The 122173-nt window shown below is 51.2% G+C and overlaps 1 protein-coding gene across 7 annotated transcripts; it reads right to left on the bottom strand.

The window, feature by feature from the left end:
- Window positions 1-18706: 18706 nt before the first annotated feature.
- FGD3 (FYVE, RhoGEF and PH domain containing 3) lies at window positions 18707-107398 on the bottom strand. Of its 7 annotated transcripts, none has more exons than XM_030920333.1 (18): window positions 107376-107398; window positions 77875-78041; window positions 76574-77075; window positions 53249-53338; window positions 52084-52220; window positions 50346-50502; window positions 45423-45561; window positions 44617-44675; window positions 42193-42339; window positions 40368-40460; window positions 38024-38103; window positions 35794-35824; window positions 35231-35338; window positions 32964-33026; window positions 24880-25002; window positions 21946-22086; window positions 20238-20378; window positions 18707-19603 (listed from the first exon to the last, which is right to left on the bottom strand). In XM_030920333.1, exons 3-18 carry the CDS (start codon window positions 77024-77026, stop codon window positions 19559-19561), a joined length of 2007 nt encoding a protein of 668 aa, XP_030776193.1. In that variant the 5' UTR covers window positions 77027-77075; window positions 77875-78041; window positions 107376-107398; the 3' UTR covers window positions 18707-19558. The 7 variants fall into 7 exon arrangements, with proteins under 7 accessions (XP_030776193.1, XP_030776191.1, XP_010373415.1 ...); XM_030920331.1 differs by lacking the exon at window positions 107376-107398 and adding an exon at window positions 106881-107287; XM_010375113.2 differs by lacking the exon at window positions 107376-107398 and adding an exon at window positions 89494-89881 and having other exon boundaries at window positions 18707-19598; window positions 20232-20378.
- Window positions 107399-122173: the final 14775 nt, after the last annotated feature.

Raw genomic sequence — 122173 nt, 5'->3', positions numbered from 1 at the left:
CTCTGGGACCCCACAATGTCTTGCCAAGTGGCCCCTAACCCACCTCTCAGGCCTGTGTGGTCCTTTCTCTGGTTTTGCCCACCATGCACCACCGGGCGGAGGGCCACTGCCTGTAGGTGCATGGACAGGGCTGGGAGGGAGGTCTGGGGCAGCCCTCCAATTGCTGGGTGGAGCTAGGTGGGGATGGAAAACACTAGGCTGCCTGCAGCTCCTTAAGCCACCGCGCTGTGGCCCAGGCCTTCAGGACTCAAATGCTAAACACCTGGCCATTTAGGAAGTGTGTTTCCTAGAGCTGTGTAACATAGTACCACAGACTGCGTGCCTGAGAACAACAGAAATTTATTGTCTTATGGTTCAGGAGGCCAGAAGTCTGAGATCAGGGTGTTGGCAGGCCTACAATTCCTCCAGAAACTCCAGGAGAACAGCCTTCCTTGCATCTTCCAGCTTCTGGCAGTTCCTTGGCCGGTGGTAACTTAACTCCTGTCTACACACGGTGCTCTCCCTGTGTCTCTCTGTGTTCACATCTCTCTTCTAAGGACACCAGTCAGATTAGGGCCCACCGTAATGTCCTCATCTTAACTTAAGACCCTATAAAGAGTCTGTAAAGACCGGCCGGGTGCAGTGGTTCACACCTGTAATCCCAGCACATTGGGAGGCGGAGGCAGGTGGATCATAAGGTCAGGAGTTCGTGACCAGCCTGGTCAACATAGTGAAACCCCATCCCTACTAAAAATACAAAAATTAGCTAGGCGTGGTGGCGCGTGCCTGTAGTCCCCGTTACTTTAAAAAAGAGTCTGTAAAGACCTTGTCTCCAAATAAGGTCATATTTGGAGGTACTGAGGGTTAGGACTTAAACATAGATTTTTGGGGGACACAGTTCAGCCCCTGACAAGTGGGATCAAGGAGGACAGAGCATGTTTTTCTGAGCAGTCTGTTGCTTGGTTGGGTTGTGGACATTTAGGCTTGTGGCGCTGGGCCTCCATTTGTACTGTTAGGGGACCTGGAGGTGGCCTAAGGACCTGTGTCATGTCGTTTCCACAGGGAACCGTATGCCTTGCTGTGGCTTAGAACACCCATTTGCTGCCAAAAGGCCATCTTCAGGAGCTGTGGGAGGGATCTGAGCCTGGTTCTGGAGGTGGGCCTGTCACCTATTTGAACCCTGATCAGGGCCATCTTGTCTACCTTTTCCCAGGCCCTTGGAATGGTTTGCTCCAGCCATGCACATGGGCGAAACTGAGGCATGTGGAAGGAACGGCATGGGCCCACCAAGGACAACCGCCTGGGGTGCCCCCTTCCATGGTGGGAACCATGGCTCTCTGACAGGCTTCCCTGATCCCTGGGGCAGGGATGGGCACCCTTGCACTGAGTCTTCGTGTTCTCATCTGAGGGGTGGACGTGGTCCTGCCACCCTCTCAAGGCAAGTGAGAGACCGTGATGTGCTCAGGATGGAGTGGTGGCCTCTGAGCTGGACTGCCAACGCCCGGTCAGCATTTGAGCTTGGCCCACCCACCCAGCTCTCCTAGTTGCCTGGTTTCCCAGACTCTCCAAGTCTAGGCACAAACTGGGAGCAGTGCTTGGGCTTCACCTGCCTGAGTGTGTTTCCTTGCCTTCCTCACCCTCCTCCTACATGGAGCCCTCCCTGATGGCACTCCCTGTCAGAGCCATTTCATGCACCTGTCCTTAAGGCCTGGTCAGCCTGTGTCACGTTTCTGAAATGAAGAGGACATGTGGCCAGGTGTAGAGCTATGGACATGTGGCCAATTGTGGCCAAGAGGATCACTTGAGGTCAGACACACCGGTAATCCCAGCTACTCAGGAGGCCAAGGCATGAAAATTTCTTGAACCTAGGAGGCAGAGGTTGCAATGATCTGAGATTGCACCACTGCACTCCAGCCTGGGTGACAGAGGGAGACTGTGTCTCAAAAAAACAAAACAAAACAAAACAAAATATGGGCTCCCCTGCTAAAGAGGCAGGGGAGGAGGCTAGGAGGAACGGATGGACTGCTGACAAGGCAGGCCGGGAGAAGGAAGCAGAGTCAGGCACAGCCTGAGGAACTGACCAAAGTCGCAGCCTCTTCCTAGCTCCATTTGCAACTGGGAGCACACAGTGCACTGTCAGTGGATGCTTGTTGGATGGAACCTGGGAGGCAGGGGAGGCCTGCCAGCCCCGGGGCTCAGGGTTCCACTCTGTAATATGGGGGTCTCATGCGCTGCCAGAGGTTTCCAGGGGAAGGTGAGGGTCTGGCTTGGGGGTTTCCTCTTTCCTCACACCTTAGCTGAGGTGTTGCCACCCCCAGGAAGTCTTCCTCAACCCTTGATTTGCCTGACTCAGCACCCGTGGGCCATGGTGGCCTGGGAGGGGGCCCATGCAGGAGTCTGGAGGTGACAGAGTTCTTGGCTTGACAAGTTTTTCTAAAATTAGATAATAATTGTGGAAATCTAAAACATTTTGTTTTGCTTTTTTTTTTTGGACAAAGTCTTGCTCTGTCACCCAGGCTGAATTGCAGTGGCATGAGCTCGGCTCACTGCAACCTCTACCTCCTGGGTTCATGCAATTCTCCTGCCTCAGCCTCCCGAGTAGCTGGGATTACAGGCATGTACCACCACGCCCAGTTAATTTTTGTATTTTTAGTAGAAACAGGGTTTCACCATGTTGGTCAGGGTGGTCTTGAACTCCTGACCTCAGGTGATGCACCCTCCTTGGCCTCTCAAAGTGCTGGGATTACAGGTGTGAGCCACCGTGCCCGGCCTGTTTTGCTTTATTCTTGATTTTAGTTTTTACTCAATAGAAAAATGAGATTTTTGTTCTGAAAACCTCTCACAATAGACCATGTCCAGAAAGTTCTTTTGCAAAATGATAAGAGTCAGGGAAGCACTGGAGGCCTCATGGGTGTCCTCTCTTTTTAAAAACTGTATTACCTTTTAAAAACTAAAAGCAAAACAAGAAAAAAAAAAAAAAAAAGTAACCTGAAGTTGCAGTTCTAATAGGCCAGATGTTTGCAGAGAAAACAATTTTCCCAAAATTTTCTGCTGGGCCATCTGGAGCCCTCAACACACACCACTTATCCTCCTAAAGCAAGGTGAGAGCCCTGTCCCCACTGTGCACAGCGACAAAGGCCCTCCCCAGGGGCTCTCTGCTGCTGGGGCCTGAGCTCTGACCATCAGACTGTCCTACCTGGCCGTAGCCTGCACAAACAGATCAGTCAGCCCGGGTGACATGACATCGAGCCGCCGCCCTCAGGTTCAGAAACAGTGACTCAGAGACACAAAGCAAGATGCCCGGAGGGCAGAAGGAATGACAGGTTCATGGAACGGCTACTACCAAGCACCTACTGCATGCCAGGCCAGTTTAGAAGCTGGGACACAGCTGGGCCTAGGAGGGACAAACTCTGGCCAGGGGCTGCTCCCCTGCTCCTCATCCTGCAAGCCAAGGCCTTTACCTGGCCACCACTGGGCTGGCAGATGTGGGTCACCTTTTTTCCCACCCCTCAACTCTTTTTGTACTTTCTGAATTTTCCACAATGAGCATGTATCTATTCTCTGATAAGAAACAAGGATTTGGCCGGGCGCGGTGGCTCACGCCTGTAATCCCAGCACTTTGGGAGGCCGAGACGGGCGGATCACGAGGTCAGGAGATCGAGACCATCCTGGCTAACATGGTGAAACCCCGTCTCTACTAAAAAATACAAAAAACTAGCCGGGCGAGGTGGCAGGCGCCTGTAGTCCCAGCTACTCGGGAGGCTGAGGCAGGAGAATGGCGGAAACCCGGGAGGCGGAGCTTGGAGTGAGCTGAGATCCGGCCACTGCACTCCAGCCCGGGAGACAGAACAAGACTCTGGCTAAAAAAAAAAAAAAAAAAAAAAAAAAAAAAAAGAAACAAGGATTTTACATGCTTTGTAAATGTAAACTATTGCAAAATTTCCCACGACCATTCTGATGTTCACTTGTCAGGAAAGATGTGGACTGACCGGGGTCCTCGGCTGCTAGGATTACATGGCATTACCGTGCTCTCAGGACTTACAACCAAGCATAGGATTTCAGGTGGGGGTTGTGCTTCCATTGGCCTGGAGCTGTTCCCAGCTAAGCTGGCAGGTCAGGGGGTGCACAGGTGGGTCAAGGGCAGCCCGAGGCTTAATGCTCAAGAGCCAGTTAAGCTTCTTTGATGCCCGGCACCTGCACAGCGAGCAGCATGGGCCCCCAAGTGCCTGGTCACTGGAGAAGCGTGAGAGCCTCGCTTCCTCCCTCCCCACAGGCTTCCTGCCAGCTCCCACCCTGGCTGCTCAGCCCTCACCAGCTGCCAGGCTCAGTGTGTTTTAGTCCTGCCTCTTCACCAGCCCTCTAGTGGCCTCAGGTAAGCCCGCACCCCCTGGGCTCCAGTTTCCCCACCTCCTCTTAAAAAGGGCTAAATCGGAGGGTCCTGACAGCCTGGGGCGGGTGCAGTGTGTCTGGCAGCCATGCCGCTGAAGCTCAGAGTCTCTGCTCGGGCCGCTCAGGTTCCCTGGCCTACCACCTCCTTATATCTTTGGAGGAGGCATTCCTGCGGCCCCCCAGCGGGGGCAAAGGTTACATCAGGATATGGCCCCCGGGTGGCCTCTCAGTGGCCTGTAAGGTTGGCTGAGGCTCATCCATACAGAGACATCAGAGAGACTCAGCCTTAGGAAGCTCCTTGGAAGTTTCCTGTTTTACAGATAGGGAGACTGAGGCCTGCAGCAAGGGGAGAGTCTCCCTACAAACCAGGCTTTGGAGCCTGTCTGGGGTCAGCCTGTGGGACTTGGGCATGTGACTTGGGCTCTCCTTGCCTCAGTTTCCTTCCACTCCCAACAAAAAATGGCCATGCCAGAACTCCTGTCCCAGGGCCAAGGGTGGAGCCCATGATAGATGGAGCTTTGCTGCCATCTCTGGAGGAAAGTGGAGAGCAGGAAGGGCTGCTGGCGGCTCTCTGTCTACACTCGCCTCTCCCTCTGCCTGCGTTGGCAGCTCCAGTTTTCTAATAATCACTCAGTTACCGTTGATGAGGGCTTCACCATCCCCATTTTACAGACAGGAAACTGAGGCTTAAGCCTGTGAGTCACGTATTTGCTAAGTGGCTGCTTTAGTTGCAGGGGACAAAAACCCAAGTTAAACCCATGGATGAATAAGGAGGCAGGTTATAGGTGATAGGGGAAAGTGTCTGTAGGACTCCATCTGTCTCTCCATCGCTCAGCATGCGTTCTAATGTCTATTGGCCTCATCCACCCCACCACGGATGCTGCAGCTTCAAGGTTCTGAGCAGAGACCTTGCAGCTCACAGTCCTAGAGGCAGGGCCAGGCTCTCTCCCAGGATCCTAACATCTCATCCCAGGATGGATCACCCTCAACACTGTGGCCAGGCAGAGGCACTTGGCTGGGCGAGGGTTCCAGTATCTCTGTAACTGTTACTGGATAACCACAGATACTTCTTAGAATGGCAATAATCCTTTCCTTTGCTCACGAACCTGCAATTTAGGCAGGACCCAGCATCTGGTCTCTGCTCCGTGGGGAGGTTCAACTGGAGCAGAGATCCATTCCCAGGCCGGCTTATCACAGGCTGACACGTTGGTGCAGGCTGTTGACTACTCTCCCAGGGGCGGCTTGAGCTTTCTCACAGCATGCTGGCTGGCTTTCCAGGAGCAAGCATTCCAGAGGACAGGAAGTGGAAGCTGCCAGTTTCTTAAGGCCTCAGCCCAGAAACGATACTTCTGTTATATTATTTTCACCAAGCATAGAGCTCAGAGTCAAGGAGTAGAAACAAAGACCTCACTTGTAATGGGAGTGTCAACAAATTGAAGGACCACCAGAGGGGCCAAGGCCTGTGCTTTGGATAGGAGCCCAGGCCAGGTTGTTGTCAACCACTTCTTTTTTTTTTTTTTTTTTTTTGAGACAGAGTCTCGCTCTGTCGCCCAGGCTGGAGTGCAGTGGCGCGATCTCAGCTCACTGCAAGCTCCGCCTCCCGGGTTTACGCCATTCTCCTGCCTCAGCCTCCTGAGTAGCTGGGACTACAGGCGCCCGCCACCTCGCCCGGCTACTTTTTTGTATTTTTTAGTAGAGACGGGGTTTCACCGTGTAGACCAGGATGGTCTCGATCTCCTGACCTCGTGATCCACCCGTCTCGGCCTCCCAAAGTGCTGGGATTACAGGCTTGAGACACCGTGCCCGGCCATCAACCACTTCTTGAGTATCTGCTGTGCACCTGAGCTCCAGAAGCCTCTCCTCGTTAGAACACCAAGATCAGGCTGAGACCCGAAATGTACACATGATCCCATGACTTTTATTTTCTTTGTTTCCCTTTTATTATTATTTTTTTTGAGACGGAGTCTCGCTCTGTTGCCCAGGTTGGAGTGCAGTGGTGCCATCTTGGCTCACTGCAAGCTCCGCCTTCCGGGTTCACGCCATTCTCCTGCCTCAGCCTCCCAAGTAGCTGGGACTGCAGGTGCCCACCACCACGCCCAGCTAACTTTTTGTGTTTTTAGTAGAGACGGAGTTTCATCGTGTTAGCCAGGATGGTCTCGATCTCCTGACCTTGTGATCTGCCTCCCTGGGCCTCCCAAAGTGCTGGGATTACAGGTGTGAGCCACCGCGCCCAGCCCCCTGTGCTCTTTTCATTCTTGTCTCCTTCAGCCCCTATGGTCCTGAGCTCTCCTGGAAACCACCTCATTCTCGGCTCCTCAGAGAGAACTGCAGAGGGCAAGGAGAGGGCCAAAGCTAGCCCATTTGGTGACTTTGTACAAATTTGGAGAAGGCCACATCCCTGAGGGTGGTACATGGGCTGGATCTCAATGTATGTACACATTCCTCAGTGCCTCTGTGTAGTAGTGGATGACCTGCTCAACTGAACATGGCAATCCTTGGTGGGAATCGTGTCACTGCAGCCTTCAGGGGCTAAGAGCTTACTGGTCCTGCACTACAGACCACCTGCAGTGCAAATGGCCACTGCTTCTGGAAGTCAGACTTCAAGAAATGGTTCTGTGAACAGGCCCCTACCTGGCTCTTCCGTGGAGCCAAAAGTCCTTCCCCTTGCTTCTTGATTTTTTTTTTTTTTTTTTGAGACGGAGTCTCGCTCTATCACCAGGCTAGAGTGCAGTGGCATGGTCTCGGCTCACTGCAACCACTGCCTCTTGGGTTCAAGCAATTCTCCTGCCTCAGCCTCCCGAGTAGCTAGGACTACAGGTGTGTGCCACCATGCCCAGCTAATTTTCGTATTTTTAGTAGAGACCTCACCATGTTGGCATTTTTAGTAGAGACCTCACCGTGCTGGCGAGGATGGTCTGGATCTCTTGACCTCATGATCCGCCCACCTCAGCCTCCCAAAGTGCTGGGATTACAGGCATGAGCCACTGTACCTGGCTGCTTCCCAAGTTTATTTCATACACTCATTAATACTGACGGGCTCTGCCTGTCTCTGTGCTCCATGCTGCTGGCCCTGGAGATCTCCTAAATCCACAGGGCCCAGGAGCAAAGTCCTCACTCCCCAGTGAAGCAGGAGACCCCCTCCCCCAGCCTGTCCCTACAGTGTTCCAGCTGCAGTGACTTTCCTGCCCACTCTGCTCAGCCCTGTGGCCCTGCTAGTGCTTTAGCACTCAGCTCGGGCACCACGTTCTCCAGCAAGGATTCCCTGGCCATCCAGGCTGGGTGGGGTTGGACCACAGGTTTGCTCCCTCCTCAAATCCCCTGCAGACAAATCATACCTCAAGGGCAGGAACCATGCCTGACTCATCTCTGTGGCTGCAGAGCCCAGCGTGGGGCCGGGCACAGAGCACGCACTGGTGAGGAGGGTCTGAGGAACATGCAAATGAGACAGTCCGAATAGGTAATGCGGTCGATGACACTGGAAAACACCTGTTGTTCTTTTCTCTCCTCTCACCAGATTGAGCTCTAGTTCAAAATATGGAATTTGGCTTCAGGCCATACTGAGCTCAAACCCTGGTCCTGAGCCAGCTGACTTTGGGGTGGTCACCTGTAGCAGATGTCGTCTGTGCCTGCCATGTCTCCTCCGCCATGCCCACTCGGGGGGCCCTCAGTCCAACTTCCAGCTGCTGGAGACTCCCTCCGGGGGCCCGTATTAATCATATTTTTTATTTTCTGTATTCTGATGCTTTGACATCTTGGGGACTTGCTGACCCTGGAGTGACGGCCCCTCCCAGGGATAGCCAGTCTCTAGAGAGAGTAAAGGACTTGCCTGTGATCGCGCCTTTCAAGTGCAAACCAACCCAGAGCCCACATCCCACACCGCCTATCGGGGCTACCACACTCCGGGCCACCATCCCCCCGCACTCCTCACCCCGAGGCAGGTGCCAGACAACCAGCAAGAGCCTCTGTGCCCCAGAGCCCACGGAAATGATTCGCACTGGCCAGTACTCAGCCTGCTTACCCTGCCTTGCCCACACCTTCCTGCAAAACCACGGTAAAGGCTCCGGCCCACAGTTCCCCCATTCCCTCTGCCTGCTGACCAACCCTGGTGCTTCCCTGCGTGGCCCTGCGAGGGTGGCGGCCTCTTCCACTTCGGGTCTGTGATAGCAAAGCTATGTTCTCAATGGTAGTTGTCTACTGACCTGCTGGCCTCACCATACCTGAATAATAACAAAACCAGAATCATCTTCAAACAGGTCCAAAGTCCCTCTGCTCATGCAGGGCAGGCCGGAAATGTGGGAGAATGATGAATGGTCCCTAGAGAAGCCCTCAACCAGTGTCTCCAAGTGTCTCTGAGGTGTTGGAGGGTAAATGCCCAGCTGGATGGTACCAGGGTGACTACCCTGTGAGAAGCCAGAACTGAACTGGCGTTCACCACTCCTGTTGAACATAAACAGTCTCCCAGGGCATCAGTATCAGACAAGACCACTTCAACATCTTGTCTTGGCACAGAAAAAAAAAAAGTCAAAGTCACAGGCCAAGTGTGGTGGCTCACGCCTGTAATCCTACCACTTTGGGAGGCTGATGCATGTGGATAACCTTGAGCCCAGGAGTTCAGCCAAGACCAGCCTGGCTAACATGGCAAAACGCTGTCTCTACTAAAAAATACAAAAATTAGCTGGGCATGGTGGTAGGTACCTGTAATGCCAGATACTTGAAAGGCTGAGGCAGCAGAATCGTTTAAACCCAGGAGGCAGAGGTTGCAGTGAGCTGAGATCGTGCCATTGCACTCCACCTGGGTGACAGAGCGAGACTCCGTCTCAAAAAAAAAAAAAAAAGGGGAAAAAGTCACTGGAAAGATAATACCAATACCCCAGCGTTTCTGCTGGTGCAACATTCTCAGAAATCTTGTTGGTCTCCTGTGTAGTTTACAGGGACCCATGCCATCAGACAAGAGGCTCTATCCACAGATCATTCCTGGATAACCTCATCTCTATTCCCCCGTTCCACTGAGATGGTTGATTGGATCCACGAGTCACATTCATAATGTCTTCAACAAAATGTCCAGCAACACCCTTGGTGTTCTCTTCACACTTTCTTTCCACACTTTCTCAATAGTGAATCTGCTAATTTTAGCAATCTGGACAGGCTAAGCGCTTCCCAGATTACCAAGTACAGTTCCCTTTTGCTTAACAGTTCCTTCCTCAATTTATCTCTTTTCTCTTAAAAGAGATACATTGCTACAAGCAGCAAAAACAAACCAGGCCATACCTTCCACACCGTTTGGAAATCTACTTTCTACCCAACACTAGAATGTAGTTCAGCCAACTTCTCTGCCACTCTATAACACAGATCAGTTTTCCTCCTCTTTCCAATAGCATGTTCCTTACTCTCTTCTAAGGCCTCACCAGAAGCACCTGTGATGTTCATATTTCTACGAACAATCTGTTCTTTTTTTTTTTTTCTTTTTTGAGATGAAGTCTCACTCTGTTGCCCAGCCTAGAGTGCAGTGGTGCGATCTCAGCTCACTGCAACCTCTGCCTCCTGGGTTTAAGTGATTCTCCTGCCTCAGCCTCCCCAGTAACTGCGACTACAGGTGCATGCCACCACACCTGACTAATTTTTGTATTTTTAGTAGAGACAGGGTTTCACCATATTGGTCAGGCTAGTCTTGAACTCCTGACCTCGTGATCTGCCTGCCTCGGTCCCCCAAAGTGCTGAGATTACAGGTGTGAGCCACTGCACCTGGCTTGTTCTTCATGACATACATATTATTTAAGATGATAGATTTCGATCAGGTGTGATGACTCATGCCTGTAATCCCATCACTTTGGGAGGCCAAGCCAGGTGGATCACCTGAGGTCAGTAGTTTGAGACCAGCCTGGCCAACATGGTGAAACTCTGTCTCTACTAAAAATACAAAGAATTAGCCAGGGCCGGGCACGGTGGCTCAAGCCTGTAATCCCAGCACTTTGGGAGGCCGAGACGGGTGGATCACGAGGTCAGGAGATCGAGACCATCCTGGCTAACACGGTGAAACCCCGTCTCTACTAAAAAATACAAAAATCTAGCCAGGCGTGGTGGCAGGCGCCTGTAATCCCAGCTACTTGGGAGGCTGAGGCAGGAGAACCGCTTGAACCTGGGAGGCAGAGGCTGCAGTGAGCCGAGATCACACCATTTGCACTCCAGCCTGGGCAACAAGAGTGAGACTCTTGTCTCAAAAAAAAAAAAAAAAAGAGAGATTTCTCTACATTTTTCTTTGATTTCTAATCCTCATGAGGAGCACCTTAAATAAATGTCCACTTTTCTACCAACAAGCACTTGAAGGCCATCTAGGCTTTTTCTATCAAGCACCTCAAAACTCTTCCAGCTTCTACCCATTACTCAACTCCAAAGCTACTTTCGCATTTTCAAAAATGTGTCACAACAGCACTTCACTTCCTGGTGCAAAATCTGTCTTAGTTTTCTCGGGCTACCACACAAATTAATTCTCTCACAGTTCTGGGGGCCAGGAGTCTAAAATCTAGGTGTTGCCAGGGCCAAGATCCCTTTGAAAGCTCTGGGGGAGGAGGATTCTTCCTTGCCTCTTTCTAGTTTCTGGTGAGTCCCAGAAATCCTTGATATTCTTTGGTTTGTAGAGGCATCACTCTAATCTCTGCCTCTGCCGTCCCATGGCCTTCTTCCCTGTGTGTATCTCTCCTCTTTTTTTCCTTTTTCTTGAGATGGAGTCTTGCTCTGTCACCCAGGCTGGAGTGTAGTGGCATGATCTTGGCTCACTGCAACCTCCACTTCCTGGATTCAAGGGATTCTCCTGCCTCAGCCTCCCCAGTAGCTGGGACTACAGCCGTGTGCCACCACATCAGATACTTTTTGTATTTTTAGTAGAGACGGGGTTTCACCATGTTGGGCAGGCTGGTCTCAATCTCCTGACCTCACGATCCACCCGCCTTGGCCTTCCAAAGTGCTGGGATTACAGGTGTGAGCCACCGCACCCGGCCCTCTCCTCTTCTTATAGGGGCAAAAATCATTGGATTTAGGGGGTATCCTAATCGAATGTGGCTGTTACAACTCTCATTCATATTAATGCTGCCTCAACATTCATCTTGTCCTGTCCCTGGCTTGTCACACCGGAGCTGTGTATTTTGCCCCAGTCTCCATGCAGTTCTTGTTTTTGCATTTTGGATAGATAAGGTCTCATACTCTGAACTGCAGGATCACCTTACTTCTGCTTTAAGTCTGGTGAACTTGACAATGTAGCCAAGTTCCACTGCTTACCCTCGTGCTTCCTTTAAATCAACCAATGAGCCCCTGACTCAGGAAACCCACGTAGATAACACCCTGGACCCCAGTAAAGGCTTTGCCCCCAGATCCCCCTCTCTTTCTCCTTACCTGCTGCTGAGCACGTGTCCCAGACGTCCCCTCCCTTTCCCATGGGCCTTGTGAAGCATGCTGCCCTCTGCTCCCTGGGCTTTGTGAATTAGAAACTCAATCCTTTTGCCATTTTGGTCTGAGGTCCCCCACTGACTAAACCGAACCTGACCTAAATGCCTCACTGTCGCAAACAGTGACCTCATCTTAATTTAACAAATTACATCCCATTTCCAAATCAGGCCACGTGCTGAGGTTCTGGATGGACATGAATTTGGAGGTGACATTATTCAACACACTGTACCTTGTATTGACTTTCAGCCTTTCTCTGCCTCAATCTCCACTCCCCTGCTCGGTTTCCTAGATCACCTCCCAAATAAACTCCTTACACTGAAATCTACATAGCAGGGCCTGCTACTGGGAGAACGTGCCTCAGGCATGGCCTCCCGATGCTGAGCTGCAGAGTACTTCTCTCCATGCAGGTGAGGGCAGTAGCCCTTTCCTCTGAGGTTTTGTTGAGGGCAGAGGAGAGAATCCTCTTGTCTCACAGAGCAAAATATTCACTTCATGACTCTGGGAAGAGAGGTGCTTTGAGACTATACCCCAATATAATTTTTCTTTTTCTTTTCTTTTTTTTTTTTTTTGAGATGGAGTCTCGCTTTGTCACCAGGCTGGAGTGCAGTGGCGCGATCTCGGCTCACTGCAACCTCTGCCTCCCAGGTTCAAGCAATTCTCCTGCCTCAGCCTCCCGAGTAGCTGTGACTATAGGCGCGCACCACCATGCCCAATTGATTTTTGTATTTTTAGTAGAGATGAGGTTGTTTCACCATGTTGGCCAGGATTGTCTCGATCTCTTGACCTCGTGATCCGCCTGCCTTGGCCTCCTAAAATGTTTTACTGGCGTGAGCCACCGCGCCCAGCCATGATTTATCTTAAATGTGAATGGGCTGTTCAGGTGTCTGCAGTTTTTCAATGTCCCTTTGGAACAGATGTTGTTGGAAGGGGTGGATCTTTTTTTTTTTGAGATGGAGTCTTGCTTTATTGCCCAGACTGGAGTGCAGTGGTGCAATCTCGGCTCACTGCAAACTCCGCCTCCTGTGTTCAAGCAATTCTCCTGCCTCAGTCTCCTGAGTAGCTGGGATTACAGGCATCCACCACCATGCCTGGATGATGTTTTTGTATTTTTGGTAGAGATGGGATTTCACCACGTTGGCCAGGCTGGTCTAAAACTCCTGACCTCAGGTGATCCGCCTGCCTTGGCCTCCCAAAGTGCTGGGATGATAGCGTGAGCCACCAGGCCTGGCCAGGGGTGGATAATTTACGTGAGTTTTGATAAGGGAAAGGGAAAGCCAAGCTTCCTTTCTGAGATGGAGATTCATGAGGAAGTTGTGTGTAGAATTTATAGTGGGCAGCACTGGGGCACTGAAGACTAAGCTTTCCGAGGGGGCCAGGCCTGGCCCCTGCAGAAAAGAGGAATAGATGCTATGAGCCTGGATGCTGGGTGGGGGAAATATGGCCAAGGCAGGACATTTTGGAGAGCAGAGGCTGATCCGTGCAAAACAGTGGCTGCTGGGTGCAGAAGGACAGCAGTTAGCAGAAAACGTGACTCCACGTGAAATTTATTGACTCATGACTAACTGCTCTAGATGAAACCAGAGATCTGACTTCCTCCCACCTCTGCCTGGGTCTGACTGGGAGGCTCTTCCGGTTCCAAGATGGCCGCCCAAGCTCAGCAGCCAGGCTCCCTCCTGTCATCCGGGGGTGGGGAGGCCATCTTGGGCCATGTGACCATGCAAACCAATCACTGTGGCCAAGGGAATGGGGATACTGATTGGCTTGGGTCGAGTCACAGGACCCCAAAGTGGAGTCTTTACTTTCCAGAAATTCGGGACTCAGCTGACACACACCCAGCCTCCAGCTCTTTCTCTCTTAGGTGATGATACCCATTGCTGTCCCCAAGCCTCCAGGGCACAGCCTTGTGTTTGCCCCACCTGGCTAGACAGGAAGGGCTGAGTCCAGCCTGGGGCCAGTGCTAGGCATCTGTCAACAGGGTGGGAGGAGGCCCCAAGGGAGCAAGGACAGAAGCATGGAAGTGGGCAGGCTGCTGCCGTCAGGGACCTCGGGAACACTCATGTCCAAGGCAGCACGAAGGCCTGCACCTCCTGTGGCCCAGCTGGAAGGGGCCTTAGCGCACAAGGGATTCAGGGGCCATGGAGCCCGACAGCTGGGAGATGGCATGTGGCTGCTGTCCGACCACACCATTGTCATCCTGGCTAAGCTGCAGCCTTCCGGAGGCTTGCAGGAGCCTCTGTCAGAGCTTCCCACCTAGGCTCAGGGCACTGAGCCCATAAATCCACCAAGGCAGTGTGAGGAGAGCGGGGTAGGCCCTGAGGCCAGGCGGCCCAGGCAGCTGCTTTCCAGGATAGAATGTGCAGAATGTGGGGTGCCTGCCTGGTTGCTCCCCGATGGCCTGCCCTGCCTCCCTTTTTGGCCCACCCAGACCTTCAGCTTTATGTAACACCCCTGGAACTGAGGGAGGAGCCCTGGAGGTAGACGGAGCCTGTGGCTCCAGCAGGTCCCTTTCCTCAACCTCAGTTTTCTCCCCAGTATATGGGGAGGAATCCTCCATCCAGAGTAACGATGTGAATGATGTTGTGGGCAGGAAGCAGCCTGGCCTCTTGTTGCAACCAGCTGCTGCAGAGACCAACAGGTGCCCCTCAGGAACCATGACTGCTTCAACCTGGGGCGAGAGGGAGGTCCTGAGGGGAAGGGTGGAGGGGCCTGGACCATACCTGCCCAGTGCCAGGCGCTGCCTGCATGGACATAGTATTTCAGCTTCAGAGCCAACCACCACTGGCCCTGCCTACTGGGGCCCAGAAAGTAGGGTGTCTTGGGATGGGTGCCTGAAGGAATGGGCTGTGGGGTCATGATGCAGCCGCCCCCAGGAACCAGCTGGGCCCGAAGCTCCCCCTGGATGCCCCTGGATGGATCATCCAGAGGGATTTTGTTGGCAGAAACACAGCAAGCAGCCCCAAGGGAAGGTGAGCACACCCTCCTTCCTGCATGCTTAGTGCCAGAACTGGCTGCTCAGAGGGGCTTGGATTCTGGAAAGTGGGAGATGCTGTTGGAGCAGCTGGTGATAAGACAGAGTTCTGGAGGCCTCCATGGCTGCAGGGAGGGCAGGGCTGGGACTACCCAAAGGCCTGGGCTCTGGCCTCTGGGGTAAGCCACCCTCTTAGGCTGGGGCTTGTGGGGGCCAGTGGCTTTTCAGAGGTCCTGTCCTGCTGCGGATCCTGCTGCCTCCATGGGATGGTGGGAGGCAGGCACAGCGGGAATTGGACTGACCTGCATCCCAGTCTCCCTCTGCCCATGTCCTGGGGGCATGGACGCTTGTTTGGGTCTTAGTGTGCGCGTCTTTACAACAGGACCAACTATCTGAGAAGGAACTGACTCTGATGTCCCCGAGACCCAGGACGGTGAGTGAGGCAGGGGAGCACTGAGCTTTATGACCTCAGACAGCCTCTACTTTCCCATCTATAAAATGAGGATCCCAGACCCAAAGTGCTCAGGGCCCTTATGGCAAGGCAGGAGTTACTGAGCCTTTCCAAGGCTATGGACAGGTATTCACTGAGCACCTACTGTGGGCCAGGCACTGCTAGAGGGGCTGCTTCCTGCCCTCTCGGAGCTTCTAATCTATGTGGGAAAAGAGAGGTTAAACCAGAAAGCAAATGGCTAAACAAAGAAGTGGAGAGGCTGGAGGGCTGTCTGCGGAGGCGGCATCTGAGCACAGTGAGTGTTGAGGCGGCGGCCCACGAAGCCCTGCAGGAAGAGCCCCCAGGCCCAGGGAACAGCATGTGCCAAGGCCCCAGGAGGAAAGGAGGCTGGTGGTTCTGAAGGCCAGGTAGCTGCAGCCTGGTGATGGGGCTGAAAGTGTAACTATGCCTGGGGCTACAGGTGGTGTTTGGTCCCCTATCCCAGAAGTCCAAATGGTGCTCAGTGCACTTCCCTATGGGACGGGGCACTTGGGAGGCCCGCCTCCCCTGTGTGGTGGCCCAGGCTGAGCCCCCAAAGAGTCTGCTAGCAGTACCTGGTGCGTGAGAAAATGGAAGAAAAGTAAATTAGGGGCCAGACGCAGTGGCTCATGCCTGTAATCCCAGCAATTTGGGAGGCCGAGGCGGGTAGATCCCCTGAGGTCAGGAATTCCAGACCAGCCTGGCCAACATGGTGAAACCCCATCCCTACTAAGAATACAAAAATTAGCTAAGTGTGGTGGTGTGCACCTGTAATCCCAATTACTGGGGAGGCTGAGGCAGAGGGTGCAGTGAGCTGAGATCGCACCACTGCACTCCAAGCCTGGGTGACAGAGTGAGACTCCATCTCAAAAAAAATCAGTAAATAAATAAATGAGGGAATCCTAGACAGCCCCTAACTTGCTGCGTGACCTTGGGAAAGTGCGCTTCCCTCTCTGGACCTCATTTTCACTACTGCCAACACACCTTCTCAGTCATGATTCTCCTCTCAGGCGGCTGGGGAGAACTGGGCTTGCAGCAGGCCCTCCTGGAAGCTCATTCATCTTCCCCAGGACTGCCAGGCTGCAGCCAGCACCCTGCTCTGGGCCTAGTAAGGTGGGGTGTGCCAGGTGGGGAACCTGCCCATGGCAGAAGCACACTCCCTCCACTCTGTCCTGGTTTGCTCTCACTGCCCACCACCGCTTGCACCTGTGAAAGCCTTTCAGCTCTGGTGTCCACTGTGCTCCAACCTTAGCCCTTGGGCTGGTACCAGGAGCCCCCATCCTGCAGGCTAGGGTGTGGGGGAGCCTCGGAAGGGCCCCCAGCCCAGTCCCTCCCTGACTCCTGCGGTGATGGACTCCCCAGACTCTGTGCTGCCCCATTCCACGTTCTTCAGGCCTGAGACCCCAGGAGCTACCTCCCACTCAGCCACAGGCATCCCTTCCCCCAACCCAGGGAGGGGTCTCCTATGCCTCTGGAGGGGGGTGGCCTTGGGGAGAAAGGGGAGGGAGGATGGTAAAGAGGCCAAAAGCCAGCATGCGTCCAGCGTGTGTCCAGGCTCCACCACTCCATTAATGGGCAGTGGAGTGTGCCCAGGCCCTGAACTGTGGGGTGGAGGGCCGGAACGGGGGGTGGGGCAGTGTGTGGCGAGAGGCCAGGCCCAGGCAGCACCGACACCCCAGTGTGGAGGCCCCCGTGGCAGCCAGCTCCCCAGCAGCATCTTTGGCGGGGTGTCCCACAGGAGGGGTCTCTGAGGACAGACCCTAGGAAGGCCGGATCTGTAAGGGCGCAGCACATAGGCTCTGCATGCCGGAGGCCTCTCACTGCCCCTGTCTGAGCCTCAGCTTCCTCTTTTGGAAAAAGTGGGAACAACAGCCTACAGCCACCAGTATGACAGCAAACAAGCTCCCATCAGGACTGGCCTCGCAGCAGGTGGCAGAGTCCGGGGTCACGCCCTGCCCCAGACCTGTGGTGACACACCTTGTCCCTGCCTCCCAGCAGACTAGCCAGGCTGGTGGGTGCAAGACAGAGGGCTTGAGGCTAGGGAACTCACCATGGCGACCCCCACAGCACAGTCTTTGGCCCTAGCAGACCCCTGCCCTGCTGGATTCACACGCCCGGCAGGCCAATTCCAGGTGCCTGCTCCGTTCTGGAGCTGTGGGGCTCTGGAGGTGTCCTCTCTCTGACTCAGTTTCCTCAGCTGTCAAGTGGGGATTTCCTGGGGTTGTGCTGAGATGGCAGAAATGGAACAACTGGAGCAGGCAGAGGACGGAGTCCTGACCCTTCAAAGAAGGGTCTCATGGGGGCTGCCGCGGATGCTCAGTAGATGTGTATGAGGGAGCGGCTCCGCCACTGCTCCGTAGGGGATGAATGTGGGTCAGAGCTCAGATCTGCAGGGCAGAAGGCAGGGCCAGCGGCTGGGGTGCCCTTGAGGCCTCCTCCACCCGTCCTTAGCTGGGTGAGGGGCTTTGCTGCCTAGCCCGAGCTGGGTGAGGGGCTTTGCTGCTTCCTTCAGCAGCAGCTGGAGCTGGTCGGGGCACCTCTGTGCAGCTAGAAGGGTCTGATCCCATCTCCCCTGGTGGAAGTGTAGAAGCATGCACGTTGTTTAGCATCCCTGAGCCTTGCTTTCCTCAGTGTGAACTGGGACCAGAACATCCAGCATAGTGTGGGAAGCAGTGGCAGAGGCCCGGGTAGCCAGCAGTGGCTCCCGGCATCCAAGCATGGCCCAGCTAGAGCTCATGGGAGCTCACCCTCGCCCTCACCTATGCCCCCATCTCAGCTGTCCCCCACTCACCTGTGCCCCCATCTCAGCTGTCCCCCACTCACCTGTGCCCCCATCTCAGCTGTCCCCCACTCACCTGTGCCCCCATCTCAGCTGTCCCCCACTCACCTGTGTCCCCATCTCAGCTGTCCCCCACTCACCTGTGCCATCTCAGCTGTCCCCCACTCGCCTGTGCCCCCGTCTCAGCTGTGCTCCCCCATCCGTGTTCCCAGCTCACCTGCCTCCCACCTGGGATCAGTCTCCCATTTCTGGCTCCTCCCCCTGCCCTCTCAGCCCCCGGTAGGTGCCCTGCATGTCTTCCTAGGTGTCTCCACATGGTGCTATATGGATATTAGAGGAGTAGGGGTCCTGACCAGTGAGCATCCCCCATCACTGGTCCCTAAATTCCCCCACTCTCTCCCAGAGGCCCTTGAGGCTCTGGTGCGAAGAGCACCCCCACCCTAGTGGCCTCTGCAAGGTCCCCACTGGCACCATCTTGAGTGCCCTGCACCCCACCCTCCCCATCTCTGAGCCTGGCCATCTTCACCTGCCATCTGCCCACCCCCTGGCAGGACAACAGATGCAGAACTGCTCTCCAGGCGGTGTGCGATTCCATCACCCTTGTCCCTCAACCTTTTATCAGTCAGCCCACCTTGTTGGGGGACCCCGCTGAGGGGCACAGGAGAGAGCACTGAGGCTGCGCCACTGCCGGTGGCCAGTGTTTATTTATGCAGATAAGCACTGTGTGCCACCAGCATCAGGAACAGCCACAAATCTCATGCATCTGCCACTCAGTGGCTGGGGTAAGTCCTAGCAGAGCTTCCGAGTGCAGTTGTTTAGGAACCATGAGTCCCACTAGGACGCGGCAGGTCCACCTCCTGGGGGCTGGAGGCAGGACCTCAGGAGAGGACAGAGAAGGGAGGTGAGAAGCAAGTCATGATTCAGCTCACACGGTGTAGACAGGCTGGGCAGAGGCGGGGGTGAACCACACTGCAGACCGGCCGGATGTGGCTGTCCCTGGCAGTGCCCATGCTGCCTCCTTCTGCCTTCTGGGCCAGCATCACCACACGACCCGTATGGATGATGGTTACTTTGGCAGTCGGCCCCTGCTCTGGGCCACACTGTTGGGGCTGGAGGCCAGGCTTTTAGCCAAGACTTGCTGGCTGACCCTTGGCCAGTGGCCCTCTCTCTGGGCCTCAGTTTCCTTCCCTCCAAAGCCAAGTGTCCTGAGTTCTGGGCCATTGGCCCACCCTCAGCAGTCCAGGGCGGTCTTCATCTGGCCTCCGACGCCATCTCCCAGGAAAGCACAGGCCCAATGTGGTGGTGTGCAGGGCAGCGGGAGACTCAGCTCACAGAGCAGCTGTGCCCATAGGGACCTGAGGCTGCAGGGTCCCCGGGCTGTCCTGGGCTGTGTCCCCACGGGCAGCAGTGCTCAGGGTCTCCAGCCATCGCTGCTGCAGCTCTGCGGAGGGGGCGCTCAGGTACCAGGATTGCTTGGCCCACTGCAGCTTCCACACGAGCCCGGAGTCCAGCCTCTCCTCAGGGTCCGGCACACTCAGTTTGCAGCCGGGGAGAGGGATGGTGCGGGAAGCCGGCTGTCCTGCAGCAGAGGAGCAGATGGTCAGCGGTGCCTCAGCTTCCCGGCCTCGGGCTCACCTCAGTGACAGGGGCCTCTCTCAGGAAGCCACTCTCAGACCCTTGCAACACAAGGTGGGTGCTGAGTCCGAGGGGCCTGGTGGCTGTGCCTGCACTGCCTTTTGTCAACAGGAGGACAGTTGGTGGGGGGACCCACTGGTTCTCCCCAAGGGAGGATATAGGGAGGGGGACGCCTTGCCCCCTCACCAGACCCCCAGACTCCATGGCCTCCTTTGGGCTGTCTGGCCCCGGGGAGACGAGGCAGGACAGGCCAGTCCCTGTGACAGAGCAGCAACTGGGGCTCCAAGGGGCCAGGCCAGGGCTGTGTGCGTTCCTGAGTCTCACCTGACAGGTTCTGTGGCTCCTGGTCACCCTTTGTGCCACCTTTGGACCCCTCTGGGGTCCACCCAGGTGCCAGTAGTTTCTGTCTTCTGTGACTGGGGAGCAGAGGGAATCCTGTGCTGCTGGGGAAACTGAGGCCCCAGGTGACACTGCTCAAGCAGGTGGGCCCCAGCTGGTGGCACAGGCCTGCTGTGGGAGCCTCAGCCCTGAGGCTCTGGGCTGCTGGCCCAAGGGCCTGGGGGGGTGGGCACACGTACCTGGCTGCCTCCCTGCAGGTGCAGCACCTGGGGATCCGACGTGGGGATGGCGGCCCACACCTCACTCCAGGTCTCACCGCCGTCTGACAGCCGCAGGGGGCCGCAGAGCAGGCTGGGTTGGGAGTCTGCAGCGGGTGTCTTCTGGGGATACAAAGACACAGGTTAGGGGCAGTCTCGCCTGCAGTGGTCACGCCCTGTTCTGAGGAGGCTGGGGCAGGGCCAGGGCCACTGCTTGGGAGGAGCTGGCTGCGGAGACCTGGCCAAGGCCTGCACAGAGAGACTGGGACCAGCCTCACCCGGCTTCCAAGGGTCACTAGAAGCCTGCAGGATGTAGGCGTGTGTGGTATCAGGTGGGGTTTGCAGGCTGGGCTCTCTAAGGGGAGGGTGTCCATATGCTGGGTCAGGACACATCAAAATCACAGGAAAACCCAACAGCAAGTACCTGAGGGTGGGTCACGGGACAGGGACTTCACGCGTGTCAGTTCTACACACACCGTATACATGCGTGTGCATGCGCACACAGCACACACACACCACACACGCCACACACACAGGCCCTCCCTCTGTCGTGTCACTGTTGGAGCTACTGTCCACCATTTGGACATGGCTTAGACACCCCCTGCCAGAGCTGGACCCCTCAGACCTGGGCCCCCCTTCGAGGCCAGAGTCCACCTTACAGGACCCTGGAGGCCCGTGCCCCAAGGACCTGGTGCTCTCAGAACACACCTCGGTATTTAAATTGCAGGCATGGGGGAGCTCAGTGGGCAGAGCAAGGTCCTTCTTCACCATCGAGACCATTCAACGCTCAGTCCTAACAGACTTACATCCTTGACTTCTGAGACTGAGGACCTGGGTCAGGGCTCCAGCCACAGCTGTAAGTCAGAGCAGCTGGGACCCTGAAAACACACTTGCTGCCCGATCACCTCACTGAGCCTCTAGGAGGGAGATCAACACTAGAAGCTTCCCAGGAGACCCCAACGTGCAGCCGGCTCTGCGAACCGCAGGCTGCGTCGAGTGGAGAGAAAGGGCGATGCGCTTTTCTGGAAACTCACGTTTTCTTTTTCAGCTTTCCTGCAACCCCCCAGAATAGACTGTGTTCTTGAGGAAAGAAGGCAGGGAAAGCAGCGGCCACTCAGAAAGAGGAGTGGAGGAGGAACAGAGGAAGAGAAGGAGAGGAGTGTGGGGGAGAAGAAGATGGGGAGGAGGAGAGGGAGGAGGGAGAGGAGAAGGAGAAAGACAGGGAGGCAGAGGGAGAGGAAGGAGGGGGAAGAGGAGGAGGAGAAGGGGAGCGGGAGGAGGAGGAGGGGCACCTGCCTCCAGGGCCTGCTCGCCCTCTGGCAGCTGGAGGTGGGGCAGGCCGAGACAAGGGCAGTGTCTCCTCTCAGGTGGGCCTCAAGCCTGGACTTGAGGGCAGCTTTAATCCATGCCCTCCAACCAGGTGACCAGGAGTGACACTTGTTCCCATCTAACTCCTGGATGCAAATGGTTCCCAAGCCTTGGCCCTGGCTGGTCCCAAGAAGCCAGTGTGCCCACATGGGATCTTCCGAGTGTGTTCCCAGCCTGGGGGCCCCACTGAGACACACCCACATCTGTCCTGGCCCCAGGGACGCCCGAAAGCAGAGGCAGCTGAAGCTGCTGGGGCACAGAAGCAGGTGTCTGGAGGCTCTGCCACACTACCAGGAGGGGAGCAGGAGCTGGGAGCACCCACCTCTGTGCTCTGCTTGGGCTCGGCCGGAGCCTCGGAGCTGGGGCTCTCGGGGGCCACTGGCTGTGTCAGGAAACACTCTCTGCAGACCCGGCTCTGCCGGCTGTTCTCGGCCTTGAACTCGGAGCACTTCCCACAGATGACCTGCCAAACAGAGGGCACCTGTGACCCCAGCACCCTGGGACAGAGGATTATCCAGGAAGAGGCCAGAGGAGAGGTGGAGTGGGCGGGAGACTTAACACAGTGTGGGGAGGCGTAAGGGCTTCTCCTGGACGTGCAGGTTGGGGAGTCCTGTCTGAGGGCAGAGAGCAAGGCTGACCCTGCTGGGCATCTGGTACCCACCCTCCTGTCCTGGAGGCTCCAGAGTCCAGGAGTCTGTGTGCATGGGAGCAAGAGTGGGAAGAGCCACCAAGCACATGGGAAGACACCCCATCACTGGCCATCAGGGAAATGCAAATCAAATTCACAACCAGAAACCACCTCTCACCCCTCAGCATGGCTATTTTCCAGACCAACAATGACAACAGCAACAAAAAGAAAATAGTGTTGGCACGGACGTGGAGAAATTGGAATCCTTGCGCTATTGGTGGGAAGCAAACTGGCGCAGTCTCTGTGGGAAGCAGTAGGGTGGTTCCTCAGAATGTTAAACACAGGGTTACCACATGATGCAACAGTTCCACTCGGGGTATGCACCCAAAAGAACTGAAAGGAGGATCTGAAGGGATGTTTGTACATTCATGTCCATAGCAGCGTTATTCACAATAGCCAAAAGCTGGAAGCAGCCCGTGTCCATTGGCAGATGAAGGGATGAAGTCGTCATGGTCTGTTTGTACAGTGGCGTGTGACTCAGATGCATGGGTAGAGCATGGGAATGTAGCCAAGGAGTGCTCCTCAGTGACTTTTCCAGAGCTTTTCCTACCCTGGACACTCCTGGTAGGCCCCTTGTCCCCCCTCCTCTGGCCCCTCCAGCTACGTCCCATCGGTGGTCCTGTCTCTCTCTGCCTCGCTCTCCCTCCCTCTGCTGGATCCTTTTCCCAGCACACACAGGCTCCTGCTGCCTCAGGGCCACCCACACCCGCTTCTGCATCTGCTTCTCCTGTTCCATCCTGCCCCGCGTACCGAATATTGCAGAGGACTGGGAGATCCTTGTTCAAACCTTGGGAAATTCTAGTTTGAACCTAAACCTGCGGGCACCGGCTGCTAAGGGACCATGGCACTCAAACACTGAGCTCATATCGAAGGTCTCAGGAGCCACAGCAGCGAGGAGATTGCTCTTTTTAAGTAGATGGAAGGCACCCTGTTCTGGAGTCCTATTTTTATGAGGATTTTATTTATTTTTGGAATTTATCTTTTCTCTATCACTTCTTGTGTGAGGAAGCAGGAATACTGGGCAAACCAAGGCAATGAAAGCTAAGCCCCAGCAGGCTGACATGGAGACGCAGTGACATCAATGAGGGCACCGAGCCACCTCTGCTGTGCGGGGAAGTCCAGGTTGGCCATGAGGACGCTCACTCCAAAGATTAACAGAGGCTGCAGCTTCTGATCCTGAGTGGTCACAAAGCCTGAAGCCTGGAGCTGAGCAGGGGCCTGGGCACATATTCTGAGGATGGTTCTTAAAGCAACAGATTCCCCTCAGGTCAGATGGGGAAACCAGGTTTAAGTTAAATCTCCCAATTCTGGAGTATAAACTGGGCCCCTAACTGAGAGTTCTTTGAGAGGTACAGATCACATTTCCCACTTACCTGCCTATCCATCCTCTACCATCCATTCACCCATCCATCATCCATCCATCCATCATCTCTTCATCCACCCATCCATCCACCAATTCATTATCCACTCATCTATTCATCCATTCATCCAACCATTCACCTGTCCATCCTCCACCATCTATCCTTCATCCATCCATCCATCCATACTTCTGTATGCCATTCAACTATTTGTCTATTCATCCATCCATTCATCAATTCTCTAGTCACCCATTTATACTTTCTATATATCCACTTCCATTCATACTTCCATATGCCATTTATCTAACTACCCACCTATCCACCTATCCATCCATCCATCCATCCATCCATCCCATCCATCCATCCATCCATCCATCCATCCATCCATCCATCCATCCATCCACCTATCCATTCACCCACCTCTCCATCCACTCATCCATTCATCCATCCTTCTACCCACCTATCCATCCATCATCCATCCTTCCAAGGACTCATCCACTTATTCCCCTCCCCATGCTGCCTCCCGCCACGTGGCAAAGGTATGACAAGTAACACCAACTGCTTCAGGCACAAGTTGCTGGTGCCCTTTGGAAAAACACCAAAGCATTCTGTGTTGAGATCCAGCTGCTAACTAGATTCAACTTCAACCTCAACCTAAAGATACTTAAATCATCAGTTCCTTCCTCAGGGATACTTTTACATTCAATATTAAGCATTGAATTTTCTCCACTCTCAGGAGAAAGGGCTTTGGAGTGAGGGGAATGGAGATGGTGTGCAGCTGGGGTGCCAGTCAGAGGCATTGCCTCATCACATGGGCCCACCAGGCCTTCAGCACCACTGGAGCGCTGGGACAAAGGTCAGCAGTAGGAGCTCCCAGCACAGCCACACCCTTCGCCCATCTCCAGTACGCCTTGCAAGGAATGAGGACTATCATCTCCTTGTTCTCAAGATCACCCAGCTAGCAGTTCTGTGGTTCCCAATCCAGCACTTTTCCAACCACAAGGAGTGTTTGTTGAACACCAGAGCTGACCAGAGAAAAGTGATCAGATTCTACTTTGGACAGGACAGTTTTGCACTCAAGGGCATCTATATCCATGAGCCAGGATCAGGAAGCTCTTCTGTGCAGGGCTGGTGTGCTGCTGGTGAGGACTCAGCTGCTCTGTCCGAGCAGGGTGGCCTCCTGTCCCTGTCCCCCTCTCCTGGGACTCACCGCCCCGCATAGCTTGCAGTGATGCCTCCTCTTCGTGATGGAGTTGAAGGTCTCACCACAGCTCTTACAGCTCTGCTTCTCCTTGTCACGTCTGGTCTTAGAGGATAGTTTTCTGGGCTCGAGCTACAAGGAGGCAAATAGATGCCATCAGCTTCCGAGTCATGTGTGCACCCTACCCCACGCAGCAGTGGAGTGGCAGCTCTCGTGACTATAAAAGCCACACAGGCTCAAGGCAAAAAGTGTAACATGCAGAAGGGAATGAAGTGAAGAGCCAAGTCAGCCATGTCTCTCTTCCCTCCCTCACCCCCCAAGCGTCTGCCTGTGCCCATTGCACCGAGTGAAGATTGTAAGTGGATCAAGATCTTCATGTTTGGAACAACCTGGCCAATGACTTTATCTGGTGCATCTGAGAAACTACTGAAAAGAGCCACCGCTGGAGGAACACAGGGCTTACTAGGGTGGGCAGTGGGCAGCACAGCCACGGCCTGCAGCCCTGGGGACGGGGGTACCCCTGCCCACAATCCGAGCCTTGTGGCCACATGCCTGCTCTATGCTGGGCATCGGGGGGCCACACCCTCCAGGCATGCCGCATGGATGAATATAGGTGTGCACCCACATGCCTGAGTGTGCAGACAAGCATGGCAACATTTTAGGGGGAGGACTGGACGCAGTGGCTCACACCTGTAATCCCAGCACTTTGGGAGGCTGAGGCGGGCAGATCACTTGAGGTCAGGAGTTTGAGACCAGCCTGGCCAACATGGTGAAACCCCGTCTCTACTAAAAAAAAATACAAAAATATAGCCAGATGTGGTAGTAGTAGTGGTAGTGGGTGCCTGTAACCCCAGCTACTCGGGAGGCTGAGGCAGGAGAATCGCTTCAACCCAGGAGGCGGAGGTTGCAGTGATGCAGTGAGCCAAGATTGTGCCATTGCACTCCAGCCTGGGCAACAGAGCGAGACTCAAAAAAAAAAAAAAAAAAAAAAAAAAAAAAAAAAAAAAAAAAAAAAAATCTGGGAGGACATGTGAGGAAGCCATGAAGAGCTGTACCTCCCTCTGTCTCCTGCTGCCTGAACTGCCTATAGAGGAGGGTGGTGTGGAGGCTGCAGCAGGTGTAGCCTGGGGCTGCCCAGCCCAGCCTTGGTTTCCCTGTCTGATTATGAACCGTGCAAGGTGGAGAGACCCCAGGCTCCTGCCTCCTGTCAGCCATGAGACCCTGGATGACTCACCTCTCCTAAGCCTCAGTTTCCTCACCTGTAAAATGGGATGAGTGACTGGTCCCTGGGCCCTAAGCCTCATCACAGTACATAAAACCGCCACTTTGGCAAGTTGCTAATTACCCTTTTTTTTTTTTTTTTAACTTGTGAATTTTTTTTTTTTAATACTTTTTAAGTTCTAGGGTACATGTGCACAACGTGCAGGTTTGTTACATATGTATACATGTGCCATGTTGGTGTGCTGCACCCATTAACTCATCATTTACATTAGGTATATCTCCTAATGCTATCCCTCCCCGCTCCCCCCTGCCTACAATAGGCCCCGGTGAAGCTAATTACCCATTCATGTTATAGCCTGCAACCCTGGAAAGGCCTCATCATTTGATGAAATAACTTCCTGGGCTTTTGAAGCTTGGTCCACACCCAGCACTTCCTCTCTGGGGAGGAGGCGCCTCCCTTGAGATACTTTGTTATGGGTGCAGAAAACACCCTTAAGAAGACTTCAGGAAAAGGCAAAGATATGTCTCGAGTTCCAGGATGTCAGAGCTGGAGCTGCCCCTAGAAATGTTTATCTCAACCTCTCCAGTCAGGGAAACTGAAGCCCGCAGGTGTTTTTCTTTCTTTCTTTTTTTTTTTTTTTTTCTGTTTAAAAGAAAATTACCTAAAATAAGCTAACCATTGGTATAGCTGTGCAAAATAAAAACAGGTCTGGGATAGGTTTTAAAATATTACAGTAAATAGAAGTGTGTGTGTGTGTGTGTGTGTGTGTGTGTGTGTGTGTGTGTGTGGCGGGGCTGGGGGCCGAGGGGCCGTAAGAACAGCACCAGGCTGAGGTTTCTGGAGCTGGGGAGGGACGCTCATTGCAGTTATCCCCACTAGCATGGTTCCAAAACTGCCACAGGAAAACGCTGAACAACATACGCTTAAAAAAAGTTTAACAGAAACTCTTCAGGTTCAAGGAGAAAGGGCCAGGCGCCGTGGCTCGCGCACGTAATTCCAGCACTTTGGCAGGCGGGAGGGTTGCTTGAGGCCAGAAGTTCGAGACCAATCGGGGCAACATAGTGAGACCCTGTCTCAACAAAAATTCCAAAAATTAGCTGCTGTGGTGGCACGTGCCTGCAGACCCAGATATTTGGGGGGCTTAGGTAGGAGGATCACTTGAGCCCGGGAGGTTGAGGCTACAGTGAGTTGTGATCACACCACCACACTCCAGCCTGGAGGACATGGCAAAATCCCAACTCAAAAAATAAAAAAAAAAAAAAAAAGAAAGAAAGAAAAAGATGAACTGAACTGGTTGGGGGTGAAGCAGCAAGAAAGGGGTGGCTCAGATTGGGCATAAGCATTGGGGGCTGGGATGGGCTGAACTGTGTCCCCCCAGATTCATGTGTTGAAAATTTAATTCCCAGCATCTCTGAATGTGACCATATTTAGAGACAGGGTGTTTAAAGAGACATTAAGTTAAAATGAGGTCTTCGGTTGGGCCCTGATTCAATCTTACTGGTGTCTTTATAAGAAGAGATGAGGACACAGAGACACAGAGAGAAGACCAAGTGTGGACACAGGGAGGAAACTGACATCTCCAAGCCAAGGAGAGGCCTCAGGAGAAACCAACCCCTGCCCACACCTTGATCTCAGACTTCAGCCTCCAGGTAGTATTTTGTTCTGGCAGCCAAAACAAACTGACACCAGTGCCTCCAGGCAAATTCCGGCCGGGCACTTCCAGCTGTGTAGCCTGGTCTGTGGTCCCCCTTCACTGGCCCACCTGCAGGTCCCCCAAGCGCCCGGCCAGTTTGGCACAGGAGCCCAAGGGCAGGGCTGGCTCCTTTGAGGGTGACAGGGACACTCACTCGCTGTGCTGCAGCCCCCAGCACCTCTGATGAATGGGCCTTGCTCCAAAGACACGGGTGAGGCGGCCTGCGCTCCTTCTGCAGTTTTTCTCACACTCAAGACCCCAGTGGGGGCTCCAAGCACACTAGGCGGGGAATGGGCGTCACTGACCTGGTGGTGAAAACCTGTTCTCCACGTGGGCACCCAGAGAGGCTGGGAAGTGGGAGTGATTGGTGGAAGGGTGGCCCCGATGTGCACCTCAGCCCAGAACTGCCTGCTCATGAGGACCCCAGAAGGGGGACCCGTGCCACGGCACCCAGGGGCAGCACCGCATGGCAGCTGAGAACAGCACACAACATGCCCATGGGGCAGGGGGCAGCAGGGGCTGGAGGAGTGAAGAACAGCCATGAAGGAGGACAGGTACCTGCGGGGCTGGGTGCACAGCAAGAGCTTGGCCTCTGAAGACCAGCGGGGACCAGGTCCCAGTGAAGGGACAGACGACAATTCTGGAAGCAGTGAGTGTGGCTCAGGGCTGGGGCGGTGCCGGGAGTCCCACTGGCTTCCTTTATCTGGCAAATCTTCTCAGCTATGGAGCTGAGCTGAGCCCTCGGGGTGGGTCCAGGCCCTGCACCAGCTCCCACAGAGCTGAGGCCCACAGCCCACCGAGGCCAACCCTCCAGCTCCCATCATCAAGGTGTGGCAGAATTTGTAGGCATGACCCAGTGGCTGAGGGGCAAGAGGCCCACCTGAGTAGTCAGGGATGGTCTCTTGGCCATGCACATGCCCCTTTGCGGATGAAGTTACCACACAGGTTGACCCAAAGAAGGGAGCTCAGGTTTTCATTGTGGATGTCAGGATATCAGAAAAGCTGGGCCCAAGTCTCTCCAGGAAGATGGAGAACTGTGGCTTCCTCAGTATCTGACCGAGTGACTTCACCCCCAAAGCGCCCAAAACACACCAGCGTTAACCCAGAAAGTGGTCTCCACCAAGGGTCAACGGGGCTGCCCCCTCCAGCAATTTTTCTTGAGCAAATTGAGCTGCACATCCAGGAACGGGGGGCATAGCTGAGTTACATAGAATTGGAGCCCAGTTAGTGGCCCTGATGAAAACAAGTCAGTTTCATCAGATACTAGAAATGACCCAGCAGGGGACACAGGCCTTGGGGCACAGGTACTGCCTGGGGCTGTTCCGACAGGAGGGTGGCTGGGCTGAGGCCTGAGGCCATGCCCCTCGCTGACAGCCTTGCCCTGGAGCCCCGAGGGTAGACACAGGGCACGGCCTCGTCCCAGGAGGGGCAGTGCCTGAGACGGGGCAGTGCCTGAGAAGAGGCCCTGGCACTGCCCTGTCGAGGGTGCCCTCTGATGCCTCGCTGGCACCTTGGAGGGGTTCATGTGTCACCCACGGTGGGTCTGAGGCCCTAAGAGACCTTCTGGATTCTGCATTTTGTGTTTCTGTTAAGAGCAACTCGATGCTTGCCCATCAGGGAAGCCTTTGAATTCTGCAAGGCCCCTTGCAAAACTTCCTGGCTTGGGTGTAGCTTCTCTTAGGAAAGGGGCTTACAGGGACTATACCACTGAAGAAATCGGGCTCAGGAAGTAAGTTTAAGTTTGGTATACTGTAGCAAAAATCACTGTTGTGGATAAGAGGATGAACTTGCTTTTGAGTGCTTTGTAAAATGTACACTGAGCTCACCTCTATCACACCACATTCACCCTGTGTAGCTCGACACTGACACTGAGCTGTCCCAGCTCCCACCACGGTCTCAACTCTGCTGTTTTTGCTCACAGGAAGACACCAGTGAGGAACACACGGCCAGGTCAGGCCACATCCACTGGGGGTAGGGACGCCCTGGGGCCCTGGGCTGGAGCCGAGGTCAGTTGTTGTTTGGTGGTCTGTCGTGGGCCCAGCCCTGGCTTGGTGTGGGTAAGGGACAGAGACAAGAGACCAGAACTGGAATTGTGGCCCTGAGCACCTGGCTCCCTGGGCTGCTGCAGAACCTGAGGCAGCTGGGCCCTAGGCCAGGGGAAGTACAGGGAGTGGGGCCAGCGGCACTGTCCACCCAGCTGGGCGCACCCATGGAGGCACAGCGGGTCTGCTGGCCACAGCCTGTCCAGCAGACGCCCGGACACTGACTGAGGCCCTGAGCCCCAGTTACCTTCTCGCCTGTGACGGAAGCAGGGGGCCAATAGGGGCATTGCCTGTGTGGCCAGCAGTGCCTCAAAGCCCTGCTCCAAGGCCATCTCCAAGCTGTGTCTTCCCACAAGTTAAAACATTTTAAACCATGGCCTTGCAGGTTCTTCCATCTGGAACATTCTCCTGTCCAGGCACCAACCCAGGGTTAGACTCCCCAGGAGCACACTCAGACACCCTGTGTGGATCCCCTCAGCCAGGCCTGGGCTCCTGCTGTTTCTACAGCCCACCCAGGTCCTGCCCACCCAGGGCCTCCCTCCGCATGTGGCCTCCACCCACTTCTGCTTCCTTGCCTCCCCAAGACACTGAAGGTGCCTCTCCAGGGCCTGTGGGCTCACACACAGGACAGATGCTCTCACAAAGGACAGGTGGCTCTCACTGAGTCTTGACGCCTCTGCGGAGGGACTATGACCACGGATGCCTCCATAAGCCTGGCCCAGGGCCCGGGGCTGGACAGGGAGGGTCATCGAGCAGAGGTCAGCCCAGTTCACTCCTTATGTGAACTGTATGTGTGGGAGGCAGTGCTCTGTGCCAGGACGTCACCATGGAAACTGTCAGGGATGCCTGCCCTGGCTGTGGGATGCCAGGCAGTGGGGCTGATCAGGCAGTGCCTCCTACACATGAGTGTGGGCTGTCACGTCCCCACTGTGACCCTGCGATTGTGTGTCCACTGTGGGCAGCTCACGCTTCTGTGGCTGCACTCACACCATGAGTACACATTGCTTTTCATAACTTTCCTTAATGCTCCAGAAAAGGGACTAAAGAGCTCTGTGAGTCTGGGCCACAGCCAGCCTCACACTTACTGCCTGGCAATACAAAAAGTTGCTGATGGGCAGATTCCCGTCATAGGCCGGGTGTGGTGGCTCTCGCCTGTAATCCCAGCTGAGGTGGGCAGACATGAGGTCAAGAGATTGAGACCATCCTGGCCAACATGGTGAAACCCCGTCTCTACTAAAAATACAAAAAATTAGCTGGGTGTGGTGGCATGCGCCTGTAGTCCCAGCTACTTGGGAGGCTGAGGCAGGAGGATTGCTTGGACCTGGGAAGTGGAGGTTGCAGTGAGCCGAGATTGTGCCACTGCACTCCAGCCTGGGTGACACAGCGACACTTTGTCTCAAAAAAAAAAAAAAAAAAAAAGGCTGGGTGCAGTGACTCAACCTGTAATCCCAGCACTTTGGGAGGCTGAGGAGGGCAGATCACGAGGTCAGGAGATCGAGACCAGCCTGGCTAACACGGTGAAACCCTGTCTCTACTAAAAAAAAAATATAAATATATATATACACACAAAAAATTAGCTGGGCGTAGTGGCAGGTGCCTGTAGTCCCAGCTACTACAGGAGGCTGAGGCAGGAGAATGGTGTGAAGCCGGGAGGCAGAGCTTGAAGTGAGCTGAGATCACGCCACTGCACTCCAGCCTGGGCAACAGAGTGAGACTCCGTCTCAAAAAAAAAAAAGTTGCTGATGGGCAAGATTCCTGTCATTGAGACATTTTTATCAGGGGCCCCTGGGGCAGGCTACGGGGCTTCATAGACTTAGAGCAAACAGCAGATGTCAAGGCCCTGGGGCCTGGCAGGGCAAGGGGAGCCCAGGGCATCTCCAGGGAGGGTGGCCAGGAAGTGGGGTGAGGCCAGACAGAAGGAGAGACAAGTGAGAGGAGATTCTCTCCTAAGAGGCCAGGGGACCACTTCTCCCCAGGCTGTCAGACTTCCTCATTTTAGTGTTAATAAAATGTCCCTGCAGGGTGCCTGTCTGCTCTGCAGAGGCCAGGTGGCTGTGCTTTGTGAATCTGGGGTCTCTCCTCTCGCCCGTTGGGATGTATTTAGAAGTCCCCCCACGCCTGTGCACTCCATCGTGCCCCTGAAGCACCACATCCTTCCCGAGGCCTCCTGAGTTTCTTCATGGTTTCCCAACGCCGGGCCAGCCCAGATCACGACGGGTGGGGCCTGGTAAAGCTCAGGTCATGGGATGGGGCGGCCAGCGGCCAGCCCACTTGGACAGACCCCTGTCTGGGGTGGGGCTAGGGCAGTCATCTGGGGCCATATCATTCCTGAGCCTGCACGGCATGGGGGGAGGCGAAGCACCTGGAGAATCACCCTCCCGCATCTGGGTGCAGCAGCCACATCAGGGTGCTGCAGGGTGATGTTGCTGTCAGCATTGGTGAGTGCCAGGCCTGGGTGCCAATGATGATGGCTCCAGGTACAGATGCTCTTGGCCCTCATCCTCTTTAACTTCCCGGATTAAATGGAGGGAGGCAGGCCTCATCCCAGTTCCTACAGCACATCCCCTGGCAGGCGGGTGCGTGGACACAGCCTTCCTGGCCGGAGCAGCACCCTTGTGGGCTGGCTGCCATAAGGCACAAGAGAACACAGACGGGGAGAGGCAGGGAGGCTCAGGCCTCCCTGGCCGCAGCTTGGGGTGAAGGACTAAGCAGTCCTCTGCATTACTGAGCCTCCTGAGGACCTTGCACTGTTAATACACGCTTGATGGGACGATTCACACATGTTAAGGGCATAAATGTTCACTTGGAGCTAAGAGGATTCTCACATGTGTGCCCAGCTGTGTGACCACCTGCAACTAGGTAATGGACATCCCCACATTGACAGGCCTCTGCGTGCCTGCCTCACAGAGGCCTCTGCAGTGACCACACAAGTCATCAGAGCCTGGACTCAGACATGGCTTCACCTCCACACACCCAGGCCCCCAGACACAGTGAGCAGGGCAGGCTGGTCCCTCAGTCCTCAGCCTCCAGGAGGCCCCGGTCCGACCCTCCCTCTCCATCTTCCCTACAGGTCATCCTGGTCTAACCCCCTGCTCCGCCTCTTACCCCTGCTGACCGCTGAGCATAGGGCACTTACCCCTGCTGCACCCGAACTGCCTTCGGTGGTCACCACGGGCTCCAGAGGGCTGGTGCTCGTGATCTGGAAGGGACACAGAGGCCGAGTGAGAGGAGATTCCAGGGCGACGCAGCCCCTGTGCAGCGGGGAACAGTTCCTGAAGCCCCCAGCACCTCCGTGCATTGAGAGCAGGCTCAGGAGCAGGAATTCCCAGGCCTAGGATTTGCTGTGCCTTTGGGGAAGCTGCTTTCTCCCTGGGCCTGGCCTGAGCTGGATGCCTCTCCTAGGAGCATCTGCCAGTGTGGTGGGTGGCTGGTGGGTGACGCCTCCCTTTGGCCCACCCTGATCAGTGGCTCTAATTCACACCGAGTCACCCAGTGAGTAAGGAGGGTCCGTTTGCGTTCTCTCTCATCCTCCAGGGCTCTTTGTGGAGAGTCTCTGCAGCCCCCAGTTTCTCAGCAGAGTGAGGCTCTGGGCTCAGCCTCTGGACAGAAAGGGCTTGGCCAGCTTTAAGGACAGCCAGGCTCAGTGTCTCACATTCCCAGATCACCTCCACTCAAGGCAGTCCCAGGACTCTTCCTTTCTGGATGATGCAAAGTTCTTACAAAGTGAATGCAAAAAGCAGAAAAAACCTAGTGGACTTGATACAAATATGAAGTGGATATGGGGGAGGTGGGCTGTGCCAGGCAGACCCATGGAGGTGGTACAGAGGGCAGAGCCAGCCTGGAGTTGGGATTCGGGCCTGCAGGATCTGAGTCAGGCGGCGAGAGTTGGGGCACCCTCACTCTGAGTCATGCCTGGTACCCCCGTGAAGGCTGGAGCAGAGGGCCTGGCATAGGGCTCAGGGCACCGTCTCTCCTGGGTGCCTCCCCGGATGTGTCCTTGCTATAGTTCCAATCCCTATGCCTTGTCCAGGGCCAGTGGCTCCAGGGCCTTCCTTGTAGTGGGCAGACATCAGCCTCCTCACCCAATCCTCTCTCCCTGACTCCAGGGAAGCCCTGTGGGGAGAAATGGCCGAGGCTTGGTCCTGGGGCTGCAGCCCTGAGTCCCTGGCCAGGCTTCTCGGCAAGGACCCTGTAGCCCTGCCTCTTTCCCAGCCTAAGTCTCCACATGAAATCCCCCTGGGCCCTTGGGGCAGCACCACATGAGGATGGGGAGTGAGATGCTCCTACTGCTTCCCCCAAGGGGCTCTGAGCCACCATCTCCCAGGGCCCGGGGGCACTGGGGAGAAAATACAAGCACAGAAAGGTGTCTGCAGTCATGGACCGTCCTGGGCCAGAGTGGTATGCGGGCAGTGCACCACAGCCCTGTGACGCCAGTTCCACCACCCATGGCCTAGGGATGTCACCGAGCTCCTCTGAGACTCAGTTTCCACGGGGATGATGTAACATTCCTTGGTGCATAGGATGCTGTGCAGAAGGCACCAGACAACCAAACAGGTCACGCAGGAGTGCTTCCTCCACGGCCACATCCTGCTTTCCCGCCCACCTGGGCGCTGACCACGGGCCTGGGGCCAGCAGGCTGCAGCGGGCACTTAGTGGAGGGTGGGTAGGGGTGAAATTAAGTTCAGTCTAAAGCTGCCATGGAAAGGTGGCCGACTCTTCAAACCATGCTCAAACACGGTAAACGCGGAGCTGTAACCAACCCAGCTGTTTCTGTGCTTCACTTTCCCTTTTCTGTCCATAAATCCTCTCCGACCACACAGCAGCAGACGAGGCTCTCTGGACCTATTCCGGTCTCAAGGGTTGTAGGGGGCAGGTGCTGTCCCATCCACGAATAGTTGTTTGCTCAATTAAATTGTTAAATTTAATTTGCCTGAAGTTTTCCTTTTTTTTTTTTTTTGAGACGGAGTCTTGCTCTGTCGCCCGGGCTGGAGTGCAGTGGCCGGATCTCAGCTCACTGCAAGCTCCGCCTCCCGGGTTTACGCCATTCTCCTGCCTCAGCCTCCCGAGTAGCTGGGACTACAGGCGCCCGCCACCTCGCCCAGCTAGTTTTTTGTATTTTTTTAGTAGAGACGGGGTTTCACCGTGTTAGCCAGGATGGTCTCGATCTCCTGACCTCGTGATCCGCCCGTCTCGGCCTCCCAAAGTGCTGGGATTACAGGCTTGAGCCACCGCGCCCGGCCGAAGTTTTTCTTTTAACGCAAGGGAGCGCCCGCTGTCCTGGTTCCTGGTACAGCAGGAGGAAAGCCTAGAGGTCGAGCTGCCCACCCAGACGCCAGTGCCTTCTGCTCTCCACAGGCAGCCTGTCCCCTGGAGGTCCCTCTGCGCCCCGGGCCACTGACTCACAGGCACGTCTGGAGAGAGGCTAGGGTCCTCATCCTGGCTGAAAGCGCCACTGAAAGCCTTGAAGGTCTCACTGTTCTGCTTGTGCTTCTCGATGGTGGCCTGGATGATCTGGACACAGCAACACAACAGGGAGGACCATCAAGGGGTGTGGGAGGACGCTACTCGCAGGAGGGACGCACCTGCCTCTGTTCCGAGGACGGGCCCTGGCGTTCCCAGAACAATGCCCAGGCCACTGGCCATCTCCTTTCCCCGCTACCAATGATGTGGTCTCCCCTTCGAGCTGTCCAGATTGAGGAGATCCACCCTGAGCGGGGAACCTGGCCTGTGGCTCCACCAGGCCTGTTCATGTTTATTTGGGGGCCCTCAAACAAATGAATGGGTTGAAAGGCCTGTGGCATCTGAAGGTGCTTATGAAGGCACAGTGTGGTCACTGCATCCCTGCAGGGTGCGGCACAGGGCCAGCAGTCCCGGAGGCCAGAGCCCCCACCCTCTGCCCCAACATGAATGGCCTTACTGCTCAATCACTGGGTCGCTTGGTTACTTTACAAGTTTAGAAGCTTCACCTGAATCCATTCTTTCTTCTCTTCCTCTGTCCTATAAAACCAAAACAGTCTTGTATTAATCCAGTCTTGGATACTGACTCTAAATGACCAGCCCTCTCTCAGCCCTGCAGCACACCCGAGCCACGCACTGGCTTGTCAACGCAGCTCAAGGATGGGAAGATTGGCCCCAAGGGCCTCAAAACAACTGTGGCCTGGTGGGGCCAGGTGAGCACGTGGCGCCCCCTGCAGCGGCTGTAATTCAATGCCCAGGTGAGCCACGTGGCGCCCCCTGCGGCGGCTGTAATTCAATGCCCAGGTGAGCCACGTGGCGCCCCCTGCGGCGGCTGTAATTCAATGCCCAGGTGAGCCACGTGGCGCCCCCTGCGGCGGCTGTAATTCAATGCCCAGGTGAGCCACGTGGCGCCCCCTGCGGCGGCTGTAATTCAATGCCCAGGTGAGCCACGTGGCGCCCTCTGCAGGGGCTGTAATTCAATGCCCAGGTGAGCCACGTGGCGCCCTCTGCAGGGGCTGTAATTCAATGCCCAGGTGAGCCACGTGGCGCCCCCTGCGGCGGCTGTAATTCAATGCCCAGGTGAGCCACGTGGCGCCCCCTGCGGCGGCTGTAATTCAATGACTAGGTGAGCCACGTGGCGCCCTCTGCAGGGGCTGTAATTCAATGCCCAGGTGAGCCACGTGGCGTCCCCCCCCCCCCCCCCCCCGCGGCGGCTGTAATTCAATGCCCAGGTGAGCCACGTGGCGCTCCCTGTGGCGGCTGTAATTCAATGCCTAGGTGAGCCACGTGGCGCCCTCTGCCTCGGCTGTAATTCAATGTCTCCTTGGACCATAATAGGTCATTACGAAGATCCCACTGTTGATTGGCTGTGGGAGAACAGAACTCCCATATATGGCTAGTCAGAGCACAGCCTGACATCACCTTAAAGGGTGGTGTGACAACAGCCACCAAAATTTAAAACAGATGCACTACCCTGTGACCAGTAATTCTATGTCAGCAATCTATCTGATGGCTACAACTACACATATGCAGAAACACCTAAAAACAAGGACACTGCTTGCAGCACCATTTGTGATGGCCAGGTTCAGGATGAGCCCAGGTCCTCATCAGTGGGAACTAGCTAATGATCATTAATGGAAAATTATGTTGCTTTAGGAATGGTGTGCAGATATGGGATGATTCTTGACAAATTAAGTGAAAAAGTAAGATGCAGGACAGGTATAAACAGCCATCTGTGATTTAAAACGTAGATACATGTGCATGTGCATAGAAAATCCTCGAAGGGGCCAGGCGCAGTGGCTAACACCTGTAATCCCAGCACTTTGGGAGCCCGAGTCGGGGGAGGTGGATCACCTGAGGTCAGGAGTTCGAGACCAGCCTGGCCAACGTGGTGAAACCCCATTGGGGTTTCACTCAAACAAGAAATTAGCCAGGTGTGACGGGCACCTGTAATCCCAGCTACCCAGGAGGCTGAGGCAGGAGAATCACTTGAACCTGGGAGGCAGAGGTTGCCATGAGCTGAGATTGCGCCACTGCACTCCAGCCTGGGCAACAAGAGCGAAACTCTGTCTCAAAAAAAAAAAAAAAGAAAAGGAAAGAAAATCCTAGAAGAACACTCAAGAGAGGACTACGAATGTGCTGGGCCTGCTGAACAGGAGGGGGGCAGAGGCTTAATCTTCATCAACTTCCCTTGGTACTGAAAGGGCCCGATAGTCCCATAGATAGTTTTTCCCATAAACATACAAATTGACCCTTCCGGTCTTCAAGCTTGAAAGTTAACATTTGTTTGATATCTGAGTTCCTTCCTCGGTAACCTTAAGGCCTCTCAAAAAAACCATCAAGGGACTGAAACTCACCAGGTCATCACATCCAGACAATGAGAGGCCCAGACCCTTTATCCATCATGATTGCTTCCTTGCCCCCCAGTTCCTGTTTTCTTACACATTGTTACGTTTCTTCCCTGCTGTATATGCCCCTAGTTTTAGTTGGTCAGGGAGAGGATTTGAGACTGAGTTCCCATCTCCTTGGCCGATTAAAGCTTCTTCCTCGGCAATAATCATCTCAGTGATTGGCTTTCTGTGCAGCGAGCAGCAGGACCTAGACGGAACCCCGGTGTTTGGGTAACAGTACTGTTAAATTTTAAGCCATACATAAATAAAAATACATTGCAAGATTATCCAGTTTAGAAAAAGAAGACATGAGGTCAAAGACATTCACTAGAAACAGCCCGTTCCATACCGCGTCTGCAGCTCCAGGGACCGTTTTCTTCCCGTTATGATGAATGTATGTGCTGTGTTTGGCTTGACGATATCCTGCACCTGAAGGGGCAAGAACAAAGAACAAAGCAAACCCCAGCTGGTCATTTTAGCGGGTCCTTAACTCCAGCTTCATGTTTTCTGACTTATAAGTGTTTCCCCGAGGAGGTAGCAGAGGGGAGCCTGCAGCCCCACAGTTCTCAGGGAGAGGGGTGCAGAGGCTCAGGTCACCGTGGCTGCTGCATGAGCTGGTCCATCGGGAACAGCGGGCCTCCCACCCTGCTCAGACACAGCTGGGACCGCTCATCTTCTGTGCTTGGAACTCTGCTGACCAAATCCATCCCCCGACACCCAGCCTGTCAGGTTTCCTCCCCATGTCGCCCCCATCCATCCTTCTCGAAGCCAAGCCATTCCCCACAGGCGCCACTGGGCACTGCCCCCCTACAGCAGCCACGTCCCCTTAGGATGGAAAGGGACCTGATGAGAAGAGCGAGGATGGCCTTAGCCTCCCTGCAGAGTCTGAGCCTCTGAGCAGGTGCGCCCTGAGATAGAGATGTAAATAGGACAATGCATGCCCAGAGCTAATGAAAACAGGGTCACTTCTTCACAGAACCACAGCCTCAAATTCCATCCTCTTCCATCAGGATGAGACCACAGAGACCACGGCTGGGCACGGCAGCTCACACCTATTCCGTGTCTCATGGCAGTGGTAGTTGAGAGGGCTTTGAATGAATGGGTGCTCCAAAAACATTTGCTAAATCAAAATATGTAGTCATTTGCTTAATGCCACCAAAAATACCTTCTTACCTTGAAATTCTCTGAATTCAGGTTAAGAAATAAAAGACTAACTAGAGAAAATACCTTTTTTTAAGGTTGTTTTATTATTTTTTGTAAGTTATTTTTGAGACAGGGTCTTGCCCTGTCAGCCAAGCTGGAGTGCAGTGAGTGGCACAGTCATGCAGCCTTGACCTCCTGGGCTCAAGCAGTCCTCCCACCTCAGCCTCCCAAGTAGCTGGAAATAGAGACGTGTACCACCATGCCTGGCTAATTTTTAATTTTTTTATAGAGACACGGTTTTACTACATTGCCAAGGCTGGTCCTGAACTGGGTTCAAGTGATCCTCCTGCCTCAGCCTCCCAAAGTGCTAGGATTGTAGGTGTAAGCCACCAAAACCACGTGCCTGGCTTTTTATAGTAGTTATAAGAAACCACTTTTCTAGTGTTTCTCTATAAAAAGTCAGTCATGGCTGGGCACGGTGGCTGACGCCTGTAATCCCAGCACTTTGGTAGGCTGAGGCAGGTGGATCACGAGGTCAGGAGTTTGAGAACAGCCTGACCAACATGGTGAAACCCCGTCTCTACTAAAAATACAAAAATTAGCTGGGCATGGTGGCATGCACCTATAATCACAACTACTCGGGAGGGTGAGTCAGGAGAATCCCTTGAACCCAGGAGGTGGAGGTTGCAGTGAGCCGAGATCACGCCATTATACTCCAGGTTAAGAACTACCATTAAAAATAATGACTAACTAGGCTGGGCGTGGTGGCTCACGCTTGTAATCCCAGCACTTTGGGAGGTTGAGGAGGGTGGATCACAAGGTCAGGAGTTCGAGACCAGCCTGGCAAACATGGCGAAATCCCATCTCTACAAAAAATACAAAAATTAGCTGGGCGTGGTGGCGTGCACCTGTAATTGCAGCTACTCGGGAGGGTGAGGCAGGAGAATCCCTTGAACCCAGGAGGTAGAGGTTGCAGTGAGCCAAGATCACGCCATTGCACTCCAGCCTAGGCGACAGAGCGAGACTCCATCTCAAAAAAAAAAAAAAAGTCATTCTGGACCACGCTACAGATCTGCCTGGAACCCTCCCCCCAGCTCCGGTGCAGGAGGACAGGAAAGAGCTCGGGACCCAGGAACCAGGCAAGGGAAGCCGGCCCTCACCCCAGCCAGGATTTCTCCCTGCAACCCTGGGCTTCATGTTTTTGTTTGCAAATAGGGCCCCAAGTCCCAATCTTAGAGGTGACAGGGTTTGGTCCAGGTCCTGCTGCCATCCCTACTGCCCCCTGCATCCTCCAAGGCTATGCAGAAAGAGGAGTTGGCAGCAACGTGGCAGGTGGGCCAAGCAGAGAGGGATGGAATCCTGCCCTTCCAGCCTGAGGCACCAGGACTGAGATGGTGCCTTGGTCACAGATAAGGTCTGTGGCTTGGAAAAGCAGGCAGGGGTGCCAGGCTGCACAGAGGTGAGTGCCTCAGCAGCCAGAGCCAGCTGTCCCCAGCCCTGCTCAGTGCCCCTTCCAGGGGGACAGGTTTGAGATGGAGGAGCTTACCCACCTGGAGGCCTGAGATGTCCATCTTCTCCCGGACGCTGAACTTCTGGCCCATGAGCCGCAGCTTGGGCACGCAGTAAAGGATCATGCTGTTGAACTGCAAGAGGGATGGCACAGGTGAGGAACGGGAGCTGCCCGCAGGCCACCCCCAGGGGCCCCAGTGAGCTTCATGGGATCTTTTCATTTTTTTTAATGTTATAAAGTGAAAAATATTTTTAAAAGATATGTGCAGTAATTTTAACTACGGTTACATCTTTGAGTGAGGAGACTCTAGTCGCTAGCTTTATTTTTGTTCATTTCTATTTTTAAATTTTTAAACCACAAACATGAGCTAATTGTATAATCAAAAAAACAAAACTTTTTTTTTTTTTTTTGAGATGGAGTCTTGCTCTTGTTGCCCAGGCTGAAGTGCAATGGCACAATCTTGGCTCGCTGCAACCTCCGCCTCCCATGTTTAAGAGCTTTTCCTGCCTCAGCCTCTCGAGTAGCTGGAATTACAGGCAGGTGCTACCACGCCCAGCTAATTTTTGTATTTTTAGTAGAGACGGGGTTTCACGATGTTGGCCAGGCTGGTCTCGAACTCCTGACCTCAGGTGATCTGCCCACCTCAGCCTCCCAAAGTGCTGGGATTACAGGCGTGAGCCACCATCTCCAGCCAAACCAAAACTTTTGAATGAGCTACTGATACATTCACCAAAACGGATGAATCTCTCGAACCCACATGGGGAGCTAAAGGAGCCAGACTCATCCCATGGCATTGATGTGACATTCAGGAAAGGCAAAATTCTAGCAACAAAGAAGAGATCCATGGTTGCCAGGGCAGGGGAGCACTTGCCCACAAAGGGGTGGGACAAGGGAATTTCAGTGGGGGTGGGGGGCAGTGATCAAACCGTTCTGTAACTTGGCCAGGCGCAGTGGCTCACACCTGTAATCCCAGCACTTTGGGTGGGTGGATCACCTGAGGTCAGGAGTTCGAGACCAGCCTGGCCAACATGGTGAACCCTGTGTCTACTAAAAATACAAAAATTAGCCGGGTGTGGTGGCGCATGCCTGTAATCCCAGCTACTTGGGAGGCTGAGGCAGGACAACTGCTTAAACCCGGGAGGTGGAGGTTACAGTGAGCCGAGATTGAGCCACTGCACTCCAGCCTGGGAGACAGAGCGAGGCCGTGTCTTAAAACAAAAAACAAAAAACAAAAAACTGTTCCGTAACTTGATTGCGGTCACAACTGTATTAGTCAGAACTCAGAATTGTAAAGCAAAAATGAGTTTTAGTTAACATAATTTTTAAAAACTTAAAAAAAACTTTCAAAGAAATAATTGTTTATTCAAGGAGAATTAGAAGCTAGAGGAAAATAGAGGAGGAAAGAAGAACCATATCTGTTTCTCCTGTGCCAGGGCACCCGGGGTGGGTCTCGAATTACACTTCCATCCTGCCTTCCCCCTCCCTCCCGGCCAGGGTTGGGCTTAGGAATCGTTGAAAACATGATTTGCTGCTACAGTTCTCTGTGCTCTCCTGGTTGCTACAAGCTGGAGTCTGCTCAATTCCGGGGAGGAAAGAGGTATTGACTGTGAGGGATTAAAAAATGAGATATTTGCAGCAAATGGGGAGAAGCCGCTAGCAAAAGTCTGGTGTCTGGATGTGGAGAAGCGAGGCTCCCTGTGGCTAGGGGAGGGATGCTGAGGGTCTTAGAGGGAGCCAGAGTCCCAGTAGGAGAGGCCACAGAAGAGCCATGTCCTTGGGCAGCCAGAGCCCTACTGGCACTGCCCTGGGCTTGAGGCAAATGGCAAGGGAGGCTCTGCGGCTGGGCTGGCAGGAGCCAGGCTCACCAGGAAGAGGTGGCGGTCCTGGGCAGTGCCGTTCTTGGCTGACAGCTTCTGGATTTGGCCCTCCTTGATCAGCTCATTGGCCGGGTTGACAATGTCCTCTTCCCCACCCAGCTGCTCATACACCTCCAAGAGCTTGTGCATTTTCTCCTGCAAAAGACATGGGGCTCAGGCACCAAGGGTCTGTGAGAGTGGCTGGTGACCTAGAGATGCGTGGAGCCCTTCCCTGCAACTGTGGCCCAGAATCCAGAGAGGGCAATGAGCTACTGACGGGTGGGAGGGAAATCACAGTGATGTTTGAGATGAGTATTGAAGGATGACTAGGAGTTCGCCATGCAGAACATAATAACAATGATAAACAGCAACAGAGCTAACCATTGCTGTGAGCCAGATGCTGTTCTACATGATACACGTTTTAACTCACCTAGTGAGGTGAGTGCCATTGTTATCTTCGTTTTACAGACAAGGAAACTGAGGCACAGAGAGGTCAGTTGAGTGTCTGAGACCCAGACTCGGACAATCTATATGTCACCTTCCCCTGGCCACGGTGACTGGGGGGTGGTCACGTGAGTAACCAGCACCCAGAAGTGCGATGGGACAAGGGCAAAGCTCATGGCCCAGCTTTGAGCCGGATGCCAGTGCAGCGGAAGGCAGAGCTGAGCCTGCAGCAACCTCGACAACAGTCACGTGTCCGAGTCTGGACCTGCCGGGCCTCAGAAGCCCCGTCCTTGGACCTGAGTGATCTCAGCCTGTACAACCTGGAGGCAGGTGGGTTTGGCTGACCCTTCTGTCTCTGGCACCAATGCAGGTAGGTGCAAGTGGGCACAGGGTGTGGGGTGCACTAGAGGAGCCAGCAGCAGAGAGCTTAGAGGAGCAGACCAGGGTAGGGGTGAGGGTCTTTTGAGAACTGGGGGAATGGGCAGGTACCTGGTATATACACAGGGGAGCTGGCTGTGCACCTGCCCACTACTGGGGGCTGGGTGTGCAGCTGGTATATACCAGGGGCTGGTATATACCAGGGGCTGGGTGTGAACCTGGGATGTACTGGGGGACTGCGTGCGCAGCTGGTGTCTAATAGTGGAGAACTGTATGCACCTGGCATGTACTGGGAGGGCTGGGCAAGCACCTGGTGTGCAGTAGGAGGGCTGGGTGTGCACCTGTCATGTCCTGGGGGGCTGGGTGAGCACAGAGCCAGCCCATGAAGGGACTAATGCAGCTTTAGTGAGTGAATGAATGACAGTAACACTGAGCACTGACACTTCCTGCACCAGGTCCTGTTCTGAGCATTCTATGTACAGTGCTCCCCCCCCCACACCCAGTGGCTTACAGGTATGCGCCACCACGCCTAATTTTTTTATTTTTAGTAGAGATGGGTTTCACCATGTTGGCCAGGCTGGTCTTGAACTCCTGACCTCAAGTGATTTGCCCGCCTTGGCCTCCCAAAGTGCTGGGAGTACAGCCGTGAGCCACCCTGCCTGGCCTTGCTGAGGCTTTTGAACACAAAAGTTGCCATGGGCTCAGGCCATTTAGGGCTGAGTTCCATGGTACCACGTGGCCGACACTGTCTGGGGCAGGCCGGAGACCGCTTTGTGGGGCAGGACTTGGGGCTGACCCTGGATATGTTGCAGCTCTCACTGTCTTTAGCGTTTTAGGGGTCATGAAACAGCCATTCTCTGAGAGGTGTATGAGTTTTGGGAGAAAGACCTGGATTTGGATAATTAAATAAAACTGCCTAGGGAAAGTACCTGGAACATAATGGATACTTAGAAAACAAAGGAAATTCCTTTTTTTTTTTTTCTGGTTTTTGTTTATTCTTTTTTTTTATTTCTTTCTTTTTTTTTTTTTTTTTTGAGATGGAGTCTCGTGCTGTTGCCCAGGCTGGAGTGCAGTGTCGCCATCTCAGGCTCACAGCAAGCTCTGCCTCCCGGGTTCACGCCATTCTCCTGCCTCAGCCTCCCGAGTAGCTGGGACTACAGGCACCCACCACCATGCCCGGCTAATTTTTTGTATTTTTAGTAGAGACAGGGTTTCACCGTGTTAGCCAGGATGGTCTCGATCTCCTGACCTCGTGATCCGCCCGCCTTGGCCTCCCAAAGTGCTGGGATTACAGGCGTGAGCCACCGCGCCCGGCCATAGAGTGATTCTTTTAATCTCCACAGACGCCCAGTGAGACAGGCTGTCAGGGCTTCCATTTTATAGATGGAGAAACTAAGGCATAGAGCATTAAATAACTCACCACGGACACAGATCTATCATAGCAAGGGGCGGGGCTGTCCAGCTGACCCCCCGGGGATGGGGGTAGGAGGTGTAAAGGACTCACTCGTGGAGCCCCTCGAAGGATGGGGGTGAAGGGCTGGCCCACAAGGGCCTCCCGGCCCTCACTCTTGCTCACCACCCTGCTGGTCCCCGCCGGAGCCCCGCACTCACCACTTTCCGAATGGCGGCATTGGAGTGGTTGGCGGCTGTGGAGATGAGCTCCAAGGACCCTGCAGGAGGAAGACTGGGCTCAGCCTGGGGCCACGGTGGCTCCGTTTTTGCTTGCCTGAGGGGCTCCAGGGCAGCTGCCTCCAGAGAGAGGATCTGTCTCTGCTGTCGGCCTTTCCCATGGTGCCTGGGCTACTCTAGAGGACTGGCCCAGAGGAAGGGGGTGACCCTGCCTCTGACCCTGCAGACACATCCCTTCTGCTGGGGCCAATACCAGGCAGAGGGGCTCCCACAATCCTGCAGATGCCTGCCCGGGCTGCCTGCCAGCCACACCAGGCAGTGACTGGACCAGGAGCAGCCCCCACCAGCCCCATGAGACCCATTCCTGGGGCCTAAGCTCTGAACGGGGCCACCATTTAGTAGCACCTTCCCTAGACCAATGTCCACCCGCATACTTCAAGCAGGGGAGATTTTTCTCTGCCCTCAAAGACACTAAGTCCCTTCCTGGGCTGTTAGGGGTCTCACTTTTTCTCTCTCTTTCTCTCTTCTCTCTCTCTCCTTCCTCTGTCTCTGTATGTCTCTCTCTCCTCCCCTCTGTTTCTCCCTCCCTCTCCCTTTCTTTTCCCGATGTCTCCCTATCTCTCTCTCTGTCTCCATCTCTCTCCCTCCCCTGTCTCTGTCTCTTTCCCTCTGGTCTCTCTGTTTCTCTCTCCCCTACCCCCACGACCTTCTCTCCCCCTCTCTCCCCATCCCCAGAGTTCTTGGCAGGTACCCCTGTGCCCTCCTTGGAGCCCTTGGCCCTAGCTTACTCTCCGCGTCCTTCCGGTCTGGGGCATCCTGCGGGAGCCTCTTCAGATAGTCCTTGAGCAGCAGCTCATACCGGGGGACCCTCTGCACGGGCTCCAGCATGTGGTGCTGCAGCGTCAGGTTTCCACACACCTCCTGCTTCTGTGGGGACAGAGGGAGCATGGGGCACCCCAAGGACACGTGTGTGGACGCCGGCCCCGCCATGGCTTCTGGCCACCACAGCCCCAGGAGGCTGCCTGGAACTGGCTGCCCAGAACTGACTGCCCTTCAAGACATGGCTGGCACAGACCACACTTTACAACAGGTGAAACTGAGGCTCGGAGAGACTGACCAATGGAGCAAGGACTGGAACCCCAGGCAGCCTGGCCCTTGGCCCAGAGCTGGCTCTCTTATATGCATCCTCGGTGGAGAAAATAAATGCCTGGACAGGACTGTCTCCTCTCAAGAGTGGGTTCTCCCCACTCCCCACCCACCCATGGGCCTATGCAGGACTCCCTTGACCCCTCTGCTGAGAAATCAGGCAGAGCTTCGCCTAACTCTCCCCACTGGGAATTGGGCCAGGGCCTGTCCTCATGCCTATAGGCCGCTGGGGAGTCCTCCTGCAGATCGCGCTCGATGTAAACGCACCCATGTTCCAGTCGGGTGCTGAGACCCTTGCGCCCCACCCGTGCCCAGCACTGCTCACTGGCTCCCCGTGCCTCCCTCCCACCCTGCAGCACCTCCTCGCTGCCATGTCTCCATCTGGCATCCGAACCCCAGACACGTGTGCTGAATGCTGCCACCCTGTCACCTCTGTGCTCCCCACTCGGGTCCTCCTGCCCGGGCCACTTTTCCTCTGCCTCCCCCAACGATGCCCACTGGGCAGCCTATGAGGGCCTGCTGCCTCTGTCATCCTGTCCACCAGCTTCCCCACCCACCTGCCAGCAACTTGAGGGCCTCAACCACCCTCACCCGGCTCAGGGCCCAGAACAGAATGGCTTCCAGCTCAGATGAGCTCAAAAATACCTGGGAGGCCGGGCGCGGTGGCTCAAGCCTGTAATCCCAGCACTTTGGGAGGCCGAGACGGGCGGATCACGAGGTCAGGAGATCGAGACCATCCTGGCTAACATGGTGAAACCCCGTCTCTACTAAAAATACAAAAACTAGCCGGGCGAGGTGGTGGGCGCCTGTAGTCCCAGCTACTCGGGAGGCTGAGGCAGGAGAATGGCGTAAACCCAGGAGGCGGAGCTTGCAGTGAGCTGAGATCTGGCCACTGCACTCCAGTCCGGGCGACAGAGCGAGACTCCGCCTCAAAAAAAAAAAAAAAAAAAAAAAATACCTGGGATACAACAGGGTGAGAGAAACCCAAATCTTCATAAAAGCAACTGTTTCTGGCAACATATTGACATAATCTCCAAGTATCTCCCTACAAGAAACTTGTTTTTATTCTTTTTTTCTTTCTTTCTTTCTCTTTTTTTTTTTTTTTGAGACAGACTCTTGCTGTTTCCCGGGCTGGAGTCCAATGGCGCCATCTCGGCTCACTGCAACCTCCGTCTCCCAGGTTCAAGCGATTCTCTTGCCTCAGCCTCCTGAGTAACTGGGATTACAGGCACCTGCTATCACACCTGGCTAATTTTTGTATTTTTAGTAGAGACAGGGTTTCACCATGTCGGTCAGGCTGGTCTCGAACTCCTGACCTCATGATCGGCCTATCTTGGCCTCCCAAAGTGTTGGGGTTACAGGCGTGAGCCATCGCACCTGGCTGAAACCTTTTTTTTTCTTTTCTTTTCTTTTTTTGAAATGGAGTCTTGCTCTATCGTCCAGGCTGGAGTAGAGTGGAGTGATCTTGGCTCACTACAGCCTCTGCCTCCCTGGCTCAAGCAATTATCCTGTCTCAGCCTCCCAAGTAGCTGGGATTACAGGCGTGTGTGTGCCACCACACCCAGCTAATTTTTGTATGTTTAGTAGAGATGGCGGGGGGCGAGGGGGGGGGGGTCTCACTATGTTGCCCAGGCTGATCTCGAACTTCTGACCTCAGGTGATCCACCCACCTCAGCCTCCCTAAAGTGCTGGATTACAGGCGTGAGCTTCTGCGCCCGGCCAAGAAACGCATTAATTGGGGAAAAAACCCAGCTTCACCTGAGGAGTCCTGGCAGACACGCCCTTAATCAAGTCAATATCCCCAGGACGCAGAGACTGAGCCACCGGGCAGAACGCAGGGGGAAGAACACAGCCTCAATCAAACTGGACAAACAGCAGAAAAGCCCAAGCAGGCAGTCTACAAGTAACTAGCCTGCACCCCTCAAAAAGACAAGGACCCAGGCCTGCTCCAGACCCAGGAAGCCAAACACAATCATCAGAGCAATGTGCGGCCCTGGGCTGGGTTATGGACCAGAAAACAAGAACGTTATTGGGACAATCGGTGACATCTGAGTGTGGGCTGCGGAGTAGACAGCACCAGGACGTCCATGTAAAATCCCTGATTTTGATCACTGAGCTGAGAGTACGCAAGAGAATATCCTTGTTCACATTTAGTGATAAAGGGTTATGGTGTCTGCAACTTAGTCTTGAAATGCTCAAAAGTCATCATCATCTGTAGGAGTTTAGAGAGAATAATAAAGTAAGACTATTAACAAAATGTTAACAGTGCCTAAACAATTTGGCATTTTTGCTACTTTCCTGTAAAGGTTTAAAGTTATTTCAAAATAAAAGTTTAAAGTTTAAAATATGCTTTGGATTAAAGGAAGGAAACCTGCAAAAGTCCACGGGAAACTTGACTGTCACATGATCCTGTTTTGTCCACGCCAGGGCTTCTCACCCTGGGCACTATGGACACTCGGGTCAGAGAATTCTCTGCGGTGGGCCATCCTGTCCACTGCAACGTGTTTTGCAGCATCCCTGGACCCACCAGATGCTGGGTGCACCACCAATGTCTGCAGAGATGGCCTGGGATCCCCAGGGGGGCAAAGTCACCTTGAGGGAATGGCTGGACGGTACTGAGTCCAGGCGGAGAGCCCTCTCCACAGCCTGCCTGGCCCTGTGCCCAATCTGCCTACGGTGAGGGGATGTGCAGACCAGTGGCTGGCCTGCAACCGGGGCCATGTCTGCCTCGAGTGTCCCCAGGCAGACGTCATCCAGGACATGGCAGTGCTGCGGTAGCTGCTGCAGACGTGTCTGCATCCCAATCCAGAAAGTATCTAGCCTCCTACGGGTTTGCTGGACCCAAGAACGGGGTCTGCCAGGGTTGGACAGAGGACCACAGCCTGTGCCAGGAGAGTGACTGTTCACTGCACCCTGGAAGGGCTCATTCAAGCTTGACAGCACACACGTATCATTACGCCACATGGCCATGTGACTAATTTCACTGTCTCAGCGTCTACACAGAGTATGCCCTTCCCTTACTTCATTCTGAGGCCTAGATGGGAGTTGCCAGCTTGATTGGCAACCTGGGAAGAAAACCAAATTAATCCGGATTTTGTGTTTTTTTTTTTTTTTCTTCTTTTTTTAAACAGGTGGGGGGTCTGGGGGGACAGAGTCTCTCTCTGTCGCCCAGGCTGGATTGCAGTGGCACGATCTCAGCTCACTGCAACCTCTGCCTCTTGGTTCAACCGGTTCTCCTGAATCAGCCTTCAGAGTAGCTGGGACTATAGGCTTGCCACGACCAGCTAATTTTTGTATTTTTAGTAGAGATGGGATTATATAGTCTTGGGTAGTGGGAAATGCATTTAAAAATAAGCTTTACATTTTAAGAAGTGGGTGAGAGGAAGTACTTAAAAATAAAAAATTCTGGGTCGGGCGTGGTGGCTCACACCTGTAATCCCAGCACTTTGGGAGGCCGAGGCGGGTGGATCACGAGGTCAGGAGATCAAGACATCCTGGCTAACATAGTGAAACCCCATCTCTACTAAAAATACAAAAAAATTAGCCGGGCATGGTGGCGGGCGCCTGTAGTCCCAGCTACTCCGGAGGCTGAGGCAGGAGAATGGCGTGAACTCGGGAGGCACGAGCTTGCAGTGAGCTGAGATCGTGCCACTGCGCTCCAGCCTGGGCGACAGAGTGAGACGTCGTCTCAATAAAAGAATAAAATAAAAAATAAAAGATGGGGGAAAATAATCTGTGACATGCATGAGAGAAAGCAGTTGATGTTCTTAGCATACAAAAGCCTTGTGAATCAAGAAGGAAGAGACCAACCCTACAGGAGATAAGAGCAGCCGGGGTTGTGAGGAGGCTGTTAGCAGAAAGCGAAAAAGAAAAAAGCAATGTAACATTTAAACAAAAATGCCTGCACTAGATATCGAGGGACACTGTGGAATCAGAAACTGTCCTTTGAATTCAGGTTCTATCAGATAATAGCTTGTGATGCTGTAGCTTGCACAGCCTCTTGAGCCACAGTTTTCCAATGGGAATGCTGATTCCTTCTGGGAGTTACGGTAACGCTCAAAGCATCAACAGAGCATCTGGACACATCTCATAATTTTCCTAATTTTCTCTGTGTTCCAAAATTTCAGTAATGACATATATTAGTTTTTGGAGTATATATATATATATATATTTTTTTTTTTTTTTTTTTTTTTTTTTTTTTTGAGACGGAGTCTTGCTCTGTCGCCCGGGCTAGAGTGCAGTGGCCAGATCTCAGCTCACTGCAAGCTCCGCCTCCCGGGTTTACGCCATTCTCCTGCCTCAGCCTCCCGAGTAGCTGGGACTACAGGCGCCTGCCACCTCGCCCGGCTAGTTTTTTGTATTTTTAGTAGAGACGGGATTTCACCGTGTTAGCCAGGATGGTCTCGATCTCCTGACCTTATGATCCGCCCGTCTCGGCCTCCCAAAGTGCTGGGATTACAGGCTTGAGCCACCGCGCCCGGCTTTTTTTTTTTTTTTTTAAATAAAACACCGGGCTCTGTGCATCTTGAGAACATCCGTGTCCACACTCCCACTGCCCGCCTTACCTGGATGCTGTGGATGATGTCTTTAAACAGTGGGGAGCGCTGGGTCCATGTGCTCACCAGCCCCACGGCTCGGTCAAAGTTCTTAACGTACTCGCCGTACATCTTTAGGAATGGGGCCAGCTTCTGCAGGATGTCCCCGAGCCGCGGGTTTGTGTCCCTTTGCGGAGAAGTGAATCATCAGAGAGATAGCTGGGTGCAATGGGGGCTCCGAGGTTAATGGACATGACCTCCACCAGGGGAGTGTGGGGTGGCAGCCAGCTCTGTGTGATGGTGAGCAAATTGGTCACCATCTCTGAGCTTTAGCTTCCTCCCCTATGTCATGTAGAGTAGAAAATAGTTAACAGGGCAATTAAATGAAAGGTGCCTGTAAAACAGTTGAAAGTGCAAGCTGCAAGCTTAGAGCCAGTGCCCCAGACACAGGAGATAGCAGCAGTAGCAGAATCACCTGAATGATGAGCCACAGCTATCAAAGAGAACCAACAAAACACCATCATGCTCCTTTTAAATGGGCAAAGATTAGAAACAATGGTTCTATTCAGTGCTGGTGAAGTCCCGGGGAAAGGAACTCTTTGTAGTACTGATAATGAAAAAAGCTGCTTTGGACAGGGATTTGCAAATAATTTTCAAGAAATAGAAACATATACTAATCATCTATGTCCTTAGGACTGTTTCAAAAAGAAAGAAAAAAGCCACCGGCACAAAGCCATCACTGAGGCGTGACTGTGAACTGCACTCATACATTTAATTTAAAGATCCAAAGGGCAGGGTGGCTAAGTCATCGGACCCCTGTGCTGTTATAAAAGGAGCAGAGGAGGTCACACGTGTGCTCATGAGTTAGCAGTCTTCAGGGCTTTGCAGGATAAAACCTGTCTCTACTAAGCATGGATTTTGTCAGCCAGAAGGCCGCATCCAGTCCTGCCTGCCTTGGGGACACAATGTAACTTGCTTGGCAGCTGGACCATGTCCTTGTACAGATTTACTAATTGACACAGTCCCTCCCTGAGCAACAGGTGAAAAGACTCCCCCTGGCTTTCCATTCCAGCCAAGCCTCTGTGGTCTCCTGGGCTGCAGCTTGGAGAACAGGCTTGTGGGACGCAGAAGGGCCAGGCTCCTGATGCAGAGGGAAGCCGGGCCTGTGAAGGGGGCAGGCAGCAGAGACCCTAAGTCAAACAGCAGTGGCACCCAGAATGAGGGGAAAGGCAACATGCAGTGTGGCAAATTGATGAGTCTGGGGGCCACGCCTGGGATGTTTCATGTGTGACTTGCACTGAGCTGTCCCTCTGCTAATGAACAGAAGCATGAGTGGGACAGAGGGACAGGCCCCAGGGACAGCAGGAGGAGGATCTGATGTCCACTGTTGAGGGGGAAAAATAGCATTTTTTAAACAAAGGTGGAGTATAAGCTAGGAGGGAAAAGAAAACCAACCAGCACTATCCACTGTGTGGTGTTTCCAGATGTCAAACCTCATTTTAGTTTCAGAGCCCCGAGTGGGGCATTAAAAGCCCTTCATTCCGCATCATCTGCTTTCTCAGGAACTAAGCCTTGGAGACCGTAAGTGGCCGGTCAAGATCACCAACAAGGAAGGGGTGGAGTCTGGACCGGACCCAGACCGTGCAGAGAAGGGAGGCGCCCAGTCACCATGGGACAGTCCCCCAGCACTTGCCTGGCTCACAGGCACATGAACCCAGGTCTAGAGACCACTTGAGGGGCCCCACGGGCATCCGCAGACGGTACTCACCACTCCTCCGTGATCCGCGTCTTCAGCTCCGGCAGCAGGAACTGCCCGTGGAAGCGGTGGATGGAAGAGATGTTAGAGAATATGCCCGTGATGACTTCTGGCGGGATCCCCGCATCCGTCAGCCTGGTGCAGAAAACCTGAGCGTAGAGAAGCCCACGTGTGGCCACTGAGCCTCTTCCACTGAGTACAGCTGCCCCGCTTCGGCCACAGGTGAGGGCGCTTGGGAGGGGCCGCTGCTGCCACCTTGTGTTTTCTTAATGAACTTCAGCATTATTGTCCTCCCTTTTCGTAGAACTGGTTCAGACAACCTCATGGTCTTAATGCAAGCTCACTTATGACTTAGGAATGTGGGTGCGGCAGGGACAGTCCCCTGAGGACAGGGAAAGACATCTTTCCTCAGCAACCTCTCATGCGAAATGGAAGGTTCAGACTTCCTTCTCTATCTCATGAGATAAAAACAGCAGCAGCACCGTCTGTCAAAACCCCGGCTTCCATGGGTGCTTTATTTCCTGTGCTCATAAACCCCACGTTGTCATATGGATAGGGATGAGTGGCAACCCCTGTCCCAACTATTTATGCAGAAAAACATCCAGAAGGCATTTACATGCTCAGATCATGCAGCTGCCAGGAAGAAATGTCCCACAGGTGACTTGGCAAAGCCTTTTCCTCAGAGCCACAAGCACTGAAAACAAAAAATAAGTTTCTAGGATGGGCATGGTGGCTCACACCTGTAATCCCAGCACTTTGGGAGGCCGAGGCTGGTGGATCACCTGAGGTCAGGAGTTCAAGACCAGCCTGACCAATGTGGTGAAACCCCATCTCTACTATAAATACAAAAATTAGCCAGGCATGGTGGTGTGTGCCTGTAGTCCCAGCTACTCGGGAGGCTGAGACAGGAGAATCGCTTGAACCTGAGAGGCGGAGGTTGCAGTGAGCCAAGATCTCACCACTGCACTCCAGCCTGGGAGACAGAATGAGACTCTGTCTCAAAAGAAAAACAAAACAAAACAAAAAAAGTTTGTAAACCGGACTTAAATTTGTCTGAGTTTTAGTAGTTAAGTCATTCATACTGCACCTGTAAAGCCCAGTCAATGCTAAGATACTGAAACTGCCCACTGAAACTCTGGGAGTGGACTAAGGTGGGCCCCCAAGCCATGTGGGCTACCTGGTCCAGCAGGTGCAGCCGCCTCACATAGGTCTCCTCGGTGTGCAGGAGCTCCTGGGCAATGTGGAGAAGCTTCTGGGGGCCAGAGTGCTGTGGAGAGAAGAGATGCAGCTCACCTGGGGAAGATGAGCCTTGGGGAATTGGCACCTAACAGGCTGCCACTGTGTGCAGGAGAACCAGGGGCCATGGGGGCGGCAGGACGCCACAGGGGCAGGAGCAGGGGCAGGAAGGGGCCACTGGGATGGCGATGTGGTGCTCAGTTCTCATAGATGATATTTGCATGGAGGATTTTGGGAAAAGCACAGTAGTTTCTGGCAGTCCCCCAAAAGCCTCTCTAGCCCAAAGATAACTCCACTCTCCTGGGCCTTTGAGCAGTTGCAGCAACCACCTCAAAATATATTGGACAGCGATGTCAGCAAGATGGTGGACTAAACAGCTCTCGGCCCTCCTTCTGCTCAGAGACATAAGGTTAACAACAATATATGGGCCAGAACACCTGTGTGAGAATTCCAGAGACCAGCTGAGAAGCTACAGCACCCAAGCCATTATAAAGCCAAGAAAAGATTTTGGCAAAAAGTGTAGGGAAATTGGTGATATTTGACAGGTTTGTCTTAGTCCATTTGGGCCGCTCTCTATGTGTACCACCATGTCCAACTAGTTTTTTTCTATTTTCTTTTGGTAGAGATGAGGTTTTGCCATGTTGCCTAGGCTGGTCTTGAACTCCTGGACTCAACCTATCTGGCTGCCTCAGCCTCCCAAAATGCTGGGATTACAGGCATGAGCCACCATGCCTGGCCTCCTCCTGTTTTTTGACATTGGGCAGGCTAACAAACCTCTGTAAGTTTCAGTGACCCCAAATGCAAAACAACAGCGTCACCACCTAGTACCTACATCACAGGGATGTTATGAGGATGGAGTGGAACAACACATATGAAACACTTCGTGCAAGACAGGGCACAGGGTACGAGCTAATCAAAGCTCGAAATCATCACTATGGAAGTTTTTGTGAAAATGCCCGAGACAGGGTAATTTCTAAACAAGAGAAGTTTATTTCTCACACTTCTGAGGGCTGATCTCTGCTTCCAAGATGGTGGCCTGAACACTCTCCCCTCACACCGTGGAAGTGGTAGAAGAGAAAAAGGGAGATGAAGGCTGTGTCCTCACATGGTGGAAGAGCAGAGGACAGCAAACCCATGAAGTTTCTCTTTCATAAGGGCCCTAATGCTATTCATGATGGCTTTGACCTCACGACTTAATCACCTCCTGAAGGCCCTATTGTGGCAAGCCAATCCTTTCTGACAATCACACAGACAGGCCTGCATGACAGTCACACAAACAGATTTCCACAGCACGGCCTTACCATGGAGCAAGTAGTTAAACCTAGGGAAATCGGTGCCCAGACATCAAAGCTAGAAATGAAACATACGGTCAGTAGGAGCCTTGCATAAGCTTCTCCCTAACCTGGAGCAAGTCAAAATAACAGAGGCAGTCTTACATTCCTACTGCCAGGACCTGTCGTAGGTCAGTGGAATCTGAGACAAGTCAAGGTAACAGAGGCAGCTGTTTGAATAGATTCATTGGAGAGTCTAAGGCAGCTCTCCAGACCAAGCTGTAAAGGAGACAAGATAGAAATCATCACTCTAGTACCACAGTAGACAGGCCTTGAAGGTACTGGGGCTCTTTTAATCAGATTTAGCAAGCATTTTTTGCCTCTGACCTTCTAGTTGAAACAAAATTACCTACAAAGAAACAGAAAAATGTAGCCCAATCAAAGGAACAAAATAAAAAACTCCAAAACTGATCCTAAGGAAACACAGATCTATGAGCTGCTTGAGAAAAAAACATCTAAATAGTTGTCCTAAAGATGTTCAATGAGATAAAAGAGAACAGATAGATGACTAAAAAACAAAATCAGGAAATGATGCATGAACAAAGTGAGAATATCAACAGAGATAGAATAGAAACTATTAAAAACGACAAACCAGACATTCTGGAGCTGAAATACACTTTAATTGAACCGATAAATTTTTAAGAGGGGTTTGATAGCAGACTTGATCAGGCAGAAGAAAAAGTCAGCAAACTTGAAAAGAGGTCATTTGAAATCATAGAGTCAGATAAGAAAAAAAAAAAAAAAAAGAAGAAGAGCAAGGAGAGCCTAAGGGATGTATGGGCCACTATCAAGTAGATCAATATATGCACATGTAAGTTCCAAAGGAGAAGAGAAAGGGGCAAAGAGTTTATTTACAGAAATAATGGCTGAAAATTTCCCCAATTTGAGGAAAGCAATGGACTTAAAAATTCAAGAATCTCAAAGACCTCCAACTAGAGTAAATCAACAGAGAACCATATCAAGACACTATATAACTGTCTCAAGTCAAATACAAAGAAAATCTTGAAAGCAGTGAGAGAAAAGTAATTTGTCTCACGTAAGGGGTCTTCCATAAGATTATCAGAGGATTTGTCAGTGGTAACTTTGCAAACCAGAAGGTAGAGGGAGGATACATTCAAAGTGCTCAAAGGAAAAAAAACAACTGTCAACGAAGAATATTGTATTTGACAAAACTGTCCTTCAAAAATGGAGAAGTCAACACTTTTCCAGTTAAACAAAAGCTGAGGGAGTTCTTTACCATTAAATCTGCTCTAAAATAAAAAAGATTAAGGGGTCTTTAAATTACAAAAACATTTAAACATTTAAATCTATATGAATAAATAAAGATGAACTCATGACATCAATAACAGCAGGGAGAGGGAGGTGAAATTGTAAAAGTAGAGTTTTTGCATGTGATTGAAGTTATTAGTTTAAAATAGAATGCTATGACTTTAAAATGTTTAACATAATTGCAATGGTAACCACAAATAAAATATCTATAGATAAAAAAGGAAATGAGAAGGAAATAAAACCATATCACTACAAAAAAAATTAATGAAACACAAAGAAAGGCAGTAAGAGAGTAAAGGAGGGACACAAAAAACCTATAAGACATACAGAAAACAACCAAATGGCAGTAGTAGGTCCTTTCCTATCAGTAACTACTTTAAATGTAAACGGATTAAACTTCCCAATCAAAAGTCATATTGGCGGCTGGGCATGGTGGTTCACACCTGTAAACCCAGCACTTTGGGAGGCCAAGGTGGGGGGATCATGAGGTCAGGAGTTTGAGAACAGCCTGACCAACATGGTAAAACCCCATCTCTACTAAAAATACAAAAATTAGCCGGGCATGGTGGCACGCACCTGTAATCCCAGCTACCAGGGGGCTGAGGCAGGAGAATCACTGGAATCCAGGAGGCGGAGGTTACAGTGAGCTGAGATTGTGCCACTGCACTCCAGCCTGGGCAACAGAGTGAGACTCCATCTCAAAAAAAAAAAAAAAAAAAAAGACATAGTGGCTGAATGGATTAAAAATAACAGCCTCCAACTATATGCTGTTGACAAGAGACTCTCTTTAGATATAAGGACACACATAGGCTTAAAGTGACAGGATGGAAAAAGATATTTCGTGCAAATGGTAACCAAAAGAGAGCAGGAGTGGCCATACTTAGATAAAATAGACTTTACAGCAAAAACTGTTACAAGGCTGGATGCAATGGTGTACACCTATAGTCCCACCTACTCAGGAGGTTGAGGTGGGTCACTTAAGCCCAGGAGTTCGAGGCTATCCTGGGCAACATAGTGAGACCTTGTACCAAAAAAAAGAAGGAGAGTGACAGCAGTAAGATGGCTGAGTAGAAACACCTCGCATTCCCCTCATCCCGGGAAAAGACTAAGGCACAAAAAACTAAGATTTGGCTGGCACTGGAGTGAGTGGTGGAGTACAGATGCACCTGTGATGACTGGGAGAGCAGTCTGGAGGCACCCAGCCTCTAGTGGTCCCATCTCCCTCCAACCAGATAGCATCTATCCAGAGTCAGAAGGGACATTCCTTTGCAGGGAAAAAGTACAACACGAGAGAATCCCACATTCCTTGCAAGCCCCAAGCCCAGTTTGGAGAGCTGTGAGAATTCGCACAGCTACATCGCCCAGATTAGGATCACAAAGTGTACACACACCACCCCCCTCCCCAAGCACCCACTGTGAACCAGGCTGCTGTGGCATGGCACCATCCTGAGACCAGAGCCACCTCTGGAGTGCTCCAGGCAGTAGCTACTGTACCTCTCCAGCAGTGGGGCTCCATCTCCATTCCACAAAGACCACATGAGTGGTTGAATGCCACAGCCCCAGCTGCATAGAGCTTGGGCCCAGGATCAGCTGTGACTCTGTTCCCGCACAGCAGGGAAACCAACCCTCACTGCCACACTTTCAGCTAAAAGAACAGTCTGCCATTCCAACCTAGGAGGAGCTCAAGCAATCCTCCCAGCTATTCTTCAGAAAGGAAGGAGGAATAAAATCTTTAACCGACAAGCAAAAACTAAGGGAATTCATCACCACTAGACCAGTCTTATAAGAAATGCTCAAGACGGTCTTATATCTGGAAGTGAAAAAACAATAAACACCATTGTGAGAACATGTGAAACTATAAAACTCACTGATAAAGCTGATACACAAAGGAGGAAAGAAATGAATCAAACCTCATCACTGCAGAAAACCACCCGACTACAAAAATAAATAATGAGAGGAGGTAAGTAACAAAAGATATACAAAACAACCAGAATGCAATCAATAAAATGACAGGAGTTAAGTTCTCACCAATCAATAATAATCTTGAATGTAAATAGATTAAATTCCTCCATTTAAAAGATAAACTAGCTGAATGGATTAAAAAACCAAGACCCAACTATATGCTGTCTACAAGAAACTCCCCTTACCTGTAAAGACACACATAAACTGAAAGTCAAGGGTGAAAAGACATAGTCCATGTAAACAGAAACCCAAAACAAGCAGGAGTAGCTATACTTATATCAGATGAAGAAGACTTCAAGTCAAAAACTATAAAAATAAACAAAGACATTACATAATAAAGGGATTAATTCAGGAGGAGAATATAATTGTAAATATATATGCACCAAATACTAGAGCACCTAGACATAGAAAGCAAATATTAGATATAAAGGGAAAGACAGATCTCCAACACAATAATGGTTGGAGACTTCAACATCCCATTCGCAGTATTAGATAGATCATCTAGACAGCGAATCAAAGACACATCAGATTTAAACTACACCATAGAACAAATGGACCTAACAGACACTTACAGAACATTTCACCCAACAACTGCAGAATACACATTTTTCTCATGAACACATGGAACATTCTCCAGGACCGACAATATATTAGGACACAAAACAAGCCTCAAATGTTTTAAAAATCAAAATTATATTAGGTATCTTATCTTACCACAGTGGAATAAAACCAGACATCAATAACAAGAGAAACATTCAAAGCTATATCAATATACGGAAATTAAATAACATGCTCCTGAATGACCAATGGATGAAGGAAGAAATTCAGAATGAAATTTAAGGGCCAGGCAGCCCTTACAATGGCTCACACCTGTAATCTCAGCACTGTGGGAGGCCAAGGCTGGCATACTGCTTGAGCCTAGGAGTTTGAGACCAGCCTGGGCAACATGGTGAAACTCCATCTCTACAAAAAATATAAAAATTAGCTGGGTGTGGTGGTGGGTGACTGTAGTCCCAGCTCCTCGGGAGGCTGAGGCAGGAGAATAGTTTGAGCTAGGGAGGCAGAGGTTGTGGTGAGCCAAGATTGTGCCACTGCACTCCAGCCTGGGTGACAGGGTGAGACTCTGTCTCAAAAACAAACAAATCTCCAAATAAAAAAATTCCAGGACCCAATGGGTTCACCATTGAATTCTACTGAACCTATAAAGAACAATTGATACCAATTATCAAACTATTCCAAAAAATTGAAGCAGAGGAAATTCTTCCTAACTCATTTTATAAGGTCATCAAAACCTTGATACGAAAACCAGGAAAAGACACAACTAAGAAGAAAACTACAGGCCAATATCCCTGATGAAAATAGATGAAAAAGTCCTCAAAATACCTGCAAACCAAATCCAACAGCACATGAAAAAGATAAACTAGAATCAAGTGGGATTTACCCCAGGATGCAAGGATGGTTCAATATGCACAAATCAATAAATGTGATGCATCACATTCACAGAACTAAGAACAAAAACCATATGATCATTTTCATATATGCTGAGACAGCATTTGATAAAATTCAGCATCCCTTTATCATAAAAGCCCTCAACAAACTAGGTATAGAAGAAATATACCTCAAAATAATAGAGCCCATATGTGAGAAACCCACAGCTAACATCTTACTGAATGAGAAAAGCTGAAAGCTTCTCCTCGAAGAATTGGAAAAAGACAAAGATGCCCACTTTCCCCACTATTATTCAACATAGTACTGGAAGTTTTAGCCAGAACAGTTAGGCAAGAGAAAGAAGTAAAAGGCATCCAAATGAGAATAGAGGAAATCAAATTGTTCCTGTTTGCAGATGATATAATCTTTTTTGTTTTTTTGATACAGGACCTCACTTTGTTGCCTGCACCACCATGCCTAGCTAACTTTTTAATTTTTTTGTATAGACAAGGTCTCACTATGTTGCTCAAGCTGGTCTTGAATTCCTTGGCTCAAGCAATCCTCCCATCTCAGCCTCCCAAAGTTCTGGGATTACAGGTGTGAGCCACTACACCTAGCTGATGTGATCTTATATATATAGGAAAACCTATACTCTATCACAAAATTCTTAGAACTGATAAATTTCATAAAGTTGCAGGGCACAAAATCAATATATGAACAACAGTAGTGTTTCTACACACAAACAACAAACTAGCTGAAAAAGAAATCAAGAGGGCAATCTCACATACAATAACTGAAAAATAAATACCTAGGAGTAAATTTAACGAAGGAGATAAAAAAAAAAAAATTCTATAAGGTGCAAAAGGAAAACAAAAACTCAGGACCCCAATTCATGATGCCAAAAGAAAAATATTAAGCTGAAAGCTGAGTCATGCAAGAAACTGCCTTTCCTTTTGTTCCTAAGCAGACAGCTATAGATGAAAGGTTAAATATCTCCACAGGTGGCTGCCCTATGTTTACCCCATCTTATGTAAAGTGCCGATTTACTGAACACCAGATGAATACATAATTGACTATTCCCCTACCAGCTTCTTTTCTCTTGCAACACGTGGATTAACATACCCTCCCTTTCTCCCCTCCAGCCCACTTTTCCCCTTTAAATACTGAAGCCTTCCAAGTCCTCTTTGGAGAAAGGCAAAGGCCACAGACTGTTTTTCTATGATTCCATGTTTATTTCTTCCAAGCATAACCTCAACCTTGGCAAAATAAACTTCTAAATTGATTGAGACCAGTCTCAGATACTTTTTGGTTTACAAAAGAAAACTAAAAAAACACTGATAAGGCCGGGTGCGGTGGCTCACGCCTGTAATTTCAGCACTTTGGGAGGCCAAGGTGGGCGGATCAAGAGATCAGGGGTTGGCTGGGTACAGTGGCTCACACCTTTAATCCCAGCACTTTGGGAGGCCGAGGCGGACAGATCATGAGGTCAGGAGATCGAGACCATCCTGGCTAACATGGTGAAACCCCATTTGTACTATAAAAATACAAAAAAATTAGCTGGGCGTGGTGGTGGGCACCTGTAGTCCCAGCTACTTGGGAGGCTGAGGCAGGAGAATGACGTGAACCCAGGAGGCAGAGCTTGCAGTGAGCTGAGATCGCACCACTGCACTCCAGCCTGGGTGACAGAGAGAGACTCAGTCTCAAAAAGAAAAAAAAAAAAAAAAAAAAGAGGTCAGGGGTTTGAGACCAGCCTGGCCAACATGGTGAAACCCTGTCTCTACTAAAAATACAAAAATTATCTGGGTATGGTGGCATGCACTTGTAGTCCCAGCTACTCGGGAGGCTGAGGCAGGAGAATTGCTTGAACCTGGGAGGCAGAGGTTGCAGTGAGCCTAGACTGAGCCATTGCACTCCAGCCTGGGCGACAGAGCAAGACTCCATCTCAAAACAAAACAAAACAAACAAAACAAAACAAAACAAAAAAAACACTAATGAAAGAAATTGAAGCAGATAATGTTTCATGAAAGGGCTGTGCATGCAGAGACCCCCAAATGCTGAAGGAGTTGAGGAACCAAAGAACAAGGCAGACTAACGTAGTTTCTCAGCAGAGGGTGATTTATTGGGGAAGTGACAGACAGGAGATATGTCTTGAGTGGCCACAAAACAGGTAGATCCTCACACTATCAACCCCCAAACCCAGGACTTATATGCCATAGGGAAAGGGTATACAGTGCTTCAGAAGGAATGTGCAGGACACTGAAATCAACCCCTCAGGGAAAGTCAAGAATGTTGTATTTATCACAGCCTAACGGCAGGATTTATGGTAAATATGTGTTTATGGTAACATCAAAGTTGTCATGACCTAAGGGTAAGATTTACAATAAATACTTGCTCTTATACAAGGAACAGTAATAAGATAGAAATCTTAGAGGCATTCCTGGAACTATGATTAATCAGAAGTCAACATGGCAGATTAGCATAAGGTAGGTAGCCAGGCAGACATGAGCAGGGCAGCAGGCTCCCTGCCACACTAGGAATATCGGGTGACCATCATCAGTGATGGTCTTGATAGATGCAGGAGGCAGATAAGAAAGGGTCCCTGGAGAATCTCCAACCTGTCCCACAAGCGTTTATGCCAGACTGTTTTTTTCTTTGAGGCGGAATCTTGCTCTCTTGCCCAGGCTGGACTACAGTGGTGTGATCTCGGCTCACTGCAAGCTCCACTTCCTGGGTTCATGCCATTCTCCTGCCTCAGCCTCCCGAGTAGCTGGGGCTACAGGTGCCCACCACCACGCCTGGCTAAATTTTTTGTGTTTTTATTGGAGATGGAGTTTCACCATATTAGCCAGGATGGTCTCCATCTCCTGACCTTGTGATCCACCCGCCTCAGCCTCCCAAAGTGCTGGGATTACAGGTGTGAGCCACCGTGCCTGGCCTATGCCAGATGATTTTGTGTAGGTAAGGGAATCTGTGCAGGGTCTTGCCTGGGCATGCCCGCAATGGACTGGAGGCCCACAGGCACTGGGGAAGTGGGGTGGAGCTACCAGGAATTCATGCCTCATGCAGGGGAGGAGCCTGGCCTCTTCAACTAGTGTGTGGTGGCCTGGTATTCAGTCTGTGAGGTGGTAGCCTGTTGGCAGGACCCCCTCTTTCTTTGCTGAGAGCTTTCTTTTTCCCTAATAAATCCGCCCTGCTCACCCTTCAGTGTGTCCTCGTGCCTAAGTTTTCCTGGTAATGAGATAAGAATCCGGATTTTAGCTGAACTAAGGAGCAAAAAATCCTGCATTGGTCAGGTGGTTGCTGAGCAGCCTCTCTAAAATAATAATTGGTAGCAGCCAGCACCAGGGAAAGGCAGTCTCCAGATAGATAGAAAAACCTGAAACAGGTACTCAGCTTCCTGATAAGATCTCAGGAGTTGGATAAATGGGCTCATGCATGCGCACTAAGGGGCGAAATGGTGGAGTGTAATTGGTATATGACCTTCTAGGAACACTTGACTGGTACAGGAAGAACGCCTCAAGTGAGCATGCTCACAACTCCAGTAAACACACTATGCATACGGCCCCTCCAAAGTGCTGGCGGGCCACTGGGCATGCAGACAGCCCACCACACAAAAGAATCAGGGGAGAAGGGATGTAACCCCCTGGAAGCATGCCAGTGCAGAATCACCCTAAGTCAAAGGTTAAATGGAGCACTTGAATCTCTCAAGTCAGACAGAAGGGACCTTGGAGTCTGCACTGAGTAGAACTGAGGCACCCATGGCCCTCCTAGACAGGAGGCTCACGAGAGTGGCAGGGCTAAAGCCTAACACCATGCAATGTCTGTTGTTTCCTCTGCTTTTTCTTTTTTTTCTTTCTTTCTTTCTTTTTTTTGAGACAGAGTCTCCCTCTGTCGTCCAGGCTGGAGTACAGTGGCGCAATCTCAGCTCACTGCAAGCTCAGCCTCCTGGGTTCACACCATTCTTCTGCCTCAGCCTCCCGAGTAGCTGGGATTACAGGCACCCATCACCATGCTTGGCTAATTTTTTGTATTTTTAGTAGAGACGGGGTTTTACTGTGTTAGCCAGGATGGTCTCGATCTCCTGACCTCATGATCCACCCGCCCTGGCCTCCCAAAGTGCTGGGATTACAGGCATGAGTCACTGCACCTGGCCTCCTCTGCTTTTTCAACTAAAATTGGTTCTTTTCCAAAAACCCATACTGCCTATTCTCCTGTTTTCTCTGTGTGTATTCTGAAATGGCTTGTGCACTCACTGGACTATCTGCCTTGGGGGCAAGTCTGCCTCTTTGTTTTTACTTTGTATGTCACTTGACTTCTTAAACACACACTCCCTGTTATTCATGCACCCGTGGCTCTTGCTGCATTTGTGTGGCAGCAAAGACACAGGCTCCCTTGGGGATACGCCCTGAGATTTATACTTGGTTTTACCCTACCAGCTCGGACGACCTCTAACCCTTCCCCTGACTACTGGCACATGGTTGGGACAGACACTAATTGGAACCCTGGCTCTGCCAGCTCCTTATGACTTACCATATGCTTTTCATTCCTGTTATGCCCCAGGGCCAAGTTTTCCAGTGGCTTTTGAAGCAGTTTGTCTGCGGGCACAGGGCCTCACTCTGTGGCCCTTTAAGGACCCTGCCTACTTGCTTTTTTGAGTTAGCACTTTTTGGGAGGAGGGAACATTCTTCCTTTGCCATTGCAAGTTCTTACCCCAAGCCCCAAGTCCTCCAGAGGTTCTTCTTTATGTCAGGAGGGAAAATAAACATTGCCCTCTCAAATGGAAGGGCTGCTATTTTTGTGAGCATATGAAGGCTTTCCATGAGTATTCCTCTCACCTCCTCCCACTTCCTCCTGTAGCTTCCATTTCTCTAATCACTTCCATACCCTTCTCAACATGCATCAAGACCTTCAAGGTCATATTCGCAGGGAGGGGAGTCAGCCCCCTTGTGGCAGTTAGCTGAAAAACAGGCTTCTCATCTACTTGAAGAACATGAGAAATGGGACCCTGAGAAAAGAGATCATCACTTTGTTGCCAGAATGCTCCGAGCAAGAGTCACTATAAGGTCATGGAGATAAGGATATAGGCCAGCTGAAAGCCACAGGCACAAGAGACCCATAGGACAGAGATAAAGGCTAATAGATTATCACTAAAACAGAGACGAAGGCAAGGTTAGGGGTACAAGGTAAGACATTGCAGAACCCCAAGGATGAGCAGGGGGCCCACTGTTCACTCTGGTATCTCCTCTGTTCTCAAGTGGGTAATTGTGATGAAATGGGACCAAGGTTTAGGGTACACAGTAAGACCAGTTCATTCTGGAACCCTAAGGATGAATGGGGGATACCCTATTCAGGATAATAGGAAAGTAAGAAGGGACACCTTTTACCTTTTTTCTCTTCTGTTCTGTCTTCACAGATGGGTAATCATATCTCCACACCACAGGACACACCCCTCAGATGCATTCCCAAAAAGTGGGAAAAGTTTGATCCCCCAAACCTTAAAACAGAAAAATGGTCCAGGCACCGTGGCTCATGCTTGTAATCCCAGCACTTTGGGAGGCCGAGGTCAGTGGATCACCTGAGGTGAGGAGTTTGAGACCAGCCTGACCAACATGGTGAAACCCTGTCTCTACCAAATACAAAAAATTAGCCAGGCATGGTGGCAGGCACCCGTAATCCCAGATACTTGGGAGGCTGAGGCAGGAGAATCACTTGAACTCGGGAGGTGGATTACAGTGAGCTGAGATTGTGCCACTGCACTCCAGCCTGGGCAATAAGAGCAAAACTCTGTCAAAAACCAAACAAACAAAAATAGAAAAACTAGGTTTTTTTTGGTAATACTGTTTTTCCTCAAAATTAACTGGGACTAAATTACAAAAGTCAGCCTCAGAACCCAGTGTCCCTATGCAGGAAATCCTCAAAGTCACCTCCTCAGTCTTTTATAACTGGGAGTAGAATAAGGAGGACAGGGCTAAGGAAAAGGAGAAATGCAGGGACCAGAGGCAGGCTTAACTACTGGCTGCTCTGCAAGCCCACCAGCCTCCTCCAGGTTGCCCTAAGGACACTCCTCCAGGTAACTGCCATTGGAGTGGGAAGCCAGGCCACTGGAAGGCAAACTGCCCCAGTGGGACAAACGGGAGGAAACTTCACATGGTTTGCCCCCTCGGCCAAAAGCTTGGCCACTGGAAATGGAACTGCTTCGAAGGCTGAAGGGGTCCCAGGACAGAATCCCAGCCCCTAATGGCCTTGAGCTGGAGAGCTCTCTGCTCCAGCTGGCTTTCAAATCAGACATTGGCACTAACAGGGCAAAGCCAAGGGTGACTCTGGAGGCGGCAAATAAAATTATAAATTTCCCTTTTGGGTTCAAGAGCTCACTACTCTGTGCTAATCTCTTCTGAGCAATTCTTCTCCAAATGCAGTCAGGTAGTGTGGGCAAATAGCACTCCCTCCTTCCAAAAAAAAAAAAAAAAAAGATTCACACCCCTTTATATTATTTAGGAGACCAATTACCACTTTCCCACCAGTCCCTGCTAGTATCTAAATACCCTATACCTCTTTGGGGAAAACATATACTTTCTTAGATGGGTGCTTGCTTAATATTTACCTGACCTCTGAATTCATCTTTCTCTCTAATGGCTCTATTTCTCCCGGGAAAGCTAACTAAATCTTTAACCAATAACCTTAACCTGGACAGTCCAACCTCAGGGATTTAGAAATAGCCCACACTTATTTGGACAAACCCTAGCAAAAATCTAACCAAGGCATCTCTCAAGGGGGGATACCTTCTACAGTATGTAGATAACCTCTTTGTCTGCTCCCTGCTTCACAGGACCCATACAGCAACATGTAGTACAAACTATAACTTCCTAACAGAAGAAAATTACTTTGTCTAATTCAAAGGTTATGAAGGTAAAGGTATTGTTGGCAAGGAAGTTTATAAAGAAAAGTGATTTTGCATGAAAAGGATTTTGTATGGTAAATTCTTGTCCCAAAGTAAAATAACTGGTTGTTTAAAAGAGGGTATGTTTAGGTCAAGTCAGAAAGTCCAAGCATGCCGTAGATAGTCAGTGCAAATTGTAAAATGCTTTATAAACTGTGATCATGACTCTTAACTGTACAACTTGCCTGCTTTACAGCTAGGTAAGGCCTGGGGACATACAGAGTTAACTCTATCCCCATATCCATGCTGGAAAGAGTAAAACATTATCTGCATTTCTGTTGGGTGGCCTAGGCTCCAAACCTAGTGCATAATTAGAATTGCTTACTTACCAGGTTTTTCACCAAAAGTAAAAGTTGCTAAGAGTTAACAGTGTAACGTGTACTTGACACTACTGGAAAAACAGTTCACATGTAAGGTGTGTGGGAAAAACAGAATGTGATTTTGGTAAAAGATTATAAGAAGGCATGGAAATATGGATATTTTTGCCTAGTTTAGAGGGTTAAAGGATGGTTTTAAATTATATATGATAAAGGTTAAAACAAATTGTGGAAGGTTTGTTAAAATTAATCTTGTAAAAGAAATTCTGTATGTGACCATACTGGCTAAAGGAGTATTCAGTTTTTCCATAAATTGAACAATGGAATAAAACCACAACAGAGTTTTATTACAGCATTATTCTGCTCCTTATAAATGTGTTATTGGTACATGTTCCAAAATTATGCAAAACTTCTATAATTATGATATAATTTAGTATGTTATCACTAATAATGATAATTGTTATGTTAAAATTAGTGTGCCACAGAGATAACAAACTTCTTTTTCAATTGTGTCTTTGACTGTGGCACCATAAGACTTTTTGTCATCCACAATTGTGGGCTTGTTTTAATCCTCTTTAAAAGGTGAGTTTTTTTTTTTTTTTAGACAGAGTCTCACTCTGTTGCCCAGGTTGGGGTGCAGTGGCACGATCTTGGCTCACTGCAACCTGCCTCCCAGGTTCAAGCCATTCTCCTGCCTCAGTCTCCCAAGTAGCTGGGATTACAGGCAAGTACCACCATGCCCGGCTAATTTTTGTATTTTTAGTAGAGACAGGATTTGGCCATGTCGGCCAGGCTGGTCTTGAACTCCTGACCTCAGGTGATCCATTTGCCTTACCCTCCCAAAGTGCTAGGATTACAGGCATGAGTCACCGTGCCTGGCCAAAAGGTGGTTTTTATAGTCAGCTATAGGACTCTAACAGGTGCTCCTAAATGCAGGTTTCTGATAACTTTGGAGATTATGATATTAGAATAGAGGAAAAACTTTCAGGACTCTTATGGAGAGCTGAAATGTTCATGAATATCAAGCAGAACAGGAGCTAACTGCATGAACAGTGATCTTGCCACTGCACTCTAGCCTGGGTGACAGAGCAAGACTCTGTCTCAAAAAAAAAAAAAAAAAAGAAAAGAAAAGAAAAGAAAAGAAAAGAAAAAAAAGAATGAATACATTAAAAAACTAAAATGTTTAAAAAGAAAAACCATAGAACTACCATATGATCCAGCAATCGCACTACTGGACATTTATCCAAAGGAAGGGAACTCAGTATATTGAAGGGACAGCTGCACCTCCATGTTTATTTATTCCAGCACTATTCACAGCAGTCAACATATGGAATCAACCTGGGTGTCCAACAACAGATGAGTGGATAAGGAAAATGTGGTATATATAGACAATGTCATACTACTGAGTCATAAAAATATGAAATCCTGTCATTTGTGGCAACATGGATGGAATTAAAGGACATTTAGTCAAGCAAAATAAGCCAGGAACAGAAAGTTAAACACCACGTATTCTCACTCATACGTGGAAGCTAAAAAAAGTTGATCTCACAGAAGTAAAAAGTACAGCAGAGCATACTAGAGACTAGGAAGGGTAGGAGAAAAAGGGGGATAGGGAGAGATTTGTTAAAGGATATAAAATCGCAGATAGATAGAAGGAGTAATTTCCAGTGTTCTATGACACTGTAGGAGGATGATAGTTAACAATCGTATAGTATATAGTTTCAATAGCTAGAAGGAGGCTGGGCGCGGTGGCTCAAGCCTGTAATCCCAGCACTTTGGGAGGCCGAGACGGGCGGATCACGAGGTCAGGAGATCGAGACCATCCTGGCTAACATGGTGAAACCCCGTCTCTACTAAAAATACAGAAAAAAAAAACTAGCCGGGTGAGGTGGCGGGCGCCTGTAGTCCCAGCTACTCGGGAGGCTGAGGCAGGAGAATGGCGTAAACCCGGGAGGCGGAGCTTGCAGTGAGCTGCGATCCAGCCACTGCACTCCAGTCTGGGCGACAAAGCGAGACTCCGTCTCAAAAAAAAAAAAAAAAGCTAGGAGGGTATTGAATGTTCCCAACACAAAGAAATGATAAATGTTCGAAATGATGACTATGTTAATTGCCATGATCTAATAACTATGTATTATATGTATCAAAACATCACTATGTAACTCAGGCACATGTACAGCAAGTATCTGTCACTTTAAAAAAAAGAATCACTGCTGTCAAGTGGAAAAAAAATAACTGTTACAAGAAGCAAAGAAGGACATTATATAGTGATAAACAGGTCAAGTCACCAAAAAGATGTAACAGTTATAAATATTCATGCACCAAACCTCAGAGCTCCTAAATATATGAAGGAAACTTTGGTAGAATTGAAGGAAGAAATAGCAGCAAAATAATATTAGGAGACTTTAATACCCCACTTTCAATAAACCAATAGAATAAACAGACAGAAGATCAATAAGGAAATAGAGAACTTGAACAACTCTACAGCCAGTTGACCCAAACAATTACAGAACACAGTGCCCAAAAACAGCACAATATACGTTCTTCTTGAGTGTACCTGAAACATTATCCAGGATAGAGCATAGTAGGCATAAAACAAGTCTCAACAAACACACAAAGACTGAACTTAAACAAACTATCTTTTTCTTTCTTTCCCTTTTTTTTTTTTTTTTTTTTTTTTTGAGATGGAGTTTCGCTCTGTCACCCAGGCTGGAGTGCAGTGGCACAGTCTCAGCTCACTGCAAGCTCCGCCTCTCAGGTTCATGCCATTCTCCTGCCTCAGCCTCCCAAGTAGCTGGGACTACAAGTGCACGCCACCACGCCCGGCTAATTTTTTGTATTTTTAGTAGAGACAGGGTTTCACCATGTTAGCCAGGATGGTCCCGATCTCCTGACCTCGTGATCTGCCCGCCTCAGCCTCCCAAAGTGCTGGGATTACAGGTGTGAGCCACCGCGCCTGGCCCAAACTATCTTTTTCAATCACAATGGAAGGAAACTAGAATTCAGTAACACAATGAAAATCCACAGACATGTGCAAATTAAACAACACATTTTTTTTTTCTTTTTTTTCTTTTGAGATGGAGTCTTGCTCTGGCACCCAGGTATGGTGGCGGGATCTAGGCTCACTACAACCTCCACTTCCCCAGTTCAAGCAATTCTCCTGCCTCCGACTCTCGGGTAACTGAGATTACAGGTGCCCACTACCACACCTGGCTAATTTTTGTATTTTTAGTAGAGACAGGGTTTCACCATGTTGGCCAGGCTGGTCTCAAACTCCTGACCTCAGGCCGTCCACCCACCTCATCCTCCCAAAGTGCTGGAATTACAGGAGTGAGCCACCGCACCTGGCCTAAACAACACATTCGTAAACCACCAATGGATAAAAGAAAAACATGAAATCATAACATACCTATGGAATGCAGTAAAAGCAGTGCTAAGAGGAAATTTTAGAGCTATAAATATGTACATTTTTTAAAAAAGAAAAATCTTGAATCAACAACCTAACTCTACACATCAAGAAACTCAAAAAAGAAGAGTAAACTGAAACTGAAGATAGCAGGAGGAAGGAAGTAATAAAGATCAGACATAAAGAGAGATCTATATACATACAGGCATCTGCAATAGAGAGTAGAAAGACAACAGGAAAACCAACAACATGAAAAGAGCAAAAAAATTGACAAACATTTAGCTAGGTTAACTAAGAAAAATTGGAGGCTGGGAATGGTGGCTCACACCTGTAATCCCAGCACTTGGGAGGCTGAGGCAGGTGGATCACCTGAGGCCAGGAATTTGAGATAACCCTGGCCGAAATGGTGAAACTTCATCTCTACTATAAATACAAAAATCAGCTGGGTGTGGTGGCACACACCTGTAATCTCAGCTACTCAGGAGGCTGGGGCAGGAGAATTGCTTGAACCCAGGAGGCGGAGGTTGCCGTTAGCTGAGATCGCACCACTATACTCTACCCCGGGCAGCAGAGTGAGTGAGACTCCATCTCAAAAAAAAAAAAAAAAAAAAAAAAAAAAAAAAAAAAAAATCTATTCTATTGTCTAAATGTATAGATTTTTTTCTAAATGTTGTGATTTTTAAATAGACTGCCTCAAAATAAAAGAGAGAGAGAAGACTCAACTAAAATGAAAGAGGGGACATTATAAGAGATGCCACAGAAATAAAAAGACTGTAAGAGAATACTGTGAACAGTAATGGGTAAATTCCTAGAAACACACAACCTAGTAAGACTGAATCATGAAGAAATAGAAAATCTGAAAGAGCAATAATGAATATGCAGATTGAATTACTAATAAAGAACCTCCAAACAAACAAACGTCCAGGACCAGATGGCTTCACTGACGGATTCTATAAACATTTCAAAAAGAAATAAAACCAATCCTCCTGAAATTTTTCCAAAAAAATTGAAGAGGAAGGCATACTTCCAAGCTCATTCAATAAGGCCAGCATTATCCTGATACCAAGGCCCTACAAAGACAATACAGGAAAATAAAACTATGGGCCAATATCCCTGATGAATATTGATGCAAAAGTCCTCAACAAAATACTAGGAAATGAAATTCAACAGTACATTGAAAGGATTAATCACCATGACCAAGTTTATTCCTGGAATGCAACTCTGGTTCAACATAACAAAAATCAATGAATGTAATACACCACATTAAGAGAATGAAGAACAAAAGCCACATGGTCATCTCAACTGATGCAGAAAAAGCATTTGAAAGGATTCAACATGCTCTCATGATAAAACACTCAACAAACCAGGAACAGAACGAAACTACCTAAATATAATAAAGCCCATGTATGAGAAGCCCACAGCTAACATCATATTCAACGGTGAAAGACTAAAAGCTTTTCCTCTAAGATTAGAAATAAGACAAGGATGCCCACTCTCGCCACTTCTATTCAATATAGTACGGGAAGTCCTAGCCAGAGCAATTAGGAAAGGAAAAGGAAGAAAAGTCGTCCAAATTGCAAAGGAAGAAGTACAATTAGCTCTGTTCACAGATGACATGACTTTATAGTAGAAAACCCTTAAGATTCCATTAAAAACTGGTAGGACTAATGGACCGATTCAGTAAGGTTACAGGATACAAAATGAACACAAAAAATCAGCTGGTGCTGGGCATGGCGGTTTGCAGCTGTAACCCTGACATTCTGGGAAGCCAAGGCAGGAGGATCACTTGAGGCCAGGAGTTTGAGATGAGCCTGGGCAATATAATGAGATTCCATCTCAAGGAAAGGAAGGGTGAGATTCTGTCTCAAAGGAAGGGAAGGGGAAGGGAGGGGAGGGGAGGGGAGAGGAGGGGAGGGGAGGGGAGGGGAGGGGAAGGTGCGTGTAACATGCAACTCATGTTCACCTTGGGGTGGAGCCTTAACATTTAAATGTATTAAAGTCAGGCTCTATATGCCAAAAGATCTTTTCAGGACACAAATGCACACAAGTGGGCAGCCTCTGCAAACTGGCCAGAGCTAGTCCATACGTAGTCAGTGATCTTATTGAAAGAAAGTTACTGAATCAGTCTTTTGTCCAATCAAGCCTGCAGTTATGACTGGTGGAATGGGGGTGGGGTGGGGGGTGGGCGGTGGGGGGGTCAGTCAGCGTCTGGTGGAGCTACAGTTGTTTTAATATTGCTTATTGCCTGTTTAGCTGCTAAAGAAAAAGAAAATACCTTGTGGCTATCAGAATATAGTTTCTTCTTCTTTTTTTTTTTTTTGAGACAGAGTTTCATTCTTGTTGCCCAGGCTGGCATGAATGGCATAATATTGGCTCACCACAACCTCTGCCTCCCGTGTTCAAGCTATTCTCCTGCCTCAGCCTCCCAAGCAGCTGGGATTACGGGCATGCACCACCATACCCGGCTAATTTTGTATTTTTAGTAGAGACGGGTTTTCTCCATGTTGGTCAGGCTGGTGTCAAACTCCCGACCTCAGGTGATCCACCCGCCTCGGCCTCCCAAAGTGCTGGGATTGCAGGTGTGAGCCACTGCACCCGGCCAGAATATAGTTTATTCTATAAGTGTATGGTGTATACACTTGCCAGGTCCTGTTTATCATCTTATTGCCACGGAGTCTATTCTGTCAGTCTTCTGATCTCTGTTTTAAGATTAATGCTGCTCAGTTGTGTGTAAACTACAAAAGGAAGGAAGTAGAACCAGGTGCGTCTGACCTCTCATCCCATCACGGCTGGGAACTGAAGTTTTTAAGGTTTTTCTGGGGTCCCCTTGGCCACGAGGGGGTTTGTTCAGTTGGTGGGGGGCTTAGGATTTTATTTTTAGTTTACAGGGTTAAATGACAATCTATCACTGAGCCTCAGCCTTCCCTACAGCCTCCTGTGTTATGGTTTTAGCACACCAGGCTGCTGAAGCTAAAGCATGGGGAAAGGGGAAGGGAAAGAAAAAGAAAAAGAAGGAGTATCCCGGGGCGCAGCCAGGGGCCCTGCTGACTGCTGGCTGTGGCCCCTCTGCAGCCTGGCCTCTGGGTGCTCCTGCCCCTTTCCCTTGGTTGCTGAGTGGCCTCCTTGCCCTTGGTCTGTCAAATGCCTTCTACAGAGAAGGCACAAGAAGTTTGCATCCTGAGGCAGCCGCTGGTCTCCAGATGGAGCCACATTCCCCTACACCTGGGGCCAGCCCTCCAGTAATGAACCCTGCTCAAACCTATCTGTGAAAAAAATGCTTTCGTCTTGGATTTGCATTTTTCACCTTATTCGACAATCTGGGGTGGGCTTACTCGTGTTCATTTACAGACTGGGTCCTGAGTCTTTGTGACCCACACCTCGGGGCAGAGGCCATGTGAGTCCCTTTCAGCAGCTGCAGGTTAGTGGGGAAATTGCACAAGGCAACTAGCCAGGATGGTACCCACGGGCAGGGCGATCCAGAATCCCACAGGCAGATTTCCTGCAGGCCCCTGGGCAGGTGGCACAGATCTGAGTCCCTAGCAAAGAAAGAGGCCCTTTCTGCGACTGGTGGTGGGATGAGGCTGGGGAGGTATCTGTACCAGCCTGGGGCGGCATGTGCGCCAGCCTGGGGCCTTCAAATCAGGCCTCAGTGCCCAGGCAATGGGAAGAAGAGGGGAGTTTTCTGATAGCCGTGTGGAGGTGAGGGGATGCTGCCAGGGGGTTGCCAGGTGGGATGGGGCTTTGGGAATAGAGAGTAGAGCGCAATTCCTGAGGGACAGAGGGATCCAGCCTCAGAGCGGGAGGGGCGGGGGTTGGGGAACACTGCAGCAGGGCATGGAGACCTCCCAGGTTCTGGTGAGCAAAGTAGGTTGCCCAGGGGGCGCCTTCACAGGGACAGGCCTAAGGGGAAACCAGGGAGAGATGAGGGCTTAGCCTGGAACATCTTGATTCCATACTCATAACTCAACCACTCTGTGCCTCGATTTCTGTATTTGTGAAAAAAAAAGCCCCCACTCTCCAGTTTCCCCATGAACAATGCTGAAAGGACAGACAATTTAGTGGTGTCCCCAACACTCACGAGGTCTCACCCCACCATGTACCAAGGACAGGAATGCAAGATGTTAAACGTTTAAGTCTAATTGAGCCTCCCTTATTTTACCTAACCTTGAAAGAAACTCCTTTTAAAAACATGAAGGCAGGCTGGGCGCAGTGGCTCAAGCCTGTAATCCCAGCACTTTGGGAGGCCAAGACGGATGGATCACGAGGTCAGGAGTTCAAGATTAACCTGGCCAAGATGGTGAAACCCTGTCTCTACTAAAAATGCAAAAAATTAGCTGGGCATGGTGGTGGGTGCCTGTAATCCTAGCTACTCGGGAAGCTGAGGCAGAGAATTGGTTGAACCCAGGAGGCAGAGGTTGCAGTGAGCCGAGATCATGCCACTGCCCTCCAGCCTGGGCAACAGAGCAAAATTCTGTCTCAAAAACAAACAAACAAAAAACATGAAGACCAGGGTGGGCTGCGTGGAGAGTCCTCCTGAAAGAGTGTTCCTGAGAGAGTTGGAAGGGGCCAAACCCCCCGTTGGCTTAGGGATGCCAGCCCAGCCCTGCCTGCCCTGCGGTGTGGCTCCAGGCCCCGCGCTCCTGTTGTCTCCATGTGAGTGGCAGGTTCATGCCTGACCCAGGCAACCCCACGTTCCCCTGAGAGCTGGGTGAGTTCGGGAACAAGAAGTGTGCTGCGAAGCATCCTTAATCTTTCCCCACTGCCTTTCCTGTATCATGTTGGCTAACTTCTTCACAGCACAGAGCCTGGCTCACTGGCTTGGCGTGTGTTCCCCTACATCACCCACAACATCGGACCCCTGTTCTTCCTCAGGGTGGGGTAGAGGAGACTCCGGGTCCCAAAGATCCTGTGTGGTGCCTCGCCCTGAGGACAGGCCGGTGTGTGACAGACTGCACTCTGTCAAGGCATCCCACAAGGGAGGAGACAAACTCATTCCCATCAGTGACAGAAGCACCGGAGCAAGTGCTGGAAACTTCTATTGCAGACACCAGGACCTGGGCCTTCCCCACACAAGCCTGGCCCTGTGCACACCCCAGAACCTGAGGGGCTGGGCCTGGGGTCTGCACTGTCGCCAGCACTCAGGAGACTGGACAGCCCGCTCCGGACACCCCTGGAGCTGTGGGTGGTGTGGCCAGGACCCACCAGGCCTTCTGTTGTCTGTGTTCTGATGTGCTGACATCTGGACCTTTCTGACCCTGGAGGGACTGCCCCTCCCAGGGTAGCCAATTCCTAGAGAGAGTAAAGGCCCAGGCTTGCCCTACAAACTCGCCTTTCCAATGCCCACCAACCCCCACAGAACCCACACCCACCCCCCTTCTATGGGGCCCTCACACTCCAGGCCATATGCCCCTGCCCTCCTCACCCCAGGGCGGGTACCAGACAGCGAGGGACAGCCCCTGTGCCCCAGAACCCAATGAAATCATTCACACCAACCAATCCTCAGCCCGCTTACCCTGCCTTGCCCATTCCTTCCTGCGGAAACCGTATTACCGTCTCAGGCCCACAGTTTCCCCTCGGACCCTCTGCCTCCTGACTGACCCTGGGCTTCCCTGTGGCCCCATGGTGTGGTGTGATGTGCCCCTTTCTCTTGGAAACTGAGGATGACAAACCATCTTGTCAATGGCAGTGGTCTCCTGATCCTTCCTACACCTGAGTGATAATAAAGCCTCCATTGAACACAGCCCTGGCCTCGTCTCCGTGAAGCCGGCTCACAGTGGTCCAGGCACCGGGCTTCCCTTCACCTGCCCAGCCTGTCTCCTGATGGTACCCGTGTCAGCCAGCAACGTCCCCATGCAGGCGCCAGCAAGCCTGACCCGCGAAACACTCCCATGACCTGGTCACTTGGCAGCTTACCCATGCTGTGCCCCCATACCCATAGTTTCTCTTAGCCTGAGGCCATCTGCTGCCTCTCCATCTCCCCAAGATTCCAGCACCGAGCCAAGAGCCCCATAAATGCTAATGAGAATGCAAACAAACTCCCTCAATGCAGCCCCATCGTATTGTGGGAACTGTCTGCTCTGGTCTCCACACTGCACTGCGGGCCTCACAGGTCCTGCCCCACCAATGTCCTGAAGAGCACAGAGCACCCAGCCTGTGCCACACCCCATGGATGACCCCGGCCAGGTACCATGCTCTCTGTGCCTCAGTTTCCCATTGAGGAAAACAGTTTCCCCACTCACCCTGTCTCCTCCCAGGAGTTTTATAAGTCGGCAGTGAGCACTGCGCAAAGGGCAGCTTTGGCAGCACCACCAGTAGGACTGACCATCATACCTTCCCAGGGTTGGGAGATGCCCACTGCGCAGTTGTGGAAACTGAGGCTCAGGACTGAGGTCACTGCTCAAGGTGTCAGGTAGGCTTGGCCTGACCTGCATGGATTCTTCCCACAGGATTTTCTCAGGCAGACTGCATCCCAGGACCTCCCCTTGCACACGGCACAAGCCTATGTGCCACATTCCTGGAAACAAGGTGTGGGGTGATGCCCACTAAAAATTTCAAAACCCTCCCGAGGAAAGGCCTGCAGCCTGCAGCCTGCAGCGGGGACACAGAAGGGGAAGCCTACCTGGGCCAGGCCGGCATCCTCATCAGCCTTCTGGGGGGTGTTCTCGGGGTCAGGTTCCTCACCCACGTCGCTGTCGGCCTCCTCCAGGGGGGTGACCTTCGGGACTTGGCTGTCCAGGGTCATCTCTGGTTGTGCCCCCAGCACAGTGGGGCTTGGGCCAGCCTCCAAGCCCTCCTCGCAGGGGAAGTTCTCTCCAGCCACACTGGAGGATGGACTGTCGATCCCGCTGTCCCGGTTGGGGATCTTTAAGCTGCCACTCTGCTCTCCCGTGGGGCCCGTGTCTAGAGAGCCGTCCCCTGCTGCAGCTGGGCTGCCGGGATCCCCACAGTGGGCCCTGGGCCCCACAGGGAGCGCTTGGAGCTTCCCCAGGGAGGAACTGCCAGGTCCAGTATCTGGCACCCCGAGGGCAGCAATGGGACCTGGAGGGGTTGGGGACCCCCTGCCTGACTCCATCCTTAAAGCTGAGGTCACTGGGCTCAGGTGGAGGCTGGCCAGGGGCTTCCTGTGGGGAGAAACAAGACAGAGTCAGCGCTAGCCAGGCATGGACCAGCCCCTCAGCTGCAAACCCCAAATGTAGCCCTAGGCAGGACCCTTTACCCCCACCCAAGGCCTCGAGCAGGTGGGCTGGGGGCTGTGTGTGAAGTGTGAATACCCTGGTCAGCTTCAGTTGGGTCTTGTACAGACAGGCTTTTAGAGAACAGAAAGTAGAAAAGGTTTTCTTTTAAAATTAAGTTTCTTCTGCAAAAAAAAAAAGTAACCCTGTGGTATGAAGCTATCTGCTGTTCAATAAATTCAAATAGATGCTCAAGGTAGTGACCATAACCAACAGGAACACAGTGGCTTCTGTTTATAGTGCATCCGTGGTGCTTTTCAATCCTCTGATACTCCCAGGATGTGAGGCCAGTGTCCGCCTCCTCCTCCTCCCCACCACTGCCTGCTGGACAGGTCAGAAAACAGCCCCCAGAGGCCCAGGGTCCCAGCTGTCTCTACTATCTCCCTCAGGGGAGGGCCGGGGCAGGAGGTGGGTCTCACCAGAGGATGTGGACCAAGGTCTTTGCCCCAAAACTCCTCCTCCCTCCTGTGCACTGGAGCCACCTCCCACTGGCCCACCACACCTCTCATGGACCAAATTCAAGTGTCAATTCTAAGTGCACAGAGAATTCACCGGGCGCCTGTGAGGAGAAGCAAAGGTGAGACGGGCCTAGAGGGAGACTATCATCCCTCAAAATCATCCTCTTGAACCCAAGAAGCAGCTGCCGAGGAGCCTAGGGGCTGCAAGTGGCGGTCACTTATCCCCATACCTGATGCCACCAGCCTCCCCGAGGAGGGTGCTGAGGGTTGGCGGGCACAGGCGCCTGGCTCCACGCTGGGGTCTGGGATTGGCCGGCAGGGCTCGCACACGGCAGATGGTTTCCTTGAAAATCTTTTCCTTGCCCAGCAGGTTCAAAGTAGAGCCATGGAGGAGGTACTGAAAAGACATTAGAAGAGAAAGAAAACCACCTTCTCCAACTGGCATTTGGAGCAGCCAGAGGCCCCGGCTCTAGGGGGGTGTGGAGGAGGGAAGCTCTACGCCACTGCCCAGCATAGTGGATCCCAGGATTGGGGCATGGCAGTCTGCATAGCCATATCCTCAGCCCCCAGGCTGGCACACAACTCCTCCAAAAGGGTGGGGCCTGTACCACAGCCATTCACTGTGGGGTGGGCAGTGTCTTGCTTGGCTGGAAACTCTGGGGTCAGGGCTGAGCTTGTCCCTGGCCATGCAGCATCCTGAGGCCCAGGGGAAGGGTCACCTTGAAGGTGCAGGCACTGTCCAGTGTGAGGCGAGCCAGTGGGCATTGCCAGGCCCCTCCCCAGCCCACACCTCGCACCCTCCCCCAGGCACACACAGAGAGGCTCCCTCAAACACTCACACCGATGGGCTGGTTCACACTCACTCGCACACGCACTTAGATATTCCTCTGCCAGCAGCTTTACGTGCTCCTGCCTCACTTGCAAAGCAGAATAAAGAAGAGGCAGTGAAGAAACAGGCTTCACACAGTGACAGGCACACCGTGAGCCAGTCCTGGCTGCCTTGAGCAGGCAGGTGTGCCTCTGGGCAGGGCGTGATGCAGGCCTGGGCTCTGGCAGTGTCCCAGTGGCTGTGGATGCCAACCAGCTCCACGGTGGAGCACCCCCACCCCTCACAGGCTCCTGAGTGCTCGCTCTCTTGGGGCAAAACCACTTTTGAGTGGACGTTTCTTTAAATGACTCCAGAATCACTCAGGTGGGCATTTATGACTGGCTACCGCCACATTCCTAACGAATTCAATGGGGGGCAATATTAAGATTTCTAAACAGAAAATACATGTTTTGCCGCATTCTTCTCATAGCACAAGAGATAAACTCAGGTTTCCAGAGGTCAAACGTGGCACAGCAATAAAAATACACCGGATGGAATGTGAGCTGCGCTCAGCCTCAGTGTGTTCAAAGGTAGCTGTCTGGCAAGACAGAGCCTGGTTCAACCCCATCTCAGGCGAATGAGGGTTCTGGTCAGGATGGAGTAATAGAAACCAGATTTACTCTCACCTGGAACAACAACAACAAAAATGGACAAAACCTACGGAAGAGGCTTGCAAGGCTCTACACAAAGCGGTAAAACGCCGTGGTCCCTGAGAGATGGGAATGAATGAGGCGAGCCCTCCTATTGTCCCAGCTCACTGCCCAGAGACCATTTCTGGACCATGGATCAGGGAAGGGGAGCCCTATGGGGCCCAGCGGACTCTCTGAGTTGAGAAGACAAAACCGGGAGGCCCAGAAGACTAAGGTGGCCAGAGTCCACAGCATGGAGCCCTGAAGAGGAGAGAACTGCACAGAGAGAGAGAACCTGGAGATCTCAGAGGGGCCCCTTGAGGACCGTTCGGCATGTGTGCAGTGGGGAGAGCACATGAGGCCAGAGAAAGAACCGCCTGCAAGGACCACAGGGAGCTTTCACAGGCAGGAACACGCCTGTGCCCACCAGCCAGCCCGAAAAGCCCCACAGTTCACGGGACATTGCGTTGAATACTCAGAGGGTCTTGCTTCAGGAATGATGGATAATTAGCCCTGTAGTGATCACTGCTCTGGTCCCATCTAGCAAATATTAACAAACCTTAACAGGAAGTCCACATGTTTACACAACTGTATCCCTGAACAAAGCTAAAAAATATAGAACTACAAAAATGTCTAGTGCACGGCAAGGTAAAATTCCCATAGCCTGGCATCTAATCAAAAATCACCAGGCATAGACCGGGCGCAGTGACTCACACCTGTAATCCCAGAACTTTGGGAGACCAAGGCAGATGGATCACTTGAGGTCGGGAGTTCGAGACCAGCCTGGCCAACATGGAGAAACCCCATCTCTACTAAAAATACAAAAATCAGCCAGGCGTGGTGGTGCATGCCTATAATCCCAGCTGCTCAGGAGGCTGAGGCAGGAGAATTGCTTGAACCCAGGAGACGGATGTTGCAGTGAGCTGAGATTGTGCAACTGCACTCCAGCCTGGGCAACAGAGCAAGACTCTGTCTCAAAAAAAAAAAAAAAAAAAAAATTACCAGGCATAAAAGGGACTATACATAATGAAGAGAAAAAATTCAATATAAACACATAACTAACACAGATGTTAGAATCAGCAAAAAGGGACATTCAAAACTGCTATCATGTCTGTGTCCCACTATGTTCTAAAATCTAGTAGAGACATGGAGGATGTAAGAAGGCCCACATTAAACTTCCAGAGATGAAAACTACAAAGTGTGAGACCAAAAATACACTGGAAGGAATTAACAACCAATTCAACATTGTAGAAGAAAAACTAGTGAATTTGAAGAGACAAGAACAGAAACTACCCAAAATGAAACACACACACAGAGAAAACCGAGCAACAGTGAAACTTGGGAAAATTTCAGGTAGTGTAATACATGTGTAATTGGGGTCTCAAAAAGGGGTGGACAGAAAAAACATTTGAGGAAATAATGACAAGTTTTCTAGATTTGATGGAAACTATAAATCTACACATCTAAGAAGCTCAGTATCAAGCAAGCACAGAAAATCCTTATAGTTAAAACTTTTCCCACATAGAGAACTTCAGGCACAGAGATCTTCACTGGTGAATTCTACAAACATTTCAGGAAAATAATGATGCTAATTCTAAACCTACATCTAATGATCTTTCAGACCATTTTTTTTTTTGAGATGCAGTCTCACTCTGTCGCCCAGGCTAGAATTCAGTGGCACAATCTATGTTCACTGCAACCTCTGCCTCCTGGGCTGGGTTCAAGTGATTCTCCCACCTCAGCCTCCTGAGTCGCTGGGATTACAGGCACCCACCACCACACTTGGCTAATTTTTGTATTTTTTTTTAGCAGAGATGGGTTTTCACCATGTTGGCCAGGCTGGTGTCGAACTCCTGACCTCTAGTGATCCTCCCAGCTCAGCCTCCCAAAGTGCTGGGATTACAGGCATGAGCCACCACGTCCAGCCAGATCTTTCAGACCAGTTTTAAAAAGGGAGTAGAACGCAGATGAATCTAGAAATAATTATGCTGAACGAAAGGAGCCAAAGAAGACCTACGTTGTTTTCTCATTACTACGGAATTCTAGGAAGTGCAAAGTAGCCTATGGTGCTAGGAAGCAGGTCATTGGGTGCCTGGAAGGAAGGGGAGGGGCTATGGGGTTGGCGTGGGGGAGGGGGTGAGTGAGGAAGGGGGTGGAGGTGGCTGGGGGGGTGAGGGGGCTGGTGGGGTGGAGGGTGCCTACAAAGGAGCACAAGAGCTTTGAGGGATGTTACACACATACTCATTACCTTGATTGTGGTGATAATTTCACAAGCATACCCCATGTCAAAGTTTATCCAACTGTTCACTTTAAACATATGCATCAATGGTACGCCAAGTATACCTCACAGGGCTGATCAAGAAAATGTCACCCTAGCCAGGTATGGTCGGGGGCTCCTGTAATCCCAGCTACTCGAAAGGCTGAGGCAGGAGAATCGCTTGAACACGGGAGGTGGAGGTTGCAATGAACAGAGATCTCGCCACTGCACTCCAGCCTGGGGGACAGAGCCAGACTCTGTCTCAAAAAAAAAAAAAAAAAAAAAAAGAAAAGAAAAGAAAGGAAAAGAAAAATCCCACCCTTATCGCCTTTGAACTGTACAAACTTGGTGAATTTCAGACATTCCTGAGCATCATTTTCCTTACCACAGAAAGGAGGATGGATCATGAGGAGAGGTGAGGAGGTGTGTGGTTGCAGCCTGGGAGGTTCAAGCAGCCCGGGCCCCCGGACATCCTGTCCAGAGGAGAGAGGTGCACTGTGCTTATCGGAGGCCCTTAAATCACTCCCATCTTGGAAGGGCTTTTGTCCAAGAGCAGATGAACCAAAACAAATGAAGGACACTCACCTCCAGCTTTGCGTTTGCAACTCTGCATTGCCAACACCTGTGTTATGAATCCTGTCGGTACCCCCCAATTCACACACTGAAGTCTTAGCCCCCAGTACCTCAAAATGAAGACATGTTTGGAGACAGGGTCTTTACAAAGGTAACCAAATTAAAAGTGAGGATTTTAGGGTGCCCTTGGTGGGGGCAACCTGGGTTAAGGAGCCCCTAATTGTCACTTCACTTCCTTCTATTCTGTTGCATGGACTTTTTTTTTTTTTTTTTTGAGACAGAGTCTTGTTCTGTCATCCAGGCTGGAGTGTGGTGGTACGATCTCGGCTCACTGCAAGCTCCACCTCCCGGGTTCATGCCATTCTCCTGTCTCAACCTCCCGAGTAGCTGGGACTACAGGCGCCGCCACCATGCCTGGCTAATTTTTTTTTTTTTTTTTTTTTTTTTTTTTTTTGTATTTTTAGTAGAGACAGGGTTTCACCGTGTTAGCCAGGATAGTCTCTATCTCCTGACCTCGTGATCTACCCATCTTGGCCTCCCAAAGTGCTGGGATTACAGGCGTGAGCCACTGTACCCAGCCCAGTTGCAGGGACTTTTTACAGAGTATGTGTTGTTTTAAAATAAAAGAGGTAATGAGAATAGGCAAACAAAGCTGGATAGAGGGGCAGGAGAGGGAGGAGCCACTTTGGGAAGTGTAGCTGGGCAGAGCCCCTCTGCGGCCAAAGGCTTTACCAGCAGCAACCCTCCTGGGCTGGTGTGGCCACTGCCTGGCCTTCAAGGCACAGGTGCACACATGCATATACAAGCGCACATGTGCACATACATACACATGTGTGCACATGTATGCTGAAAAATAAGAAGACCTTTATCTGAGGAATGCCAGCCCCTTTATATAATCAGGCGTCGAGAGGCGCTGGAATGCAACAGTCACTTGTCACTCCCCATCGAGCAAAATGGGTCCCTCCTGAAACCACTTGCTATAACAGGCTCTAGACTAACAGATGCCAAGTAACCCTAAAATGCCACATTCCCTGTAGTTCAACAGTGACTGGCCAATCACTAACCAGTGTTATTTCTGTGAACCAATGAGAGTTCCTGATGAACGACGGTCACCACCCCCTCTCCTGATTCGTCCTTTCTTTAAACACTTGAGCCTCTCTTTGTTCTCCAGACATTCCCTAAGGCAACTTGGCGGTGTCTCCCTGGCTGCAGTCCTCAACCTTGTGCTTGAATAAACTCTCTTTAGACTATATTCTGATTCTCTTGATTATTTTAGGTTGACAATGCATACACACATATAATACAAGCACACCCATGCACACCCATGCACACCCATGCGCAGGGTCAGTGCTGAGCCCTTTCTCACATTTGCAGGGGACATTCACAACACCTGTGTTATGAATCCTGTCGGTACCCCCCAATTCACACACTGAAGTCTTAGCCCCCAGTACCTCAAAATGAAGACATGTTTGGAGACAGGGTCTTTACAAAGGTAACCAAATTAAAAGTGAGGATTTTAGGGTGCCCTTGGTGGGGGCAACCTGGGTTAAGGAGCCCCTAATTGTCACTTCACTTCCTTCTATTCTGTTGCATGCACTTTGGGAGACCTCCACCTGAGGTCAGGAGTTCAAGACCAGACTGACCAATATGGTGAAACCCCATCTCTACTAAAAATACAAAAATTAGCTGGGCGTGATGGCTTGCACCTGTAGTCCCAGCCCTGGCACACAGGTGCTGGAAGCCCCTGCATTTGGGTCACTCTGATCCACCCAGGGCTATGCCCACGTTTCCACAGGGGCATTGAGGGAGCCGAGGTCAGTTCTCTGTACCCCACCACCTCAGCTCTCCCTTTAGGAAGCCCTGAGCCACCTGAGGTGAGCAAGGCTGGAGCTGCTGACCCAGGTGAGCCGTGCCCACTGTGGACTCACCCAGGAAACAGGTCCCGGACACTCGGGGCTGCCACCACCTGGCACGAGGAAATCCACAAACCTGAAGAAATTAAGAATGCCCCAGAATCCAGGGCATCCTAAAACTGTTCATGTGTCTCCATCACAGCAGCCAGTGAGCAGGGGGGTGAAGTGCTCTGGCCCCGCCCCGTGTCCCTCCACAGTGCAGCGGCCCCCCCAGATGGGCAGGACTGGTCCCACAGATGGGCCACCAGTCTGCCTACCACCCAGCTCTACCTGCCACCAGACGTCCCTTCCTGGGGGCCGTGAGGGAGTCCCCTCCCCTCTGAAAGAAACCCACCACAGCACCTGTCCACTGGGCCACCTGGCACCTAGCAGGCAGGGACCTCCCCTGTCCTGTCGCTGGAGTGGCCCAGTGGCCCCTGGCACACAGAAGGCATGTTATGTGCGGGGAGCAACAAATGCGTTAGTGGTGGTTTTTAAACTGCCATATATTCTTTGACGCCCCTTCAATATAAAAGCGGACTCTGACATCCCTCCCCTAAATACAGAACCCCTAAGAGACTCGCTGTAACTAGAGAGGGCAGCATATGGGAGGCCAGGTCAGGAGGGAAGACAGCTCCAGCCTCTTGCCCTTGGAAACCAGCGCCTTGCTGTGAGGGAGCCCTGGCCACGCAGAGAGGCATGCAGAGGCATCCCTGCCAATAGCAAGCGGTAGCCAGGCCTGAAGCCTTTGGGGTAAGCCTTTGCAATGGGTCCCAGCCCTGTGGGCGAGAGCTGCCTGCTGCACCCAGGTGGCCCAGAATCACGAGGGATGATGACAAGATCTCCCTTGTGCGTTACCCTGCAATAGAGAATCCAGGCAATACTGTAAGTGCCTCCAGGTGATACAATAAACCATGTGTACTGCCCATGTCTGCTGGTCCCCATATGGCTTCTCCCTGGCTTAACTTCAGTGCCTTGAGGTCCCAAACCCACTGAGGCCACCCACAGTGAGCAAGGCCCAGGGCACCCTGGCCATGCCCAGGTGTAATGACTGATGGCAATCAATTAAAGCCACCAGGCTGGGTGCAGTGGCTCACACCCGCAATCCCAGCACTTTGGGAGGCCGAGGCACTTTGGGAGACCTCCACCTGAGGTCAGGAGTTCAAGACCAGACTGACCAATATGGTGAAACCCCATCTCTACTAAAAATACAAAAATTAGCTGGGCGTGATGGCTTGCACCTGTAGTCCCAGCTACTCTGGAGGCTGAGACAGGAGAATTGCTTGTACCCATGAGGCGGAGGTTGCAGTGAGGAGATCGCACCACTGCACTCCAGCCTGGGCCACAGAGCAAGATTCCGTGTCAAAATAAATAAACAGATAAATAAAGCCACCTTGTGATCCAGAGGTGCCTGGAAGCACAGAGTAATTACCTTGGGGTCTCAGCCTGGAAAATGCTCCGTCTGCTGTGGTCATGGATGGGGGGGGGGTCTCCATGATCTCTGCTGAGAACTCAGTGAGGTGCCACATGCTCCTGAATTGGGGTGGGGGTCAGAGGGACCTCGGAGAGGGCGGGAGGCGAGGGCAAGCTGAGCAGGGAGAAGAGGAGGCAGATCAACGAAGCACCTGCCCGTTTGCAGGCATGCCATGAGCAGACACTCACAAATACAGCTCACACCACCACCTTTACAAGTTACCTCTACCGTTTAAGACTGTATGACTCTTCATGACCCATAGCCCTGGCATGACGCTGTGGCTGTGGAGTGGGAGGACAGGCTGGACAACCTGGGATCGGGGGCTGGTGGGCGGGGGGTGTCTACCTCTCCCAAGGGTGTGGCAGCTTTTCTTAGGGCTGCCACATTTACTCCAACACCAGTGTCCAATGTGAGTCCATCGAGTCAAGAATGTTTCTCCCAAAAGGTTTGAAAGCAGGGTCTTAAACAGGTACTTGTACACCCCCATACACAGCAGCATTCCCTACAATAGACAAAGGGTGAACGCCGCTCAAGTGTCCATTCACAGATACCTGGATAAAGAAAAGGTGACCTCTCCACAGAACAGAATCATGTTCAGCTTTAAACAGAGTAGGCTGAGTGCAGGAGCTCCCGCCTGTAACCCCAGCACCTTGGGAGGCTGAGGCAGGTAGATCACAAGGTCAAGAGATCGAGATCAGCCTGGTCAACACGGTGAAACCCCATCTCTACTAAAAATACAAAAATTAGCCGGGCGTGGTGGTGGGCACCTGTAGTCCCAGTTACTCGGGAGGCTGAGGCAGGAGAATAGCTTGAACCTGGGAGGCAGAGGTAGCAGTGAGCAGAGATCGTGCCACTGCACTCCAGACTGGCGACAAAGACTCCGTCTCATAAATAAATAAATAAACCAGAAGGAAATTCTGACCCATGCCACAACAGGGGTGAACCCTGAGGACATTATGCTAAGTGAAATAAGCCAGTCACAAAGGGACAAATCCTGTGTGATTCCACCTACGTGAGGTCCTTGAGGAGTCAAATTCACAGAGACAGAAACCAGAATGGTGGCTGCCAGGGCCAGGGGAGGGAATGGAGAGGGTTTAACAGGGACAGAGTTTCAGATTGGGAAGGTGAAGACACTTTGGAGATAGACGGCGGTGATGGTTGCACAGCAACGTGAATGTGCTGAGGGCACTGTACTGATCACTTAAAAACAATGAAGGAGGCCAGCGCGGTGGCTGACGCCTGTAATCCCAAAACTTTGAGAGGCCGAGGCCAGTGGATCACCTGAGGTCAGGAGTTCGAGACCAGCCTGATCAACATGGTAAAACCCCGTCTCTACTAAAAATACAAAAAAAATTAGCTTGGTGGCAGGCACCTGTAATCCCAGCTACTTGGGAAGCTGAGGCAGGAGAATCACTTGAACCCAGGAGGTGGAGGCTGTACCAAGCCGAGATCGCACCACTGCACTCTAGCCTGGGAGACAGAGTGAGACTCCATCTCAAAAAAAAAAAAAAAAAAAAAGAAGATGAAAGTGCTATGCTTTAGGTTATGTGTATTTTACTGCCATTTTAAAAAAGAAAACTTTTTTTAAAGGTATGGATTTCAGAAGATTTTCATGGAAGTTTTTTGAATTCACACCAAAATGACAAGGTGCGAAGGGCAAGGGCCTGTACCAGGCCAGCCTCCTTTTCAACCTCCCTGCCCAGCTGGGGGAGTCCAGAGGGAGGTGGGATCGTTAGTGTCCCTTTCTGAGGCTGTGGAGCTCAGCCCCTGTTCACGCACTCTTGCCTTCCTTCCTTGGTCCACATGCACAGCCACCGCTGTTCCTCAGAAGACTGGCACCCTGGGCAGAGGCCTCACACAGACTCCCAGGTGGGGTGGGCCCCGGGCAGGACCCACGGGTGCAGCCTCCAGGCCTGAGTCTGCGGCGCCCCCACCTGGGGGGTGGGGCTGGGGGACAGCACACTTTGTGGCACAGAGTGGGGGGCCCCATCCTGGAGGGCTGGGATTATTGTTAGGAGTTCAATACTTGCTTTCGGGGAAATGCAGCAACCATTTGCCTGTGGGCTACTTTCCTGAGACCAGGGACACTCACCAGCAGGCGGCAAGCTCAGAAGGAGGGAGTGGGGAAGCTCACGTGTTCGTCTTACGTGTGGGGACAGAGGCACCACGGGTGCAAGTTCGTGTCACCAGGCATCAGGCAGCTTGTCCCCAGGCCCAGACGTGGCGGCCCCCATTTCACACAGGGCCTTCCCTGCGCTGTCCTTGCAGCCAGCCGTATCCAACCGTGGCAGTCTCATGCCCCTGTCTCCCTCCTCAGACAATGGGCCCCTTGTCACCTACCAAGACCCACAATAGCTGCAGAAAAGAGAAGGCAGCACACGGGGAGAAATGTAAGGGATGAATGAAGGTCCTCGTGTCCTGCTTCCTTCCTGACTGGCTCAGTCCCCACAGCTGATGGTCGTCCCGCCCAGGGCCAGGCAGGCACCACAGTGCCCGGCGCTGCTCTTCCTCTTGTCCTTGTTCATTGTTTTCAGCACATGCTTGTCTCCGAGCCTCCTTGTTCCACAAGCCCAGTCTCATCCTTGTCTAGGTTTCACACCTGCACAGCACTGCCCTTACTGAGAGGCCTCAGTTTCCTTATCTGTAAACAGGGCTCCTGATAGATCCATTGGGACAGGTGGGGGGGATGCATTGGGAGCTCCCAGCACATGCACCAGTGACTCTCGGGTCACTCTTTCAGTCCAAGGACTAACCTGGGAGTCCTCAAGGGGCGCAGACCTGTGCAGGCCAGGAAGGTCAGGCCCGTCCTCCTACAGCGGTGAGGCTTCTCAGGAAAAGGTCATTTCAGCTCTAACCTCTGCACAACACAGCTGCAGGCCTCTGTGTGCAGGGCACTCAGCCTGGTGTAGCTCCGAGGGGTCTTGCACATGGCGGAGTGCTGGTTTCCGTGTAGATGTGGACCTCAGCCCCCTGAGGAGTGGAGCCCGGGCCTCCTCCGGCCTCCTGTAACAGCCCAGCTGGGGACAAACCACTTCCTCCGTTTCACACCCAGCCGGCCAGCCCCACCCGGCTCTGGGGCCGCGGAGCAAGTTGTGAAGATTTGTATTGGGGCTCAGTCAGACACTTTGCAGGCTGGGGGGCCCAGGGCAAGTCAGCTCTGTGCCTCAGTTTCCTCCCTGCAAGAATGGCTGACCAGCATCCGCCCTGGGCATTGGCAAGCATTGATCTGAATGGCAGCGGCGCCTGCTGAGCGTGTCCAGTCCCGAACTACAGTGAGCCTGGCACGACTCGGTCCCCACTTTACAGATGAGTGTGGCCATGAGTGTGAACATGCCCCTGCCCCTCGGGCCCCCCTGCACAGTGGGCACAATCACGGTGGCGTGGGGTTGTACCGCCACTGTCGCTGGGACCTGCCATCAGTCCACACACCTCTTGAGGTGGCCCCGCCACTGTCCCACACTGCCAGGCATAGCACGGGGTGCGAGGAGGCTTTGGTGGGCGCGGCACTCCTTCCTCATAGCCCCATGCTACACAGGCCCACATCTGCTAATATCTAAACTGCAGAGTGCAGAGGAAGCTTCTGGAGCCACACTGTGTGGGAAAGCCTAGCCCCAGGACACGTCTGGGACCACCCTCCTCTGCTCAGGCAGAGGAAGGCCCACACTGCGTCCAGCCCCCGGCCCCCGAGGCCTGGGTGACATGAGAGGGTCTGGCCGTGGTCTCGATGCCCTGGGTGGTGCACTGCCAGCCGATGGAAAAAGGCTCCCTGTATCTGGTCAGCCTTGGACCTGGGCCCCTGCCAGACTTTGATGGCGACACAGGCAGGCACCGTTCATCTTGTGAGAGCCTGAGCCACCCCCAGATGATAGGCAACACTGTCCCAGCACTGTCCCAGGCAGTTTACAAAGGCTTTTCACACTTGCCATTTGAGGCCCATAATAACTCTGAATTTTTACACATCACGCTCCAGGAACCCAGAGAAAGACGACAGAACAAAAACAAGACACCATTCCGTGCCACCACAGCCACTTCCTGCCTTGAAAACATCCGTCTCCCTCAAATGGCTCCTGCCCTGAATGCTCCCACCACCCCAAAGTTCCACAAAACCAGTCAGATCTCGGGGCTCCTCCAAGACCTCAGGGCCAGCCCCACTCACCTGTCTTCCGAAGGCGAGCGAGTTTCTCCTCTGGGCTGAACTTCGTGCAATAGCGAAACACAACTTCCTTTTTTCTAATTTTCGCAATATGGGTCACAACATGATGGTGTATTTGCATTTCCGCATCATTCTGCTGGGGTGAGAGGAGCTTGGCTTGCTGGTTCTAGAAGGTGCAACTTGCAGGGTGGCAGGGGGCAACAGCAAACAAGCATGCAATTCACAGCTCTCCACTGACCAGGCGCTCGGCTCACAGCCGCGGCAGCCGTGCTGGCTTAAAGGTTAACCGGGGTGCGCACAGAGGACCCACAACCACCACCCTCCTGCTTCTGCTGGGTGGACTATTGTGAGTAGATCTGCTGTGTAGATCTTCAGGGAGGAGGGGCCCAGCAGGGAGTAAGGGGCCGGCCCTAGACCAGACAAGCCCAGAGTGAGCCCAGAAACACCATCAGAGGCTTCCTCAGACCCTCTTGGTTGGGAACAATGAAATGGTCACAAGTTAGAAAGTGAAGAGACCTCCTGCAAACAGATATTTCAAGATGTTTCCTGGGAGACCTGACCCACAAGTGCTGCTCCAGCAGGCCCAGCACCTGCCCTGCTAAGCAGCCCCACCAGGAGGGCACCCTCATTGTTTTAGGGAGAGAATCAATAAATAATAACACCAGGTCCTGAAGGGCTTAGAGTGCAAAGTCTGACTCAATTTTAATAAAGCTTGTTAATCCAGCCTTAAATTCATTTTTTTTTTAAAGCAACTTCTCAGCTGGGCGTGGTGGCTCATGCCTGAAATCCCAGCACTTTGGGAGGCCGAGGAGGGAGGATCACTTGAGGTCAGGAGTTTGAGACCAGTCCGGCCAACTTGGTGAAACCCCATCTCTACTAAAAATACAAAAATCAGCTGGGCGTTGTGGCGTGTGCTTGTAATCCCAGCTACTAGGGAGGCTGAGGCGGGAGGACCGCTCGAACCCCAGAGGTGGAGGTTGCAGTGAACTAAGATTGTGCCACTGCACTCCAGCCTGGGGGACAGAAAGAGACTCCATCTCAATAAAAATAAAAATAAAATAACAAATAAATAAAAGCAATTTCTCTGGGCCTCAGTTTCCCTGTGCCAAGCGCTGCCGCAGCTGCTCTATGGGTGGTTGCTCATCGGGCCCCTTCATGCCCCTGTGAGGGGCTGTATGGTTATCCCTGTCTGACAACAGGGAAACTGAGGCTCAGGACGCAGTGGTGTGCCCCCCGCTCCCAAAAGCTAAAGGCCGAAGTGATGTGGAGTTTGTCCCTTAGTTCCCTGCCTGCGTAAGGATGCAGAGCTACACCCAGCTGTGACAAGGATGGGGTGGACAGTGTCACCTGAGCTCAGATGCATAGGTGCTGTGGCCTCAGCCACATAGCTGAACTTCTTCTTCTTTTTTATGTTTTATTTTATTTTATTTTATTTTTTTGAAATGGAGCCTCACTCTGTTGGAGTGCAGTAGCGCAACCTCAGCTCACTTCATCCTCCACCTTCTGGTTTCAAAGATTCTCCTGCCTCATCCTTCCGAGTAGCTGGGATTATAGGCACCCACCACAATGCCCAGCTAATTTTTAGTATTTTTAATAGAGACTGTTAGCCAGGCTGGTCTCAATTCCTGACCTCAGGTGATCTGTCTGCCTTGGCCTCCTAAAGTGCTGGGATTACAGGCATGAACCACCACACCCGGCCATTGATGAACTTCTTGGAGCCTCCATTCTTCCTCCACAAAATGGCGAAAATGTGGGATGCACGTGGTCGAGTTTTTGCAAGAAATGAGGGCTTTGCCCACAGTAGGTGCTCAAGGGATCCCAGCCACCCGACATCTGAATCACCGTTGCTGTGCCGTCAATGCCTGGGCCCTGGAGTCTTGGCTCCTGCCCCCTGAGAAGGCAGCTCTGGACCATCCAGATGCTGCCAACCCAGGCCAGGAAGGACAGCAGTGCCTGCCACCACCACCTGGTTCAGCCTTCTCCTCTACAGACGTCCCCTGTGCCAGAAGGCCAGCAGTGGGGTCCCATTAGGACCAGGGACACAAACCCAGGTCCACCAGGAATACACAACTGTCGTCCTAAGAAGGTCAAGATAAATTCTGGCAGCACAGCAGCAGGCTAGCTGTGATGACCTGAAAAGTGAGGGGTTATGGTAGGTGAAGGACAAAAAGAGGATGGGGAGGGGTTTGTGGCTTGAAAGTAGAACTGAGGCCAAGTGTCCTATCGTCCCTGGTGGGGGTGAGTGGGAGGAAGAGGTGCCTCCACCTGGGAGTGACATCATTCAAAAAGAAACATGTTTGTGGCAGCCAGCCCCACAATGGCCCAGTTATCATCAACTGCTGGTCATCTGCCTCTCCCACTGTGAATAGAGCTGACCTATGGATACTACTGTACAATAGGACATTACAGAAATGATGACGGTGACTTCCAAGGCCAGGCCATACATAACACTGTAGCTTTTGCCTTTCTTTCCTGAATCACTCACTCTGGGGGAGCCGGCTACCATGTTGTGAGGATGCTCAAGCAGCCCTGCAGAGAGGCCCATGTGGAGAGGAACTGAGGCCCCCAGCCAGCAGCCAGCAACAACTTGCGATGAGTGAATGAGTCACCTTGGAAGTGATCCTCAGTTTCAGTCAGGCCTTCAGATGACACTGCAGCCCCAGCCACCATCTGCAGCTTCAGGAGAGATCCCCAAGCCACAGCCAAGCCACACCCCAATTCCTGACCCATCAAAACTAGAGTTAAGTGTTTACTGTTGTTTTACAGTGATGTAGTATTTTCATCAGGAAAAAGGGCAAGGGGTGACCTGAAGTTGGGGGATGATGGGATCAGCCTGGTGGGGAGAAGTGGCCACCAGGAAGTATTAACACATATTCCAATTTCTTTAACCAATTATTTCACTCATGTTCCAATGGCTCAAATGAGTCCTCTACCCTGGAGGGCTCCTGCAGGCACCTGCCTCAGGGCCTTTCTATTTGCTACTCCCTCAGCCCGGACCACTGTCCCCTGGGTCACTCAGGCCCCTCAGCTCTCTGCCTCAATGCCCTCTCCTTGAAGAGGCTTTCCTGGCCACACTACCCAACCCATGGAGGGCTCCTGGGGGCCACAGTGATAATCCATGGGTACCATTCGATCTCAAAGCCCCTGAATAACTTTATGGAGTCAGAGGCTCTGCAGAGAAGGCCCTGTGCCTCCAGTGTCCTTCAGTCTGTCCCTCAGGGGTACTGCTCATCCTCCCCCAGGTGGCTCACTTCATGAGGGGTGGGTGCCTCTGATGAGAAAAGGGATTTCCCCAGGACTCCTGCTTTGTCCCAGGGACTCCCAGCCCTGTCTTCCAGGAAAGCTGGCAATGGCTGGGTAGAGGAGCTCTGAAGTCCAGGACCCAGAGGGACCTGTGTGGGACCACAGAGGCCAGGACGGAGAGAGCCTATGGGCAGAGAACTCTCAACCAGGGGGAGTGCTCACCCACCAAAAGAGAGTCCCAGGGGGAGCACCCACTAGGAGAGAGCCCTGGAGGAGCACCCACTCACCAGGAGAGAGCCCCAGGGGAAGCATCCACTCACCAGGAGAGAGGCCTGGGTGGAGGGTCCACCCACTAGAAGAGAGATCTGGGGAGAGGGTCCACCCACCAGAAGAGAGGCCTGGGGGGATAACCCACTAAGAGAGAGGCCAAGGGGGAACACCCACTCACCAGGAGGGAGGCCCAGGGGCTCTACCCTGTTTAGCATCCCCTGGCCTAATTTCTCTTAGCTGGCCTAGGGCCTCTCTCCTGGTGGGTGAGTGCTCCCCATCTGACTACATGGAACAGAGCCCCCACAACTCTCCCATTGCCAGCACTGGACTATGACTAAGCCTGGGACTGTTACAGCAGCCAGCTGGCCCCGACTGTTACACCCCATTCCTTCCCAGGGTTGCTACCAGTTTATTTGCTGTGGGGGAAAGTGTCCACCTGACGTTTTGTAGTGATACTTGGGGTGCATTTTTTCAGGAAAGCCATCTTACACATGGTGATTCTGCGGCCTTTAAATGGAAGGTTTAAGGAGGAAGGCAGCTCATATTTACCAAGCACACAGCATAAGGCAAACCCTGCTCTGGGCTGGTTTATGGGAGACATGAGGACGTGGGGATAGGAAGAGCCCTCGTGGGGGAATGAGGACGTGGGGATGGGGGACTTGGGGACACGAGGGATATGGAGACATGCAGACATGGCGACATGACAGGATGTAAAGGACATGAGGATATGGGCATTTGGGGACATGAGAGCATGGGGAGTAGAGGTCATGGAGACATGGGGACGTGAGGACAAGTGGACATGGGAACCTGAAGACATAGGGACATGAGGACATGAGGACACGGGGACATGACATGGGAAAATGGGGATATGGGACATGGAGACATGAAGAATATGGAGACATGGGGCATGAGGACATGGAGACATGGGAACACAGGGATTCGGGGACGTGAGGGACATGGGGACATGAAGAATATCGAGATGTGGAGGTTATGGGGACATGAGGAATGAGAAACGCAGACATGAGGAATGTGGAACCACATGGACATAGAGAAATGAGGACATGGGGTACAGGGGATGTGGGGACATGTGGTCTTGGACTTGTGGTGGGGACTTGGGGGCATGGGGACACAAGGACATAGGACATGCAGACATAAGGGACACTCGCTTCAGCCATCGACCTTCCAAAACACCCACACAAATGAGCAAGGACATTTTGTACAGTCTTATTAGGGCTGTTTTTTTTTGTTTGTTTGTTTGTTTTGTTTTGTTTTTTTGAGACAGAGCTTCCCTCTGTTGCCCAGGCTGAAATGCACTGGACCGATCACGACTCACTGTAGCCTCAACCTCCTGTGCTCAAAGGATCCTCCCATCTCAGCCTCCTGAGTATCTGGGACCACAGGTGTGCCACTATGCCTGGCTAAGTTTTTATCATTTGCAGAGACGGACTCTGGCTATGTTTCCCAGGCTGACCTTGAACTCCCTGGCTCAAGCTATCCACCTACCTCAGCCCCACAAAGTGCTGGGATTTACAGGCATGAGCCACTGAGCCTTGCCCAATGTCAGAGATGTGCTGAAGGTCCAACAACAGAGAACTAGTTCAACCAATTACCCTATTTCAAGACTTACTATAGTAATTATATTTTATTAACTAAAATATTATTATAGTAATTATTTTCATTAATAAAATAATTATTATAATAAAATAAATTTCGGCTGGGCACAGTGGCTCCCACCTGTAATCCCAGCACTTTGGGAGGCCAAGGTGGGTGGATTGCCTGAGCTCAGCAGTTCGTGACCAGCCCGGGCAACATGGTGAAACCCAGTTTCTACTAAAAATACAAAAAAATTAGCTGGACATTGCGGTGGGTGCCTGTAGTCCCAGCTACTTGAGAGGCTGAGGCAGGAGAATTTCTTGAACCCGGGAGGCAGAGGTTGCAGTGAGCCAAGATCGCGCCACTGCACTCCAGCCTGGGCGACAGAGCGAGACTCCGTCTCAAAAATAAATAAATGATAAAATAAAATAAATTTCAAAAGCAAAACAATGTGGTATCGACATAAGGATAAATCAATGGAAATCAATGAACTAATAGATTTTCATTCATTTGTTCAACTGATTTTCAATGAAGGTGCCAGCACACACCAATAGGGAAAGATAAGTTCTTTCAACAAACAGTAATGGAACATTTAGATAGTCGTACCAAAAAATGAACCTTGACTGCTTACTCACACTACACACAGAAAATAGCTAGAAATGAATCAAAACCTTCATTGTGAATGCTAAAACCATAAAGCTTCTAAAAACACATAGCTGAAAATATTCATGAATTTGACGTTGGTAATGATTTCTTAGGGTATAAAAGGCACTAAGCCACACACACAAAAGACTTGGTAAACAACTTCTTCAACACGAAAATATGTTTCATCAACATAGAAAACTTCTGCTTATGGAAAGCCACCATGAGGAACATGAAAAGGCCGCCCACATATGGACTCTGAGTGACAATGGTATGTCAAGGCAGGTTCATCAGTTACAAAAAATGTCTCCTCTGGGAGGATGCTGATAAAGGGAGTGTCTCTGAATGTGTGGGGTCAGGGAATATATGGGAAATCTCTGTACCTTCCTCTCAATTTTACTGTGAATGTAAAACTGCTATTAAAGAAATTAAGTCTTTAGGGCCAGGCACGGTGGCTCACGTGTGTAATTCCAACATTTTGGAAGGCCAAGGAGGGTGGGTCACCCGAGGTCAGGAGTTGGAGATCAGCCTGGCCAACATGGAGAAACCCTGTCTCTACCAAAAATACAAAAATTAGCTGGGTGTGGTGGTATGCACCTGTAATCCCAGCTACTCTGGAGGCTGAGGCAGGAGAATCACTTGAACCTGGGAGGCAGAGGTTGCAGTGAGCCGAGATCATGCCACTGCACTCCAGCCTGGGTGACAGAATGAGACCCTATCTCAAAAAAAAAAAAAAAAAAAAAATTAAATATTTTTTAAAAAATTCAAAGGCAACAGGGTGCTGTGGCTCATGCCTGTAATCCTACCACTTTGGGAGGCTGAGGTGGGCAGATCACCTGAGGTCAGGAGTTCAAGACCAGCCTGGCCCACATGGTGAAACTTCATCTCCACAAAAATACAACAATTAGCCGGGCATAGTGGTGCACACCTGTAATCCCAGCTACTCTGGAGGCTGAGGCAGGAGAATCACTTGAACCTGGTAAGTGGAAGCTGCAGTGAGCAGAGATCATGCTACTGCATCCAGCCTGGGCAACAGAACGAGACTCTGTCTCAAAAAAAAAAAAAAAAGAAAGAAAAGAAAAGAAAATTTCAAAGGCAAATCACAGATTTGGAGAAAACATATGCAATACATATATCTGATAAAAGATTTGTGTTCAGAATACATAAAGATTCCTACAAATCAATAATAAAAAAAAGGACAAATGATTCCATTTTTTTTTTCTTTTTTTTTTTTTTTTGAGGTGGAGTCTTGCTCTGTCGCCCGGGCTGGAGTGCAGTGGCCGGATCTCAGCTCACTGCAAGCTCCGCCTCCCGGTTTTATGCCATTTTCCTGCCTCAGCCTCCCAAGTAGCTGGGACTACAGGCGCCCGCCACCTCGCCTGGCTAGTTTTTTTGTATTTTTTAGTAGAGACGGGGTTTCACCGTGTTAGCCAGGATGGTCTCGATCTCCTGACCTCGTGATCCGCCCGTCTCGGCCTCCCAAAGTGCTGGGATTACAGGCGTGAGCCACCGCGCCCGGCCCCATTTTTAAATTGAGAAAAAAAAAACTGGAACAAGCATTTGACTTAAGTTACCTAAATAGACAGTAAGTATACAAGCTGGTGGGCAACACTGCCTGCCATCAGGGAAACTAGAAACCGCCCTGAGGAATGACTCCAGTCCCAGCAGAATGGCTACAGTGAAAAAGACTGACAATGCCACGTGCTGGCAAGGATGTGGCGCAAACGTAACTCTCAGTGTGAAACTCTCATGCTGGTAGGAGCAGAAAACTGCACAACCACTTTGGAAAACTGTTTGGCATTTTCTCACAGTTAAATATACACCTTCCCTATGACCCAGCAATTGCACTTCTAGGTATCTACCCAAGAGAAAAGAAAACATCTGTTCACACAAAGACCTGTACCCAAATGTGCAGAACAGCTGTATTCATAACTCAAAGCCGGAAACGACCCAAGTGTCTGACAACCGGAGAATGCGTTACAAGCAAAGTATGGTGCAGCCATGATATAGATAGAACAGGATTCAGCAATAAAAAGGAGTAAGCCATTGACATAACAGTGATGTAGAGCTGGGTGTGGTGGCATGTGCCTGTAGTCCCAACTACTCAGAGGCTGTGCCAGGAGATTGCTTGAGCCCCGGAGGTCAAGGTTGCAGTGAGCTGTGATTGCACCACTACACTCCAGCCTGGGAGACAGAGTAAGACTCTGCCTCAAAAAAAAAAAAAAAAAAAAAAAAAAGCAATTATATGGATGGATCTTGCAGCCAGACACAAAAGACTGTTAGATGAAGTTCAAAGACAGGCGGAACTAGTTTCTGAAGTCAGAACAGAGGTGCCCTGTGGCGCTCTGGAGGGCAGTGTCTTAGTTTATCGTGGTTGCTATAACAAAGTCCCACTGGCTAGGTGGCCGAAAGGTCAAAAATTTACTTTCTCATGTTCCTGGAGGCTGGAACTCTGAGATCAAGGTGTTGGCAGGGTTGGTTTCTCCTGAGGCCCCTCTCCCTGGCTTACAAGCAGCCATCGTCTCCCTGTGTCCGCACGTGGTTGTCCCTCTGTGAGTCCTCAGCTCTTCCTATTGGACACCGGTCATGACAGATCAGCACCCACTCTCAGCACCTCATTTTAACTTCACTACCTCTCTAAAGGCCCTGTCTCCAACACAGTTACATTCGGAGGTCCTGGGGATTAGGGCTTCAACATGTATTTTGCAGGACATAGTCAGGCCCATAATAGTCCCCCAAGGTGAGAACAAGACGAAGACACCTGCTCTCACCACTCTTATTCCACATAGTGGAGAAGGTTCTAGACAGCGCAATAAAACAAGAACAGAAAAGAAAATGCACGCTGAGCAGAAAGGAAGAAATAAAACTGTCCACGTTTGCAGATGACATGATTGTCTACAAAGAAAATGCCAAGAAGCAGAAAAAACAAAACCTCCCACAACTAGTATGTGAATTTAGCAAGGTCAGGGATACAAAATCAAGTCGCAAAAATCACTTGAATTTGTATATACTGGCAATGAACATGCAGACACGGAGATGAAAACTGTGTTGCCATTTACACATTAACTATGGTACATCCGTGCCACACAACAGCACTCAGCAATAACAAGGAAACACTACTGACACACACAGCAGCCGAGATGTGTGATGATTCCCCTGGATGAATTCCCTTAGACAAATCCCAAGGGATTATGCTGGTGGAAAAAGGATAATTTCAAAAGGTTACATGCTACATGATTCCATTTATATAACATTCTCAAAATGACAAAATTGTAGAAACAGAACAGATTGGCTGCCGTCAGGGGCAGGCAGGGAGCAGATGTGGACATCAAAGGGCTACAGGAGGCTCCCTGTGCTGGTGCTGCTCTGTGTCTTGACCGTACCAGTGTCAATGTCCGAGGTATATCGTTTTGCAACCTGTCACCACTGGGAACTCCTGGGTAAAGACCCGTAGTGTCTCTGCATTATCTGTTATGTGTCTATACGGTCATTTCAAAATAAAAAAGTTTAATTAAACAACCAGCTAGTGGCATCCCTTGGCTCTTTTTTTCTTTTTTTTTCTTTTTGACAGGGAGTTTCGTTCTTGTTGCCCAGGTTGCCTCAGCCTCCTGGGTAGCTGGGATTACAGGCATGCGCCACTATGCCTGGCTAATTTTGTATTTTTTTTTTTTTTTAGTAGAGATGGGGTTTCTCCATGTTGGTCAGGCTGGTCTCAAACTCCCGACCTCAGGTGATTACACCTCACCTCAGCCTCCCAAAGTGCTGGGATTACAAGCGTGAGCCACTGCGCCTGGCCATCCCTTGGCTCTTAAGAGAAGCAGTGAGCCGACAAGTGACTCACAGTAACGCTGGAATCCTCAGCGTCATCTCAGAGTTGGCCCGGCTGGAACCCAGTCCTTGCAGCCTCCCAGCCTCATTCCCGGCCTCAGCAATGGTTGGGAGCACCTCTCCCCACCATCACGGGCCCTGTTCCCTCTGCTTCTTGGCCGCCCCTGGCCACACCAGCTTTCGAGTTTCCCTCTGGGTGCAGCTGGCTCTTGGACACACAGACACCATATCGCCATCACTCTCCAGGCAGACCATGAGTTCCATGAATGCAGGCAACGATGCTCCAAGCATCCTCTCATTTCTCCTTTTCCAGAAGACAAAGCTGTGGTTCAGAGAGGCGGAGGAACTGTTAAGGCCACGACACTCAGAGCCTAACAAGCAGCAGCTGAGGTGGCTGGTCTCTAGGACACAGCCTGAGGTGCAGGACAAAGGGGAACCGGGGAACCAGGGGCTCAGGGGAGCAAAGAGCTTGGAAGTAAGAGTCCCATTCAATAACCAGGACACTGAGGTTCAGAGAGGCCAAAGTGCTGTCACTCAGTCAGTCAACAACCATTTGCTGAGCGGCTCCTAGGACACAAGAATACTCGGCAGGCTCAGGAGATGGCCCCTGAGGAAGGAGCGGCTCTGGCCTGCAGAGACACTTACGGCTGCCACTCCTCCTGTGCAAGGTGACCCCGGCCCCTGCCCTTCTGCTCACTTATTAGGGTCACAGCCAGTCACTTGGGCCACACGGGCACAGGACTCAGAGCCCAGCTGCTTCTCCAATCACCTGCCTGCTTTTGGGAACCGAGAACCACAGGTCTTGGATCCTTCCCAGAACCCTTGAGACCCAAGGTTTGGACAAAGTATCCACGTTGAGTTACTGTCATTCTTTTGACAAGACAGGGGAAAGCCACAAAAATAACACACTAGCCAGGGCAGGAAGTAGGTGGGACCAGAGCTGTCATTCCCGTGTGACTTTGGATGGGGTTGGGGGTTGGTGCACCTTTGTCAGCGTTCAGGCTCCAAGACAAATCCTACTGAACATGTGACCTAACAATAGACAAGACCAAAGGAAACGAAAGCTCCCCAGACAGAGGCTGTGTGAAAACCCTGAGTGTGCCCGTCTCTGGGTGGTGAGCTTCTGGGAATTTTCATTTGCTTCTTGATGCTTCTCAGTAACATATAAATTTCTACAAGGAACATTTATATTTGCAATTGGGAGGAAAGCCAACCTGTTTAAAAATACAAGAATCGAAATCGCTTATTGCTCATTGGAGATTCCCAGCTGGGAACTATTGCCCAATGAAAGCCAGCTGTCTCCATGCCTGTTTACATATGGAAAATTTAATTTCTACTTAGCTGTCCTAAATCTCTCTAAGGAAAGATGTGGTTGAGAAACCAAAAAAAGAAGGGATACTGAGTGTAATTCTGCTTTCTGAAAACACATTTTTTGCAAAACATTCTCTAGGTTACTTTAAGCTGAAATTACATTTGGTCCAAAGACAGACAATATTTCCTAAACCTTGGCACTGCCCTTAACTTCACCTGCCTTCCTCCTGAGCAGGCAGCTGGGAGGGTGGACAAGCCCAGATCTGGAACTGTGAGACCCGTGTGCAGGTGACATTGTGTGAGCCCCTTCACCCCAACACGGGGAAAATATCCCTGGACACCAGGTTCCTGGGGGCTCCCTGGGAAAACGAGTGTAAAATGCTACAGTGTGAGCAGCGAGGAGCTCGCTAGTCATCACTCACCATACCTCACTTCTTAAAAGTTGCTCTAAAAATATGTGATGCTTTAGTCATCTTAGCCAAAGTGGAGAGGCAAGCCCAGCTTCAAACTCTTAGACCAAGAGGCATTTTGAGAGTTTTCCACTCAGGAGACCTAATTACAGAGTGGTTCTGGCAGTTGGCTATGATAACATTAGAGCCTGAAGTGGGAGCGATTGTTTCTTATCCTTAACAAAGAGCCCTGATGTGTCTATACTTACACGAAAGTGCTGCATCTGGTGCATTTTTTTTTTTTTTTTTTTTTTTACCCTGTCGGAAAAAATTATCAATGTGTAAATAGAGAATGATATACATTAAAAAAATAAGGCAATAAAGGGGTGGCCACGCCCCCACTCAATCAGGCCCTGAATAAAGGATAATTCCAGCATTGTCGTGGGGCAGCTGCACAGCGTCAACCAGAAACACTCATATGCCCAGGGAGGTGCGGGGTCCCTTCCTATGCACTCCATGTCCAATCCAGACATCACATTCTGCCAAGTGGTATTCTCACAATCACTTGGATCCACCCTTTACTATTCAGTCCTTAGTCTAAGCTCCTGATCAACCAGAGGCTATTCAGAATGCAACAGCACATGTTCATTTAGGTTTCCTTTAAGGGCAGATGTTGAGCTGGGAGACCTGGGGGGAGGAAGTAACCAGAAAGGTTAGAATTGGAGGCACCTAAGGGTGACCACAGCAGCACTATTCTAAAGGAGAAAACAAGGAAGGAGGGAGGGGGAAAGGGAAGGAAAGAGAAAAGGAAGGAAGGAGAGAAAGAAGGAAAGGGAGAAAGAAGAGAAGGAGAGAGGAAGGAAGAGAAGGAGGAAGAGGGGGAGGAAGGAGAGATTTGAGCCACACTTGCTCAACCTTCATGTTAAGGAGGGCCTTAGGACTGGAGGGTACAGGATGGGGTGGGGGGCCTTTCAGCTTTAAAACATTTTGATTTTTGGGCCGGGCGCCGTGGCTCATGCTTGTAATCCTAGCACTTTGGGAGGCCGAGGTGGGAGGATCACGAGGTCAGGAAATCAAGACCATCCTGGCTAACACGATGAAACCCCGTCTCTACTAAAAAATACAAAACATTAGCTGGGCGTGGTGGCGGCGCCTGTAGTCCCAGCTACTCAGGAGGCTGAGGCAGGAGAATGGTGGGAACCCAGGAGGCGGAGCTTGCAGTGAGCTGAGATCTTGTCACTGCACTCCAGCCTGGGCGACAGAGCGAGACTCCGTCTCAAAAAAAATTTTTTTTTGACTTTCAACAATGATATGTGCATATATCCTTTGCATACTTGAAAATAAACAGAGATGTGCTCTGGTCACCCCCTGCATCGACTCCCGTGAGCTGGAAACCAGGGATATTAAGAAGCCTGTGGGGAGTCAAGTGTGAAGTCTAATGGACGAATTAGGGCAACGAATTATTCCTTATGCAGCATAGTTTGTTTTGCAGACAAAATTTTTTAGAACTTGTTTAAAAGCAGGATCAGGGAGAGGGTCAAAGAACCAGATGCTCCTTTTGCCACTGAAGATCTTAGCCCCTCAGATTTTGCCTGCCCTGGAACTGGGGGACAGGGGCATCCTCTCTGCAGCTGTAAAGTCAGGATCTTCTGACTAGGATCCCCCAAGCCTACTTTGCACCTACGTTGCATGGTCAAAGACCAGCAGTTTCATTCATTCAGTTTACCACCTCCACAGCTACGCAAATCCTGCGGGTACCAGCATTTCAAGGACCAAGAACATGCGCGTGCTCAGACACAACCCCACATCTCGCAAACTCTACACAACTTTAATTAATTAATCAATTTCTTTTGAGACAGGGTCTCACTCTGTCACCCAGGCTAGAGTGCAGTGGCACAATCATGGCTCACTACAGCCTCAACCTCTGGGTTCAAGCAATCCTCCCACCTCAGTCTCCCGAGTAGATGGCACTACAGGCGTGTGCCACCACACCTGGCTTATTTTTGTATTTTTTTTTGCAGAGAAGGGTTTCACCATGTTGTCCAGCTGGTCTTGAACTGCTGGGCTCAAGTTATCCACCCACCTCGGCCTCTCAAAGTGCTGGGATTACAGGCGTGAGCCATCCTGTTCGGCTACATAACTTTATTTTAGGAAGTTACAAGTTCCATGTAAGACACATTTCAATGAAAAATTCTACCTTACGGGTTGTGTCTAGCTGGCATATTCTGAAAAGCAAAATAATTTACCCAGAGAAGACAAGCTAGGAATACTTAGAATTACTGGGTATCAGTAACCAGAAAAATAAAGGCCTTCTTCATATATTCATTCAACAAGCACATATTAGTATGCTATATACCATTTTCCTCCTTCTTTTTTTTTTTTTTTTTTTTTTTTGAGACAGAGTCTCGCTCTGTCACCCAGGCTGGAGTACAGTGGCACAATCTCAGCTCACTACAAGCTCCGCCTCCCCGGTTCACGCCATTCTCCTGCCTCAGCCTCCCAAGTAGCTGGGACTACAGGCGCCCACCACAACGCCCGGCTAATTTTTTGTATTTGTAGTAGAGACAGGGTTTCACCATGTTAGCCAGGATGGTCTCGATCTCCTGACCTCGTGATCCTCCCACCTCAGCCTCCCAAAGTGCTGGGATTACAGGCGTGAGACACCACAACCAGCCACCATTTCCCTTCTAAAAGCCCCACATTCCTAAAAGGCCTGTTGGAATTCCCTCATGAACACACTAGACCTAGAGCGGGACCCCCAGAGCAACCTGGTGTCTCAGTAGCCCCTGCCCACCATCCTCAGCCTGCAGGGCTCCCTCCACCTCTATGACCTTTCTCCTAGGCACCCTTGCCTCTCCTTATCCTCCTCAGGGCCCAGGCAGGCCAGGGGCAGCCAGATCTCAGGGAGAAGCAAATCTCCAGTGCTGGATGGGGCCACATCTGCTGCCCATCTCCTCGTCAGCATGCAGGGGATGTGGCAAAACAAGGACCCTGGCTCCATTTCCATCTGCCTAGGCAGAAAGGGCAGCTGTCCCCGGGTCACTTAGGGGCTGTCGTCCACAGATCCCTCCTGGGTGGACTCATCTGCATCTGGATTGAATTCTTTAGAGCAAATGTCACCAGGCACCCTAGCCACAGACTACCACAGTTCATGAGGGCCCTACCAGGGGTCAGAAGGGACTCAGGCTACATTTGCCAGCCTTGAATGAACCCCTCCTGAATCATGTGTGACCCCTTCTTTCCCCACCCTCAGTCAGGGGCCCAGGAATGTTGGTCCCAGTCCAGAATTCTCACGGAACAGCCCTGGCCTCTGTGAGCAGGGACTGCCAAGCCGCATGGGGCCGGAGCCTCCCCAGTGTCCTCAGACTTCGTCATCCCCGTGACAAGTTCTGTCTGGCAAATCCAACCTGCTCTTCCTGCTCTTACTTTTCACCCATTTGCTTCCCTTTTTTTTTTTTTTTTATTTTGAGATGGAATCTCGCTCTGTCGCTCAGGCTGGAGTGCAGTGGCACGATCTCGGCTCACTGCAACCTCTGTCTCCTGGGTTCACGCCATTCTCCTGCCTCAGCTGGAACTACAAGTGCCCGCCACCATGCCCGGGTAATTTTTCGTATTTTTAGTACAGGCGGGGTTTCACCGTGTTAGCCAGGATGGTCTCGATCTCCTGACCTCGTGATCCACCCGCCTCGGCCTCCCAAAGTGCTGGGATTACAGGCATGAGCCAACGTGCCCAGCCCCATCTGCTTCTTTTTATCCTTTGCACTCTATGCTGAACCAGATCCTTCCTGGAATAACAGATAAACAGATGAAGGGAGGAGAAAAAGGAAAAAAAAGAGGAAGGAAAGAAGAGAGGGGGGAAGGAAGGGAGGAAGAGAAGGGAGTAGGAGGAAAAGGAGAAAACAGAAGAGAAAGGGAGTTGATGAATTCGTTGCTTGGTTAGTTGGTTAGTTGGTTGGTTAGTTGAGCCCCTGCTGGTGGGCACAAGGCTCCTTGGCCAACAGGACAGGGAGAGTTCCTCAGAGGGTAGTGGTGGGAGGAGGGAGCCCCACCCCTCACAGGCACACTCTGACAAGGGTGCTGTGGAGGAAGCCTGAGTCTCCCCTGTCCTTACTGGCACATTTCTGCACACACGAGCACCTCGCCCCTTCTTGGCCCACACAGATACACTCAGGGCCAAGAGCTGCTGCCTGGTGGCCCTGGGCAACCTGAGACTGCAGAGCCATGGCTACCATCCAAACCCATCCTGTCCCTGAGGGTGGGACCCTCAAGGAGGGATACTGGATATCCCTCCTTGGGATGTCCTGGAGAATGAGGACACCCCAAGGCTGAACTGACGCTGCAGGACTGAGTCAGCACTGGTGCTCATAAGCTTGGACACGCAGGGATGATGGGGGAAATGGGCCCCCATCTCGCCCATAGCCAGAGTGGACGGACGCCCCACTGCAGACTGGCAGGCGCTTGTCAGACACTGTCGCGGATGAGAGGTTTCCACACAGGCCACACACAGTGAAAATGCAGTCTTCGGCTCTTTCACCCAAGAGCAAGCCACCAGGGGGTGACATATGACCCCACTTACAAATGGAGAAACTGAGGCACTGGTCCACAGGATGGGGCCAGATTTCCTTCCACATTGCTCCCCTTTCCAGGCACCAGTCCCTCAGCACATGTGCTCCATGGTGACAGGAGGATGTGTCCTGCTCTGACCTCCCCCAGATCATGTGTGACCCCCTCTCTGGGGTGTCCAGAGAAAAGCCAGTACCATGATGAGCTTGGAGAAGCCTGCAGTCCCCCAGGAGCCCAACTAAAGTCCCAAAGGATGAGCTGTTATGACCCTCATTTTGCAGATAAGGAAACTGAGGCCTCCAGCCCCAGCCCAACCTCTGCCCAGTGAGTCCTGAGGTCTGAGGATGAGGAGGGGCACTTGGGACACAGCCTAACCCCAGAACAGATGGTGTGAGCCGCTGACTCTCAGTGAATGAGCTGGGACCCTGGGCACAACACAGAGAAGGCGTTGTGTCCAAAGCCAGCTGGCCTTCAGCTGACCACCCGCTGCCCCAACACAAGGGCCTGGGAAGAAGAGCCATGGGCAGCGGCCAGAAAGCAGCCAGGTTTCCCTGTGGCTGAGAAATGTGTAACTTTTCTGCACAATACGAAAGAGAGGGTCCACCTCACTGGGGCTGGGGTTTGCTGTCATCCTAATAGTTCATAACATTAAATCCTGTGCACACACATACATAGATGCAACACACACACACTCACTGTTCACACTTCACACTGATTTTAGGCGATGATACCTGTATTTCCCAGCCATCCCAGAAAATGACAACATTCTAACTGTCCTAATTCACAGACACAGAGCATAGGCAACATGCAGTCAAGGAGCTGGGACAACCTGGATCCGCAAGGACCAGAGAGACACGAACCACGGAAAGGGGCACGGCCGGCCTTGCGGCCTCTTTCCACCCATGTCTATCCGAAGAACTGGAGGTCTTTATGAACTTCAAACTTTAGCCTAGCAGCGCCAAAGCACCTGCTTTCACCCTGGTTTTATTTTCTCCCTTACAAGAGGTGACACTTGGGGGAAATGCCGAGTGGTAAGAGTAAGATAAAAAGAAAAGACAATCCCAGCATCTGACATGGGGTCCCCGTTGCCATGGCAATCGCCCAGGCAATGACATGTGTTCTTTTTTTCAAGCAGACTGTTTTCTTTTCCCATCCATTTGAGAAGAAATGGGAAGAATGGGCAAGGGTGGAGAAATCCAGAAATAAAACAGGTCTCATCACAGTCCAGCCTAGCACTTCTCATTCAGTAGGTATCCTGGAGAATCCCGTTCCAGAGCCAGGGGCCCCAGGACCCACCGCGAGGACTGCCAAGGTGCTCTTCAGCTCAGTCTCCACTGGGCTGTGCTCAGGAGAGGGCAGAAAGCTGATTAAAACCCCTCTTCAAACTATACACCAGGCAGTCACCTCCTCCTTCTTCAGAGGGCTCCCGCCAGCCCGCCCCCTGGAGAAGCCCTGCTCAGCCCCGGACACCCAGAAAAATGACCCCACACAGGCTCTCAAAGCCACCTGAAACCAGCGAAAATCTCCACCTTTTCCGATGAACCTACTCACCGCCTTCCTCTAGGGACGGAAATCATTTACAAAGCAAATAGGGAAGTCGGAGGCTCCCCCAGCTCCGCACAGGCGAACTCGGTGCTTGCCGGAGCCGCTTCCAGAGGAGCCGCAGAGCGGTGGTTCACAGCGGGCGGCAGGAGGCTGGGGTCTCCTTGGGGACCCGGAGGGCCGCGCTGTGCTTCCTGCCCCAGTCAGCCCAGGACTAAGTCTCTGGGGTTCCGAGGAGCGGTCCCGCCTCCCCGGCCCGCCCCGAAGGTCCGCGGCACCCACAGGCAGCCGCCGCGTCTCCTCCTCTCCTCGCAGCTGCAGGGACGCGCTGAGCCCTGACAAAGCCGCCCGCGGAGAGTCAGCGGGAGGGCTGGGGGCGCCGGCCCGGGTGCGCAGGCCGCTCTCCATGGCAACAGGGGCTGGGGGCTGCGGGCGGAGCGGGTCCCTCAGGCCAAGGGGGAAATGCTGTTTATTTTTCCTGACACCTCTACCGGGAGCCATTACCTCTGTCAGACTTTTCTAGAGTGTCCTGGGGCAGCAGGAACTTTCTTTGCTCCTTCACCACAAGGAACCGCCTTTTTAGGTATGAGCACTTTCCTCCAGGCTTAGAGAGGGTAGAGTGGGAAATAGGCTCTTGCTTTGAGAGGTCTTGGTGCAGAGGCTGTGCGTGCATGTGCGTGTGTGTGACGTGTGTGTACGCTGTGCATGCTTGTGTGTGTGGTGTGTGTGCAGCGTGTGGCATGTATATGTGGTATGTGTATGTGTGGTAGGCTGTGTATGGTGTATCTGATGTATGGTGTGTGTGATGCGCTTTGTAGTGTATGTGTGTTGTGTTGTGTGTGTGTGTTGTGTGTGGGATGTGATGTGTGTATGGTATGTTTTGTGGTTTTTTTGTGGTGTGGTATGGATGCGTTGTGTTGTGTATGTGGTATGTTGTGTGTTGTGTATGATGTGTGTGTAATACAGGGGTGTGTGTGCAATGTGTAGTGTGTGGTATGCCTGGTGCATGTATGGTTTACGTGGTGTGTGTTGTGTTGTGGTATGTGTTGGGAATAGGCCCCAAAATCTAGCCATAAACTGGCCCCCAGCCCACAGTGCTGCAGAAATTTCTGCAGCACTGTGACATGTTCATGATGGCCATGACGTCCATGCTGAAGGTTGTGGGTTTGCCGGAATGAGGGCAAGGAACACCTGGCCCCCCAGGGCAGAAGACCGCTTAAAGGCATTCTTAAACTAGAAACAATAGCATGAGCAATCTGTGCCTTAAGGACATGCTCCTGCTGCAGATAACTATCCATCCCTTTATTTCCCATAAGGAATACTTTTAATTAATATATAATCTATAGAAACAATGCTTATCACTTGCTTGCTGTCAATAAATATGTGGATAAACCTCTGTTCGAGGCTTTCAGCTCTGAAGGCTGTGAGACTCCTGATTTCCCACTCCACATTCTATGTTTCTGTGTGTGTGTCTTTAATTCCTCTAGCGTTGCTGAGTTAGGGTCTCCCCAGCTGAGCTGGTCTCAGCAGTATGTGTATGATGTTCAAATCACTTGAACCCAGGAGGCGGAGGTTGCAGTGAGCCGAGGTTGCACCACTGCACTACTCCATCCAACCTGGGTGACAGAGAGACTCTGCCTCAAAAAAAAAAAAAAAAAAAAAAAAAAAAAGCAATGAAGAGAAAATATTTTGAAGGAAAAGGATATCCCTAAGTGCCAAAACCAAGGTCTAAGCCTCGGCCCATGCCTCAAGCGAGGGGTTTCTTACCCTCAACTGTAAAGTGGACATCTTCTACATCTTCTAGCTGGGCCTCCTTCAGCATTACCAGAGAATTCCGTGGGACACAAATACACACATGGCCCAACTCCCCCTTATTGCTCTGTTCATGCCAGCTGGTACCATTCTGCTATGCCGGTATTTACATGTGCTTTTTATTTTTTAATCAGACTTGACCATGCCTGTTGTTTTAGGTGTGTTTTTCTCACTCTGCAACATATTGCAACCTTTTTGCTTTTAATAAATGTTCTCCTATGGCCATGGGATTCTTCCCACCCAGTCCTTCCTGGGTCCCAGCCAGTTCTTTGCTGGTGCTTCTCTACTCTCTGCCCTTGCAGTCCCTGATAGGAGGTAGACGTGGGTAGAAACCAGCAATCGAGCACTTTTTCCCTTCTCCGACGGGTGCCTCTCTCTCACCGAGCCCTGACCCATAGACCCCACTCTGCCCAGATGCTCTCAAGGCACCATGAACAATGGCTCATTTTTACACTCCCACACGCCCATCTTACTGAGGGATGGAGAAATTCCCACAAACCCAGGACGCCACACACCACCCACAGCATGTGGACCCAAGACCCTCCAGATCCCTTATTCTTTTTTTTCTTTTTTTATTCTTAGGATGATGTCTCACTCTGTTGCCCAGGCTGGAGTGCATTGGCACCATCTCGGCTCACTGCCATCTCTGCCTCCCTGGTTCAAATGATTCTCCTGCCTCGGCCTCCAGAGTAGCTGGGATTACAGGTATGAGTAACCACGCCCGGCCTTGTTCTTACAAGGGGAGCTCAGTTCTGTCAAGCTGAGGACTTCCTGTGGGTCCGCGTTTCTGGTTTGTTCTTGGGACTTGTGTTGGGCAAGAACCAGCAGTGTGGCAGGCAGCCTGCACCCCAGTCCCACAGGGTCAGCCTCACAGGGCTGCCAATTGGTCACTATGTGCCTGCATGGTAGGTGACTTCCCACGCAGTGCCTGGACCAACAGGCCATGCCCAGGGATGGCTCTCAGGACCAGGGGAATCCTGTGCGTCTCATCCCTTCCCGTGGAGACAACTCCGGGTTCCTCACTCTAGCTGTCCTGAGCTGGCCTTCACTGTGCCGGGAAAAATCCCACAAATAAAAACATAGACTCGTGGTCTAGGAAAAATGCCTTCGTCTCACTAAATGGTCTTTTGCTCCTGAAGAGCTGATGCACAAAATATCATGTGGCTGTTAAAATAATCAGGAGTGTTATGTGGCAACATAGGAAAACACTGCAAAGAATAAAAACAGAATCATGAAAGCTGCAATTATCACCTGGTCAAAACTATTTCTGCACGCATGGAGGGGACAGAGTGCGTTGTGGGACTCTGTGCAAATATTCTTCTGGTTTTCTTTTGTTGTGATGAGAAATGTATAATAGGCCAGGCACAGTGGCTCAGGCCTGTAATCCCAGCACTTTGGGAGGCCAAGGTGGGCAGATCACGCGATCAGGAGATCAAGACCATCCTGGCTAATACAGTGAAACCCCATCTCTACTAAAAATACAAAAAATTAGCCGGGTGAGGTGGCAGGTGCCTGTAGTCCCAGCTACTCAGGAGGCTGAGGTAGGAGAATGGCGTGAACCCAGGAGGGAGGCAGAGCTTCAGTGAGTCGAGATTGTGCCACTGCACTCCAGCCTGGGCAACGGAGCAAGACTCTGTCTCAAAAAAAAAAAAAAAAAAAAAGAGAGAGAGAAAGAAAAATATGTAATAAACAAAAAACAGGGGAAAAAAAAAGAATTTCCTTTGTTTTCTAAGTATCCATTATGTTCCAGGTACTTTCCCTAGGCAGTTTCATTTAATTATCAAAATCTGGGTTTTTTCACCCAAAACTCACACACTTCTCAGAGAATGGCTGTTTCATGACTTCTAAAACACTAAGGAGAGTGAGAGCTGCAACATGTCCAGATCAGCCCCAAATCCTGCCCCAGAAGGTGGTCCCTGGCCTGCCACGGAAAGTGTCGGTCACCTGTTACCATGGAACTCAGCCCTAAATGGCCTGAGCCCATGGCAACTTTTGTGTTCAAAAGCCTCAGCAAGGCCAGGCATGGTGGTTTACGACTACAATCCCAGCACTTTGGGAGGCCAAGGTGGGCGAATCACTTGAGGTCAGGAGTTCGAGACAAGCCTGGCCAACATGGTGAAACCTCGTCTCTACTAAAAATACAAGAATTAGCCAGGTGTGGTGACTCACACCTGTAATCCCAGCTACTGGGGGGGCTGAGGCAGGATAATCACTTGAACCTGGGAGACAGAGGTTGCAGTGAGCTGAGATCACGCCATTGCACTCCAGCCTGCGCAACAGAGTGAGACTCCATCTCAAAAATAAAATAAAATAAAATAAGTCTCAGCAAAGAAAAGGTGCCTTCACTTGAGGTTTGAGCAATGTGGATTTCCCCCAGAAAAATGCAGAAACACTTCAATTCCAAGCTTTATTTATTGGGTTTTTAAATATCCAAGTGGCTGCCTGCACCAATAAGACAGTCCTCCTTTGCTGCCTAGGAGCACAAAGGTGCCAGTGCCTCATCCCAGAGGGCTGAACATGTTCCCCTTTCTTTGTAGCTTTCAGCCACAAGCTTGTGACATTTCACAGCGGAAGCATCATTGCAGCTTCCTGTCACCCCAGTGGACAGTCTCACACCCGCTCTTGCTAGGCCCCACCCTCCCATCTGATTCTGGAGGAGAAGGAACAGGTAGTGGCACCAACTCTTTCCAAACTGCTGAGCCAGGAACAAGTTTCAGCATCTGGGCATGCGGCCGCAGGGCACTGGCTGTGTCAGACCTGCTAGGGCCCAGCAGCTCAGGACTGGCAGCCTCCCTCCGAGGTGCTGAAGAACCTGCCCTGACATACGACACACTGTGCAGCGGCCTGAGGTGAAAGCCTACTGCAAAACAGAATTTGCTTTCTATAGCAACTGGTCAAAGGGAAGGAGTAAAGTATTACACACCAAATTGGAATTAAATAAGAACTCTTTACAAAATAACTACACATCCATCTGTATATGGAATATACGATGAATACGTAGTTCTAAATACTTTGTACGTGCCAGGCCCTCACACAAGGATATCATTTGCTCCTGGGTGGTCCATCATTAACTCTGTTCCACAGATGAGGAAACTGAGACTCAGAGGAGGGCATGGCCCAGCCAAGGCCCCACAGCTGGCCATCAAGGGCGCCCCACAGCAGCCCCTCTATTCCCGTCATGGAGACTGCTTGTCCCACTTGGCTCGTCTCCATCAGCAATGTGTAAAATCCTTCGGGAACAGCGGGTCTGGGTGAGGGTGGGCAGTGAGTGTCCCTGGACATGGGAGCTCCAAGATTCTCCTTTCTGGGCTCCTGGGCTCTCTGACCTCAGTGCTAGCCCTGGTAGGCTCTAGAGCTGAATCGGTGTAGCCCTGTCAGCCCCTGGGGACACCAGGGTCCCTGAAGGAGAATGCTCTTCCCCAGGTGGCCTCAAGGAGCACCCTGCTACCTAGCCCAGGTTGCCCCCTTGCCCTCTGGACTGCATCTGGAGGGGATGGCAGTTTTAATTTTCAGTGGCGCTGGCTCCTGGAACACAGCAGTCAGACCTGAGGATGCTGGAAGAACAGAGTGCTGGTGGCCGCCACAGCCGGGTAAGGGACATCAGGGAGGGTAGACTTGCCAGACATCCAGAATGTGGGAAAGATGCTTTACTGACACCTGCATTGCTCCAGAAACTCCCTCTGGGGGACCTCACTTGCAAAATGATGAAATGATGTCTCCTTGCAACCAGGGCCCTCCCTGTCGGGGCCTCATTGCCTCCCTACTCTGTCCCTGCAGCTCCACTTTCCAGCTCCGCCCAAGCCTCCAGCACTCTGGGATGATGCATCCCAGATCCCCAATCCTATCATTACCAGCTGTGCAAACCCACGGGACCTAAACACAGGGAAACACAGTGTTTCCACCCGGCTGAGGCAGGCTCCCTGCCCACAGCTGCTGGTCTGTGTACAGGCCCATGGCAGAATGATGGTAAGGGCAGCATTGGCCTGTCAATGTTCTGGGAATATGGTGTTTAAGACTCGTGCCAACTTAGCCTTGGTAAACAGCATGTTACGAAACCTCAACTTCAGACACTTTTTCCACTTGGCATCAGGGGACCCAGAAGCCCAGTCAAGTCACCGGCCTGGTGTCCTCTTAGCTTTGACGTCGGACTTTGTGGAAGAAAAGACTCCAGACCCCAAGTCATGAGGGCAGCTGACAAGGTTCTCTTCTTAACCAGACTCTACTCAGGCTCCACTGAACTGTCTTTCAACCAAGTCCTGATTTGGGGATTTCTATGTTTGTCTCTGCATTGACCAATTTTTTTGAGTTGGAGTTTCCCTCTGTAGCCCAGACTGGAGTGCAGTGGTACGATCTCAGCTCACTGCAACCTCCACCTCCAGGGTTCAAGCAATTCTCCTGCCTCAGCCTCCCAAGTAGCTGGGATTACAGGCACCTGCCACCATGCCCGGCTAATTTTTGTATTTTTAGTAGAGAGGAGGTTTCACCATGTTGGCCAGGCTGGTCTCGAACTCCTGACCTCAGGTGATCCTTCCACTTCAGTCTCCCAAAGTGCTAGAATTACAGGCGTGAGCCACCGCGCCTGGCCTACATTGTCCAATTTTAGCAAGGATCCTACTAAGTCCAATTTTGCCAGAATACCCCACCCTCAGTCTTCTGGTTACGCTCACTAACTGGCCAGACTCCCCATCCCCTGCCACACCCTGGGTGCTATCTGGTCACCGTGGCCGGCTTTCAGCAACAATCCTGTTAGGTGGCTTGAGCCAGAATCGCCCTTCCCCCTGCTGTTTTCCCTTTGTCATTCTCCATCCGGCAACCCCCACCCTGCACTTGGCTCTCAATCCCCAGTAGTCCATGCTGTATTTGGAGCTGAGCCAAATATCTCTCTTCCACTACAAGACCCTGTACGTATCTCAATGGGCCTGAATACAGTTGGCCTTATGGGGTTTTAACAAGCAACGGGAATATTTTTTCTTTAATACAGCCGATCCCAACATCCTCTACCTGTCTGCTCCACCTCTGCAGCCCAACACTGCCCTAACCCAGAGTGGATCTCCACAACCACCCTCTCTTTGACCCTGGGCACAACCTGGACCTCACCCTTCCTTGTCCTAGGAGATGCTCTGATGTTCACCTTCAGGTACTGGCCAGAGTGAAGGTCCCCACCACAGTTCCCTGTGCTGTGTGAACTCCATGCTCCAACCCTCTCCCAAGAGTCTGGAGTGCATGCTGGTGTCAGCCCTACAGTAGCTCTTCGAGGGGCTGCTGCCATTGCCCCTGTACCTTAGGGAGACCCCAGACCTGGCCAAGGGCCCAGTGGAGGGTGATGGTGGTGATAGCACACTGGACCACTGAACCTGGCTATGTGCTATGTCTCAGGCCTGGAAGACCTCAAGGGTCCTGCCCTCCACATTCATCTAGCATAAGCTCAAGTTCCACCCAAGAGGGAATTGGGGCCCAGAAAAGCCTCCAGGTTTCCCACACTGTGTGGTGGGTCAGGCCCAGGTCCCTCTGCCACCCTCACTGAGGGGGTACCACTGCCACCCTTGCTTAGTGGGCTTCCTTCAACCAACCAGCCTGGTTGGGGCTTGGTTGGGGCTTCCTTCATCTGCAACCCAGCAGCTTCCATTAGCAAGACACTAGATAGACATATCACTGCTGCACTGGGGCCACACAGGACCCTGCAGACAGGACAGCTCAGACAACTGACAACATTTAAATGGGCTCTGTTCATCAGAGCGACCAAACAATGACACCCTATAACAATGAGCACCCCTTGTGCCCAGAGCTTGGTCCCTAAGCACCAATTTCCAGTAATAGAAATCAGGGTTCTCAGGGGAAGTGACTGACTCCAGGGCTGGGGCAGAGAACATAGAAGATGAGCCTGGAGCATCTTGTATACCAGAAAGTGAAGAGGTACTAAGAGAAAGAAGGAAAGGAGGGGAGGGAGGAAAGAAGGGAGGGAGGAAGCAAGGGAGAGAGGGAGGGAGGGAGGAAGGAAGGAAGGAAGGAAGGAAGGAAGGAAGGAAGGAAGGAAGGAAGGAAGGAAGGAATTTGTCCAAACAGGACCCAACCTGAAGGAGCTCCTAATTGCCAAGGATGGAATAATTTGAGCAACAAAATAAAGGATGATATTAGATTTTTCACCCACAGAATAGAATATCCATCATGCTGATATTAGTAATGGAAAAAAAAAAAAAACAATAAACAAACGGAGAAGAGATGATGCTTCTTCACAGAATTCCAATGAAGAAATGAAGACAGAAACATTGCCAACAGGCAAACACCAGGAATAAAGGCTGCAGACACAATGCCACAGTAAAGGCAAAAATTAGTGGGTGAAATTTTGGGGGGAATGGAATGTGCACAGTCTCCCCCAAGATAGTGAATTACAAAAAGAAAGATGGTAACTATAAAGTGGAGAAATTTCGTCAAAGTATACAGTGGAGAAATTTCATCAACTTAACCCAGTGGTCAAGGTTCACATGGCTAGTATCAGACACATGGACATTCTGGGCCTCTCAGTAGGATGCACCAAGAAGGGCATATCATTTCCGTGGCATTCCCGCCACAGATACAAAGCTTACTTCAGTCATGAGAAGACACAGGGCAAGCACAAACTGAGGGGCACTCTGCAAAGATAGCTGCTCAGGACTGTTTAATCCAAATCACCATTGACAAGGAGAGGCCAGGGTACCGTTACAAACTGGGGATGACTCATGAGAAATAACGACACAATGCAGGGTGGGAGCCTAGACAGAAAAAGAACTTATAGTGGACAATTTGGTGAAATTCAAGAAAGGTCAGGAGTTAGTTAATAACTTTGTACTAATGTAAATATCCTCCTTTTGATCATTGTACTCTTTTCTGTAAGGGTTCACACTGGGGGAAGCTGGGTGAGAAATACCCACAGGGAATCCTTGGCACTAGTTTGGCAACTTTTCTATAAGTTCTAGCAGCAAAGAATTCAGTTCAACCTTTAAGACAAAAGCTATTTGGCTGGTCACGGTGGCTCAGCCCTTTGGGAGAACTTTGGGAGGTCGAGGCAGGCGGACCATGAGGTCAGGAGATTGAAACCATCCTGGCTAAGACAGTAAAACCCCGTGTCTACTAAAAATTCAAAAATCAGCCAGGGGCAGTGGCAGTGACTATAATCCCAGCTACTTGGGAGGCTGAGGCTGAGGCAAGAGAATCACTTGAACCTGGGAGGCAGAGGTTGCACTGAGCTGAGATCACACACTGCACTCCAGCCTGGGCAACAGAGCGAGACTCTGTCTCAAAAAAAAAAAAAAAAAAAAAGATACAGGAAGGAGGGAAGGACGGAGGGAAGAGCAGATGCTAAGGCCCTGAGGCAGGAGCCAGCCTGGTGGGAGATGAGACCAAAGCAGGGTGCTGAGACCAGCCCTGGGGTCTTCATCAGATCAGGAAGAGGCCTGGGTTCTATTCTGAGAGCTGTGGGAAGCCCCTGTAGGTTTTAAGCAGCAGGGTCCTGATAACTACAGGTTTCAAAGACTGTCTGGCTGCCAGACTGGGGGCTGGGCCAAAAGGGAGACTCAAGGGATGAGGGAGTAACCAGCAGATGTCAGGAGAGGTCAACACAGGTCACAGAGAAGAGAGCAAAGGCTGCAGGGATGGCCCAGGGCGAGAGCTGGGGGACCTCACGAGGTTCCCCACTGGAACACAAGGCAAGGCGGGGCCCAACCAAGGAGGTTGAAATTCATCCAGATAGTGGTGGGGGGCAGGAAAGGGGCTGAGTGCAGGGGGGAAAAGTTCTTCCCTTCTTCTGAGATTTACCCTGCTGGAGGAGGATGGAGGGAGGGAGAGAGGGAGGAGGTGGATGGACTGAAGATGGGCAGACCTTCAGGAGGCCAGGGAAAGGAGGAGGATGACAGCCATGTGGGCGAGGGCATAGCCACAGATCCACAGATCCCAGGGAGGCCAAGAGGTCAAGGAAGAGAGGATGTTGCAAGGAGCTCGTGGCTGGAATTTAGTATTAAGAGGATTCTGAGGCAAAGTCTAGACCCTCAGGAAGGTGTCCTGAGACCTTTGCTATCTGTGTGTTACTGGGGACTTATGTGACAGTGAGTGTGGGCCCACTTGCTTTACTTAGCAGTATCTAGCTCTACCTAAGAGAGCCCCTATAAAGGCTCGCCACTAAGTCTGAGCCCCCACCCTGCAGCGAAAAGCTTGGTGGCCTCACAAAAGCCTCAGCTTCCCATCTGTAAAACAGATGCACCCCTCCGCTGCCTCTGGGAGTTGCTGTGAGCACTCAGGGAGAAACCACTTGGGACCAGTGAGATCGGCCAGGCACACTGGGGTGTGGGCAATTTCTTCACACCAAGCCCGAGTCCTCCAGGCCAGAAATGCAAGTGTGAGTCCAGAGGAGGGAGGACACAGGACTTCAAAAAAGCAGCTGAGCTCTTCCTCCCTAACACTCAGGCCCCACAGAGGTGCCAGAAATAAAATTACCTGACCCAGACCTGACTCTGGGTCAGGTAAAGGGGAAAAAGCCAGCTCCAAGGGTGAGTCGGGGCCCCCCAGGCTCTCCAGGAGCACTGGAGCCAGGCAGTCGGAGTTCCCACACCCACTCTGCCCTGGCTGTGTGACCGGGGCAGGTGAGTCTCTTTCTGGGCTATGGGGTCTTCTCTGTGTGGCCCCTCCGCTCGGGCTGCTGGGAGGCTCAGACAAGCCAACACATGGAAGGCCCCTGTGCCCTGGCTAGTGAACAACCCCGCACAGCAGGGCACTGCCCTCTTGCCTGATGGACAGCATGTGTGGGCCAGTCCGTGGTGGGACCCGCCCGACCAGACCACACAGCCCCCACCTCGGCCCGCTTCTGTGTTGTCCCCCGTGAAGTGAGGACCATATTCCTCCCGACCTGTCCCCATCATTGTTGAGAATTCCATGTGTGACCCCTCGTTAAGCACCTAGTACACAGAAGGTGCTTAAGAAACAACAAGGCCTCGGCCTCCTTAGATTTCATCACAGACGGTCTTTTACCAGGCAGAAGAGCCCATCCCAGGGGGAAGCACAGGTTCACCAAATACACCCTGAACCACTGCTCTGGGCCTCGCCTGGAGAGTCCACAGCCACCCCTACACAGGAAACTCCAGTGACACTGCTGAGTGCACCCCATGCCATGGTGCCCAGGACAGAGACTAAAGCCTGCGCGTCCCTGTGCCTGAGGCACAGAAGCTCCGCAGACAACTTCTGGTTAGGGAGTTTTACTCCTTAAATCAAATCTAACTTTGAAGACCCTTTAGAGTCAAAACCCCCTTCAACATTTGTGGTTGAGGTGTTTCAGACTAACCTGGTGAGATGAGTTAAAAGACAGAAGAAGACAATGAATGAATATGCAGACTGGAAACAAGTGAAGTGACCTCCAAGGCCCTGCCTGGCAGAACCCTGGATTACTTTACACAGGTGAAACAATGATTTCTCCCGTTAATATCTCTGATTTAGATTGCCCTACATTTTAGAAACCCCAAGAGGAAATGGTTTTAGGAAGTGTTCAGTAGTCCAAACACATGCTACCTTATTAGCAAGTTGGAAACATTGATAGAAAGAAAACAGCTGATAGACTTTCAAACCCTTCCACAAGCTCCTGCTCAGAGGGAATTCCAGCACTGGAGCTGTGGTGGAGTTGGGGGCTGTGGGGAAGAAACTGGCCTGGAAATGAGGAACAAAGAGAAACCACGTGCAGTGGCTTTAAAATATATCCACAGATTCTTTGACATTCTTCTCTCCAAAAAGTGGAGCCTGGTTCACCTCCCCCTGAATGTGTGCTGGGCTTAGTGGTTCACTTGTAACCAAACAAATGTGGTAGGTGTGATGTGATACAACTATTGAGTTTAGGTCATAAAAAGAATACCTTCTGCCTGGCTGCCTGTCTTCTGGATCACTCACTCTGAGATGAACCAGTCACCGTTTTGTAAGGATGCTTAAGGGGCCCTGTGGAGAGGCCCATGTGGGGAGGAACTGACCCAACAGCCAGCACCAAGTGGCCGTGAGTGAGTCACCTTGGAAGTGTAGCATCAGCCACAGTCAAGTCTTCAGATGAGTCCACAGCCCCAGTCATCATCTGACTGCAGTCTTATGAGAGACCCTGAGCTGCAGCCATCCTACTAAGTGGCATCTGAATTTTTTGCCCTTAGAAACTGGGGTGGATGATAAATGTTTATTACTGTTTCAAGCCACTAAGTTTGGGGGTAATGTGTTACACTTCACTAGATTTATTACACACCATTGGATGGTGACCTCTTCTCTGGATGGGAAAATACAAACCAAGAGGTCTTCAGGACTTGAGGTTGGGATTGTTTAAATTGGAGCCCTGCACAGATTCCCTGTATCAGTCAGTGACCCCACCCCCCACTCTCCAGCTGCAGAGAGCACTGGCTGCTACCAGCTCACCCTGACCATCAGGCTTCCCCTTCCTCAGACCTCAGTCAGTGACTGACAGGGCAACCTGCACCTTCAGAAAAGGGAAGGTGCTGATTTAGTCTGGATTTTTTGTTGTTGCTTATAGCAGAAATCCTGAAATTGGGTAATATATTAAAAAATATATATTTCTTACAATTATAGAGGCTGATAAATCCAAGGAAAAGGGGCCAAGTCTGGTGAGGGTTTTCTTGCTGGTGGGGACTCTCTGTGGAGTCCCAAGGTGGCCCAGGCCGTCACATGGTGAGGGCACAAAGCATGCTAATGTATTTACTCAGGGTTCTCTTCCTCTTCTTATAAAACCACCAGTCCCATGCCCACAATAACTCATTAATGGATTAACCCATTCATCTCTTAAAGGCCCCACCTCTCTATACTGTCATATTGGGGATTAAATTTCAACATGAAATGTAATGAGTTTTGGAGGAGACAAAAATATTACAATCATAGTGCTAACGTTTCCCGTGGCATATACACACCAGGCAGGTTACATGTGTCATTTCTGTGGAGCCTCATAAAATCCTTAGATCCCCCACTTTACAGAGGAAGAAACTAAGGCTTGAATAACGCAGCCTGGCGCTGTGGCCCACGCCTGTAATCCCAGCACTTTGGGAGGCCGAGGTGGGCGGATCACTTGAGTCCAGGAGTTCAAGACCAGCCTATGCAATATGGCAAAATCCCATCTCTACAGAAAATGTTTAAAAATACAAAAATTAGCTGAGCATGGTGGTGCACGCCTGTAGTCCCAGCTACTACTCAGGGGGCTGAGGCAGGAGGATCACTTGACCTGGGAGGCAGAGGCTGCAGTGAGCCATGATTGAGCCACTGCACTCCAGCCTGGGCCACAGAGCAAGACCCTATCTAAAAAACGAACAAACAAAAAAATTCACCTGCTCTTAAATGATGAAGGCTGGATGAGATGTCTAACTCACATGCTTTCCACTCAGCCATGCTCCTCCCCTATAATGTGGCTTGAGGGCCACAGAGCATTTGTTGAGTAAATGGATGGTGCTCACAGGGTTGGCAGCTCTAGGCTTTAAGAAACTTCACGCCCTCCTGCACCTGAGATGGGGCTGGGGTTCAGCTTCGCTTTTGGACCACTCAGGGAAACAGAAGGCACAAGCTGCACACCCTGAGTCCTGCCTCTGACCACCACGTGGCCTTAGGCCCCTTCACTCTGGGCCACTAGCTTTGCATCCGCAGAATGGGCATCATAACAGAATCTTGCTCTCACAGGGCTGCCATAATAAGGAAGGCCCAGCCAGCAGTGGGTCCTCCCCGGACTAGGGTGACCATTGCTGCATTCCAGAAGAGCAAGAATGCCCTGAGCACAAAGCCATCTTCCTCACTGATGCATTCTGAGGGCTGGATGGTCCCAGGCACAGAGCAGGAACCCACAGTTTGTAGAACGAATAAACAAATGAACACAAGAGGTGGCCGGGCTCAGGCCAGGACCTAGGCTCTGTGTCTTTAGACAAGCTTCTCACAGGAATGGTTCTTCGCAAGGGTGGCCACAGAGCAGGACCCTCCCACCAGGATCCTGAGGGCAGCGTAACTTCCCCTCCAGTTGGGATCCTCTGGCCTCTCCCCTAGGTGCCTCTCCAAACTGCAGGGGAAGGTCAAGTTCATTCCTCCAAGGCCTCTGTCCACTGGCCATTCATCAGCAGACTAGGGGTATGCAGTGATGCTGAACACAAAACCATGAGGGTGAGAGGGACAGACAGGAAGGAGGAGGTGAGCAAGATGCCAAGGAGGGCGCAGGGTCCAGCAGCCACTGAAGTTTCCTAGGCCACCAGCTCCCTTGGTGATTCTGTTCTGCTCCTCGGTTGTAAAAACACCGAGCTTTTCTGTAGCAGGAAATAGCTCTGCTGTTTCTATTCCTGAAGATGAAAGGTGGCTTCTGAAATGAAAAGTTGACTTTCCTGCAGAGTGCTAAGGCACGGCACAGGCACAGATATGACCTGACGTTTAGGTATTTCTCCTTGGAACCTGGTAATGCCACCAAGGGTCCTTTCTCAGGATGACGTGGACACTGAGAAGCCAAGAGCAGCTTCCCCCTGAAAAGCATCACTACAAATAATTTCCTTAAAATCCTGGGAGCTTTTTCTGTTTTCACATGAAATTTTGCTTTGGAGTTTTGCTGGATACTATGGGAATCTAAAAGGTTTAAAAGAAAACAAGAGGCTGGTCACGGTGGCTCACGCCTATAATCCCAACACTTTGGGAGGCCGAGGCAGGTGGATCACTTAAGGTCAGGAGTTTGAGACCAGCCTGGCCAACATGGTGAAACCTTGACCCTACTAAAAATACAAAAATTAGCTGGGCGTGGTGGCACACACCTGTAGTCTCAGCTATTCAGGAGGCTGAGGCGGGAGAATCGCTTGAACCCAGGAGGCGGAGGTCGTGGTGAGCCGAGACTACACCACTGCACTCCTGGGCAACAGAGAAAGACTCCTGTCTCTCAAAAAGAAAAAGAAAAAGAAAAGAAAACAAGAGACCAGAGAGATCCAACAACGGAAGAGGCAGGAGAGATAGGAGGCCTATTGTCTATTTCCTCTATGTTCACAAACTTGTTGGCAGAAAGATATTTTCAATAGCTTCTTGCTATTTTTAATTTTTGGGAAATGTTTGTGGTATTGGTATCTCTTGTAAAGAGCAGGAAAATAGCAGGAACAGCCAGCACTCTCTCACAAGGCCACTAGCACAAGAATATTCATGGAAACAGTGCCTTTAATCGTGAAAGGTCAAATGTCCATAATCTAGAGGAGAAATTAATACTTTATGGTGTATTAGTAAAATGGAATACAATATAACACAGTAAAAATGAATAAAGTAAATCTACACATCTCAGTAGGGATGAATTAATTAACATAACATTGGGGAGTAAAGCAAGTTCAAAACATTAACTACGGTGCAAATGCATCCCTGTGAATTGGGAAATGAACACACTGGGAACACACGCTGGAAAAGGAAGGCAGCATGGACTGCAGAGAAGGCAAATTCATGATGCTGGTTTTCTCTGGGGAAAGACGGGGCATGGAGAGGGTGGGACTTGG

Source organism: Rhinopithecus roxellana, chromosome 16, assembly GCF_007565055.1.
Source record: "Rhinopithecus roxellana isolate Shanxi Qingling chromosome 16, ASM756505v1, whole genome shotgun sequence".
Taxonomy (NCBI): domain Eukaryota; kingdom Metazoa; phylum Chordata; class Mammalia; order Primates; family Cercopithecidae; genus Rhinopithecus; species Rhinopithecus roxellana.
Note: the sequence above shows the minus strand (reverse complement) of the source record. Positions and strands in the feature narration are given on the sequence as shown.

Bases quoted from the DNA above. Each gene is read 5' to 3' on its own strand.
- FGD3 (XM_010375113.2), bottom strand. From the start codon at position 77,026: ATGGAGTCAGGCAGGGGGTCCCCAACCCCTCCAGGTCCCATTGCTGCC. The intron at 35,825-38,023 runs GTATGGAACGGG...TTGGTTTTATAG, and splicing joins TCCCTGGAGCTGCAGACGCG to GACAGAGGAAGAGAAGAAAG. The intron at 22,087-24,879 runs GTGAGTCCCAGG...TCTGTTTGGCAG, and splicing joins ACTGCAAGCTATGCGGGGCG to GTCATCTGTGGGAAGTGCTC.